At 47.2% G+C, this 131,226-nt stretch overlaps 2 protein-coding genes across 10 annotated transcripts; one reads left to right on the top strand and one right to left on the bottom strand.

Annotated features, from left to right (window-relative positions):
* Positions 1-69,534: 69,534 nt before the first annotated feature.
* Positions 69,535-122,288, top strand: LOC120712504. Of its 5 annotated transcripts, none has more exons than XM_039998297.1 (13): positions 74,852-75,488; positions 75,780-77,666; positions 79,110-79,202; positions 79,300-79,368; positions 79,456-79,536; positions 79,819-79,905; positions 80,431-80,997; positions 81,288-81,350; positions 82,019-82,100; positions 82,200-82,321; positions 121,619-121,718; positions 121,821-121,898; positions 121,972-122,288. In XM_039998297.1, the coding sequence occupies exons 5-12, from the start codon at positions 79,458-79,460 to the stop codon at positions 121,894-121,896; spliced, it is 1,176 nt and encodes a 391-aa protein (XP_039854231.1). In that variant the 5' UTR covers positions 74,852-75,488; positions 75,780-77,666; positions 79,110-79,202; positions 79,300-79,368; positions 79,456-79,457; the 3' UTR covers positions 121,897-121,898; positions 121,972-122,288. The 5 variants fall into 5 exon arrangements, with proteins under 5 accessions (XP_039854236.1, XP_039854231.1, XP_039854234.1 ...); XM_039998300.1 differs by having other exon boundaries at positions 121,619-121,740; XM_039998302.1 differs by lacking the exons at positions 79,110-79,202; positions 79,300-79,368; positions 79,456-79,536; ... (6 more) ...; positions 121,821-121,898; positions 121,972-122,288 and adding exons at positions 69,535-69,701; positions 69,799-70,141; positions 70,241-70,495; ... (5 more) ...; positions 72,344-72,396; positions 74,774-74,839 and having other exon boundaries at positions 74,938-75,488; positions 75,780-77,634.
* On the bottom strand, positions 82,798-86,746 carry LOC120712503. Of its 5 annotated transcripts, none has more exons than XM_039998294.1 (3): positions 85,822-86,739; positions 83,920-84,694; positions 82,798-83,837 (listed from the first exon to the last, which is right to left on the bottom strand). In XM_039998294.1, exons 1-3 carry the CDS (start codon positions 86,338-86,340, stop codon positions 83,689-83,691), a joined length of 1,443 nt encoding a protein of 480 aa, XP_039854228.1. In that variant the 5' UTR covers positions 86,341-86,739; the 3' UTR covers positions 82,798-83,688. The 5 variants fall into 5 exon arrangements, with proteins under 5 accessions (XP_039854228.1, XP_039854226.1, XP_039854227.1 ...); XM_039998292.1 differs by having other exon boundaries at positions 82,809-83,837; positions 85,513-86,737; XM_039998293.1 differs by having other exon boundaries at positions 83,756-83,841; positions 83,917-84,694; positions 85,513-86,738.
* Positions 122,289-131,226: the final 8,938 nt, after the last annotated feature.

Genomic DNA, 131,226 nt, shown 5'->3' with positions numbered 1-131,226 from the left:
GTTTGACAAGGTAAACAACTTTCGTATTCAAAATTTTTCAAGTTACAACATGAAATTTGGAGAAAATACCGAAAAATAGTGGGTTAGGGGTTTTTTCATTTAAACTTGAATTCAAATTTTTAACTTTCAAATCATCGCTCAAACGAATTTTTGCCTGAAAGGAAAGTTGTAGGAAATTGAATTTTGAACAACTTTCGTGTTCAAAATTTTTCGAGTATCCATGGAACACTCGGCGACCTTCCCCTCCCCAGTCCCGTCGACGCCTACGGCACTCTGCTCCGTCGACGAGCACGCCGCAAGCGACGAACACTCGGCGACGCGCCGCGATGCCGCCGTGGCGCCCAAACGAGCCGGCCATGCCCTGCCTGAGCCGCTGACCGCGGCCAGCCTTCATTACTGCGTGCCACCGACGCCCCCAAACCCCCTCGCTGCGCCCTGACCACCATCAAGGCCGCTCGGCGAGCACGCCACCACACGCCGCGCACGCGCCGCCGCTCCCTTCTTCTACGCCCCTTCCTGCCGAACTCCCTCTCCCCACTTTGCTTCGCCACCCTGTGTTCCAGCTCCTCCCCTCTCCATTCCACCCCAAGCCAAGCCCCCACTCCCCTCCCCGCGTCCTGGAACGCCGCCGTGGCCACCATTGCCGCCGCCGAGCTCCACCCCATCGTGGAGCCCCCTCCCCCGCCCTTCCTCACCTCCAATGGATCCCCTAGCTAGCTTCTCCTCGCCGCCGTGAAGCTTCCCGACCCCTCGACCACCCCCCAGGCCACCAGAGCACCGCCGCCCGCTGTAGCCGCCGCCGCCGCTCCCTGTGCGCCGCTGGCGTGCCTGCTCCGGCCATCCCCGTCGACGACATCCCCCACCCACAGGTAGAGCTCGGTGAGCTCTCACCCCTGGACGCCATCCCCGCCGCCGGCGAGCCTCCTCCTCGCCGGGAAACACCCGCCGCCGCCTCCCCTGTCCCAGCTCCGGCCAAGGGCTTATGTGTGAGCCCCCATATTGTTCCAGGGGCCTAGATGCAAGTTTCCGTTTCTTTTTCTTTTCTTTTGAAAAACAGCAAACTTGTAAATTCGTTTAAAAATCGTAGAAAAATCAGAAAAATGCAAACTCAAATGTTCTGGAATCTTTGCAAAGAGATCTACAACTTTTGCTGCATGCACTTTTCATTTGCTCAATATTTTTTGCTTCATTTAAAATACAAAGAAAATATACCTTTTATTAGATCTAAAGTTACAAGCATGAGTTTTTAGTTAAATCCAACTGGACCAAAGGATTTTTGGTGAGGATAGATACATTAAATCATGAAAAATAGTTCCTGCACATGAAAAATTCTAATAATTTTCTAGGGGTTAAATTTGAGTATTTAACTATGTTGGTAAAAGATGAGGTTCTGTAACTTGCTATAACAGTCTGTGGAATTTGGTTTTGATCCATGCAGCTATACATTGTGCTATTTTTCATGCCTTGTGTAATACTTATTTAATTCTGAAATTTTTACAGTAGACTTACCATAAGTTTAGGAGAGTTCAGTAAAATTTTTAGCATTTTTACTTGTAGTATTTGTTATGTATAAATGAATCTTAATCCTAGCAGTGGCTGTTTAATGCATTTTTAATAATTAGTATGCTCAGTGAAAATAGCAGAAAATTTTATGGCAAGTTTTTAATTAATTAATTGACGCTCCATAAAAATTTCATCTTCAGAAGCTATACCCATCAGCTGTTTTAAATATTCCATGCTTGCACTTGAAAATAACTTTTCTAAAAATAACAAAACCCCCACTTACTTAATAAGAAATAGTTAATCTAGATAATACTCTATAAATGATTGCCCAAGGAGATGTAAGGAAAATATTTTATAACTCTATAGCGAATAAAATTATGTTGTTACCATCACCACAACTCACGCATATGCATTCGTGTAGATTTGACTACTCTCGCCGACGGTACATACGAGCTGGTGCCGGAGTCCGAGAGTGAGCAGCATGAAGCTCAAGTTAACCTAACAGAAATCACTGAAGACCTGAACCAGAGTTCAGAAGAGCCCAAGGCTAGCTCCGCTCAGGAAGGCAAGCCCCGGAGCATGTCCTACCTATTTTAAATTTATGCAACTGTTTATATCCCTATTTTATTTGTGCATTTAAGTTGTAGGAATTGTTTGGAACCTTAGTTGCATGATCCTAGGTACCTATGCTTGAACACTAGTATGTGTAGGTCGCTAGTTGGCTATGCTAATGGTTCGGTAGAAGTCGAGTGATTGCCTGTCACTCGCGAGCTCATAGGAGTTGAATGCTTACTACACACTGCAATATAAGGTTTACGGGCGGGGTTGTGGTACTTGTGATACCCCATCTGTTTAGTGAAAATGGATAAGGCCGCGGTGTGTGGTAGTGGTGGTTAAGCTTTTGAACGTATTAACCACATGCCGAGAATATGGTAATCGGTAAGCTTAAGTACTTGATGGAACCGGCCGTGGAACATACTCCCCACTGTCTGGTCTTTGGTCACGCACGGGTGCAGGGCACCCTAAGGCAGTGGGCATGTTCCATGCCCGGGGAAAAAGGGGAAAAGTCACGTGGGTGATTTCATTCCCATGCGTGTGTTTAGGTCCGCCTGGCCAGGTTAACAAATTCGATTCGAATCGTCCGTCTCTCACGGATATTGAGACTGCTTAACCCTTTTGCCACATAGAGTAAGAAGTGGAACAATGATGATGAGAAATATGGTTGAATGATGAAAAATAATTGTTTTTCATCATGTATGTTTTTGGATAGATGCTAATGTAGAATGGTTAATCAAACTAGAACTTGAAAGCTAAAATCGGAAAATAAGGACTTACTCTTTATTGCTTTTCGGCAAAAACAAACCCCTCAAGCCAAAAGCCTTTAATGTCTAGTTAGAGGGTTAATTATATCCTAGTCGGGTAAGCCTTGCTGAGTATTAGAATACTCAGCCTTGCTTGTGGCTTCACTTTATTTCAGGTGAAACGTTCGAAGATCAGATAGCTAGTTTGACCTAGCCGTGTGTTTTACCTCCTGGTTGGTCGGTGGAGTGGGATACCACTCCGGCTAACGATGACAATGCCGAGTGATGTCATGTACGGGCTTCATCATGACATCATGTATCGTCGTTTAGAACTCGTTTTATTTCCGCTACAGTTGAACTCTGATCTACTGTCAATTTGAACTTCAAGTACCTTTCGGAGATTTCGAACTTGGTTTGTAATAATTAAGTTAAGACTCTGTAATGTAATGTATCTGTGAAGTGTTGTACTCTCTGGACTCACCTTCGTGTGGGTTGCATGTAAGCTTTGGGTTCGATCGACGCTCGGGTGGATTCTTCGGGACTTTACCCGACAGCCCCGCCGGATTACTCCGTTTGAAGTGCGTGTTAGCCGGGATTTCCTTTAAGGTGATGGTTAGCGCACTTGAGCTGGATTAATTTGGGCGGTACTGCCATAGCTGGTATTAGAGCCGAACAAAGCGCACACCCGAGAGTGCGACTAAATTTCAAAAGTTTTTCTTAAAACTTAGCCACACAATCGCGTTCGAAAAATACGTTGGTTCGCTAAGGATCGTGCATAGTACGTAAAGCCCTAGGGAAAAATTATGGGAGTTATTAGGTGGCTATCTAACTTATGGTTTATTTATGACTGACTTCCAGCACGTTTCTTTCTGTACTTTAAATTCAGTACTTTACATTATGTAACGATGCACCTACGCTAAGGTAAGATGGTAAGGATCCTCAGTCAACTGAGAGAGTTTGACCTTCCCGTCGGTGATGCGAGCCGAACGCTGCCCTCAAGCAGTGGCTTACTTGAGGTGCTGCCAATATACCAACTATTAGTTGGCTATATTGGGAGTAAAGTATACTCAGTCAGCTGAGAGAGTCTGACCTTCCCGTCGGTGATGCGAACCGAACGCTGCGCTCAAGCAGTGTCCTACTTGAGCTGCTGCCAATATACCGACCATCAGTCGATTATATTGGGAGTAAAAGAAACCGTGAATACGTCACCTTGGTAGCGTATGAGCGCTGTCCATGCAGTGTTGGACGTATGGATGCCGCTTCTATAGTGAGCGGTAATTTATGGGGACGCTTTCATGTGTGCTGGCATGAAAGGTTCAATGAATATATATCTGTCATTTTTCTGCAGGTACACTAACCGCGATTACGTAAGTTAAGAACGGTTAGAACTCGGCTAGAAATATATATATATATAAGGAGAGACGTAAATTGTGCCATGCCACCGGTGCTAACCCCGTAAGTCCAAAGCTATTTGGCAATTGTTTTTCCTTGGGAGGACGAATAGGTCGTGCATGCATCATGCTCATAAAATTGAAAGCCAATGAAAATAGATGTGGGTTAGTCGGGAATGATAAGGTTTGCACGTGAGCACGGTTCATCTTCTCTCAATTAAGGTCTATCTAGAAATCTGTCATTTTCTGCTATATACTGGAAGATGAATTTATTTGACATAGTAGATGACTTTATTTGTAGAAGTGCCAGTGGATAATTTTGCTCCAAAACTTTTCTACTAGCTTCTGTTTAAATCTAAGAATTTTTCAACTAGTATACAGTGGGGTACACTAGAAACTTTGGCACCCTGTTTTTCTGTCAGCTTTGAGCACTTGGGTTGCACGAATTTTTAGGCCTTCCTAGAGATGTTTTATGCAGATGTGTTCAACACAAAACTTGTGACAAATTTACTCACCGATCTTCTGTAAAAATTTGGTAATTTTAGGCTTAGTAGTTTGTCCTCAGCACTCAGTTTACTAGCTCTCTGGTCACTGAAAATTCTGGGCAGAAAGAAAACACTAAGGACAAGACCTTCTTAGGCTCTGATCTAGCTCTTGAGTTGACTAACAAAGTTGTGCCTAAGAATCTTAGGAATATTCTTGTAAATTTTGTGAATTTTTAGAGCTCTGTGCTTTCAGTTATACTCGTTTTCGTGCACTACCCAAAATCTGTTTTGACCTTCACTCACTTGTGCACATCTTTTGTACAGATGGCTGCCCCTGCTCTCCTGGTGTTTGATGAGGATGGGCGTGCACACTCCGATTGCACACACTGGCAGGGTTTTCCCTCCATTCTTTGGGAAGTGATGCGCGATGCCGGATATCCCAGTCCCCCGCGCTATGTGGGCGAGGAGTTCCATGAGATGGGAGTTGCGCGCTGTCGCGTGCGCATGACTCATGTTCCCCACCCTTTTCCCGCTCACGGGCTTCCTTGGAGCTGGAGGTAGTTGGACACCGTCTGGTTGAAACTTGGGAAATTGCAGCCATGACAGCGCTCAAAAAGTTTTGCGAAAATAATTATGCAGCTGTCACTCTAGCCCCTATTGGCCTCTTCCCAGCAGAGCAGCCCAATGACCCTAACTGGCTTAGTCGGGTCGGACACACTGGGTACCTTCAGCAAAACAGAGCTGCAGAGACTATCTCCATGTCAGTGAAGTGCATGAATGCACTCTACCGCTTGCAGACCTTACAGGCCAAAGCCATGGCCCAGATCATTGCTTCTGCACGGACCAGCCATGAGATAGTGATTGCTAAGAACAAGCAGATCAGGGATCTTGATGCCCATGTTGGCCAACTTGAGGGCCTAGTTGAGGAGCGTGATGTTCTCTTGGACGGGAGGGACGCTGACTTTGCACTTCTGGAGCAGCAGTTCACCGCCCAACAGGTTCAGCTGAATGATGCCTTGGATCACATTGAGATGTTGGAGGCTCAGCAGGCCCAGCCCGAGGCCATGGAGGAGGAGCCCCAGGAGGTTCAGGGTATCTCAGGACTTGACACTACGCCTGGAGTGCCCCTGCCACCACTTCCGGGAGATCACTCACCAGTGAGGAGCGAGTCTTCAGTCAACAACCTGGACGACTTTTAGATGATGTCTTAAGTAGTCTTTCGCTCATACTCCTCTATAGGGTAGCCTAACTTTTGGATGGTGATGTAATAGGCTATCTAAGAGTTGAGTACCTTGCTTTTGTAATGAGTGCCACTAATATGTAAAAGTATCTTAATCGCTTAGGCCTTGGCTAAGAACTTGATGGATGGTTGTAATGGTTTGATTGCAGTTGAATCTATCACTGCAGAAACTTGCCTAAATTTTTATCCATGTTTCCTTGCATTTCTGGGCTGTGTGTTGAATACAAAAGTTGTTTTGAATTTCATGATCTAGGTGCTCACAAAAATTCAGCATCATTAGACTTTTGTGACAAAAGTTATGGCCCGAACAGTGTACCTCAGCATGCTGAAAAGCAGACTGGACAGAGAGGCAGAAATTGCATTTTTCGCCCACCTTAACTGTCGATTTAGCCTTGGAGTTGAATACCAAAGTTGTAGTATGATAAATTATCTATTTTCTGTAAAAATTTGGGCGCATTTCGATGAACATAGTGTAAGTTATGGATTTTCTTGTAACGAACCGCGTTACTGTCCCTGTTGTTATCATACTCATTCCAGTTCTACTTTTCCGCGCTTACCCTTCTGTACTTTGGGGAAGTCATATGTCACCATACTAATGAGAGAATTTGCCGTTCCAGATGGTGGGAGCGACACGTGGCAACCCTGAGGGTTTTGGGAACGCGAATGGTAGCAGATCGCAGCAGCCGCCACCACCGCCACCCAACTTTGCGGAATATCTGGCCGCCCAAACCGAGTTACTCTGTCAACTCGTCCAGGGACAGCAACAACAGCTCCCTCTGTTCAACAAGACAGAAGAGCCACTGGATGCGGATGCTTGGATTCGCACAATCGAGTCCAAGTTTTCACTACTTCTGGTGCCATGCTCAAAGCAAAACAAGGCTCGTTTTGCCGCGCAACAGCTTCGCGGTTCGGCGCGTCTTTGGTGGGATAGCTACCTTGGCATGCTCCCAGCTGATCACCTTGTCACTTGGGATAAATTCAAGACTGCATTCAAGGGTCACCATATTCCAGAAGGACTCATGGAAAGGAAGCTGAATGAATTCCTGGCTCTTACTCAAGGGACACGTACAGTTCTCCAATATGCCCAAGCTTTCAACAATCTCTGTCAGTATGCAGGCTATCATGCTGACACCGATGCTAAGAAGAGTGATCGTTTTCGTAGAGGCTTAAATACCAAGCTCAAGGAACGTCTACACCCCATTAAGGTCGACACATACAATGAGCTGGTTAATCTAGCACTCACTCAAGAAGACTGTATCATGGCTCACCGTGCTGAGAAAAAGAGGAAAGCGCTAGCTGGACCCTCTAGTGCGCAGCCACAAAGGTATCGCGTAGTGCAGAATGTTGCACCTCAGATTCCTCATAAAGCCCCTCAGCCAGGGCGTTGGGTTATCAGGCCCCCACTGCAGCAGAGCGTTGCACGTTTCCCTGTTCCTCAGTTAACTGGCCCAAGGCAAACTGCTCCACAGCCAGCCCGTCCAAGTGAGGGAAATCGTTGCTTCAATTGTGGGAGCTCAACTCATTTCGCCCGAGAGTGCCCGCAACCCAAGTGACAAAACCAGGGCCAAGGCTTTAATCAGAACAACAAGAACAAGGGCAGAAGGCAGACTATTCAGGTCAGGCAAGGGCGCATCAATTTCACCACTCTTGCAGAACTTCCTGAGGGCGCACCAGTGATGACGGGTACATTTTCTATCCACAACAAGCCTGCAGTTATATTATTTGATTCTGGTGCATCACATAGCTTCATTGGTGCAAAAGTGGGTTTGGATTTTATTCACACGAAAGGGTCATACATGATATCAACCCCAGGGTGTAATTGCTTCAAACTAAATAATACGACTTGTGCCAATCAAGTTGGGTAGCCTAATCATCAACACCAACCTTATACTCCTACCACTTGAGGGTATAGATATCATCTTGGGGATGAACTGGATGACTCAGCATGGGGTTATAATAGATATTCCCGCCAGAGCTGTTGAACTAAATTCACCAAAATATGGAGCCACTACTCTCTATTTACCATTCCGAGAGTGTGTCAATTCTTGTGAATTTGCCATGAGCGCATCCAGACTAGAAGAAATTCCTGTGGTATGCGAGTATACCGATGTTTTTCCGGATGACTTGCCAGGAATGCCACCAGATAGAGAGACCGAGTTCATTATTGAACTATAGCCAGGCACTGCCCCTATCTCAAAGCGATCGTATAGAATGCCACCTAAGGAGTTGTGTTGATGCTCCTTAGCGCCCCCGATTTATATACCGCAAGCGCACGGTTTCATGTAGCTTTTTCCTTAGAGTATTCCCCCAAGGTTTATCAATCCACGGAACCAAAGAGACAAGAAACAATCTACTAACATAGAGATTCCTTTGTGTTGAGATGGTGAAAACGAATCTAATCTACTAAAAACACGACAAACACCGAAGGTAGCAAGAGAAAGTTAGAGATAACCAATCTAGATCACCTAGATCATGCATATGTTGTAGTTCCAGTTAGATGAAGTGAAGTAAGATAGATGTGAATCTCAATGAAAAGTATCTTTAAACTCAAAATCTCCAATCCGATCCCTCGATACCCCACCTACTTAGTAGCAACGGCCTGTCACGACGCCACCCCTTTCAACAAAGATACCCTGAAGCAAGTCGAACCCCCTTTGGTAGTTCCGCCATGAACCTCTAGCCACCATGACTACAAGATCATACTAAGTGATCTATCTCGATAATAGATCTAGGATGAAGCGAACCCAAAGAAAAGAACGAAATCAAAAGAGAGAACATGGTCGCTAAACATTCGGAATCACAAATAACTTCACCATGAATGATAGTACATCACAAGATCACAACCGGGGCCCTACCTTGATCTTGATGATCCTAGCTCCAGAACTCCGAAGTGGTCTTCCTTGCAAGGTTCCCACGTCGGCTAGGGCGAACCCTAGACAACTAGCACGACCATCGGCTCTCCGAGAGGTGTCCCTCTATCTTCTCTGCTCCTTGGCGTCGTCTCCCGAATTGATCTCTGTGTGAACCTTGGGGAGGGGTCTTTAAATAGCCTCAGGGAACCCTCGGTCAAAGGGGAGGTCGAACCGACCTAAAAAAGGGCTGGGCCGGCTGGCCCAATGAGCCTAGGCCGGCCGGCCTGGCACTTTCCTTCGCCGGCTCGTGTTCATCTTTCTCCCCAAGTCTCCTGAAATCTTCTAGAGTTTATGTATTTCACGATTGCACCCCTTTAGACGTCGTTATCTTCGAGATTTCTTCGAGGAGAAGGATAGGATGGAAAATCCTTCCTTAAATATCTCTTTGCTTTGCTTAGCCCCGAAGTATCTTGATCTTATCTTGTGGGCTTTGTCTTTTGGGCTTCATTGGAGGGTGGATGTGCATGAACGGGCCTCTAATCATCATGGCCTTCGATCCTTTGTTCGGGCTTTGGCCTTCGTCTTTCTTCGTGTCATCGCGTGATCGTGGGCCTCGCCATTTCATGCTCCAAATTTGGTCAAAAACCTGCAAAAACGAAGTACCTCCAAAATATATGTGCAAACGTGAAAACGACCAATAATTGGGCCGATGTTAGGATGGTTAGTGATTTTGATATTAAATTCATGCCATTATCAAAGTTAAACAGGGGATAAAATGGATACTTAAGGAGCGCCAACATTCCCACCATGCTTAAACCTTGCTCATCCTCGAGTAAGTCTTTGATAAAAATCAGCGCTGCCTTTCAGTGTCCAATCCCTGCACTTGATCATACACGAGAAAACACAATGCTCCCAAAAAAAATATTTTTCAATTAATAGTTCAAGTTGTAATCAGCTTTTTCAATGTGGAAGGTAGATACAAGTTAAATGCTTCCCCACAATTATTAAGCACATGCTCTCAAAATTAAACAAGTCTCAGAATTAAGAAAGTAGGCTCCATAAGTAATGCTAAACCAAGATCAATAATTTAAACCTCATTGCAATTTGCTCATGGAAACTCTCAGCTCATCTTGTCTCTCAAACTTGCTAGAACTACCTCCTTTCTTTCTCTCATATGTATGTGTGAGGCTTTATTTGGAGCTCTGGAAAGGTTAGTCCTAACAAAAGATATTATAATCAAGATATTATTAAAATAAGAAATACTTCTTATGGATTTACCGAGACTCGTCAAAAGAACTATTGGAAAATAATTTCTTTGTGGAGAGGGAGAGAATGGAACACACACTTTAGATGGTGGACATGTGCAAATGGCAACGGTTGATCCCAAGGCACAACTGAAGTCCTTGTTATCGGATTGCACATGGTTGGAATAATTGAGTATAGAATAATCTTCAAAGTACCTGGAGTTTAATGAAGCAAACGGAACCGAGGAGCTTTTCATCATCATTCTTTTTTTTTCTTTTCTCTCTTCCTCTTTTTTTTCTTTCTTTCTTTTTGCTCCTCAGAACCATTGGCAACACAATGCACTTACTCCACCTCCCCCCATGCTTGAACATTTGCTTGTCCCCAAGCAATGAAGTGATGATAACTTAATGGAGTGAGTGCACAAAACCTTTATCAATTCTCTGGACTCAACTTTGGAATTCAATGGAGCATCTCCTCGTGAAAGATTGAAGCCAACAGAGGAGGAAAAGGGGCAGGCCGGTCGGCCTAGGGGTGTTGAGCCGGCCGGCCTACTGCCTGTAGGCCTCCACTTCTTCGGATTTTTCTTCTGCGAACTCTTTGATGCTTCCCAAGTTTATGTTTTACTGAATTTTACTCTTGATTCCACTGTTTTGCCGTCGAAACAAATATATACTCAATATATAGGTTGTGGTCAAGGAGGTGTTTCACAAAAAGATGTTTTTGGTTAGGGGTGGATATCCAGCAAGGTTTGCGATGTTCCCTGTATAGAAACTCACAATGCATGGATAGAATGGCTAGCAAAAGAGAGGTACGCAAAAATACGGAATGGTCAGCTTCTTAGTCTCGTACCAAAGAAGATAAATCCTAAATTAATGCACCTGAAAATAATTCTTGCTCTATAGTTTGTTATGATGTATCATTTAGGCTTGTAGAAGGGTAGAGCAATTGCAAAAGGTATCATTGACAAGGTTAGCTTAGAATTAAATCCAAATTAAATTTTCCTTGACAAGCTTAACTAAGAGAGCAAGAATAAAAGATATGGGTCTTAATTTATCATAACCTCCACAATTGAATTAGCTGGCATTTAATTACTTTTCAGATCATGTTAGAGAGAGCATTAGTTTAATCATGCATAAACCAAGCACAAGAAAGTAGACAAAGCGGCAACGATCATCATATTTTATCATGGCATAAACTTTCTATCATCATTAGTAACCATAACATTAAAGCGTAGGTGATGCATTTATTTATCATGGTGATGAAAGCAAAAGAAAACAAATTACACACATGCTGAAATAAATAAAACAATAAATTGCTACGCACACATAAGCTTGCACACATATTGAAAATAAATGAAAAGAAATAGAAAATCCAAACCACACGTGTGAGCATTTTATTCATGGTCTTGCCGTCGATCAATCTCCTTGATTGGCTCTTGCATTGTACCCTTGGTCATAATACTGCTGAAATGCTCCTCCATTAAATTGTTCCGGTGATGACAGGCCTAGAAGTCCCATTTGATATGCAATTCCTGCAGTTCCATCTTCTAATTGTGTTGTATGCCTCCGGATGGCATCTATATCTTCCATGTTTCTTCTCGTATAGGCACCCATGATTCTCATTCCTTGTTCCGGTTGAGGGAGGTCAAAATATTGTGCTCCAAATGACGGGTTGGGCATCTCTCCTTGATATGACGAGAGTGGGTAGCTGTAGTTGCTAAACGGTGGGGGTGCCGCCGCAGCGTACCCCCATGCTTGTTGTTGGCTTCCTTTCTATTGACTCGTCCATCCTTGCGGGTATCCCTGTCCACTTGATGCACCTTGAAATTCATTCCTCCAATAAGCGGAACTCGTCGGTGGAAGGTTTACTTCCAAGTCTTCTTGTTGTGCCGATGCCGATGTCCTTTCAATTAACCTTCCTCTTTTTGATTTCTTCACCTTTTTTTCCAATATTCTCAACTCGCCAATCGGTCCTCCCTCTTGCAAATAATTTCAGCCTTTGATCGGAGAGGGAAATATCCATCTCAGAAATAGTAAATCCCTTCTTTTCATCCCCTCCGATATAATGGCCTTGCCTCAAATGATCAATCCCAATATCTCTTCCCGGGACATAAAATTTTTGGATCACTCGTAACCTCGGATTCATGGTTTAGGCTATCATTGTGAGATAACATCCCGAACCAACTTCTCCTGTGCTGGATGATGCTTCACAAAGCCACCTTTCAACCATGATGTTGGTGGGATCAATTACTTGCTTCTTCACCAATGCAGCATACCTCCAATTTAATTCTTGGTCGGTGACCTTCGATTCTCTCATCCTCCCGAGAATTCTCTTGCTCAACCAAGAGTGGAATATTTGGAGGGTCACATTACTTATATTTTCCCTTTGGCGGTTGACATCTTTTGCTATTTTTGTCCAAAATTCATCAAGCTCTCCATCTTCAACTTGCACCATTTCATATGCATCTCTTTTGAATCCGAACAAGCTTCCTATTTCTCCATAGGTGATTACTTTCTCTTTATTCTTGAGCCTAAATTTCAGACATGGAACTTCTTCATCATCCACCACTTCCGTTGATTTTTCTAATGTCATGAACATCTCAAGAGCCACTTCTTCTTGCATATCAACCGTGACACCGTCGGAAAATAACTTCCAACCGATGTTCTCCAAGAGCTCATAGATGTCATGATGAAATCCCAGCTTCACCAATGCTTCATCATCAAAATCATAATTTGCTCGTAGTCTTCCCTTCATGAACTTGAACCTTTCTTCTTCTTCCTTCGACAAGATAATAAACTCATATTCTGAATTCTTGGGCTTGTATGGCGGTGGTGCGGATGACCTTGTCGAACACCGTGGAGGAGGTGGCATCCCTTCGGTGAATCTCATGGAGGAGCTTCTCGGGTCTCTCATCCAACCAAGGAGCAGCATGTCGCTCCTCGGTGCGGGGTTGTCTTCCTCCATGCTCCGCGGAGACTCGGAGACCGAGTGCCTCCGCGAAGAACTTGCCGATGCGTCGGATGTTGATGAACGCGTCCTTCTCCTCCCGGCGATGAACTTCATGAGGCCACTCATGGTGACTCCTTGCTGCACACACTCAAAAACAAACACACCGGGGGTTTCTTGCCGGCGGGAGAACAATATATTGAAGAGTGGAACAAACTAGGAATTGTGGTGTATTTTCTGAGATTTTTGGAGTAGATTTTGGTGGACTAATTTTTCAGGGCTCTAACTGAAGTTTCTGGGTGAAGAACTTGAAGAACATAAGCAAGGAAATGAGTGAGGAGTATACCTGCCAAAGGGGAGCAGCAGAGGGATTAAATAGGGGCCAGGCCGGCCGGCCTAGGGCCTTGGGGCCGGCCGGCCTAGGGCATTTCTGGCCCTCCTTCACTTCATTTTTGTCTGGTGGCTTCTTGGTGCAATTATTCGCTTCTGTCCAGTACATCTTGCATGCTTTGCACTGTCCAAATCCCGTGAACCACTCCTTCTTTGCCTTTGATGTCCACTTGCAACATTATTTCTCCACTTTGTGTCATTCACCTTGTCCCATGCTTAATCATTCATCACATGGTGCTATCTTTGCTGGAAATCACATGTCCTTCCATGCATGGCTGCTCCCTCCTTTGAATTATTTGCATGTGGTGGTAGGTAGAGAGCACTACTCTTTCCCGTGAACTCACTTTGATCAATGGATGTTAATCAAGCACATAAACCATTTCCAAATCATGCTTAGATGTTTAATCCTCCTCTAACTTCGAAATTTCAGAATTGACTCAAAGCATGCAATGAGTTTAAATGAATAATTAGAGGGGAATTGAAACATCTTTACATTTGTAAGTCAAAAAATATTTCCCGACTACATTAATTTTAGTTGCACCGGAACCGTTCATTTTCATGAATTGATAGCGAACAATCTCGAATTCAACCGTGGGTCTTGGGTTTAGGTTCTAATTTTTGCCAAAATGAGAGAGAGAATTTTGAAAAAAAGGATAATTAAGGTTAGGAAAATTCTAGTCCTATGGTAATGAAACTGAAAATTCTCTCTATGATTGTGCGAACCTACGCATCAAGAATTTAAGTAATATAAACATAGCGCGGCTCTACTCGTGTGTGTTTTATCTCAACTTGGTATGGCCATCATGGACAGGACGGTCGCCAAAAATGGGTATGGAATTTTGGATGTGGCTTTCTCAAGAAGAGGCAAATAAATCATAGGATGGCTCATGTCATTGGGTTAAAATAAGAGATAACATCGGAATGACTGAGCGAATAAAATCCAAATCGAATTGTTTGACCGAACTACCAATTGTTCAAAAGTATATCATGTTCTTGCGTAGCAAAATTCTCGACTCACTTACCTAAACCTTTCGCGGGTTGTCCTCTCGGCAGCTTATTCTTGACTCGACGAACGGGTTGCCTCCCGCAAAGCGCTTCGTTTATAGTCTATAGCTAGACTTTCTTCTTCTTCACTTCGGACCAACGCTCGGTGATGGCGCTGCAGTCTTGGGTACCCACTTCCGCACAATCCTTGGTGCGGGTTTGTCTTCTACGTTAGTCATCTTTTTGGTCTTCACAGGCGGGCTTTTAGCTTTCTTCTTGACGGGTGCAACGATCTTTTTTGTCGCGATGGACGCGACGACTTCTATCTCCTTCTTCGCTTCCTTCTTGTTTGGCTCCTCTTCCTTCTTTGGCTTCTCCTCTGTGACACGGCGGTGAGGCGGAACATATTTGACATTGATCATGTTGCATACCTCGAGGCGTGGACGAAACTTGAATCCGCTTGTGGTGCCATTGTTGTCGAACTTTATCGCCCCCTTGCCAACGTCGATGTTTGCCCTTGCGGTCTTGAGGAAAGGCCTCCCAAGTATGAGAGGCGCCTTGCTTCCTTCTCCCATATCGAGAATCACAAACTCAACGGGGACTAAGTGTTCTCCAATCTTCACGAGCACGTCTTCGGCGATTCCCAAAGGATAGCGAACGGAATTGTCCGCTAACTCTAGGCACATGGCGGTGGGCTCCGGCTCCGGAAAGCGTAGCTTCTCGAAGACATTCTTGGGCATGACGCTCACACTTGCACCGAGATCACAAAGTGCTCTTTCGAACATAAGAGATCCAATGGAACACGGGATGGTAGGACATCCGGGGTCTCTCTTCTTTTCAGGAGCTTCATTAGCGATTGCCGCGCTACATTCCTCGGTTAGCTCGACAGTGCTTGGCGGTATCTCGCGCTTGTTTCCCATGATGTTTTAAGTAGCGAGAATACGTCGGAACTTGTAGAGTGTCCAAGAGCGGCATATTGATGCTCAACCTGCGTACCATGTCAACAAATTTGTTGAATTGCTCATCTTCATGTTTACCTTTGCGGTATCGTGGCCTTGGCGGTAGAATCTTGGTGTCTATGTCATCTAGCTCAAACTCCGGCTCTTCGGTGACTATCTCTGGAATAGGAGTAGGTGCCTTCTCCTTGATGATGGTCTCCACTTCAACTCTTGGCTTAGGCTTCCTTGCTCCCGCCGCATGTTCAGGTTCTTCGGTCTCCTTTCCCGAGCGAGTTTGAATTGCCTTAGTCGTCTCCGGACTTTGAGGTTGTCCGAGCAATTTTCCTTCGTTGCTAGATAGGCGTCCGGCGAGCTGGGCTACTTGTGTTTCTAGCATCTTCATCATGTTGAGCACTTGAAGGTTAGAGCTCCCGACCTCCGTCACCTTGCCATCAATGTTCTCCAAAATCTTGTCCATAGCCTTGAACTTGGTGACGGTGTCCTTGTTGATCTTGCCTTGCTCCTCCATGAACTCCTTCAATTGTATACGAAGAGGCACCAAGTTTTGAATGGAAGAGCTTGCATTAAATTGGGGTCTACCTTGCCCGTAGCGGAAGTTGGTTGGCGGAATCCATTCTCCCTTCTTCATGTAGTCGAGCATCTTGGCTTCCTCCGGGCAATTCTTTTGTACATGGCCGTACTCTCCACATTCTTCATATGTAGACCTCGCTTCGGCCGCCTTCAAATCAATAGCTTGGGCTTCTCTCTTTTCCACTTCCATCTTCTCCAACATTCTCATGAGCGAGTCGATCTTCCCTTCTAGCACTTCTTCGCGTTCCACTTGTAATACACTCTTCGCGGCGCCCACGGATTGGAGTGGTTGTAGGCACCCCGATGATGCCCATGCGTCATTGTCCGCCACCTTCTTAAATAGCTTGAAAACTTGAGTAGGCGTGAGCTCAATGATAGAACCTCCGGCCGATGCGTCAATGATCCCCCTTGATGCAGTAGTGAGGCCTTGATAGAACTTCTGGACCACATCCTCCCATGAAAACTTGTGATGAGGTACGGCGCGGATGTAGTCATTGAAGCGCTCATAGGCTTACGCAATAGTCTCCGTCGGGGATTGCGCGAATGTTGCAATCCTGTTGCGCAGAACCTGGGTCTTGCCCGGCGAGTAGAACTCTGTCATGAATTCTTTCATCAAGTACTCCCAATTTTGCACCGTGCGCGGTGGTAGAGAATAAAACCATTGCAGCGCTCTCCCAAGTAGAGAGAACGGAAAGAGCCTCGCTCTTATTTGATCTTAAGTCATCCCTTGTATGTCGAAGGTGCGGCATAGTTGGAGGAACGCTTGAAGATGTAGATTAGCGTCTTCTTTTCCAGTGAAGGGCGAGCTTTGCACCATCCCTATGATTGAAGTCTTGATCTCGAACGGAACTCCGATGTTGTCGAGATTTTGGATCGGCAAGTCCCGAACGTCCGGAGTGCATAGCTCTCCGATTGTACGCTCCAGCTCCGGTAGCGCCATCCCTTGGTGAAGTGGCGCCTCCTTTGGACTTGTTGGTGGAGTTGCTTGAGGTGAAGACGATGAATCGTCAGCTTCAACTTTTGGATCTACTAGTTCCGGCTTCCTTGATCGTGCTTCTCGTCTCCTTTGCCTGTAAATTTTTTCTAGATCATCCACAAAATTTTCGGGTTTGTTGGAGAGGCTCCCGTCCTTCTCCTGTTAGGGGTTAGTGAAAAAGAAAAATATATACGAGATCTAAAAGATGAATATACAAGATCTAAAACATAAAAGAAAAATAAATCAAAATAAAGAAAACTCTAGATTAGATTGATTTTCGTGGAATAGATCCGTTTTTTTTTGTTATTTAGTTAGCTCAGAAAAATAAGAGATCTAAAAAAAGTCAAAAAGAAAAATCAAGAAATATTTACGAATGCAAGTAAGATTGGATCTTAAATCGATGGTTCCCCGGCAACGGCGCCAGAAAAGCTTGTTGACGCTCCTTAGCGCCCCCGATTTATATACCGCAAGCGCACGGTTTCATGTAGCTTTTCCCTTAGAGTATTCCCCCAAAGTTTATCAATCCACGGAACCAAAGACACAAGAAACAATCTACTAGCATAGAGATTCCTTTGTGTTGAGATGGTGAAAACGAATCTAATCTACTAAAAACATGACAAACACCGAAGGTAGTAAGAGAAAGTTAGAGATAACCAATCTAAATCACCTAGATCATGCATATGTTGTAGTTCCAGCTAGATGAAGTGAAGTAAGATAGATGTGAATCTCAATGAAAAGCATCTTTAAACTCAAAATCTCCAATCCGATCCCTCGATACCCCACCTACTTAGTAGCAACGGCATGTCACGACGCCACCCCTTTCAACAAAGATACCCTGAAGCAAGTCGAACCCCCTTTGGTAGTTCCGCCATGAACCTCTAGCCACCATGACTACAAGATCATGCTAAGTGATCTATCTCGATAATAGATCTAGGATGAGGCAAACCCAAAGAAAAGAACGAAATCGAAAGAGTGAACATGATCGCTAAACATTCGGAATCACAAATAACTTCACCATGAATGATAGTACATCACAAGATCACAACCGGGGCCCTACCTTGATCTTGATGATCCTAGCTCCAGAACTCTGACGTGGTCTTCCTTGCAAGGTTCCCACGTCGGCTAGGGCGAACCCTAGACAACTAGCACGACCCTCGGCTCTCCGAGAGGTGTCCCTCTATCTTCTCTGCTCCTTGGCGTCATCTCCCGAATTGATCTCTGCGTGAACCTTGGGGAGGGGTCTTTAAATAGCCTTAGGGAACCCTAGGTCAAAGGGGAGGTCGAACCGACCTAAAAAAGGGCTGGGCCGGCCGGCCCAATGAGCCTAGGCCGGCCGGCAGGCCTGGTACTTTCCTTCGTCGGCTCGTGTTCATCTTTCTCCCCAAGTCTCCTGGAATCTTCTAGAGTTTATGTCTTTCACGATTGCACCCCTTTAGACGTCGTTATCTTCGAGATTTCTTTGAGGAGAAGGATAGGATGGAAAATCCTTCCTTAAATATCTCTTTGCTTTGCTTAGCCCCGAAGTATCTTGATCTTATCTTGTGGGCTTTGTCTTTTGGGCTTCATTGGAGGGTGGATGTGCATGAACGGGCCTCTAATCATCATGACCTTCGATCCTTTGTTCGGGCTTTGGCCTTCGTCTTTTTTTGTGTCATCGCGTGATCGTGGGCCTCGCCATTTCATGCTCCAAAATTGGTCAAAAACCTGCAAAAACGAAGTACCTCCAAAATATATGTGCAAACGTGAAAACGACCAATAATTGGGCCGAGGTTAGGATGGTTAGTGATTTTGATATTAAATTCATGTCATTATCAAAGTTAAACAGGGGATAAAATGGATACTTAAGGAGCGCCAACAAGTTGGTCGAGTTGAAAATTCAACTTCAAGAGCTTCTGGACAAAGGCTTCATTCGCCCTAGTGCATCACCTTGGGGTTGTCCAGCTCTCTTTGTAAAGAAAAAGGATGATAGTTTGAGGTTGTGTGTGGACTACCGACCTCTCAATGCGGTGACAATTAAAAACAAATATCCACTTCCCCGCATTGATGTTCTCCTCGATCAACTAGCTGGAGCTAGGATTTTCTCAAAGATTGATCTTCGCTCCGGCTATCATCAGATCAAGATTCGTCCATGTGATATTCCTAAAACCACTTTCTCCACACGATATGGACTCTATGAATATTTAGTCATGTCTTTTGGTCTCACAAATACACCTGCCTACTTCATGTATCTCATGAACTCGGTATTCATGCCTGAGCTTGACAAGTTCGTCGTGGTTTTCATTGATGACATCCTTATTTATTCCAAGAATGAGGAAGACCATGCTAAGCACATGCGCATTGTTCTCCAACGTCTTTGGGACCATCAGCTCTATGCTAAATTTTCCAAGTGTGAATTCTGGCTAGATAGTGTGAAATTCTTGGGCCACACTATTTCCAGCGAAGGCATAGCTGTGGATCCTAGCAAAGTGCAAGAAGTGATGGACTGGAAGCCTCCTTCCTCCGTTCATCAGATTCACAGTTTTCTTGGTTTAGCCGGATATTATCGCCGGTTCATTCCGGATTTCTCCAGAATTGCTAAGCCAATGACTGAACTATTGATGAAAGGACTAAAATTTGTGTGGGATGAAAAATGTGAAAAGGCTTTCCACACCCTAAGGGAGCAGTTGACTACAGCACCTGTCTTAGCTCAACCTGATAATACCAAGTCCTTTGACATGTATTGTGACGCGTCGGGTACTGATCTTGGTTGTGTGCTCATGCAAGACAATAGAGTTATCGCTTTTGCGTCACGAGCTCTTCAACCCCACGAGCAGAATTATCCTACTCACGACCTTGAATTAGCAGCTGTCATTCACGCTCTAAAGATATGGAGGCATTATCTTATGGGTACTCATTGCAATATCTACACCGATCACAAAAGTCTCAAATATATCTTCACTCAAGCTGACCTAAATATGAGACAAAGACGGTGGCTAGAATTAATCAAGGATTATGATCTTGAGGTGCTCTATCACCCAGGCAAGACTAATGTTGTAGCAGATGCACTAAGTCGCAAAGCTCGTTGCCATTGCCTATCCGTGGAATCCTATTCTGAAACCCTCTGTCATGAGATGAGGAAGCTCCAGTTGGAAATGATTTCCCAAGGCACTTTAACTCACATCTCAGTTGAACCAACTCTTCATGATCAAATCATTATGGCCCAATTACAATAGTTGAGACACATGTCTAGCTCTAGCGGAGTTCTCATACAACAATAGTTACCAAGAGAGTTTGAAAATGGCACCATTTGAGGCCTTATATGGTCGACGGTGTCGTACCCCTTTGAGCTGGTCACAAGTCGGAGAACGAGTGGTATTCGGACCCGATCTCGTAACAGAGGCAGAAGAGAAAGTAAGGATAATACAAGAGAATCTAAAGGCCGCCCAGTTTAGGCAAAAGAGTCATTTTGATAAAAGGAGAGACCCTTTACAATTTGAAATGGGTGATCATGTCTATCTTCGAGTCTCGCCAACCAAGGGTGTGTAGAGATTCGGAGTAAAGGGCAAGTTAGCTCCCCGATATGTTGGCCCTTATGAAATCACTGAGATTTGTGGGCCCGTAGCCTATAGACTGCGACTTCCTCCTCGACTTGCAGCAGTACATGATATTTTCCATGTTTCTCAACTCAAGAAATGTGTTCGAGTTCCCACCGAGATCATTGAACAAACAGAAATATTGGTAGAACCAGATCTCTCTTATGTCGAGTATCCTATCAAGGTTCTTGATCAAAAGGAAAGGGTCGCTCGAAGAAAAGCAGTTAAAATGTACAAGATTCAATGGAGTCACCATACTGAAGAAGAAGCTACCTGGGAAACTGAAAGCTACCTAAATCAAAATTTCCCCGGTTTTCTGAATTCAACTAGAGGTACACCTCTTTTCTGCACTTAGCTTGCTTATCTGAATCTCGGGATGAGATTCTTTTAAGGGGGTAGGTTGTGACACCTCCGGTGATTATCACTGTTTAAACCTGCAATTAATGGGAAATGGCAAGTTAACCCCCCCCCAATTTTCAAATTACTTAAAAGTCAAAAATCTGTTTAATTAAACCAAAAAGTCAACTCTCACACCTTAGCCCGAATGAACTTTTGCCCAAAACAAAAGTTGTAGAGTTTGACAAGGCAAACAACTTTTGTATTCAAAATTTTTCAAGTTACAACATGAAATTTGGAGAAAACCCCGAAAAACAGTGGGTTAGGGGGTTTTTCATTTAAACTTGAATTCAAATTTTTAACTTTCAAATCATCGCTCAAACGAATTTTTGCCTGAAAGGAAAGTTGTAGGAAATTGAATTTTGAACATCTTTCGTGTTCAAAAATTTTCGAGTTTCCATGGAAAATTTTGAGAAAATCCTAAGTCAAAACGTTGACTCTCTCTTTCTCTCTCCACTCCCTTTCTCTCTCCCTTCTCTCTCCCTCGCTCTCCCTCCCCTTCCCTGAGCGCGCAGGCACTCGAGCACTGAGCTCGCTGCGCCACTGCCCCCTCCTCGTCCAAGCTGCCCGGCCATGAGTGCTCGCCTGCACGCCCGCCCGCTGACCTTCCCCTCCCCCGTCCCGTCGACGTCTGCGGCACTCTGCTCCATCGACGAGCACGCCGCTCCCTTCTTCTACACCCCCTCCTGCCGAGCTCCCTCTCCCCACTTTACTTCGCCACCCTGTGTTCCAGCTCCTCCCCTCTCCAGTCCACCCCAAGCCAAGCCCCCACTCCCCTCCCCGCGTCCTGGAACACCGCCGCGGCCACCATTGCCGCCGCCGAGCTCCACCCCATCGCGGAGCCCCCTCCCCTGCCCTTCCTCGCCTCTAATGGATCCCCTAGTTAGCTTCTCCTCGCCGCCGTGAAGCTTCCCGACCCCTCGACCACCCCCAGGCCACCGGAGCGCCGCCGCCTGCTATAGCCGCCGCCGCCGCCGCTCCCTGTGCGCCACCGGCGCGCCTGCTCCGGCCATCCCCGTCGACGACATCTCCCACCCACAGGTAGAGCTCGGTGAGCTCTCACCCCTGGACGCCATCCCCGCCGCCGGCGAGCCTCCTCCTCGCCGGGAAACACCCGCCGCCGCCTCCCCTGTCCCAGCTCCGGCCAAGGACTTATGTGCGAGCCCCCAAATTGTTCCAGGGGCCTAGATGCAAGTTTCCGTTTTTTTTTTTTGTTTTGAAAAACAGCAAATTTGTAAATTTGTTTAAAAATCGTAGAAAAATAAGAAAAATGCAAACTCAACTGGTCTGGAATCTATGCAAAGAGATCTACTACTTTTGCTACATGCACTTTTTCATTTGCTCTATAGTTTTTGCTTCATTTAAAATACAAAGAAAATATACCTTTTATTAGATCTCAAGTTACAAGCATGAGCTGTTAGCCATTTTTGGTCAGTGGGTTACATGTTAGATGAATGGCCTTGTGTAAAAGTTTTGTGGACAATTGACATGCCTAGCTGTCAGTTTATTTAAATCTTGGTGTATGCCTAGGATAGATAGTTTCATTTATCCAAGTTGTTATGACATGTTTCATGAGTTCAAACATTTGCAGTACCTGTATTTTAGTTCCCAGAGTCTACAGAAAAAGTTTGAGAATTTTTAGTTAAATCCAACTGGACCAAAGGATTTTTGGTGAGGATAGATACATTAAATCTTGAAAAATAGTTCCTGCACATGAAAAATTCTAATAATTTTTCTAGGAGTTAAATTTGAGTATATAACTATGCTGGTAAAAGATTAGGCTCTGGAACTTGCTATAACAGTCTGTGGAATTTGGTTTTGATCCATGCAGCTATACATTGTGCTATTTTTCATGCCTTGTGTAATGCTTATTTAAATCTGAAATTGTTACAATAGACTTACCATAAGTTTAGGAGCGCTCAGTAAAATTTTAGCATCTTTACTTGTAGGATTTGTTCTGTATAAATGAATCTTAATCCTAGCAGTGGCTGTTTAATGCATTTTTAATAATTAGCATGCTCAGTGAAAATTGATGAACATTTTATGGAAAGTTTGTAATTAAGTAATTGACTCTCCATAAAAATTTCATCTTCAGAAGCTATACCCATCAGCTGTTTTAAATATTCCATGCTTGCACTTGAAAATAACTTTTCTAAAAATAACAAAACCCCCACTTACTTAATAAGAAATAGTTAATCTAGATAATACTCTATAAATGATTGCCCAAGGAGATGTAAGGAAAATATTTTACAACACTATAGCGAATAAAATTAAGATGTTACCATCACCACAACTCACGCATATGCATTCGTGTAGATTTGACTACTCTCGCCGACGGTATGTACGAGCTGGTGCCGGAGTCTGAGAGTGAGCAGCGTGAAGCTCAAGTTAACCTAACTGAAATCACTGAAGACCCGAACCAGAGTTCAGAAGAGCCCAAGGCTAACTCCGCTCAGGAAGGCAAGCCCCGGAGCATGTCCTACCTATTTTAAATTTATGCAACTGTTTATATCCCTATTTTATTTGTGCATTTAAGTTGTAGGAATTGTTTGGAACCTTAGTTGCATGATCCTAGGTACCTATGCTTGAACACTAGTATGTGTAGGTCGCTAGTTGGCTATACTAATGGTTCGGTAGAAGTCGAGTGATTGCCTGTCACTCGCGACCTCATAGGAGTTGAATGCTTACTACACACTGCAATATAAGGTTTACGGGCGGGGTTGTGGTACTTGTGATACCCCGTCTGTTTAGTAAAAATGGATAAGGCCGCGGTGTGTGGTAGTGGTGGTTAACCTTTTGAACGTACTAACCACATGCCGAGAATATGGTAATCGGTAAGCTTAAGTACCTGATGAAACCGGCCATGGAACATACTCCCCACTGTCTGGTCTTTGGTCACGCACGGGTGCAGGGCACCCTAGGGCAGTGGGCCTGTTCCATGCCCGGGGAAAAAGGAGAAAAGTCGCGTGGGTGATTTCATTCCCATGCGTGTGTTTAGGTCCGCCTGGCCAGGTTAACAAATTCGATTCGAATCGTCCATCTCTCACGGATATTGAGACTGCTTAACCCTTTTGCCACATAGAGTAAGAAGTGGAACAATGATGATGAGAAATATGGTTGAATGATGAAAAATAATTGTTTTTCACCATGTATGTTTTTGGATAGATGCTAATGTAGAATGGTTAATCAAACTAGAACTTGAAAGCTAAAATTGGAAAATAAGGACTTACTCTTTATTGCTTTTCGGTAAAAACAAACCCCTCAAGCAAAAAACTTTGCATGTCTAGTTAGAGGGTTAATTATATCCTAGTCGGGTAAGCCTTGCTGAGTATTAGAATACTCAGCCTTGCTTGTGGCTTCACTTTGTTTCAGGTGATACGTTCGAAGATCAGATAGCTAGTTTGACCTGGCCCTGTGTTTTACCTCCTGGTTGGTCGGTGGAGTGGGATACGACTCCGGCTAACGATGACAATACCGAGTGATGTCATGTACGGGCTTCATCATGACATCATGTATCGTCGTTTAGAACTCGTTTTATTTCCGCTACAGTTGAACTCTGATCTACTGTCAATTTGAACTTCAAGTACCTTTCGGAGATTTCGAACTTGGTTTGTAATAATTAAGTTAAGACTCTGTAATGTAATGTATCTGTGAAGTGTTGTACTCTCTGAACTCACCTTCGTGTGGGTTGCATGTAAGCTTTGGGTTCGATCGACGCTCAGGTGGATTCTTCGGGACTTTACCCGACAGCCCCGCCGGATTACTCCGTTTGAAGTGCGTGTTAGCCGGGATTACCTTTAAGGTGATGGTTAGCGCACTTGAGCCGAATTAATTTGGGCGGTACTGCCACACCCACCCGTCCCGCCCGTGACTCCTCAAGGTCCGCACGCTCCACCTCTCCGAGCGACCGAGCCCAAGACCCGCCAACGATGTTGGACAGGGCGGCGGCCGCTACGCGCTGCCGACGTCACCGCGGTTGAGAAGGCCGGCGCAGGCGAGCACAGCCCTCTCAGCGAGGAGGACCAATGGCGATGGCGGCGTTCTGCCTCCTGCTCGTGCGCGCGTCACGGCATCACCATTGTGGCAGAGTGCGCTGAGCACGGAAATCGGTCCGCCGCCGCGGTGCCTACTCCATGGCCGCCGCCCGCACTGGCCACAACTGTGCCTTGCCCATGGACGCCGCCGTGTAGGTCACGCAAGCCGCTGGCAAGAAGATGGTGAAGGTGGTGACGTTGGTGTCGCTTGATGAAATGCTTCAGCCATGAGGTGCTTTGAGGAGCCAAGTTAGCATGCCGTGTGAGCGCTAGGAGCACGCGTGGACAGTTATGGACCTGCTGTGAACGACTTAACAAGGTCATGGACCCAAAAATGCATTTTCGAAGTTCGTGGACCTAAGTGACATACTCTTACATAGGGGCGAAGCTACGTTCTCTTTGCCTGGTGCACATGCACCATGGTGAAATGAAAATTTTCTACTAGTTAGCTAAATTTTACCATGTAAATTATAGTAGCTTCCTACTATCCAATGGAGAGTGCACTAGGGTTAATTCTAATCTAGCTTCGCCTCTGCTCTTACAAGTTGATGGACCTCCTGTGCATTTTACTCACTATTTAATATCAAAGATTGGGTTGCGCACTTCTGTATAAGAAAAAATTTCAGCGAAGAAAGGAAACGGAGATGGCGACCATCATCAAAACCAAAGCAGCTGACCTAGTACTCAATGGACGCAGCTAGATCTGAGGCGGAATAAATGACAAATGGAACTGATGAATGGGAAGGAACTAACCGTATCAGATCGAGAGAAAGAAGAGGGTCGCCGTGCGGGGACGCCGAGACGAGCGAAGCTGGCCAAGGAAGAGCATCTGCAGCAGTAAACGCGGAGGTTGAAGGCATGACGGGAGGAGCTCGTGAGATGAGGAAGTGGGAGGGAGGGAATAGGAGGAAGACGCGATGAGAGGGGGGCGACAGACGGGGGTTGCGAGAAGGTTCAAGCAATTGAGCGCGGCGACCGGCACGGAAGCTACTAGGACCGTTCGATGTATATCACAGGGTTTATATTTTTTTTGGGGCGTGGTCCAATGAGAAGCTGAGAAAGCGTGGGTCTTTGACATATAGAAAAATCTGGTTATACTATTTTCTCTTCTTTTTTGAAAAAAAAAACATGGTTATTATTTTCGAACTGGACACATTCCTTCAAACCATCATTTATATTTCTCATCCCACAAGTTGTCAACCAGAAACGGAGAATCGCGAAACGTGGACGTGTCAACCAGAAACGAGTTATGATCGAACTCATGATGAAGAAGGGGGGCCGGCCAGCTGACACGAAAAAGTTGCCTTGGCTAGCCTATTCCGAACCTGCTGAAACGGAGTACAACCAGCGCGGCCGGAGATGACACACACCTCTCTCGCGGTCGGAGTAGTAGCAGCTTAGGCCTCGTTGTCACCCATAAATGCGCCACCCCGGCTGGATCGGAGTCGTGCGTGCTGTCGACGCGGCACCGCAGCGGCGGCACTGCCAGGTCCACAGTGTTCCTCCCCGTGGAGCCGTCGCCTCAGCCCTCAAGAGCAGGCCGAGACCTCAGTGCCGCTCATCTCTACAGATCACGTGACGGGGAGGACCAAGAGCTGGTGGTCTTCTCGTTCCTCGGCTCGGATCGGCGCTGCGCGGGCGTCCCGTGGTGGCGCGCTGGGCATCCATCCCCCACGCCGACGGGCGGTTTTTTTATTTTTTTATTTTTATTTTCGTTTTTAAAAAAATATATTTTCGATTTGGAAATTTACAGTAATATACCCCGGCCGCCCTGCTGCCGGACGGCTGGGACCTGGCCGCCCGGCAGCGGGGCGGCAGGGGCATTTCTGAAAAAAAATTCGCGGAGAAAATTGCGCGCAGGTCCCTGGGGGCCGGTCGCCCGACAGCGGGGCGGCCACGGCCGGCCGCCCCGCTGCGGGGCGACCGGCCGTAATTTTTACAATTTAGCCCTTTTCGTGAAAGAATTTCACATATGTGACTTTTGTAACTTTTTGCAGAAATAGACCCTGGGGGTCGGCGCCGTAATATGTGGCACCGAGATAACACGTCTTGGCACCACAGATCACGGCGCCGAGGTGCCACGCACGCACAAGCAATCTAGTGAATCTTCGAACTTGCCTTTAATATTTTCGGACCTTTTCAGGATACTAGAATACTGTGAACCACACATCAAATATAACGGTAAGAATTAAGAACTAAAAACTACGTTACACAATGTAAACCATAAGAATTACATCATAATCGACGTTAATGAAACACACATCAGACATGCAGTGGCATGGCAGAACCCGTTGCAACTACGGTAAACAGATTCTGAACTAAGCTAACATGCCTTAAGTAATTTAAAAAAATACAACAAACACAACGATGCAGCATGTCACTAGCACTAGGTAGTCCTAGTAGCCGTACCCCCACGTAGCAAACTGCGTTGAGCCTTCTCCGCAGTATCCCCCATTGCAGGTGGTGCAGGCGGTGGTGCCGGAGGGGCAGAGCCCTTCTCCTTGTGACAAGGGCAGTTTGCAGTAAGGAATAGTGCATGGTTCATCCTGTGAAGCGGCAACATTGCTGGTATCATCATCTTCGTCGTCTTTGTTACCCTCGCTCACTTCCTCGTAATGGTTCACCTTGCATTCCAGATCAAAGATCTTTATCTGGAGGTACTCGATGAACTACTGAACTGAATCAATTGGTGCAGGATCGACCCACCTGGTAAAACCACAGTATTCTGGAGCATCTGAAGACTGCAAAATAAATTTCATATAAGGTGTCTCAATGAAGATAAAGAAATAAAACAACCGAGTATTACCCATGCGTGTGGGCATTTGAAGAAATGCCGACCGCCATCCATCCCGTCGGTGCACATCTGCACTAAGCAGTCCTCACCATGTCTGCATTTTGGCCACGGTTGTCTACGGTTATCATATTGTCGAAGAGGAGTTTCATTGGTAAATTCACTCTTGTGCTGTGGCGGAAACTCAGACACAGGTTCCAGAAAGGAATCAGAGTCTATTTCTGCAAAAAGTTACAAAAGAGCACATATGTGAAATTTTTTCGCGAAAAGGGCTAAATTACAAAAATTACGGCCGGTCGCCCCGCAGCCGGGCGGCCTGGGGGGCCGGCCGCCCCGCTGCCGGGCAACCGCCCCCAGGGACCTGCGCGTAATTTTTCCCGCGAATTTTTTTTCAGAAATGCCCCGGCCGCCCGGCAGTGGAGCGGCCGAGGTATATTTCTGTAAATTTATAAATCGAAAATATATTTTTGTAAAAAACGAAAATAAAAAATAAAAAAATAAAAAAACGGCCGCCGACGGCATGCCGGCTGGGCGGGGAGCCGCGCCGAGCACGGCCCAGCCCGGCTTTCCGGGCGCGCGACGGGTCCTCATCAGCAAAGCCTGCGCGCTTTTCCCAATCCCCACCCCCGCCACGCACTCTAGCACCACCCTGCGCGACAGAGCAGCAGCTAGCAGTAGCAGAAGGGGCGGGACGGCGGCTCCGCCTCCTTTCCACGGCAGCCTTTCGCCGTCGGTCGTTCCGGTTTGCGCCCCCTGGTAGCGGTAGGTTCTCGCGGGCCTTTCGGCCTGGTCGTGGCAGTGAGGGTGGGGCGGTCGATGGCGATGGGGGCTTGGCCTACGGGTAGGGACTAGAGAAGGCACCACCATCCTCGGAGCCCGGTGCGGTTTTGTTGGCCTTGCCCAGTTGCCCATGATCATTTCCGTGCCTTGTTCGTCGATGACCAGCTGCATGCGCGGCGGCGGTGGCCCGTGAGTTGCTGTGAGTTGTGACTCCGTTACTTGCCGTTCAAGCATCCAAGGATCGATCATCCGTGCCCAGATACCGTCGCGGATGCAGCCAGCGGGCAGCCTGCTCCGGGCCATTGATCCAACAACAGCTCGGTCTGGGACCCAGCAGGCCAGTAGTACACGTAGGAGTACTCGCATGTCGGTAGTGTTATGCCCGGATACGGTGTGACCCACCGACCGACTGACCCCACGCGTCGTCGTCCCTCTGCCGCGCGGCGTGTACCGAGATGGATGGGTGCGCTGCGTGCGCTGGCTGCCTGCTCCGATCCCAATCGAGCCGCGACGACGCCACCGGCAGGCCCGTCCCGAAGCGCGCGTGGTCCTTCCCTGGGTGTGGACGGGTGATGAGGCGAGGCCGACGGCCTCGGGAATGGAATCGAGGTGAGGTCGTGAGGATGGACGACTCGGCGGGCGGCGGTGGGCGCCGCGCTGGCTGCGGCCCGCGCTTCTTGTTTTGGATCCACCATCCTCATCAAATTGGCGTGCGTGATCTGACCGATTCACTGTTCGATTCGGTTGGGCCTAAATCCGGTCTTAGGAACATCAAAACTCCTTGATTACTGCAGCTTGGTTGGAGTTGTTGGTCTGGTCAGGAGAAATGAACGTTTAGGCCGGTTAACAACTAGTACTGATGAGATGTTCAGGCAGTGGGCAGGAAGAGCTAGCAACGACGACTACTCGCGAGGTCGATCGTCCAGCAGATGAGATCCAGGGCGCCCAGCCGCCAGCCGCGAACCACCTTATCCAGGGCCGCCTCACTTATGACTGTCGGGTCACCACCACCTCACCACACCACGCCTCGGTGCTGGACGGCGTGGCGCGCAGATTGGGGGCGCGGCAGGCAGCCCGGCCGCGATGCTGGCCTGGCAATCTGGCATGGCCGGCACGTTACCTACTCCCCCAACCTTTTTGCAGCCTTGCAGGTGACCGAAGGTGCGGACGCCCAATTCAGGCGGCCGCGCACACACCGCACGCCGGTTCAGTGCTACGCGCGTACGCTACGTGTTGTAGGTGTGGGCATGTAGCAACCTCGCGTACAACACAGGTCATGCGTGGCAGGGTGCCAGGATTACGGACTTACGGCTAACATTGCACGGCGTGCCAGTATCTGCCTTGGCACTTCGATGGAGTTTGAATGGAAGCCCGACGTACGTGTCGCCGGGTCGGATTCTTTCTCCACCTTGTCCAGTTTTGCCCCTGTTTGACTGGAACCTTTTGGGTTCGAAGGCCGTTAATTTTAGGCCCGTAACGACGGTCCGTGGGCTGTTGCTTGAAACGTTCAACAGCTCAAAACAGATTTCTGTCTGGAGGCCCAAATACAATATATGGGCCTCGTACAGAGAAAACTCAAAAAGAAAAAGGGCCTAAGTACAAATTGAGCAAAATTTTCCTTTTTGAGCAAAATTTTCTCTCCTCTTTCAGCTGCTCTGAACTACTGCACCCCCAATAATGCGAGACATATTTTTCCTTGCCTCTCTCAACTAAATAAAACATAACATATTTTTTTTAATATGAATAGCGGCGCTTATGCACTGGGATAATACCAAAATGAAACAGGGGGGACACCTTCCTACTTCTCAGTCTAAACTGGAAGATCAAATGGAACATGGAAATAGTGAGTGAGTATGAATCCACATGATAAACATTTCTGTAGGATGCTAGGGAAAGTTAAAACATTTCACCTTTACTGTAATTGCAAGGCTGCTGAGAAATCTTAATAATGGCATTACCTGCTGCACCTGCGTCTGCATTGAACCTAGCCCGCACTGCTTGAGATTGCACTTTCCTTCTGCTTTACGGCAGAGAGTTGCTGTATGGTCAGCTGTTTCTTCAGTCACATGCATCATATATCCTCCTGATAATCAACCGGACCGTGCGATCTAACTTTTAATTAGCCGTCGCCTTGTTTGCGCAGATTGGATCACTGCACTTCACGTAACTGCTCTGCTCTATGCATGCTGACGGCAGAACAATTTTTTTCCAACCCGACAGAGCAATGCTTTTGGTGTTTGATCAGGCGCTGAAAGTCTACGGCTATGATGGATAACTTCCGGCGCACATTACATGACCCCTCACTGGCCAATCATTGATGGAGCTGTTCGTGCAGAAAGGCTATGGATTGGCAAGTCAGCTGGAACAGCGCGAGGGGCCGTGTCGACAGGGTACCTAGGCAGCTAATAGGGCATGCGTGTTTTTAGTGTAGAAACTGTATGAATGCCCGACTCCTCTTCACTCTTCGGTGTATTATCATCATCATACCTCTCATTCTACCAGATTGCTCAACTAATCAGCATGTATAAGGATGTAACAAAGCTAGCTACTTCCTCACTGACAAAAAAAAAGTTGCTCTTCGCTCATAGACACACGGCACTCTGCAGATGTCTGAATTTTAGAGCTCACCAGGCAGCATCTGCTCCTCCGAAGACTGGAGCCAAGACACCATATCCATCAAACAGGATCACTCTATGCTCCGTCCTTATCAGAGTTGAAAGCTCGGGTTCCCCCATCTGAGAATTCCAGTATAAATATTCTGGGATGCTATCAAGAGCCACGCACAGTGCCAGCCATGGCGATCGAGCAGAACAGTGCGGCAGACGCTGATACCCGGATGCGAACGATTCTGTTTTCGAGCCAGCATCGATCTATCCGGATTCAGAGGGCAGGGGAGGAGGGGACGCATAGGATCAGATCAGGATCAGCGTGAGGAGCCTAGCAGCTAGCTGCCACTAGCTAGCTAGCGTCCCGGTCTACAGCTGCGGCTAGCTCGCCGGCCGGGGTCCGAACAACGACTTCCATTAACCCTGTCCCCGCTCCCCGCTCCCCGCTCGTCGCTCTCGTCAACTGTTGCTCCATAACACCATGATTAGCGAGCCTTTAAGCGCCTGTCATGCCGTGTTTCCCCGCCGGTGGATCCATGATGATGATGCGGGGGTCTCCTCGCGATCGGTCGGCGTCGATCGGGGCTAGTGGGCGTGTCATGTGTGCACACGGTTGCAGGGTTTTCCGATCCCTCGGCGCGTCACGTCGTCGCCCATGGATTCGGTCGACATCGATCGCGCAGGTTCATTGCTCCCGGCCCGCCGCCGCCGATCTTTTGCAACCCCGTGTGGCCGTGTCACTGTGCGCATCTACTGTTTTCCATGGTGTAAAGAAAGAAGAAGAAAAATGCATTTATCACCGTCTCTCAATGAGCATGCTAGCTCTCCATCCGTTGGGTTTCTGAGTCGTCTCTGCGCTGAAACAAAGCCTGGAACGCAGGCTTGAAATGAACTGGCATCGGTCAGAACGAAGCTCCCAGTTTCCGATCGGGCAAAGCCGGTGGCGCCCGGTCCTTGCATATGGAGGATGGATCCCTACTGGGAGTCTGGGACTGGGCAGCTTTAGCTGCTTGCTCCGGGCACCGGCAGGTGCATGCACGAACCAGCAACTAATACAGCGATGGCCGCCGGCCGCCGCACGGCTTGCCGGCGGGAGAGGTAGACCGTCGGTTTCGCGGCTACGTACGACACGGCGCTCGCTGGTCGCTGCTTGCTCTCTCGGTACGTGCATAGGGCACCACGCCGGCCGGCCAGAACGCCCAATTAAGGCGCACAGTCGCGCGCGCGGGCCATCGGTCGCGCTCGGACAGACGCTCGACCCGACTGGCTGGTGCGTGGTTTAGGGTTTAGGGTGACCATTACCGCACCTAACCGTCTCTCATCCTCCGGTCACAAGGCTGCTAACATCACCACGACACCATTAGCATCTGTCTCTAGCTCGCGTGTGCATGCGTGCAAGAGGACTCGAGAGATGCACGGGGGCTAGGGGTGGGGGTGGGTCAGCGTCGCGGTGACCGGGCTCGTCACCGGACCGGCCGGCTGGCTCTGCGTCACCACCCGTCGCCCTCGCGCCTCACATCGGAGGCAGGGCGTGGGGAGGGACGCGACGGGGCTGGCCCCGCCCGCGCCGAGTCCGCGCTGCGGGGGTGCACGTGCATGGGGTTCAACGCTGTCCACGCGCGCGCGCGACGGCGACGCGCACATGCGCGCCCCTGCGCCCTGCCCCCCTGCCCCTGCCGCGCCACATGCCCCGCGCGGCACAGGCACGCTGCACTGCACTGCACGCCCGCCGGCCAGGCGGCCACCGCCGCCCGGCCCCTCCACCCGTACAGCATGAGCGCATGGCGCCAGACCCAGCTCAGCTTCACGACACGAATCCATGGAAGATCACCCGCCCAGATAGTCCCACGGGTGCGTGCGTGGAGTACCTGATGGGGCCGTGGATGGCGAGCTGACAGCACGGCGCGACGGCCCCGGCCAGGGACCGCCCGACGATCCGGCGGCCCTGATACAAGGCAAAAACCATCGGACGGTCGACGCTTCCGGCTCGGCTCCCTTGGAGGGATCGGCTTCCGCGCGGCTCCTGACGACCTCAACTCGGTGAATCGAATAGCCAGCGCCCGGCTCCGCTTCATCGCTCTCTTCTCCAATCGAGCCCTGACGGCTGACGCTCCAATCCTCGGCAACAGCGGCGGCGGGAGAAGAGCGGCCTCAACGCTGCCCACTCCCACCCGTGCCCCCCGCCCCCTGACGCCGTCCTCGCCCCGGCACCTCCGGGCTCTAGCCTGGTCTCCGACTCCGCGGCGGACTGCGCCCGACCGCCCGGCCTAGCGTCTCCCGCAGCCGACTCCCCTCCACCTTCCGTAGGAGATGAGTCCACGAAGAACTTGCGTTCATGATCACTGGCGCTAAATTGATGCGGGAGCTGAGGTCGCATCGGAGGAAGCCGAGCCGACGACGCCGAGATGGGGTGCACGCCGAAGGAGCCAAGGCGTTCACTGTGCCATCCGTCGGATCCTAGCGGAACGGCGCATGTGCCAGCGTTGGGACAAGCAGGCGAGCCAGCCAGCCTGCCTGCTGAGTGCGTGCTTCCCAGCTGGCGGTTCCCGGAGCCCCGGGCGCGGGCAGTGGCGGCACCTGCAGTCTGCCGCGCCCGGCCGCGCGCGATAGGCTCGTTGACGCCACGTCGGCACGCGCAGTACGTACAACGCGACGTACGAACGAGCGCCCTGAGCGATCGATCGACCGCCGGAATTATTTCACCCGGGTTGGTCGCATTCGGCCAATCATACGGTGGGGCGGGGCGTCTGGATTACTGGATACACGTACCGTGCCGCCTGACCTGGCGCACGTGAAGCTTACAGAGCAGCCACGCAAGCCGCCGGGCGGCCGGAAAGAAACACCACCCGAGGAGGAACACGCCAGAGACGGCCCTGTCCCGGGCACTGTCCGGCGCCGGAGCAACCTGTTTTCTAGTAGCAAGCACGCACCAGCTTGACTCGCTAGCCGTCCCTGACGGTGGATTAGCATAGCAGCCGAGGCTCCTCCGTGCGCGACAGCGTGATGTTAGTGGTGAACTGGGTGAACGGCAGGTGATCTTCCCTCCTCCCTGCGCGTGACGCTGCTGCTGCGAGGCTTTTGACAGCTTGGCGGGGGCTGCAGCTGCACCAGGCTACGCGCCGGGGGCGGCCAGCTAGCCCCGGTGGCGGAACTCGAAAAGATTCGGCGTCGGCCTGGGGCGCGCGGCCGCCCCCCTGCGGATGGCATCGTGGAGCTGTCTGGCCAAATTGCGAGTGGACGGCTGGAGTGACGGCACCACAGTGCCCCCCGCATGCCATATCGAGGATCTCGGATCCCCACTACCTCCCCCCTACCTCTATATGCTCCCTGTAGCGGCGCCGGATGCCAGGGTGCCGACGCCGGCGATCGATCCACTGCGCCCGCGTGCTGCCCTGGAAATTCCAGATCGTCTCAGATGGAATGCTTCAAACTATGGATTAGGGCAAATAAATAAAAGATAAATGGAATGAAAGGAAAGGAAAGAAGAGGGGGCGAGATGTATAACGGGGAAAGAAGGGAAAGACCTGTCGGCACGCGAGGGTCAAGCAGGGTTCACATTTCGTTTTACTGTTCCGAATTTTGTTTTTTTTACCAAAGTTTGACTTTCATATTTTTTAATTTGAAACCGAAATCACCCACTTTTCGGACCGAAATTCGCTTCCCAGTGAGTAGCGGAAACGGGAAAAATGACCGAAATTTCGGTCTTTCTGACCGAAATGGTGAACCCTGGAGTCAAGGCAGGAGCAGAACAGTACGCTGTACAGGAAACCATCGTCGTCTCCTAATAAACGGGCGATGTTTAATCATCATTATTGTCCGTCTTTGACTCGTCAAATTCCATGTATATACCGTCAGGCATGGAAGAGAAACAAGACGGATCAGATTGTAACCAACATGGCACCATTCATGCTATTTCTAGTGATTTTGGTGATCGTATGACAACGCAATTAATGGGACTAATGGTTTTGTTGAGTGGACATTTCTAGATCCCAAGGATGATGTACAAAGGCCATGCAAAGCAAAACACGAATAAAGAACTCAAAGAAACGCTGAATTGGACGAGTTCTACTGAAATCAGTAGCACCGGAAGAACCGATGCTTATAGCATCGGTGCATCCGACGGCCTGGCATTGGTGCAAGAGTGAGCACCTCTGGAGATCAAGTGAAGAAAGAATGAAGCACTGGTTGAACCGATGGTGTCAAGAGAAGCGTCGGTGCATTCAACGTACTATGTTCCAGAGACGTTGTCAAGCGTGCAGCAGCCAAGCCTTCAGCACCGGCTGAACCAATGGTACGTAGGAGCAAGGCGTCGGTGCAATGACGTCCGCAAGAGCAACGGCTATCTGCGGATCAAGTGTCACCGGAAGAACAGACGCCTAAGCATCGGATCAACCGATGGTCCCTGAAGTTGCTGCAGCAGTATCAGAGAGGCCAACGGCTACTTCAAAACGCAGAGTGGCCGGAAGAACCGATGCCCTATACACCGGAAGTTCTGATGCCTACGCAGAAAATTGGCCAACAGCTAGTAACGGCTCTCTTGAGTTGGTGGCCTATATATACGCCTCACCTCGGCTATTTTGAGTTTGCTGGAGTCCCATGACATCTCATACACATCTAAGAACACCTCCAAGCCATAAAAGAGCATAAAGATCAAATCCTTAGTCCTTAGCACAAGCTTTGTGAGTGTTAGTGCTATGTTAGCTCTTGAGTGAGTGATCAAGCAAGGTTTAGATCCTTGTGCTGTGATTCTAGATTGAACCAAAGTTGTATCTCGGTGCGCCGGCCTTCTTGGAGCCTTGGTGGCTCGCCGGCAAGTCTACGACCCTCCGGCTTGGTGTGGAGCGGCGTCGACGACATTGTGCGGGGGACGAAGACCCCTCCTTCGTGGGCAATCTCCCTTAGTGAATATCGGGATCAAGGTGACTGTGATTGTGTTCACGGAAGAGACTTGATTGCCGGGAAGCGATACTCTTCGTGAGTGCTTCAACAACGTGGACATATGGGCGATTTTGTGGCAATCCGAACCACGGGATAAATCCTCGTGTCGAGAGTTTGCTTCCTCTCATCCCTCTCTTTAAGCTTCTACACTTCTTATTGCAACTCGTGTGCCTTTACTTTCTTAGTATAGTATTTGGCTAGGATTGGCTATAGGTTGCAAAACTCTTTTGGGATGAGGGTTTCACACTAAGGTGAACCGTAGTTGCACATCTAGATAGCTTATTTTAGTTTAAGTTTTGTGCAAACTAGTTGGAACCATAGGTTAAGGTTTTAATGGTGCCTAATTCACCCTCTCCCCCTCTTAGGCTAGAGCATCCGATCGCTTTCAATTGGTATCAGAGCCGGGACTCACTTCTCTCATAAAGAAAGCCAATCCCATTGGCAAATTTGTGTTTACCGGCTCATTAGATCGGTAGGCTTCACCGTCTAGTGAGTTAGCTCTTTAGGGAAGGGATGAATCCCTTAGAAATGGATTCACACTTTTACGGGGAAGGGTTAAAATTTTCACCATCTAATTTTCCCCAAAAGGTTGAGAGAAAGCTCAAGAAAAAGAAGAAGCAAAAGAAGGAGAAAAAGCCCAAGGATGAACCTCGTGTTTTTCTTGGAGAACGGGTGGATGATGGAGTAGAACCAAGCTCAAGCTCAAGTGATGAGTCCATAAAGAGCAACACCACCCGCATCAACAAGGGAGTTTCATCATCATTCAACACATGCCATATGGCCGAAGGTACGAATAGCAATGTAAGTGATGATGACTCCGATACTCCTTCTTTTGAAGATCTCCTTGACTTAATCCATGAGCAACAAAAAGTCATTAAGAAACAAGCTAAAAAAATAAAAAACATTAATGCTCTTAATGATCTTAATGCCTCTCTTACTATAAATTATGAAAATTTGTTATGCAAATTCAAATTGCTTAGCAAGGAGAATGAAGAGCTTAAATTAAAATTTGAGAGCATTAATGATACTAATGACTCTTTGGAAATGAAGCAAACTATCCCTTGTGTAATTCCTATCTCTAGGATAGATGCTTCAACATCTTGCATTGATTTAATTGATGATTCTTACTCTAACCCTTGCAATGAGAAATGATATGAGAATATTATTGTAGAATCATGTGATGATCTCATTGCCAAGGAGAATAATGAGCTCAAGCAAGAAGTGGAAAGGCTCAAGAAGGACTTGTATAGATTGAAGGGCAAGAGCATAGAGAGCAATGTCCAACCTTCTCAAGATAACCGTGAAGACATGGTGAAGAAGCTTGAGAAGGGGTCCACCGTGACTTGCTCAAAGTACCACAAAGAAGGCCACAAGTCCAACAAGTGTCCTTAACCAAGGAAGAAGCTTCCGGATGAGAAGAACAAGAAGAAACTCACAATCAAGAGTTCTCTCATCTACACCAAGCCCAACTGGAGGAACAAAAGCAATAGCACCTCCTATGTGATCAAAAAGAAGACCAATGGCAATGTGGTTGCTCACAAGGTTGGAAAGATGGAAAGGAGTTGGAACCACTCCATTTGGGTGCCCAAGGATATCATCACTAACTTGAAGGGGCCTCAAATGGTGTGGGTTCCAAAGGAGATTTAAAGCCAACAACGGCTTCGGGGAATTTGGAGGCTTAGCTTACAAGGTGAAGTGAAGGTTCAAGTCAAAGAAGCTAACCTCAATACTTGGTCATTTGTTGCCCAAGTCCCCCATAATAGGGTAATGGTAGCTAGATTTCAATTCAAGCATCATGTAGCTCCATTGCTTTTGCTAGGATGTTTGCATGCATTGCATCTCCTAGTGTTATATATGGTGGGTTGTTTGTGCCATGATTCTAACCCATGGGCAACCTACATGGTTTGATTAGTGTGTAGAAAGCTACACAAGATTACCCTTCATGGTACATGGACTTCATGAGGTATGTATTTTATATGTGTACCATGAACACAAACTATAGGGTAAACTTCCCAATTGTGTCAAAATCAATGTGCATACATTTGCTTGGTAATTCAAACACTAAATACACATATTTAGGGGGAGTTCATCCTATGGCTTGTGATTTTGAGACTAACATGTTTACAAGTTTATCTTTTGTAGTCTCACGTAGAGTTAACACTCTAAGAGAATGTTTCTCACGATCAAGGTGAACAAACAACTCTATAAGAGTGATTAGATAAATTGTGCTTTCATGCATATTGAGTCATGCTTTATTGAAATTAAATGCTCATATCTAAGTTCATAGGCTATATGCTCATACATTTGCTTAACCTTGGTGTACCAAGTGCTCTTTGTTTAAAGACTTTCAATTGGTTGCTAGTCACTTTCAAATTGGTACATGCATGGTAAACAAAGAAAAACCCCCAGAGATATGAAAGGTTCTAAACTCATTCAATTGGTATAATTGTCATTTTCTTATCCTTTTTAGAGCTACCTCCGTGCATGATATGATCTAAGCTTTCTAGTTATAACATCTAGTTATGCACTTGATTTTCACATTATCATTTTGTGCGCATATTTGTGGAAAGCATAGCTCATGTCATGCTAGTTTCGTGATTTTGTTATCCACCATAGTAAAATTTTCAATTGGTATCTTCATTGATATCATACAATTGGATCAGAAGTCATGAAACAAACTCCCTAGGCTACTAATCTTCTCTCGAGCTATATTGTTTTGCAAGACCTTTTAGGTGCAAGACCTTTTAGGTGATTTGATTCCAAAGGAGGAGAAATGTGGATCAAAGCAAGGCATGTTCCCAACAAAGAGGGAGAGATATTCCCAAGAAGGAAAAATATTCCAAAGGGGGAGACATGCCGAGTGGATCAAGTCAACATATGAGAAAGAAGTAGCAAATAGAGAGAGGAACAAAGGGGGAAATCATGACTTTAGGGGGAGGCCAAGCTATCATTGGATGGTGGTAAACGTCCAAGCGAGTGTAAGTGGTTAAATTTGAAAATTCTTACAAATTTTATGCTTGCTTTGATTGTGTTGTCATCAATCACCAAAAAGGGGAGATTGTAACGAATATGGCACCATTCATGCCATTTCGAGTGATTTTGGTGATCGTATGACAACGCAATCAATGAGACTAATGGTTTTGTTGAGTGAACATTTCTAGATCCCATGGATGATGTACAAAGGCCATGCAAAGCAAAACACGAAGAAAGAACTCAAAGAAACGCTGAATTGGACGAGTTCTACTGAAATCAGTAGCACCGGAAGAACTGATGCCTATAGCATCGGTGCATCCGATGGTTGTCGGAACATCCGATGATCTGGCTTTGGTGCAAGACTGAGCGCCTCTGGAGATCAAGTGAATAAAGAATGAAGCACCGGTTGAACCGACGGTGTCAAGAGAAGCGTCGGTGCATTCAATGTACTATGTTCCAGAGATGTTGTCAAGCGTGCAGCAACCAAGCCTTCAGCACCGGTTGAACCAGTGGTACATCGGAGCAAGGCGTCAATGCAATGACGTCAGCAAGAGCAACGACTATCTGCGGATCAAGTGTCACCGGAAGAACCGACGCCTAAGCATCGGATCAAATGATGGTCCCTGAAGTTGCTGCAGCAGTGTCAGAGAGGCCAACGGCTATTTCAAAGCGCAGAGTGACCGGAAGAACCGATGCCCTATGCACTGGAAGTTCCGATGCCTACGCAGAAAACTGGCCAACGGCTAGTAACGGCTCTCTTGAGTTGGTGGCCTATATATACGCCTCATCCCGGCTATTTTGAGTTTGCTGGAGTCCCAAGACATCTCATACACATCTAAGAACACCTCCAAGCCATACAAGAGCATAAAGATCAAATCCTTAGACCTTAGCACAAGCTTTGTGAGTGTTAGTGCTAGGTTAGCTCTTGAGTGAGTGATCAAGTAAGGTTTAGATCCTTGTGCTGTGGTTCTAGAGTGAACCAAAATTGTATCTCGGTGCGCCGGCCTCCTTGGAGCCTTGGTGGCTCGCCGGCAAGTCTACGACCCTCCGGCTTGGTGTGGAGCGGCGTCGACGACATTATGCGGGGGACGGAGACTCCTCATTCATGGGCAATCTCTCTTAGTGAAGATCGGGATTAATGTGACCGTGATTGTATTCACGGAAGAGACTTGATTGCCGGGAAGTGATACTCTTCGTGAGTGCTTCAACAACGTGGATGTAGGGGCGCCTTTGTGGCAATCCGAACCACGGGATAAATCCTCGTGTCGAGAGTTTGCTTCCTCTCATCCCTCTCTTTAAGCTTCCGCACTTCTTATTGCAACTCGTGTGCCTTTAATTTCTTAGTATAGTATTTGGCTAAGATTGGCTATAGGTTGCAAAACTCTTTTGGGATGAGGGTTTCACACTAAGGTGAACCGTAGTTGCACATCTAGATAGCTTGTTTTAGTTTAAGTTTTGTGCAAACTAGTTGGAGCCATAGGTTAAGGTTTTAATAGTGCCTAATTCACCCTCTCCCCATCTTAGACTAGAGCACCCGATCGCTTTCACAGATGAGACAGCTGCCAAAGAACGAACCAACTCGTGAGACTGTCTCCAACAGCGGATACCTAAATGCGAGACACATTCGTTCGTTTGGGTCACACGTAGGGAAAAAAGGTCACCACCCAAACCTTCTGTTTCCAACAGCAGACCCAAAAGTAGAGCTCAGATCCCCGCCGAGCAAATGTCTCGCCGCTGCCATCGTGATCGTCCACGGGCCCACCTCGCCGTCGTCGTCCGCGGGCGGCCTGGCAGTGCCGGCCGCGCCCCGCCGCGGCGGCTGCTCCTCGCCGTGGCTGGTCTTCGCCATGCCGGCTGCTCCTCGCCGCGGGAGCGCCTCGCCGTCGTCGTTCGCGGGCCCGCCTGGCAGTGCCGGCCATGGAGGAGCTCGGCCCCGGCCCGGTCATGGAGGAGCTCCACCGCCTCTCAGCCGTCGCCTCGGGCCGCGCCGCTCGGAGCCAGCGCGGGGGTGCGGCGGAGGCCCGCGCGGGTCCTCGGCAGCGGGGCACCGCAGGAGGACGAGCCGGCGGCGGGGAGCCGCGGGAGGACAAGGCGGTGGGTGAGCAGGGCCGCGGGGGACTGGCCCTAGCACAGGCGGTGGCGCCGGCGGAGTCGGCGGCGCGCCCCCCTGCAGTGCTACGCGCTCGAGCTCTGCTTCTCGGTGGCGCTCGACAGGCTGCTGGCCGCGGCCTCGGCGGCCACTGCGGCGGCGCAGGGGGCGGGGCTGCTGCCAAGGGAGTTCGCGCTGGAGGAGGGCCGCCGCTGGTGGAGAGCTTGGGCCGCCGGCTTGCCCAGCTCGCACAGGGAGGAGCTTGCCGGTTGGAGAGCTCGGGCAGAAAAATGCGTCGGGTGGAGAGAGGCAACGCATTTTTGCGTCGCGGTTCGCGGCGGACGCAAAATGCGTGTTCTGTTTGCGTCTTCCATTGGAGGGTGATTTTGGTATGCAAAACACTGTGCACGATCTATTTTTAGGTTTGGGTTGCCTTGTTGGAGATAGCCTGAGGTGGGTTACAGAACAGACCACGGCCGCTGCAGAACTTGCAGATGAGATGATATCTGAAAACCGGTGGTGGAAGTAATCTCCCCGTGTATCTCAAAACTCGCTCCTGTTCGCCTCGTGCAAACAGCAAAACCCAGACATGTAACATGGTCCCGGGCTCCCAGCTCCACTACTGCTTGAATGACTCCCGGTAAGCTGATTTGAATCCTGTTTTCCTACTAGTTAAAAACAGAAATGAAATTATCGCCTGAACAAATTGGGGCGCAGGAAAAAAAAAGGAATCCTGATGAACATCTGTGTAAGGGGATCCTGTGTAAGATAGATCACAAATGCTGCTTCCATCCTGAACACTCAACAGTCAACACTGACAACCAGCACGTGCAGTTTCATCTGACGGGCAAAGAGCAATATGAATCCCCTGGCCAGATCCATCTCCATGCTGGTTTTATTGATCGATTAATAAACTGCATCAGCTCAGGCACTGAACTGTTTTTTTCCCAGTCTTTCTATACTATTCTCTTATAAGGATTATAAAATCAGAAAGTGAGCATTCCCAAACCAGTGCTTCTGCTGTCCTACAATTTAATTTCAATATTTTACTCCAGCACAAGTTGGCCATGTGTGTGCAGGCAGGCGGCTACTGCTGCTTCGGCACTTGCAGAGTAAAAACATTGCTAGGGGAATGGGATGCCGCAGCTTCTGGCAACGTTTGTGCCACAACTTGACAAAGGTCACATGGAACCTCCAAATGATTGCAGGCACTGATAACCATCCTGTGATGATGATTTGGACAATAGTGTTTTGCACTAGCTAAACATTGCAGCTAAGCTAGCCTATAAAGCAACTGGCCACAGAATTTTGTTTGCACCCTAGAACTACATACATATCTACTCGGCGAGCTACATGAGCTGGTCCAGTTGTCCTTAATGATTCCACGCAATTAAGCCATCATATATGTCTACGAAGATGAGGTATCGGATAATTACCCTACACAAAATTATCTAAGTTTATCCCAGAAACTGCTTTCAAAAGCCACATGATCTGAAGCAGAATGTTGTTTTCTCCGACAAGCGAAATGTTACTTAGTTGGCGCACTTATTGCTAATAAAACCAGAGATGAGAGCTATTATATGTCCCTTTTATGTGGTTGAGCCGATTAGCAATCATGTGAAGTGGTTACCTCTCAGAATGATGGGCAGCTATTTGCAGAGTGGCCATTTCGGCATCAGGTCGCATTGAGATAGGCCGCACGAGAGGACAGAGCCCCATGGCATGGAAGAAACAAGTGCACGAGACGTGGAGACGTCAAGCAATTATTGGCTTGTTTGGTTTCTCCACGCTAGTTTCTAGCACGGATTTCTTTTGCACGCATGGAGTACTAAATAAAATTTATTTGCAAAATTTTTTTAGGGATGTGTAACTTTTCGCGACGAATCTAATAACGGTAATTAATCCATGATTGGCTACAGTAACAATGCTCTAATCATGCGGTCAACGGTCTCATTAGATTCTTTAGGATTCCTAGTACAGGAGTTCTGGAGTTGGTTTTGTAAACTGCCTTTATTTAATATTCTTAATTAGTGGTCAAAGTTGCTACAGTCCCTAACGTAGCGCATACCAAATATGGCCAAATTACCTAATTTCTGGAGCTGTCATCTAACTTCAACAGCTGCATGCCGCCCCAGCCGGCCAAGCCACTGTTCACCCTTACAAAAGGCCAGCAGCTGCTTCCATGTTCTCATCCACAGCGATCGCAAGCGAGTTGAGTGATACGCTCTCATGGCCTGTTGGAACGCAGCAACATCATAAGAGAAAATGCAAACCATTATCAGCGCCTATTTCAGAACATATAAATGTAATCAGCACCAGATAGTCTCATGAATCTTCTGTTATTTGCACTTTGTGGTTGACCCGGTCACCACCCAAATCAGCTAAATATCAATCTTAACCAGGTCAAAATGGCACAACTCACTGACATGACAATTGACCATACAGAAAACAAAAACAAGAGTAAATAACTGTGTCGAGGGAGGCAGAACCTATACCATGCTATATATGACTATGAGCGTTGGGAGGTTCTTATAGGTTTTCCTCTTTGGATTAAACTATAAGCAGGGAGCCACCCTACTCCTAGCCAATAATAGTTGCACACAGTCATAAGATATATGGGCAAGCTAGCAAAAACTGATGGTCTGTGATGGCTCCAAGTATACCTCCTTACAGCTCAGTCTACAGCTTAGAACCTAGTTCTCTCCCACATGGCCAAGTGAAATCTCCCACGCCTCGTCTCTCAGGTTTCTCACCTATAAATAAGCACCGCCTCTCACTACACCCCCACACCACACACTACAAGCTTAATACAACTCTCCACTTGCTACAACCAGAGAGAGAGAGAGAGAGAGAGTCCATGGGGACACAAGGAAAGATCACCAAAATTAGCAGAGGAATGGTGTCCCTGAGAAGGAGGAGGCCGTTCCAGCTCATGGTGCTGAGGCGTCTCCGGGAGCTCAAGAAGATCGTGCCGGTGGGCACTCGTCGCAAGGCCGACGTCGATGCGGTGCTCCGGCAAACCGCCGAGTACATCTGCGTGCTAGAGCTGAAGGTGGCCACCCTACGGAGGCTCTCCAACATCTACGGTGTGTAGCCAGCTCTGGTGAAGACAGTCGATGATTTGCATGCCAGTCACCACAGCACATGTAAGAGGGACGAGAGAACCTAGCTACATTTCTTGCCATGGCCATCTCTGTTCAACTCCTCCCTACCACCCACCAAGTAGTAGCATATTGTGCCTTCCCTATGCGATTGGTTGGTCGCATATGGAAGTGTGTCTATTAGTTAAATCTGGCTGGAAAAGCCAGCCCGTTTACCCAGCTGATTGCAAGAAAATGCTTTGACTGGTGGCTGTCAATAGGCTAGCTGGTCTGCATGCATGGTTCATGTAAATCATTTGTTTATATGTGTCGGTGTGTCAACATATTTTTGCATAGCTCTTCCGTTTACTGCCTCCAGTCATTGGCATGGTTTCTAAGACTATACACACAAACACATGCAACCACTCATCTTGCAAATAACCGAAAACAAATATAGTGTGATGATCCCTACAGGTACAGGATCATCTGTGTGGCAGCATCTGTCATATTACGAATAATGGAGTCACTACTGAATACTGATTGGGCTACTCATTAGAAGGACGTGTACTTGTGCGTGCCTACCAATCAGACACTTAAAACTCTCCATAACCAATAAGGACAATGAAAAAAATATATTTGAGAAACAATCCTTCTTTCAGTCTATACTAGTTGATCAATCATCCACTGATTACTGATCAAGCTCTGGATTATTAAACTATACTTACAGTGCTGGATCTTGTTAAGATTGTGAGACATGCACAAGTAGCACAAGATATTCCCTATCCAGCCAGAACCGTATTATAATGCGAGTGAAGATTCTTCAAACGTTGCTGCATTAGCATGTCTCCCTGTGGATATGAATTAAGAACATAAGATGGAATATAGTGTAGCTTTGGTTCCCAACCAAGACCGTCAAAAGGGGTGTTGCCACTGAAAGGGAAGTTCTTTCTGTCAAGTCCATTTCTTCAGGTAGATAGACAGACAGACGGTTGATATTGTGGGATTTGATCCTTTTTACCCAAGGAGAATATATGCTAACACGTCACATCAACTGGTGATCGACAATCATCCTACTGGAAAAGGATGCTATGATGAAGATAGAGCACATAGTACGTGCGGGGATTTAATTCATGCGTAAATGTACTGCTGACCAGATAGATAGCAGCTGGGCTACCAGAGGAAGCGTCCAACAAGGGCATGTGCATGCAAGACTGCTCTCTGGCCTTTTGCTCCACATCATTGGAGAGCGTTGTCCCTTCTCTCTTGCCACTCTTTATCACCAATTTATCCTTTTGGGTGAAAACAATCCTACAAAACAAGCCATAGATTACCTAGCAGGGAGATGGTTTAGGCACATGCCAATTAACATCAAAGGAACATTCATTCTAGTTTTCTTTACTCTTTTTGTCCAGGCTTAAGCAAACTTTGATGCAAAACATCCATGCAGATACTCCATACTGCGATCGACTTCCTTATGAGACACTTTGATTCCTATACAGATGACCTGAACATCTCTTCTCTTGCTGGAGCGCCGTCGAGCCGAGCCGCCTGCCCGCCTCACTGCCGTGCTCGTCCTCTCGCCGGCAGGACGCCTCTGGTCATCTTCCTTCACCTCAAGCTCTTGTGTAGGTGAGCCTTGAATCCCTGAAGCTCCTCTGCTCTCTAGCTTGCAACGCCGGTAGCAATTCTTGCTGAAACTGCAGGCTTTGTTTTCCCTCTGTTGTTTGTCCCAGACCGGCCAAGAACCACCTTGCTAGGATCCGAATCTTGCTAAGAGTTAGACTGAAAATTTTCCTGAGCTGTGCGAGAGCCTGAACCGACTTTATAGATCTCATGCTGTGAGTCTGCAAGTGCTTAGTAAACCACAGAAAAATCCTAGAAATACAAACTATGATATTTTGAAATGCTTGGTTTAAGTTCTGTAATTTGCTTACACATGCATGTCCAGTTCTGTTAATTTCTATTCTAAGCTTAAAACTTGAGCAAGATGAGTCATGCATGATCTAATGGTTCTGCATAAGATCTGAAAATAATTTCTGCATAATGGTTTCTTAACTATGTTAGATAAGGATGATCAGGTGGTTATTTAAGTATGTTAGATAACTAACTTTCTTCAGCATATATTCTGAAGATTTGTAGGTACGCTTACCACGATTTCGATAAGCCAAGACGACTAGTTACTCGACTAGTTAAATAGGGAGAGCCGTATACCACCGAATTATGTATGTAAGTTATATTGGTGCATTTTCGTGAGAATGGCTAGGACATGAATGCATCATAGCATTCTAAAACAAACTTAAATCTATGGTGTTATGGATTGACTAGATCAGGAAGACTGGAATGCCTGGCCGGGCAGGAAACCCGGCCAGATCGCCGAAGAACAGGCCGCCTAAGGCTGGTTCTATTCTTCTTCGATAACTCTAACCCTAGGACTCAGGCCACCTTTATAGACTAGGCGTCCTGGCTAAACCCTAATCACCCATGGGGTACTGTTCACACGTACAATAGCCGCGTGAACAGTACCGCACGCCTCCCTTTTGGGCTCTACTCAGCCCATACAGGCCCAACCTGCTGACATAACACTACTCCCCTCCTTTCGAAGCAGCTCGCCCACAAACTGCATGCTAACTTGACTCGACACAAAGCTAACACCTAGAAACAAGCCTTTTACATCTCGGTTTTTTATTATGGTGACTAAAAGAAATAGCAAATTATCTTCTCCGCCATAACCACTGGGTATTTGCCTCCTTCCACGTTAATAACTTGAAAGGCTGAACCAGCAGTGTGCGCATCCCTCCTGGATCCCACGTAAACAGCTGTATACGTGTCTGCAAAAAGACCTCAGCCCACGAGAAGCAGCAGCAACTCAGCAGCCCACACAACAAAAGAGCATAGCAAAAAAGCCCAGCTGCTGGCTCCTTATGGGCTGAAAAAAATAGACTTAAGTTTGGACACAGTGCTAAATCACTTAGCTTGTCCTTGTGACATTAATCGCTGCACTTGAGCCGGATTAATCTGGGGTGTTCTGCCACAATAACGCTCCGCGAGACACTTTTTTTTTACATTTTTACCATTATATGGGATCACACTCATCAGATTATCATTATTAGAATGACACCTACAACTATATCAACGGAGAGAAGTTTGAGTTACATTTTTACCACATTTGCTGATGTGGGACGCAACGCCAGCCACACAGGCTGGCGCTCGGTCAGCAGGCTCTGGTGAAATGTCCTCCCCGCCCCTGATCTGCTCCTCTCTCCCCTTCTCCAACAGCTTGGTCCCACAGCTCATCTCAGTTCCATAAGGACCCTACACGTCAGCTCCATCTCTTACCTCCAGCGCCTGAAGACCGAGGGCCAATGGCCGTCGGGAATTCGATTCCACCAATCGGTGGCCTCACCTCTGTCGGTGCCGTGTGGTGGCTCGCGGAGCACTCGTATGCCCGCGCCGTACCAGTAGGTGGTGCTCGCGCAGCCGGAAATGGGAGGGGAAACGCCGGCCATGGGCGCGGGCGCGACCAGCTCGACGTCAAGCAGCCTCTGGCGGTGAAAGGAGGAGGAACGGTGATCTGACACCTAGGGGGGGTCAAGGCAGAGAAAGGTGGCGAGCTTATGCTGGGATGGCGGTGCTCACAGATTGTAACATCCCGAAAATTACCTAAAATAAATCGTGCGCTAAAATTTTGCTTCGTCGTTGAGCTCGAGACCCCTCCTTAAAACCCTAACCCCAGTTTTCCGGAATCCTCCCTGTTCCGATCTCCCGATTCCCGAAAAACTTGTCCCGACACCCGTATCCAACACCCGCGCGTCGCGCTCACGCACGCCCAGGCGCCAAGCGTGGCCGACCGGCTCCGCGATCAGCGCCGTGATCCCGGCGCGGATCCCTCTCTCTCCCTCTCTTTTTCTCCCTCCCTTTTCTTCTCTTTTCTTTTCTTTTCTTTTCCCATTTTCTTTTCCCTCTCTCTCCTTCCTCCCTACCCCGCGCGCTCGGCCCCCTCCTCCCTCTCTGCTCCCGAGCGCCGCCCGGCCCCTTCTGCCCCTGCTCCACCCGGCCGCGCCCTCCACCGGGACACGCCACCTTGGACCCCGCTCCGGCCGCACAGCACACCCGGCCCGGCCGGTCCTCCTCCCCGCGCAGCCCAGCTCCGCACGCCCCTCCTACCCGGCCCGGCTCCTCGCCACGCCCGCGCGCGCACGCCGCGCCCGCCGCACCATTCGCTGTGCAAGCACGCCACCTTCGCCGTTGACGCTCACACAGTGGTCGGCCCTTGCCCACGCGCGCCTGCCCGAATGATCTTGTCACCTGTAGCCGCCTCGCCGCTGCCGCCGTTGACGCCCAGCTCTGAGCCGCGCCGCCCGCGTCGCGCCGTGCCCACACCGCCGCCGCCGAACCGTCTCATCGCCCTGCCGCACCATTACTCCACCTGCCCGACGCATCGCGTCGCCCCTGTGCCGCACCGCCTTCCTGTGGCCGCTCTGCGACGCCCGCAAGCCGCCAAGCAGGCTCCGAGCGCCATTAATGGCCGCCCATCGACCTTCACCGTGCCACGCCACCTCCACCGCCTCACTCCGTCTATAAAAGGCGCCCGAGCTGCTTGCCGTCGCCATCCCAAAGCTCGCCAGGCCACCCAGCTCGCCGTTCTTGTTCCTCCCCGCTCCGATTTCCACCTCCCCTGTTTTGGTACAGGGCACAACTCCCTCGTCGATCTCCTCGACCAGGCCACCCCAGCTCGATTAGCTCGACGGTGAGCATCTCCACATCCCCCTCTTCCTTCGCCGAGCTTCGCTTTCTCCTTTCCCTTCCTACGTTGAGCTGCCCACGGAGCTCCTGGAACCGTAGCCATGGCTGCCATGGCCGGCCATGCCGAGCTCCCCATCTCGGCTGGAGAATCCCCGGAATGAGTAGCCCTCACCCTCCTCTACCTCCCCATGCCCTCGGCTTCAGGAACGGTGGCCGGGAGCGCCGTTTCAGTGGAGCTCAGAGAGCTCGAGGCCTGCTGCCATGGCGGCACTGGGAAAAACGGGGACGACGTCCCTGTTCTGGTCCCCGTGACCCCTCCCTCCTGTGTCTTTTGTTTTAGCCAGCACACAAGTAAACGAGCCACCAGCCCAGCCCGTAAATAAACAAGCAGCCCACTAGCTAATCACGTGCAACCCCTTTTATTTGTGTTAATCTATTTTCGGAATTAATCAAAGGCCTATATTGTACCCACAATATCTCATACATATAAACCCCAATTCCATTGATTCTTTTTCCTATATTCCTATAAAATCATATACTAACCATTGTACCTATTTTTTATATATACAGTTCAGATATTTCCATAAATCATAATCAAGTCCTTTCCCTCCCACAAATAATTACAAACACATCCCTGAATCCCGGTTTAGCCCCTAACCGCATCTTTAACCTATCATTTCATGCGCCAAACGACCTCGGATCAACCTAAAACTTTACCACGCCTCTCTTAACTTGGTTCCGGCCATGCCATTCAGAAACCACTCGAAAATATTACTCTGTGCTCCATATTTTATGTGTCTCCGATTCGAGCTCAACGACAAATCTTTATTTTCTGTGTTTTGATTGTGTGCTTGTTTGTCTACGCTGTAGACCACGGAGTGAACGAAGGCGAGCCCGTCAACGAGCCGTTCTGTGAGCAGGAGAACGAGGACCAGTTCCGCGACCCCGAGCCCGAAGGACAGGACTTCCCCGAAGGCTTTGAAGACGGCAAGTTCAATCCCATCCCTTGATGCATGTTTCTGTCCTAGTTTTTATAAACACAACCCAATGGCCTGTTTTATAAATTGCATATGTTTTGCTTGCATGAAAACACGGTTGGATAGCCACCCCTTGATTTGTGATGACCATTCCTTGACCACCTAGATTAATGTCTGATTTTGTTTGGACGTTAATCGATATTAGAACGCTCAGGACTTTACTCATAATATGCTTTATTTTATAAAGAAAATGTGTGCGTATGGGAAGGGATAAAATGTGGATTTTCGAAAGATGAGTATGGGCGAGATGGACGGCATTTCTGTGTGGATTGCCGATTGGTGTGCTTATGCCTGTGTGGCAGGGCAATGAAGGGAGATATCCATCTTGTCGCATGTAAGGACCGAGTTGGTGTGTCATCTCACCTAACTCCACTATCGTGCAAACCACTCGACCGTTGTATGGGCAACGGCGTAGCATAAATCCCACTAGTTGGTGTGATAGCCATCAGGAGAGCTGAGAGCAACGGGTGACTAAGGAGAAGGGATAAGCCCAGAGTGACTTATGCCCGGTTATACCTAAGTGAATGGTCGATGGCCCCTTGGTGCATCCCGTGATGGCTAGTCAGGCTTAGCTATGGTGGGTAATGGCTATGTTGGGATCTACACCGACACGACGGTGTTCGAGTTGTGGTATCCTACTTGTGGGTAAAGTTGCACACCTCTGCAGAGTTAAGAATCTATTCGAATAGTCCGGGCCCACGGTATTGGGCGAGTTATGGTGTGGTCACATAACTAGTGTTTCTTTGGGATGGGCTGGTGTGAGTTGTTTTGGAATTGTGTCCGGCAGTTGTGCCGTGTGCTACGACGGACGGGGAGTCCGGTAGCAGTTTAAAATTGGAAACTCCGTGTTACTCCTGAAACTGATTTTCATAAAGGTTTTCTTTAAAATAAACCCTTGCATAAAATGTTATTTTTTCTGCAAATTAAACCTTAACCTTATCCTTGATTTACCTATGCATAATATCCTGTTATAACCCCCTCTCCGTGGGTGTGGTTGGACTTGCTGAGTACGTTTGTACTCACCCTACTCTTACTTTTTACAGAAGAAGACCCAGACTTCGTGCCAGACGACGCTGAGTAGGGTTATCGTTCTACACCCAACCTTGCCTGTGGTACCGGCCCTGTCGAGATGCCTCCGCTGTCGCAGTACTCTGAGCCTGAATTAGACTCCGTATTAGTAGCACTCTGGTGTATTGTCGTAGCTTGGTTAATCCTTGTTATCATCTGTATCGAGTGTCCGCCAAGGTTTGTAAGGTTTTGAACCATCTGATGTAATAAATGTGGCATCAGCCTCCTGGGACTGATGTTTTGTATCACATTTAAGTCTTCTCTTAAGAGGGGACGCTTCAGGTGGTATCAGAGCCGTAGGTTGGCCGTAGGACGTGACCCTAGGAGCGAAGCCCGTTTTCAGGACCTAGCACCTTAGGACTTTTCTATCCTTAATCCTCCCTCACACAAACACTTACCTTTGGTTCTTGCCCTGTTCCAGATGGCTGACAATGGATGGATCGGCGGAATCTGTTTCGCAGAGCCCGGCCTTCCAAAGTTGTTGATACTCAGCCTGGAACGCATTGGAGTTGTGGATCCGCCAGAGTTTCTTTACCGGGAGTACGACTCCAAGGGCACTCTTCGGTGTGACCTGATGATCTTCATAGCAAGAAGCACCCGCTACCCTGATGTGGACCCTTGGTTCATCTCCACCACTGGGTTCCGTTTCCCGGATACCTATCGGAAAGCCGCCCGTAAGGCCCTGCGACGGCTCCGAGTGATCTACAGGCATCACCTCCAGCGGACTCCTATGGGATTCTTCCCGCCGACTGAAGGAAGGGGACGCACATGGATTGCTAGGATGAGAGGACTTGGAAGAGAAGAAGAAGACCTAGAAGACACGGTCTCTCACCTATCCATCTATCTCACCGGCCTGGATGAGCTCTATCGCGAGCAAGCAGCACAACTGAAGCAGCAAGTCCACAGAGCAGAAAAGGCAACCCAGGAGATGGAGGAACAACGGTCGAGGACTTTCCATGCCGAGTATTCCCTAGCCGCCCTCCAAGTCCAAATGGATGAAAAAGAGGAAGAACTGGAAGAACAGCGGGCAAGAGCCACACGCGCCGAGGACTCGCTAGCCGCTCTCCAAGCTCGCATGCGGAGGTATGAGGCTCGCTGGGGAATAGGAGGATGGATAGAGGAAGACGCTGAAGAAGAACCCGAAGAGGCTCAATGGGATGTAAACACCCAGACCGAAGAGGAAGAGCCCATGGAAACCCATTGGGACGTTGGAACTCAAACTGAAGAAGAAGAACCTGAAGAAACCCATTGGGACAAAGGTACTCAGACCGAGGACGACTTGATGGATCAGCATCTTCCACTGAAGAAGCGCTCTCTTAGGTTCGAGGAAGAGTCTCCATGATAGGAGTTGTCTCCAAACTAGAACCTTTGCTCTAATAATAATCATGTACCCATGAAGTTGTACCCCACCATGATGCCATGAATAAAAATCACCTACCCCTTTGTGTACCTCAAATAATTGTGCAAGTTTTTCACCATATCTTTGTTTTCAGATGGCTGAGGAAGGATGGACCCAGGGCGACTGCCAAGCTGCACCTGGCTTCCCCAGCCTCTTGATCAACGCCCTGGAGAACCTTGGCGTCACGGAACGCCCAAGGTACTACAGCCGAGAGTATGAGCATCATGGTACTCTCCGCTGCAGGGTGATCCTAGTCGTCGCCAGAAGTAACCGCTACCCCGACATCCTGTCATGGCGAGTGACTGCTACAGGGTTTAGGCACCAGGACACCTATCCCCTAGCCGTCAGGAAGGCACTTCGTTACCTGTGCCGGATTTTCGAAGGACACCTCACCCCCACACCAATGAGGTTCTTCCCACCAGCCATCAGGACACCAGTTTGGGAAGCTCGAATGAGAAGCCTGGAACGGCGCCGCCATGAAGAAGTCCTCCTGTACCAAGTGGCTACCTACCTAGCCTCCCTGGATCAGCTCTTTGATGAGCAAGCCAACCTGCTGAGGGAACAGACCCATCGAGCCGAGCAAGCAGAGCTCGCACTAAGATTGCAGCAGATCCGAGCAGTCCAAGCCGAGGCAAGAGCCGCAGCCGCGGTCAGCAGTGAAGCAGTTGCTCAGGAGAGCCTCAGACAAGCCCGGGACCAGCGTCTGCAAGAATGGACTAACAGTGGAACCCCAGTCCCGGCAATAGGTGAAGACCATGTTCTGCTCGGAATGCCCGTCATAGGATGGGGGCCACTCGTTGGAAACCCACTAGCCCCACCCGAGAATCCTGGAAGGTCTACGACCGCCGCCGCGAGAGAAGCCCCTGCACAACCCCGAGAAAACGGAGGTCTAGAGGACGGCGAGCCAGGACCACTCACTCCCCCGGAGGACGTGAGTTCCTTTCCGAGGGAGGAACCCGCTCAAGCCGATGAGTCAGCCTAAAGTGCTGGCGACCGTCAAGGGATGAAGCCGTGTGGTCCGAGGAAGTTCTGTGCCCCTTTTCTTTTGAAGTGTGTACCCGGACGTGTAGTACGCGTTTTAGTCGTGTCCCCCGTGTTGTACCCCCCCCCCTTGCTGTAATAAAGTTGCTTGTGCTTGTTGTTTGTGATGTTTGCTTGTTGATTGTGTGCTTGCTGGCAGTAAATAGATACTGCCTTTTCAAAAATACGACTTAACCAACTTAAACATCACCTAATCTTAGTCCCAATCCACTCGTTCTGCAGATGGTTTCCCGGAGCGTCACAAGGGCCTCCCGCGTCAGGGACCCTGCAGCTGCTGATGCAGGAATACACCCTGACGGGCAAAACCATCCCCAGGAGGAACAAGAAGTGAGTCAGGGCAGAGGAGAAAATCATGGTGCACAGCTACCACCACCACCACCACCTTTCGTGGACCTGGCACAAGTAATCCATAACCAGACTCTCATACTGGAGACACTGGCCAATGCTCTAGTGAACAGGCAGCCACGAGAGCAGACCTTTAATGACAAGCTGACAGCTTTTCTGAGGGCCAAGCCACCCACTTTTGCCGGATCCAGCAACCCCTTGGATGCAGATGACTGGCTCCGCGTGATCCAGAGGAAGCTCGAGCCATTTGGGTGCCAGGATCGAGATAAAGTTCTTCTGGCTGCACATCAACTCACCGGGACTGCCTTAGCCTGGTGGGAGAATTACTGCGCTGCTGCCAGAGATGCCTCCACTATCACCTGGAATGAATTCGTGAGGGAGTTCCGCCGATATCACATCCCCTCGGCCACCATGAAGCGCAAGGCGGATGAATTCCGCGCACTTCAGCAGGGGAATATGACAGTGGAAGAGTATACACACCAGTTTATGGAGCTGTCTCGTTATGCGCCAGATGAAGTGAACGACGACGAGAAGAAGCAGGACATGTTCAAGAAGGGACTAAACCCAGAACTCAGGACCCTGCTCACCCCTCAGATCTATCCTGATTTCAACACCTTGATGAATAAGGCAATCCTCACCGAGAAGGCTAAGATTGATGAAAGGAAAGAGAACAAGCGCAAGTTTCTGGAGAGTAAGTCTCGCCAGCAGGATCGTTTTCAGAAGACCAGAAGTCTCAGCTACAACGCACCAAGGTCCCAAGCCCCAATGCAGTACAAAACTCAGTCTCAAGTGACAGGACCACGGGCCCCTAACACACAGCCCAGAAGTCAGAACACCATGAGGGCCTCACAGAATAATGCGAGCCAGGTCACCAACAACAACAGCAACGTGAGAGCCTGCTTCAACTGCCGTGAGACGGGTCATTTCATCGCCGACTGCCCCTATGCCAAGAACAAGCCTGCTACTTCGGCTTTCTCCAATACAGTGAACGGACCCAAGCCAGTTCTGACCGGTGCCAACCGAGTGCCCCTCCGTGGCAACAGCAACAACAACAGCAACCAGCAGAGGCAACCTCAGCAGTCTTTTGGACGAGCCCGTGTCAACCACATCGACGCACAGGAAGCTCAAGGAGCCCAGGGCGTAGTACTCGGTGAGTACCTAGTCAGCTCAACTCTTGCAACAGTACTGTTTGATTCTGGAGCATCACACTCATTCATATCCTCGAGCTTTGTGGAAAAACATAAAATACCTACGGTACTACTAAAAACACCCCTAATAACCCGGACGCCCGGAGGAGACATCAGGTGTCAACTGGGTTGTCTACGGGTAAGGATCAATTTAAGTGGGGTAGAGTTTCTAGCAGACCTAGTAGTACTTAAGTCGGAAGGGATAGATGTGATCCTCGGAATGGACTGGCTAAGCAAACACAATGGACTCATAGGTTGTTCGGACAAGGTAGTCCATCTAACAAACCCGGAGGGAGTCCGAGTGACTTGTCATACCCGGGAAAGTGGAGCAAACCCGATGGTATTCAGCATGGAAGCCAAGTCCTTGGAAGAAGTCCCTGTAGTGAACGAGTATCCTGATGTCTTTCCCGAAGAACTTCCCGGTATGCCACCAGACAGGGACATAGAATTTGTCATTGACCTTGTCCCTGGGACTGCCCCTATAGCCAAGAGACCTTATAGGATGGCAGCCACCGAGCTGGCAGAATTAAAGAAGCAATTAGAGGAACTGCAACGAATTGGCTTCATCAGGCCAAGTTCGTCTCCTTGGGGAGCCCCGGTTTTGTTCGTCAAGAAGAAGGACGGAAGTATGAGGCTATGTGTAGATTACCGGGCACTAAACGAGGTCACTATCAAGAATAAGTACCCCCTTCCCAGGATCGATGATCTTTTTGATCAGTTAAAAGGAGCCAGGTACTTTTCCAAGATTGACCTAAGGTCCGGATATTTTCAGCTCAAGATTAGGGAAAGCGACATCCCGAAGACAGCCTTTGTCACCCGATACGGACAATTTGAGTTCACAGTAATGTCTTTTGGACTAACAAATGCACCTGCTTATTTCATGAACCTCATGAATAAAGTTTTTATGGACGAGCTAGATAAGTTTGTCGTAGTCTTCATTGACGACATACTTATTTACTCGAAGAGCATTCAGGAACACGAGCAGCACCTGAGGGTAGTTTTGGAAAAACTGAGAGTGCATAGGCTATACGCCAAATTCAGCAAGTGTGAATTTTGGCTGGAGAAAGTAGCCTTCCTTGGTCACATTTTGACCGCAGAAGGAGTGGCAGTAGACCCCGAGAAGGTCGAAGCAGTATCCAACTGGCAGCAACCAACCAATGTGAGTGAGATCAGGAGTTTTCTTGGATTAGCTGGGTACTATCGGAGATTTATTGAGGGATTTTCTAAGATAGCCCGGCCCATGACAGAGCTGCTCAAGAAAGAGAAGAAATTCACCTGGACGGAGTCGTGTGAAAGAAGTTTCCTGGAGTTGAAGCGAAGATTGACGACAGCCCCAGTGCTAACCCTGCCGGATATTCATCGGGATTTCGTCATCTATTGTGATGCGTCCCGACAAGGATTGGGTTGTGTACTGATGCAAGATGGGAAAGTCGTTGCATATGCTTCCCGTCAGCTCAGGACTCATGAGCAAAATTACCCGACCCATGACCTAGAACTTGCAGCCGTAGTGCACGCACTTAAGATCTGGAGGCACTATTTGATTGGAAATAAGTGCGAAATCTTTACCGATCATAAAAGTCTGAAGTATATCTTCACCCAACCAGACCTAAACCTGAGGCAGAGAAGATGGCTGGAATTAGTCAAAGATTATAATTTGGAAATTCATTATCACCCAGGTAAAGCCAATGTAGTAGCCGATGCCCTAAGTCGGAAATCCTACGGGCCCAAGAATGACCATTTACGAGAGGAAATGGCACGATTAAATGTGCACATTGTCCCTCGAGGTTCCAGCCAAGTGCTGAACGTTCAGTCCACTCTGGAAGAAAGAATCAGGAAAGCCCAAAGATCGGACAAAGGACTGATGGAAATCCGGAGGCAAACCGGAGAAAATAAGGCCCCAGACTTTCGAGTTGATAATAAGGGAACGTTGTGGTATAAAGACAGGATTTGTGTGCCCCAAAAAGGAGATTTCAGGCAAATGATCATGGATGAAGCCCATAACTCGGCCTACTCAATTCACCCAGGATCCACCAAAATGTACATGGACATAAAACAGAAGTATTGGTGGAATGGGATGAAGGCAGATATTGCACGATTTGTCGCCCGTTGTGATACTTGCCAGAGAATCAAAGCTGAACACCAGAAGCCGGCAGGATTACTGCAACCCCTACCCATCCCGGTGTGGAAATGGGATGAAGTAGGAATGGACTTTGTGGTGGGCTTGCCCAGAACCCAGAAAGGACATGACTCCATATGGGTAATAGTGGATCGCCTTACTAAATCAGCTCACTTCATACCCGTACGGACCAACTATGACGGGGAAAAGCTAGCTAAGCTCTATATAGAGAACATAGTGAAATTGCATGGTGTGCCCAGCCGAATCGTTTCAGATAGAGGGACCCAGTTCACCTCAAGATTTTGGAAGAGTTTGCATAAAGCCATGGGCACCAAGCTAGACTTTAGTTCCGCTTATCATCCGCAGACGGATGGTCAGACGGAAAGGGTGAATCAGATTATGGAAGATATGCTGAGAGCGTGTGTTCTCACTTATGGCAAAGATTGGGAACAAAGCTTACCGTATGCCGAGTTCTCATACAACAACGGGTACCAAGCAAGCTTGGGCATGTCACCGTTTGAAGCTCTCTATGGAAGAAAATGCAGAACCCCTCTGATGTGGTCAGAAGTTGGAGAACGTGCCCTAGTCGGCCCCGCACTCATAAAAGAAGCCGAAGAAAGAGTCGCCGAGATTCGAGAAAAGATAAAAGCGGCCCAGTCCCGACAGAAGAGCTACGCCGACAAGAAAAGACGCGAAATAAGTTTCAACCCAGGAGATTTTGTGTATCTCAAGGTATCACCCATTCGAGGGACCCGAAGATTCCAGGTACAAGGAAAGTTGGCTCCCCGATACATTGGACCATACCAAGTTCTAAAGAAAGTTGGGACAGTAGCATATCGCCTAGAGCTACCGGAGGAAATGTCGGACATCCACCCCGTCTTTCATGTCTCGCAATTAAGAAGATGTTTGAGGGTACCCGAGGCAGAGCATGTGCCGGTTGAAACAATAGATCTACAGCCAGACTTGCGGTATCAAGAAGTACCGGTCAAGATTCTAGACACCGTCACTAGAAGGACCAGAAACTCCGAAGTACGAATTTGCAGAGTTCAGTGGAGCAGACATGGAATAAAAGAAGCTACGTGGGAACGAGAAGATGCTCTGCAGAAGGAATTTCCCCACCTGTTTAGGAACCAGTCGAATCTCGAGGACGAGATTCATTTTAAGTGGGGTAGGTTTGTAACATCCCGAAAATTACCTAAAATAAATCGTGCGCTAAAATTTTGCTTCGTCGTTGAGCTCGAGACCCCTCCTTAAAACCCTAACCCCAGTTTTCCGGAATCCTCCCTGTTCCGATCTCCCGATTCCCGAAAAACTTGTCCCGACACCCGTATCCAACACCCGCGCGTCGCGCTCACGCACGCCCAGGCGCCAAGCGTGGCCGACCGGCTCCGCGATCAGCGCCGTGATCCCGGCGCGGATCCCTCTCTCTCCCTCTCTTTTTCTCCCTCCCTTTTCTTCTCTTTTCTTTTCTTTTCTTTTCCCATTTTCTTTTCCCTCTCTCTCCTTCCTCCCTACCCCGCGCGCTCGGCCCCCTCCTCCCTCTCTGCTCCCGAGCGCCGCCCGGCCCCTTCTGCCCCTGCTCCACCCGGCCGCGCCCTCCACCGGGACACGCCACCTTGGACCCCGCTCCGGCCGCACAGCACACCCGGCCCGGCCGGTCCTCCTCCCCGCGCAGCCCAGCTCCGCACGCCCCTCCTACCCGGCCCGGCTCCTCGCCACGCCCGCGCGCGCACGCCGCGCCCGCCGCACCATTCGCTGTGCAAGCACGCCACCTTCGCCGTTGACGCTCACACAGTGGTCGGCCCTTGCCCACGCGCGCCTGCCCGAATGATCTTGTCACCTGTAGCCGCCTCGCCGCTGCCGCCGTTGACGCCCAGCTCTGAGCCGCGCCGCCCGCGTCGCGCCGTGCCCACACCGCCGCCGCCGAACCGTCTCATCGCCCTGCCGCACCATTACTCCACCTGCCCGACGCATCGCGTCGCCCCTGTGCCGCACCGCCTTCCTGTGGCCGCTCTGCGACGCCCGCAAGCCGCCAAGCAGGCTCCGAGCGCCATTAATGGCCGCCCATCGACCTTCACCGTGCCACGCCACCTCCACCGCCTCACTCCGTCTATAAAAGGCGCCCGAGCTGCTTGCCGTCGCCATCCCAAAGCTCGCCAGGCCACCCAGCTCGCCGTTCTTGTTCCTCCCCGCTCCGATTTCCACCTCCCCTGTTTTGGTACAGGGCACAACTCCCTCGTCGATCTCCTCGACCAGGCCACCCCAGCTCGATTAGCTCGACGGTGAGCATCTCCACATCCCCCTCTTCCTTCGCCGAGCTTCGCTTTCTCCTTTCCCTTCCTACGTTGAGCTGCCCACGGAGCTCCTGGAACCGTAGCCATGGCTGCCATGGCCGGCCATGCCGAGCTCCCCATCTCGGCTGGAGAATCCCCGGAATGAGTAGCCCTCACCCTCCTCTACCTCCCCATGCCCTCGGCTTCAGGAACGGTGGCCGGGAGCGCCGTTTCAGTGGAGCTCAGAGAGCTCGAGGCCTGCTGCCATGGCGGCACTGGGAAAAACGGGGACGACGTCCCTGTTCTGGTCCCCGTGACCCCTCCCTCCTGTGTCTTTTGTTTTAGCCAGCACACAAGTAAACGAGCCACCAGCCCAGCCCGTAAATAAACAAGCAGCCCACTAGCTAATCACGTGCAACCCCTTTTATTTGTGTTAATCTATTTTCGGAATTAATCAAAGGCCTATATTGTACCCACAATATCTCATACATATAAACCCCAATTCCATTGATTCTTTTTCCTATATTCCTATAAAATCATATACTAACCATTGTACCTATTTTTTATATATACAGTTCAGATATTTCCATAAATCATAATCAAGTCCTTTCCCTCCCACAAATAATTACAAACACATCCCTGAATCCCGGTTTAGCCCCTAACCGCATCTTTAACCTATCATTTCATGCGCCAAACGACCTCGGATCAACCTAAAACTTTACCACGCCTCTCTTAACTTGGTTCCGGCCATGCCATTCAGAAACCACTCGAAAATATTACTCTGTGCTCCATATTTTATGTGTCTCCGATTCGAGCTCAACGACAAATCTTTATTTTCTGTGTTTTGATTGTGTGCTTGTTTGTCTACGCTGTAGACCACGGAGTGAACGAAGGCGAGCCCGTCAACGAGCCGTTCTGTGAGCAGGAGAACGAGGACCAGTTCCGCGACCCCGAGCCCGAAGGACAGGACTTCCCCGAAGGCTTTGAAGACGGCAAGTTCAATCCCATCCCTTGATGCATGTTTCTGTCCTAGTTTTTATAAACACAACCCAATGGCCTGTTTTATAAATTGCATATGTTTTGCTTGCATGAAAACACGGTTGGATAGCCACCCCTTGATTTGTGATGACCATTCCTTGACCACCTAGATTAATGTCTGATTTTGTTTGGACGTTAATCGATATTAGAACGCTCAGGACTTTACTCATAATATGCTTTATTTTATAAAGAAAATGTGTGCGTATGGGAAGGGATAAAATGTGGATTTTCGAAAGATGAGTATGGGCGAGATGGACGGCATTTCTGTGTGGATTGCCGATTGGTGTGCTTATGCCTGTGTGGCAGGGCAATGAAGGGAGATATCCATCTTGTCGCATGTAAGGACCGAGTTGGTGTGTCATCTCACCTAACTCCACTATCGTGCAAACCACTCGACCGTTGTATGGGCAACGGCGTAGCATAAATCCCACTAGTTGGTGTGATAGCCATCAGGAGAGCTGAGAGCAACGGGTGACTAAGGAGAAGGGATAAGCCCAGAGTGACTTATGCCCGGTTATACCTAAGTGAATGGTCGATGGCCCCTTGGTGCATCCCGTGATGGCTAGTCAGGCTTAGCTATGGTGGGTAATGGCTATGTTGGGATCTACACCGACACGACGGTGTTCGAGTTGTGGTATCCTACTTGTGGGTAAAGTTGCACACCTCTGCAGAGTTAAGAATCTATTCGAATAGTCCGGGCCCACGGTATTGGGCGAGTTATGGTGTGGTCACATAACTAGTGTTTCTTTGGGATGGGCTGGTGTGAGTTGTTTTGGAATTGTGTCCGGCAGTTGTGCCGTGTGCTACGACGGACGGGGAGTCCGGTAGCAGTTTAAAATTGGAAACTCCGTGTTACTCCTGAAACTGATTTTCATAAAGGTTTTCTTTAAAATAAACCCTTGCATAAAATGTTATTTTTTCTGCAAATTAAACCTTAACCTTATCCTTGATTTACCTATGCATAATATCCTGTTATAACCCCCTCTCCGTGGGTGTGGTTGGACTTGCTGAGTACGTTTGTACTCACCCTACTCTTACTTTTTACAGAAGAAGACCCAGACTTCGTGCCAGACGACGCTGAGTAGGGTTATCGTTCTACACCCAACCTTGCCTGTGGTACCGGCCCTGTCGAGATGCCTCCGCTGTCGCAGTACTCTGAGCCTGAATTAGACTCCGTATTAGTAGCACTCTGGTGTATTGTCGTAGCTTGGTTAATCCTTGTTATCATCTGTATCGAGTGTCCGCCAAGGTTTGTAAGGTTTTGAACCATCTGATGTAATAAATGTGGCATCAGCCTCCTGGGACTGATGTTTTGTATCACATTTAAGTCTTCTCTTAAGAGGGGACGCTTCACAGATCGGGACCACAGCGGCCGGGCGGAGCCCTGGCCGGCAAGCTTCACCAAGCGGTGCAGGTGGCCGGGTCGCGGGTGAACTCGGCCCTGGCGGCCGACGCAGATGGCCCTGGCCGTGGGCGAGCTCGGCCCCAGCGGCGTTGGTGGCATAGCCATGGGCGAGCTTGGCCCCGACGACGTGGGTGGCCGTGGCCGTTGTAGGTCGAGATGGCGGACTAGAGGGGGGTGAATAGTCCTTTTCTAAAACTTAAAACGTTGCCAGCTAATCGAAAAAATATGGAATTAAACTAGTCGGTCTAGCCAAGGCTACACCCCTCTATCTAAAACTCGCACCTTACAAAAGGATCCTAATTGAGCAACTAAGGTGCCAGGCTAGGTAGAGCTCACCTACACAAATCTAGTGTGCAAGATCACACAAGCCTATGCAACTAGTACTCAAACAACCGGGGAGCTCCTACAAATACTAGTATGCAAAGCACACAAAGCCTAAGCACAACTAGAACTTACTCAACTAGCAAAGCAACACAAACTAAACTAAAGAGCTTAAATTATTTAGCTACACAAACTAAGAAAAGTGACTAACAAGGCTACTCAAGCCAATTAGTCACGCAAGAGAGCTACTTCTAAGCTACACAAGCAAGGAAGCAAACTAGCAAGCTACACATGCTAACTAATTACTAGAGTGACTACACAAGCGCAAGATATATATGAATGTAAACACAAGACTTGTGATTTGGAGAATGCAAACCACCGAGAAGAGTAGACAAAGTTGACACGTTTAATTTTATCCCGAGGTTCACTTGGTTGCCACCAAGCTAGTCCCCGTTGAGACAAGCTCCAAGGTTGCCGCCGATCCTCTTGCTAGTGGTGACTCTCAAGTCACACTCTCCCACGTGGAGTGCTCACCGAGCTCTAGCATATGATCCGGCCGGACCACTTGTTGCTCTTCACGTCTCGCTCAACTAGAGTTGCTCTTCGCGTCTCCCGTGGGGTGATCACAAATACCCCTCACAATCACTTCTCCGGAGCACCGCACAATCTTCTTGCGGGCTTCACATCGGAGACACACCACCAAGCTGTCTAGGAGGTGGCAACCTCCAAGAGTAATAAGCACCACGAGCTTGCAACTCGATCACCTAGTGCCAATCTCTCAATGCAACGCACTAGAATCGCTCTCTCACTTAGCGGAAATGATTTGCTCTAATCACAAGTGAGTTGCAGGACTCTCAAACACTCTCACACAAGGACACCAAGTCACCAAGGTGCTCCGCACCTCAAATGGCCGGCCACCACCTCTATTTATAGAGGAGAGCCCCAAACTAGCCGTTACTCTCGAATCCTGTGAAAACAGAGCTTTCGCGGACTGTCCGCCATTCAAACCCAACTGCTAGAACTGCAATGATTGCGTGTCAGAGTCGACCGTTAGAGCCTCGGGCGGACCGTCCGCCATTTAGGGGTGGACCGTTCGCCGTTCAGAACCCCCGAACGCCCAGAAATGAAAATGTTTCTAACTAAAACTGAAAGTGACTTGCGGACTGTCCGCTCCCCAGGGGCGGACTGTCCGCCATACAACTTGGGACAACACCCAGTGTCTAGAACAGTTCTGTTCGAGCTGAAACACGAAACTGACGGACCGTCCATTCCCCAGTAGCGGACCGTCCGCAGGTCTATTTTCAGCAAAATCAATCATCGGTAAAACACTCATAACTTTTAGCTCCGAACTCCGATTTTGATGATATTGGACATTTTGGAAAGCTTATTCAGAGGACTACACAACCCAACTAAATAAATGATCCAAAATAAAATGGATCAACCCAGAAATCCATTCCAAGATCCAACCCATAGTTAGGAGCACAACAAAAATCATTTTTTTTTTCTCAAAGCATGCTAACTCCAATATGATCTCCCACGGGATGATCAAAACCTTTAAGCCTTAGTTAGCATTTTCAAATCATTTTTGTAAAACTTTCAACGCCTTTCGATCCTAGCAATGTACGCAAAGTTAGATCGCTCAAGTGACACTAGATGACCGATATGCAAACAAGTTTGCCCCTCTTGATAGTACGACCATCTATCCTAAATCCGGTCATGCACTTCTCTACACACCTATGACCGGTAAAATGAAATGACCTACAAGTCGTACCTTTGCCTTGCGCATTCCATTTCATCTTCTCAAATGTTGATGCCACACAAGCACCAACCACCATCAAGCTTTTTGATAATCACCATGAGTCAACTCTTGACTTGATCTTCCTTGGATGATATGATCCACTTCATATCATCACATGACCTCTTTGGTCCATCGATCTTGACCTTGCTCGCTCTTCACCGTCGCCTCGGTCCATCGGTGCCAATTCTTGCCCAAGCTTCATTGCCTTGCGGTCCATCACTTCAAAGCCTTCACTTGCCCTTCACCATTACAACCGATCCATCAAGCCAAGCCTTGTCTTGATCTTCTTTACCTTGGTCACATGACTCCATGTCATGTGTTATGCAATGAACTCCTTCTCATCATCACCTGTGGACTAATCACATGTATATCTCCATATACCACATTATTAGTCCATCTAATGTTGTCACTCAATTACCAAAATCAAACAAGGATCTTTCAGCCGTGGGCTGCCGGCAAGGTGTAAGGGCCCGCGACCGAGGCCTGACGGTGGTGCGCGCCGTGGGCAAAACGCCATGAAAAAAGGCCAGCCCCATCCTTGCGACTGTGGCAGTGTCTCTGGTGCTGGAGGTAGGAGACAAAGCTTACATGTGGGGCCCACATGGAAGTGAGATGAGTTTCAGGACCCAGCTGGTCGGAGAGGGGGGGAGAGGAGCGGATCAGAGGCAGGGAGGACATTTCACCTAAGATTACAGACCGGGCGCTAGCATGTGGGGCTAGCATGGCATGCCACATCAGCAAATGTGGTAAAAATATAATTCAAATTTCTGTCCGCTGTTATAGTTGGAGGTGCCATTCTAAGAGCATCTCCAAGAGTTCCCAATATTATTTCTCCAAAACTTGTTGTTTGCCAACTCCCCAAATAGAGAAAATTCCCTGCAAGGCCCTGAGAAAAATAGTGCTTCCTTATATGGCCCTAGAAAAAAGAAACTTCCTTATATAGACTCCATTTTATTTTGCATCCCTTGTATAGTCTTCCCGTCATCTCTCGTTGGAAATTCTGTCGAGATCTAACGGAGCGCCCCGCCGCCCGTCCACTCCGCATCCCCGACATCGTGATGCAGGCCCTGGCCGTCCGCCGCACCTGGCGGGTGGGGCCCGCCCCTTCCCCAACCTCCCGCCAGGAGAGCCCCAGCCCCGGCCTCGTCCCGGCAAGCCCACCCGCCCATCCCGCCCTCCGCCCGCCATGGATGCCCTCCGCCCGCCCCGCCGCGTGCACCATGGATGGCGGCCCTGCTCCTCGCCGCAGCTACGACCACTTCCCCCACCGCGTGCGCGTGGACGCGCCACTCTCCGATCCCTCACCGCGTGCACCATGGATCCCCCTCGTTAGCCGCTGGCGGCCCTGCCCCTCGCCGCAGGCTCCCTGGCTATCGCACCCGACAGCTTCTTCTCCGCCAAGTTCTCCCACCTGTCCCGGCCGTAATCCCTCGTGCTCCGCCTCTCCGCGCTGCTCGCTGGGGACCTACCCACGTCGCCGCTGCCCGAGAGCTCCCTCACCGACGAGGAGTTCATGCTGGAGCACCGTGCGTCGCTCGTTGAGGTCCCGGTCGCCGAACAGGTGGCCGAGGGGGCCGCTGCCTGAAGCGCCCCGACCCCAAAGATCGAGGCTAAACCATGTATTAATAACCGAAGCAAGTCTCCGGTACAATACATGTTACATTAAGTGGAGTCCAAAGTCATACACAGCTTTATTCAACCCGTACACGAGGAGTAAAGTGACAACACAAAGCTACCGCAAATAACCACAGGATAACGAGTAGCATAACGACATGCAAGACTAGCTCTTCGTCCATCACGGCTCCACTCGATCAGTTTGGGTGCGGACACGATCTACTCGTAATCTTCAGGCACAAAGTCAGGATCCTCTGAAAAAAAATAATCAACAAGGGTTGAGTACGAAAGTACTCAGCAAGTCCCACCTCACCCTTATGGGGAGGGAGTTACAGATTAATACGCAAAGGTCCATAAATCAACCGGAATAAATAATAAATGTATTATTAAAGGTAATCCAAACAGTCAACCATCTCAGGGGCTAGGTGGCTCAACTAGTTGAGATGTCCACACCGTAACCTGTCCAAACCGAGGACACGGACCATTCGAATGGATTGTACACTCTGCAGAGGTTGTACGCTTTACCCACACGCACTTCACCGTCCAGAGACGGCTCCGTCACAGCCGACACCCAGCCGTGGCTCAACCCCGACTAGTCGCCCACAAACCCCCGGGTCTGGACCAATCCAGGTCTCACCCCAAAACATATCCACCTTGGACGACTACCAGGTTAGCCAGTGGGATTAGACTAAGGCTTACCCATACAAGCTCATGTGGTCGTACTGAAGGTAGGTTAGGTGAGATGGCACCACAACACTCGGTCCTTAAGGCTCATTAGGGCAGCCAACAACCATAACCAACCAAACCCGAGATGTCACCACGACAGAGCTCGGTCGCAAGTATACCACCATGGTAGCGCATGCTCCAACACATTCCACACTGTACTGGTCTCATTCCCATTCCAATTTCATCAATTAACAAGATCTGATAATATGCCAGTCTGACAGTCAATCAATATGCAACATAGCTTCAGTCAATGGTTTCTCTCAATCCCTCAGTGTATCGTCTCATGCAATCCCTAAGTCTAGCAAATTTTATATTTAACCTTACTTGTGATCAATCATAGTCAACGTAAGGGATCGATGAGATTTGCCTTCGCTTCCATACGCGTCGGCGGCGGCAGTTTCTTGATCTCCCGGCTCCTCTGGTTTCTCCTCTGGAATCGGTTCTACTTCGTCATACGCGGCGGAAACAGCACAACCAACGAACAACATAAGCAAGCATAAACATAAAATAAAATGAGCTCGAATCGGAAACAGCTAAGATATGGAGATAGGAGTAATTCGACGGTTTCTTAATGGCATGGCCAAAACTATGTTAGAATTGGCGTGGTAGAGTTTCGGGTCGATCGGAGATTGTTTGGCGCACGAAATGATAGGTTCTATAAAGGTTTAGGGGTAAAATATGAAGTCAGGGGCCTGTTCGTAATTATTTTTGAGAAGGCAGGGGCTTGATTGGTATTTTAGAAATTATCCGGGTTATTTCTGAAAAAAGGTCAGGGGTTTATTTAGAAATATGTTTATATGAGAGAAGGATTTATTTTGGAATATAATAAAGGGAAGGGTTTAATTTACAAAAAGTCTAAAGGGTGGGAGGGTTCTTAAACAAATAGAGAAAAAGGTAGGGGGTTTTGTGGCAAAAAGCCACCTTCTTCCTCCTCCATCCACGGGAAACAGAGGAGGGGAGGGGCGGGCGCCGGCGGCGCCTGGCCGGCGACCCTGGGCCTCGGTGGTGGATGGGAGGAGGGGGAAAAGAGAGAGGGCGCCACGGGAAGTTGATTCCCGGCCGCGGCTCGAGCGGAGGTGGCCCGTGGGAGCCTGGCCACGGCGGCGGGCGGCGGCGGCGCTGCAGGGCCCCAGCGGCGGCGGTGCTGCAGGGCCCCAGCGGCGGCTAGAGCTAGGGGGAAACGGCGAGGGGAGCGAGGGTAGCCTGCTGCTCTTCTCACCTTGGGCTGGGATGGAGTGAGGTGGTGCGCCCACGATGGCCAGCGGGCGGCGGCGCTGGAAGCTTGGAAAGAGAGCTAGGGGCGGTGGTGGTCGGCGTTGTGGGGTTCGGGGGTGGCGCAGGGGTCCTTTTATAGGCCTAGTAAGGCGGTTGAGCTCGGCGGGGCGTGGATGGAGGCCGGCGAGCGGTGCGGGGAGCCTTAATGGCGTTCTCCATCGGGGAGCGGCGGCGCGAGCGGCGAGGCCTCACTGGGCGATGGGATGGCTCGAGTAGAGGCCAAGCGGCGCGCCGAGCACTGCAGGAACGTGGGGCGCGTGGGTGCTGTGTGGGCACTGGAGCGGCGGTGCGAGCGGCGAGGGCGGGGCGGTTCGGCCGCACGAGCAGTGGCGCGCGCGTGCGCATGGGGCGCGTGGACGGGAGCACGGCACGGGGCGGCTCAGGGGCGTGCGCGCGCGGCCAGGAAACTGGGGAGAAGGAAGGGGAAAGAAGAAAGGAGAAAAAGGAAAAGAAGGAAAGAAAAGGAAAAGGAAAAAAAATGAGGAGGAGAGAAAAAGAGAGGAAAAAGAAAAGAGGAGCGCGGCGGGATTCGCGGCGGGCGGTCGCGCGTGGGCGACAGGCAGCCGAGCGGCGCGGGATGGGACAGCGGCGAGGAAAAAGAGAGAGAGAGCGAGGTTCGGTCGGCGGAAAAGGGAGAAGAAAAGGTGGAACGATGATTGGGACGATGAAAATTTTTTGGTTAGGGTTAAATGAGCTCAACGATGAAAAAGTTTTGAAAAGAAATATTTTAGCGCGTGATTTGATTTGATAAATTTTTTTGGGATGTTACACTGCTGCTGCAGCCATGGCTGGCAATTCCGTGACCCACCCCCACAAGTGCGAACGGGAGGACACTGCTGACGAGGGCACCGCCGCGCCGCCTGTCCCGCCGCCCGCCAGTGCACCCCTTCGCCGCAGCCGCCGCCACGTTGTTCCTCTACACCGGGTGCGCGGGGGAGGGGGGGCTGGGCTGCCCGGCGTGGCCAGAATACCGCGTCCCGGGTGGACGCTCGCTGGAGGGTGCGGGCGCGCGAGCCAAGCGAGAGCGAGCTCGCTGGGACGAGGCCGGGGCCGGCGCGCAGCACGGGGCCGAGGCTCCCCTGGCGGGAGGTTGGGGAAGGGGCGGGCCCCACCCACCAGGTGCGGCGGTCGGCCAGGGCCTGCATCGCGGCCTCGCAGGGGCGGGGGATGTGAAGTGGACGGGCGGCGGGGCGCTCCGTTAGATGTCGACGGAATTTCCAACGGGAGGTGACGGAAGGCTATACAAGGGTTGCAAAATAAAATGGAGTTCATATAACGAAGTTTTATTTTTTCTGGGCCATACAAGGAAGCGCTATTTTCTTCAGGGCATTGCAGGGAATTTTCTCCCCCAAATAGGCATGGGGAGGAAGAAAAAGAGCTTATCTTCCAAAATTTCCTATTTTTACTCCAAAAATTGAGAAATTGTGACCCAACAAGGATAATTCCACAAGAAAATGCCATAGGGGAGGAGAGAAGCTTTGCGTATTTTTATATATAAGAGAGTTCAATTGTCAATTGTTAGAAGATAGGTACCTAAGATGGAGAACTATGTTTTATTTTCTTTTTATATAAAGGGTGTGTTTAGTTGGTGAAAAAATTTGAGTTTTGGTACTGCAGCATATTTCATTATTATTTGGTAATTATTGTCCGATTATAAACTAATTAGAGTTAAAAAAGATTCATCTCGTACTACTAATTATTTAAACTGTGTAATTAATTATTTTTCAACTGCATTTAATACTTCATGCATGTCTCCGAAAATTCGATGTGACAGATACTGTACACACTTTTTAAGAACTAAACACCCAAAAAAATAAAATGGGGAAAAGTGATCAGAAACTGTTGAAAATGGTCGGTAATAATCTTACGAGCGCGATACGGTATACGGTAAAAATGTAAAAACCCCCGCCGCACCCAAACCCTACCGCCCTCCCCTCCTCCCCGGCTCCCCTCCCGCTCCGACTCTCCCCCTTCTCCTGCTCCCCGCCGCCGCCTCTCTCTCTCTCTGCTCCCTGCCTCCCGCCGCCGCCGCCGCCCACCCCCCCTCTCTCTCTCTCTCTCTCTCTCTCTCTCTCTCTGCTCCCTGCCTCCCAGCGCCGCCCCGTGCGCCGCCTTCCACGCTCCCCTGCCTAGCTGCAGCTCGAGTCCGGCTGGTGCGGCAGCACCCTCGCTTCCTCTGTATCCGCCGTCGATCCCGGCCATCCCCTGCCCCTGGTAAGCCCCTCCATCCCTCCGCTTCCACGTTACCGTGTTTTTTTTTTCTGTATCGCGCGCGCAATCCTCATATCTCCATCTCAACCCCACTTCGCAGATCGATTTCGGTTGCTGTGGACTGCCCCAACAGGAGCGCGAGCGTGGTGGGGCGACCTCCCTGATGCCCCCTGGTGTGCAAGGCGAGAGGTAGGGGAAGGAGCGGAGTGCACGGAGGATCAGTCCAAGAAGCGCGGACGTCGGGCTCCTCGACCCGCCCTCCGGCGCGCCGCTGCTGGACGACTCGCCGCCGGCCCCGCCCTCCGGCTCGTGTGCCGCCCTCGACGCTCCCCTGCCTAGCTGCAGCTCGAGTCCGGCTGGTGCGGCAGCACCCTCGCTCCCTTTGCTCTTGCTCGGCATTGCTCAGCGCCGCCGCCGTCGATCCCGGCCATCCCCTGCCCCTGGTAAGCTCCTCCAGCCCTCCGCCTCCACGTTACCGTGTTTTGTTTTTCAGTATCGCGCGCGCAATCCTTAGATCTCCATCTCGACCCCTCACTTCGCAGATCGATTTCGGTTGCTGTGGACTGCCCCAACAGGAGCGCGAGCGTGGTGGGGCTACCTCCTTGATGCCCCCTGGTGTGCAAGGCGAGAGGTAGGGGAAGGAGCGGAGAGCACGGGGTATCAGTCCAAGAAGCGCGGACGTTGGGCTCCTCGACCCGCCCTCCGGCGCACCACTGCTGGTCGAGCTCACCGTCGGCCTCGTCGCCGAGGGGTTCCGTTCCTCGGGCCTGCTGCTGCTCAGGCAAGTTGCTCTTGAGGTGCGCCATGCTCTCCCTTTCTTTTCTTGTCTTCAATTGTTTGCCAGATCTTGGATAAAAAAGGTTGCCTTTTGTTGTTAATCGTGGCTAGGGTTAGCTGCGGTAGGACTGAAGTGCAGGAAGTAGTTTGTGGCCGGGTTCGACTGCGAGGATGAAGCCGCGCGCTGGTGCTAAAAAGCGCAAGGTACGTCGGTCCTTATGATTGATCAGAGAGATTTGAACTAGAGTGTAGGATGCTTAGAGAGATTTGAATTAGAGTGTAGGATGCTCAGAGAGATTTGAATAGTGTAGGATGCTCAAGCTTTCTAGCATATGGGCTGATATAGCTACATTGGGTCTACCCTGTGTTCCAATTTTAGGAGCGGATCGAGTTCGCAAGTGGGTTGATCCGAACTCTTGCGGATCTATTTTATATGTAAAATTTGGTGGTAGTATAAATCATTTACTCTAATTTCCGAAGACGAAGAATAAAGATTTAGCTTCTGTGCTTGGGATCTTCGTTGTTAATTTGCTGTTTTCTTTTCCTAGGAATCCTAGGTTTAGGGGTAATCAGCTTGGGGCTCCCCCAGCAGTCTGAACGTTAGTCCTGCTAGGGCAATTCTCTTTTGACTCGATTCGGTTACTCTCCTTCACTTTCCTTCCTCCTTCCTCTTTTGTGTTGCTGTATGAACGTCTGGTATTTAAAATTACTCTAATTTCGTTTTATTTCTTTTATTTCTTTCTGGACAGTTCTCAGAATGGCATGAATCTGAATCGAGTAGCAAAGTAATAGAATTCCGTAACATTTTGTACAACAACAGTCCAGGTAGGTTACTTATGATGAAAATTGTAAAAACTGTAGTGTCTTTCTATGATACTCATTGAGACTAACAATGCTTTTTATACTTATATCTGTTCAGGCGTTGAGTTTTCACTAGTTAATAGAATTGCAATAGCAAAGAGCCTCTCCCCTCCACCAGTAGTGTATGATTTGGACTGGAACCCAATGCCAGGTAGCTGCAAAGGCAAAAGCGCTACTGCAATGTTGGCTTGTGCTTCATCCTATGGAGCACATATCTACTATTATCCAAGAACGACAAAAACATGGACTACTGTGGTTAGAATTTCTCTCTCTACTCTCCACATGACCCCTTCTATCCTATATTAGCTTGTGTTTATTACTTAGCGTAGTTTGTGTTTATAATTTGTGTTAAAATGTTATGTAGGTCATGACAAACAGGCCTAGTAGAAAAGGAGAATGCATACGTTGGCATGCAACTGGACGAATTCTTGCAACTACATCAAACCCCTCTCCTGAAACATATGGGAATGTTACAATATTCTCGTATGATAGCAACAAATTATATTTTGATGCTGAAGACTTTCACGAGGTATATATTTTATCCTCTAAGTTCGTTGCGTTCTTAGTCAATGCTTCACATCATTTTAATTCTCGCAAAGTATTATTATTCATTATTATTCGTTTAAGGTATTATTATTCATTTCTGTAGGTGATTGGTCCCATAGTTTTTTTAATTCTGTCATTATTTCAGTTTTTGGAAGATAATTCAAAGGTGTCATCGTTGGCTTGGATAACTGGTGCTGAGATCCTGGTCTGCGCCATATTTCCTTCTTCATGCCTCATTTTCTTCGAACTGAAAGCGGGTGGTTCCATAACACTTGAACACGAAGTAAGGTGTGATGGCTTCCCTACTGACTCTAAAGTTGTTCTCCAACCGCATCCGTCAACAAATACTTTCTTTGCTGCCTGTGAGGACGCCACAAAAATTCTGGTATGCCTAAAATTTCTTTTCGTGCTATTGATTTAAAGTGAAGTTAAATTTTGAAGTTTCTGTTCATTTGCATCAGGTTTGGAGCAAACAGGAAGACAGTGACAGTACTTGGACAATCATTCGTAATGTGTAAGTACATATCTTGACTATCATTCATAGGTGAAGTTAAATGTTCAATTCTTTCGCTCTTTTATAGTATAGATAGATACAGTAGTAACAAGTGTATCAATTAAACAAAAGTGTTAAATGACATTGCATTGCAAAGCAGAAAAAATATTCTTGTGATTGCCTATTGTACTCCTTAAGTCTAAATAGTCTCCATCATAAGTAACATTTGTGTTTGCTACTTTTGGAGTTTTGGTTGCTGTCTAACTGTTTAACTATCTATGAACAATTGAATCTTTGATGATGACTTGGTATCCACCTATATATTATGATCTGTTACTCTGTCCTACCCTCTTTTGGAGTTTTAGTTGATTTTCTTGTTGGAAAGGGTCTTATTTGTTGTTCCTATCAAATATTTTCAGCTGAGAGCTTTTCTCTACAGTTTTGTTTACGTCAATTAGAAAGGCTGATTTCTACTACACAATCCACATCACTGCACACAATTTGTTGTGCAGGCACTAGGCCTTAGTTTTTTAATATTCTTTAGGTTAAAAAAGCAGGTCATTCTCAATCATGGAAATTGCAAATCCATTGCCTAATCTGATGATACTTTTAGTCCTGTATCTATTGCGAACAATTGGCAGTCCTATGCTAATATTCTTTGTTGCATAAGTACTATAAATCAATGATTTACCTATACATTCTGCTCTGGGCAAGTTACACAAAGTTGAATACACGTAGTGCGCAGGTTTATTTGAGTGGTTTAGAAGTTGCCTAACCAGTGCTGAAAGCTCTCACACAAGGTGAGGGCGAGGGGTGGGGGCTCTTTGTCTGGGAAAGTAACGTAGATATTGGATTCTGATAATAGTAACCTTCATCTTGTTTGTATATCCCCTTCTCTGTTATGGTCCCTTGTAGATGTGATATATAGCGACTCCAGGAATACATATTTACTTACATAAGAGTTACACTCTGTAACTAGCATTCCTAGAACAGTAACGAATCCTTTTAGTGCCAAGCAAGTCGGGTAGGCTAAGTAGCAGCTCTATAGGGTAAAAATACTATTGCGTGATGTGGCAAAAATTCTGGCTTTCTCTACATGTCAAGACTAAATTTCTGTAACTTACAAAATTTTGATGAGAAGGTTGTTATACATAATGTTCTCATGATAATAAGTTGGTCATGATATGGGGACTAGTAAGTCCTTTTTGAAGGCAATGGCTGTGTGGTGTTCTTACATAGCAACAGAAGGATTGGCTAGTTGAACCGCTGAGGTGGTCCTTGCCTCCTTGGTACTTAGTACTTAGTAGTTTGTTCCATGACTATGCTAGAAAAATGCAATTTCATCTGATCTAAGAAAATAAGATACGGACAAGTCAAAGCTTGTCCAAAAGTTGTGTTTCTTAGAATCTTTGAAATCAATAGTGCAAGCTGCAAGGTGTTCCCTTGTATAGTATGCCATGCCCTACACTATTACAGTGGTTTTTCCCCCTGTTGCTGCTGTTTCTCTTTTGGTGGCAAATTTCTGTAATAGTTTTCTTTTTAGAAACGGTGACTTGTTAATTAAAGGTTCTATCACGTGATTTTGCAACGTCCCCTCTTTATAGATCACTTTTAATTAAAGGTAGAGCCGAGCCTGCTGAATACCTAGAACACTATTGGATGATTGTTCTACAAGCACGTGATGGAGATATTGTGACTTTGACCGGTTAAACTCACAACATTCTCAGCAGAAATAGTCGATTCTTGAGTAAATAAGCAGGTCACCATAATTTCTCGAGCAGCTGTGCACGTTTTTTTTGGACATATAACTTCCAGAAACTGGAATGCTATTGCCAATTCTCTCATGAACATGTGACAGACATAAAGATACCCTTGCAGCTAATAGATTTTATGCTTGATTGACAAAATAAGAAGAAAACAATAGAATATATCATTCTCTATACGATACACTAAGTTAAAGTAATTTTTTGAAACACTAAGTTAAAGTAATTTTTTGAAGTATTTCTTATATTGAGCTACTTATAACTGACTAAAATCCATTTTGGTCAAAACTATTTTGAAGCTTACAATTATTTTCATTAGACCCCCATAAATCGCATCGTAAACCACTGTAGTAGTTCAACAGATATGGGCTACAAATTGTGTTTGGGTTAACTGAAATCCTTATTCATGCAAACTGTAGCATTGTTCAGGTTGTCAGATCTTTCCCTTATTTCCTTGTCACATCATCTGCCTATTAAATAGCAATTAAATAACTAATGATGACACTGTCCTTATGCTGTGGAATGTCACTTTCAGATGCATTGTATGCTTTAACTTGAAAAAAACGATGAATTGTATGCTCACTCTCCATTATAAGTAACATTTGCGTTTGCTACTTCTTTTTTTTGTCTTGCAGGGATTGTGAAAAAGGTGTAATTGGAATGCAGTTCACCATCTCAACTTGGTCTCTGATTACTATTTAGTAAGTAATTTAGTAGCTAATATTTTAATGACTAATTACAATGCACTAGTATTTAATGACTAATTACAATATCCTAATATTTTTAATCACTCTAACAGGAAGGGACATTGGAATATTTGGCAATATTTGGAAAATGCAATGGATTTGAAGTAGGAATTCACCAGTCTGGAAGAGCACAACATTGTGCAAGGCAAGAGGCGATCTAGGTCTGAGCTTATATCGTTTGGAATTTCTAGGTTTGTCACCAATCTTTTCCTTATTTTGATATTTGCTAGCCCCAACTAATAGTATGAGAAGGAAAATGATGAAAGAAGCTACTATTGTTCTTTTATTCAAACTGACACTGTATCAAATTGACGTTAGCTAGCAATATTAGCTATTGTCTTAGAAATGATGTCAGGGAGGACAGTTCTAAACATATTTTAGAGTATGGCTGATATCATTTGATATGATTTTAATAATATTCGTATTTTAAATATTTCAACACAGGATGATATGTAGCGAGTGGTGGAACACGTGACACATTCTTATTGTATGAAAAGCATGCAGGAGCTGTTGATGACATTTACGCCGTTCACTGGAATCCTGCATACTCGAGCAACTCAAATTTTTGTAATGGTGAAGTTCGGTGCATAAAGTTAGTCAAAAGGTACATTCTTCACTTTTTTTTTGTTGGAGTAGAGCAAGAGCAATATCTAGGCAAAACAATTAAACAAATCATATCAACCAGAGCAATAAATCAAGAACAAACTTCAACCTATTGCTCTAAAGACAGTACAAACAAAACAATAATCAGCAGCTTATCACATAAACAAACAAATAATAATTAAAAGAAATTTCTGAATTGCTCATTGCTTACTTGGATTTTTTTGGTTTCTTTCTTTTATTGCTAATTGATCATTATTTTTTAACTAATGACTTCAGTATGATCTTTTTTTAGGATAATGCAAATCTGCAGATTGTAACAGGTAGTGACAAAAGATTTATCCATTTTAGTTTTAAAAAGGCTAGCAGCAAAAGAAGACCAAGGGTGTATCCAGAGCGCCATTATGAATATGTGTACTATGCTAATCATCTCCGACCAGAGGATCCAAGGATTCCGAGTACATCTGATGATGATGTGGAGGAAGACAGAGGCTGACAGAAATGTGATGAGGGAAGGAAATTTTGAAGTGGTAGTGGAGTATGAGGATAAGGAGGTCAGGAATGTGGAAGATCCAAAGTTTTATCAGATTAGAGAAGAGACTAGAGCTATACTGGGCATCATTAATAGAGGAGATAATCCACCAAATGACCAGATCAAGCAAGAATTATCAAGCTTCTGTGCCATTTGGTGGATTTGGTGGCCTGTATGCTGTTACCTGGTTCATTCGTTGTCTTTATTGATAATTTTTTCGCACAGAAGCTTGATCTGGTCATTTGGTTGATTTTCTCCTCTATTAATGATGCACAGTATAGCTCTAGCCTCTTCTCTAATCTGATAAAACTTTGGATCTTTCACATTCCTAACGTCTTTATTCTCATAATCCACTACCACTTCAAAATTTCCTTCCCTCGTCACATTTCTGTCAACCTTTTTGTCTTCCTTCACATCATCCACATCATCATCAGATGTATTCGGAATCCTTGGATCCTCTGGTCGGAGATGATTAGCATAGTATACATGTTCATAGTGGCGCTCTGGATGCACCCTTGTTCTTCTTTTGCTGCTAGTCTTTTTAAGACTCCAAAAATGGATAAATCTTTTGTCACTACCTGTTGCAATCTGCAGATTTGCATTATTCTAAAAAAAGATCATACTGAAGTCATTAGTTAAAAAAGTAATGATCAATTAGCAATAAGAGAAAGAAATCAAAAGAATCCTAGTAAGCAATGAGCAAATCAGAAATTTCTTTTAATTATTATTTGTTTGTTTATGTGATAAGCTGCTGATTATTGCTTTGTTTGTACTGTCCTTAGAGCAATAGGTTGAAGTTTGTTTTTGATTTATTGCTCTGGTTGATATGATTTGTTTAATTGTTTTGCCTAGATATTGCTCTTACTCTACTCCAACAAAAAAAGTGAAGAATGTACCTTTGTACTAAACTTTATGCACCGAACTTCACCATTACAAAAATTTGAGTTGCGCGAGTATGCAGGGTTCCAGTGAACGGCGTAAATGTCATCAACAGCTCCTGCATGTTTTTCATACAATAAGAATGTGTCACGTGTTCCACCACTCGCTACATATCATCCTGTGTTGAAATATTTAAAATACGAATATTATTAAAATCGTATCAAATGATATCAGCCATACTCTAAAATATGTTTAGAACTGTCCTCCCTGACATCATTTCTAAGACAATAGCTAATATTGCTAGCTAACGTCAATTTGATACAGTGTCAGTTTGAATAAAAGAACAATAGTAGTTTCTTTCATCATTTTCCTTCTCATACTATTAGTTGGGGCTAACAAATATCAAAATAAGGAAAAGATTGGTGACGAACCTAGAAATTCCAAGCGATATAAGTTTAGACCTAGATCGCCTCTTGCCTTGCACAATGTTGTGCTCTTCCAGACTGGTGAACTCCTACCTCTAATCCATTGCATTTTCCAAATATTCCAATGTCCCTTCTTGTTAGAGTGATTAAAAATATTAGGATATTGTAATTAGTCATTAAATACTAGTGCATTGTAATTAGTCATTAAAATATTAGCTACTAAATTACTTACTAAATAGTAATCAGAGACCAAGTTGAGATGGTGAGCTGCATTCCAATTACACCTTTTTCACAATCCCTGCAAGACAAAAAAAGTAGCAAACGCAAATGTTACTTATAATGGAGAGTGAGCATACAATTCATCTTTTTTTTTTCAAGTTAAAGCATACAATGCATCTGAAAGTGACATTCAACAGCATAAGGACAGTGTCATCATTAGTTATTTAATTGCTATTTAATAGGCAGATGATGTGACAAGGAAAAAAGAGAAAGATCTGACAACTTGAACAATGCTACAGTTTGCATGAATAAGGATTTTAGTTAACCCAAAAACAATTTGTAGCCCATATCTGTTGAACTACTACAGTGGTTTACGATGCGAGTTTATGGGGTCTAATGAAAACAATTGTAAGCTTCAAAATAGTTTTGACCAAAATGAATTTTAGTCAGTTATAAGTAGCTCAATATAAGAAATACTTCAAAAAATTATTTTAACTTAGTGTTTCAAAAAATTACTTTAACTTAGTGTATCGTATAGAGAATGATATATTCTATTGTTTTCTTCTTATTTTGTCAATCAAGCATAAAATCTATTGGCTGCAAGGGTATCTTTATGTCTGTCACATGTTCATGAGAATTGGCAATAGCATTCCAGTTTCTGGAAGTTATATGTCCAAAAAAACATGCACAGCTGCTCGAGAAATTATGGTGACCTGCTTATTTACTCAAGAATCGACTATTTCTGCTCTGAATGCCGTGAGTTTAACTGGTCAAAGTCAATATCTCCATCACGTGCTTGTAGAACAATCATCCAATAGTGTTCTAGGTATTCAGCAGGCTTGGCTCTACTTTTAATTAAAAGTGATCTATAAAGAGGGGACGTTGCAAAATCACGTGATAGAACCTTTAATTAACAAGTCACCGTTTCTAAAAAGAAAACTATTACAGAAATTTGCCACCAAAAGATAAACAGCAGCAACAGGGTGAAAAACCACTGTAATAGTGTAGGGCATGGCATACTATACAAGGGAACACCTTGCAGCTTGCACTATTGATTTCATAGATTCTAAGAAACACAACTTTTGGACAAGTATTATTATCGCAAGAAATATCTGGTAGAGCCTGATCCTATTTTGCCAACGAATGCCTCCGTCGGCAATTCAACACCATCGACAATTGCCGGGCCCGCAATCTGTCATACAGGTAATGGGAATATATGTTGTTTAGTTGAGCGTTGTTTGTTTGATAAATTTTCTTCATTCGAGTTCTAACTAATCGGGACGGCACTTAACCAATTTAAGCACCACAAGAGATTACGCCAGAGGATGGTGTCAGGAACATGGATAGGGAACGGTATAGCCAACTTTCAGCAGAAAAAAGACATGCAAAAATTACAAAATCTATACAAAATCGTCTAATGAAAAACATGAATAAGCAAGGTATTGGTAATTTAAATTTTAAATCTATGAAATTGCATGCAAAGCACTCCTTAGTATTCATCAAAAAAAGCATGCAACAATCATCCTTTTTTAATTGCATATAACGTTCACAGTGGTATGTAATATTTCAGGTGATCCGCCTATCACCCCGGTGGTCCACCCTTCCTTGCAAAGTACAGTTACACAGGTTAAAACATGTTCGCACTGCATGGGTTCAAGTAATGGTAGGCAAATTATGATACCTTGGTTTGTACGGAGAGAATTTCTATATAGACCTTTGAAGATAATATTATTTAATTTGTGAGCATTCTATTTTTCCAGACATCGCTGGTTTTCATGAAACCGTGCAAACATGCGTGACATAGCTAGGAACTGGTCCGGTTACTAGAGGTATTGCCGTAAAAAAATATCTAAATAGGGTGCTGACATATGTGATCCGTTATGATGTGTTGACCTCTGTTTACTGATTGTACGCAGCTATGAACAACGAACAATGTAACCGTGTACATTTGGACTCCGGTATATGTGAACCAGATGAACCGGATCAAAACAATGAAGGTACCATATTTTTGTTGTTAGCTGTGATGGAGGTCATGCGGAAACTGAACCGGGCGTATATGTTTTCTTTTCAAAATCTATAATATATATTGTGCATTGAGCTTTGTGTGTCGTTATATAATTCATAATTCATAATACACATTCATACAGTACTGTATTTTGTTATCATTCAAAGTATTCACATTTAGGGATGAACGTTCTGAACGTTCACAGTGGTATGTAATATTTGATTGGATATTACATGAAAGTTGAGCGTGAAAATTAATTATTTTGGTGATGCAGAGGAGGATCTGGATTGCAGAGCGCCAGATTGTGGCCCTGATCTTGATGATTTCACAGATGACGAAGCAAGAGTATATCATGCTAATGGTATGGTTGTGTATCAATTCCATGATTTAGTATTCTAATGTGCATTGGTGGAATCTAAATATATACTTGGTAATTGGCGCAAACATCAAGATCGTTTCATTCAGGGAACCGGAAGTGGTTATCTTGGATAATGATCCTTATGAAAGAGTATACAACGATCTGCCTGCTGGACATCTTGTGTTGAGGAAAATGCCTATATGCGAGTATTGCGGTACTATAATGTTATAAGGTTACCGAATGAGGGTCTCAATTTTTGTTGCAGGCAAGGAAAAGTTAATATAGTGAGCACACCAATTCCTCTTGATCTGAGTCGCCTATTTATAAGCTAGTCAGATAGAGATGCCTTGTATTTCAGAAAGAATATACGATACTTCAATTCTCATTTTTCATTCACAAGCTTTGGAGCTAATGTGGACCATAAAGTCGCTACTGCAGCTGGTGAACATTTCACCCCGATTTCCCCTTGATGTTTATGTACGCTCCTATTTGTTTTATAAATCCTTGCTGATTTATGAATTTGTGTAGGTACTGGTATATATACTTTCAAAGTGCATGGACAGATTTATCACAGATTGGACCAACTGAGACCGGGGAAAAAAGGCCCATGTCATATGCAGTTGTACTTCTATGACACTGATGAGACCCTATCACAAAGAATCAAAAGATCACCCCATCTTGATTCAAACTTGATTAGGGCTATTCTTCTAATACTTGAGAACAATCCGTATGTTCGTGTCTTCAGGAGTGTGGGTCAGATGCAAAATTTGGACGAGTTGAAGCTTGAATTGAACACCAGTGTTTCTGTTGATCAGAGAAGATATAATGCATCTGCTATGGACCAGGTTGCGGCTATCTGGCAGGATGGCTCTGATGAAAAAAAAAACAAATTTAAACGGAGTATTATGATTTTTCCAAATTCTGGGGGACCACAATTTATACGGGCATACCATGGTTGTTATGATCCGTTAGAGTACCCTATCCTATATCCCGGTGGTGAGACTGGCTGGGAGGACAAGAGTATATTGTTGGAGGAAACACCTACAGTATGCTTTCCGCGAACTAGACGGAAATATACAAAGCGAAAATCTGAGGGTATGCCATCTATAATATTAATTGTTTGTTAATATATTATAGATTATATTCATTTCAGTTTAAAGTTGGTAATATAGTAACGCACATTTATATCTCTATTGAAAACATATGCTCCGAAGGGTAATTCTCAAGTGACATGTAGATCGGGTGTTAAATGGAAACATGTAGAAACAACAAGTAAGATGTCACGGGCTGGTGGTTTGGCCACAAGACTACACTTTTTTTCCTTGCTTTCCGTCATGTTTTTATCATATTTAAAGTGCTTTAAATATGAATTCTTAAATGTGCAGTTCAAGGTCTTTGTGAGGAACAAGGTGACTGTGACGACAACATGGATGAGGATGGTGAAGGAGGTAAACTTTATACACAGTGTCTTGGATGCCTTTTCTAAAATTTTCATGTTGGTTAATTATAAAGTATATATTATATAATTATTTATTATTATTATTATTGTTCATGTTTAAAAAATAGGAGGTGGGGAAAACGTTTGCATGTCAGCGCAAGGGAGTATTATTGCTATATTATGCAGATCCGGAATCGAGTTTTTAATATATTCTTTCATGGTGGGAGGCTTTTTCAGCAATGGATAGTGGATATGTATATCAAAATAGAAAGTATACAGTTAGATTGGTACTCCAATCCAGAACACCAAAAAATTATTAGAGCGAATCTCTATGTATAATTAACGTGAAAAAAGTAAGTCTTTGCAATTTAATTATAGGAATATGGGAAAATGTAAGCACATAATAGAAGCAACGAACGTGATATTTGTTCCCTAATTTTTCCTGATTTTTTTTGGATTTAGTTTCCGTCTCACATTTTTTACTATACATATACGTGCGTATGTTTGAAGTTCCTTAATTTTTGAGCGCTGCTCCGGCTATATAAGCATTTGGTTTTCGTGACTTTGCATCTAAATTAGGCAGCAACTCTAAATCCTTTTAAGCCATGATATATGCTTCGTTTCTCTCGCTGGCTGATGCCATGAAAGCACCTCACGGTTCTGTCGTTGATGTGATAGGAGTTCTATGTCATATGGGTATGCTTTACCGATGCTTGAGCTCCGGCGCCTGGGTTAGGGAAATTGCTGTGAAAGACCACAGGTAACCTTACTTCTGTTGTTTGTGATTTATGATGAAAATTAAAGCATTATATTGTCGTCTTATTTTATGATCTCATGTTGAAATTTTGAAAAACTGCAGCCGTGTGGTCTTCCTACGAATTCTCACTGACTTTACGGACACATCGTTTCGGATGCTACTTAACTCATGTGCGAATAGAAGTTGTGTTATAGCTACCAAGGTTATTGTTGATCAATTCACTGGTACGTGATGCAAAAAAAAGTTTTATATATGAATTATTATTATCAAATGCCATGTACCGTAACATTTTTTTATATAATTTACAAGGGGCATGTTTGGAGAAATAGCCCAGACCTATTTTGAGAGCTATTTTTTAGCCCATACAAATAGCCCTCCATCCAAACAGCCCCCTAGGCTATTTTACCTTTAATGCACTTTTCTAATCACTGAAATCCCCCTACAACCGGGTCTAACGAAAGGTGACCTGCCGTGGCCCTTGGTGTGGCTGGCCTGCTGTGCAGAAGCACTAGTCTGATCTGACTCCTCTTGTCCTCGGCACGCTCCCAGGTCCCAGCTCCAGCTTTGTGCATGTGCCTGTTCTAAAGCAGAGCAAGATGGGCAGGGGAGCTCAGCCATCTACGCCGCTCCTGCTCTTCTCCCTGGGACTGGTGCTCCTCTACGGCCTGCTATACTTAATGAATTGAAGCATACAATTCCATACACATATAATTCAAGCATGTGCATATATTATTCAAACACAAGTATAATTTGTAGTACACATGAGACGTCTCATCCGATTGCTTACAGTTTTTAGAGTAATTATTAACGCATTTCATCCTCCCCTGACGAAAAATGAAAGCAGGCTTCCATTGGGACACGAGCAAACCACTCTCTTGCATTGCAGGTGAGGTAAGGAATAAACATCACTGGTAGCTGCTTTCCTGCCGTGGCGGTGGCAGATCCATAGGCATCAGAAAATGTCAAGTGACAACATACCAGGAGATACACCAATGCAGTTTTAGTGTCACTAGACTTCGAACTGAAAACAACACCTGGAGTGTTCCTGAAACGCAGTGACAACTGACAAACACCTTCTAATAAATTTAACAAAGTAAACTTGATATAATCTGCTGGCATAACAGGAGACAACCAACCAAAGTCAGCATTTCAGATAACTAATAGTCCAGATTCAGCAAATACTATTTCACTGCTAGTGCTAAACCTACAAGGCTCTCCAGATCATGCATGTGACACTAGCATTAAGTACATAATGAACCGAAAAAAACACTACAAGCCATAAAACAAATCATGTGCCAACTCATCACGGAATTCATTCATGTTGCTATCTTCAACAAGAGGTTCATCTTCTGGCCATTCGGATTGAGAGGGAATAGGCATTGGTAAATAATTTGCATCCGCATCAGACATAGCAAATTCTCTATCCGCAATTCCGCTCTCTCTAATGAAATTATGAAGAGCCATGCAAGCCACAATTATTCTAGTTTGCTTATGTTCTGGAAATTTTTGCATGTTCAGTAATATCCTCCATTTCATCTTCAAAACTCCAAAAGATCTCTCTATGACATTCCTAATTTGGGAATGTGCATGGTTAAAAGTTTCTTTCATACCTTGTGGCGGGGGGGGGGGGGGGGGGTGGGTGGGTGTTTTTCCATTGCTCTACATGGTACCTTGTACATCTATAAGGTGAAAGGTAGCCTGGCCGGTTTGGGTATCCCGCATCAACCATATAATACTTCCCTACAAAGGCAGGTGCATAATGAGACATGGAGGTATAAGTGAGATTCACAACAATACTTGTATGATAGTTGTAATAGTTTACCTGGTGGTGGATGTGGAAATTTGTGACCATAAGTGGTCATTGCATCTTTAAACACTCTCATATCATGTACTGAACCAGGCCATCCCGACAACACAAAGGTAAATCTCATGTCGAAATCACAAACCGCAAGAACATTCTGTGAGGTTTCATTGTTCCTGTTCAAGTATTGAATCCTCTTACTCTTTCCCACCACAAGCTTTACGTGAGTCCCATCTATTGCTCCTATACAGTTCTTGAAGTGTGGCCAGAAATTTGGATTATCCAAGGTAGGATGCACCTCTGTAAAATCTGGGTCCCTTGGTTTAATCATGTGATGTGCTAACCTAAGGATAGAGGTTAAAACACTGTTAAATGTCCGGCTTATTGTCTCCATAGACCTCCGAAAACGGTCCTCTGCCTGTCTAATTGGCTGTGGTGCACCAACAATCCATAAAAACATTGCAAGAGCCTCTATAGATGTCATTTGTGATGTTGACTGTAAACCATACGACTCGACCAAAGTATTATGCAATCTATTAAATAAAGGCCGCTCAACCCTAAACATTTTGTAGCAAGAGTTATCTCTTCTTAAAGTCCTCTGAACCCATTGTAAACCAGATTCTCCATCCTGTCTTCTTGGCAGTTTAACAAAGTAGTTATCAGAGTACATACCGAAGATAGGGACCATTTGCGCAACAAAATTCTGGGCCATCTTCAAATTCTTGCGACACATGGAAATAATCTCATCCTCACTTGATGATGTGCTGCCTCCATCATCATCTTCTCCCTGACCCATCTGTCCATAGAACATGGAAATATTTTCAGCACACCAGTAAATGGTGATAGCTTCAACCACATGACACAAAGATAATAAGTTCAACCACATGACACAAAGATAATAAGTTCAACCACATGACACAAAGATAATAAGTTCAACCACATGAAATAGATAATAGGTAGACCACACATAATAGTTCAGACTAGTCCAAATTCTGTTCCTTGCACCATTTCTTGAAGTAATTGAACCTAAGCTCAGCACTTGGTAGCCCACAAAAGAATTCCCTTTGGAAGGGATCCTGGAACAGCTTGGCCATTGCAAACACAACATCAGTGCTTTGCTCAATGCCACACTCAAAAGCTAGCTGCTGGCACCTCTTCACTGAATGTGTCTCCTTGTAATCAGCGCGTTTCTTCAATTCCTTATTGTTGACTTGCACGGCTTCCTTGGATGTATTGGCTATGTCCTTGACATACCGAACCATTGGGCTTTTGCTCTTCTTCACTAGACTGTCACAGGTGCTTGTAAGACTGCCAAGGGACCTCTTGCTTTTTTGGCTACTTGAACTTCTAGGTGTTGGTACATTGTCCTCATCCGCTTCTTCTGGCCATGCATCTTCAGCACCTTCCTGCTCCTCTCCATAGTCATCTCCAGGGACAAAGGCAGTGCTTCCATCCACAGTATTACCACGAAACATTTCTTCAAGCTGATCCAAGTTTGCTGGAGGACCCCTCGGCACCCTCTTTAGGTATGGTTTTCCTTGAAACAATCCACAGCCACATAAGGGACTTTGAATCAAATAGGTACGAGAGCACTAAAACATGAGACAAATTTACCTCTAGATGTGGCTTCCAATACTCAGAATCAGCATCAACACTTCCATCTGGGTTTCTCCCTAGACCCGTGTGAATTTGCAAGTAGCACCAGAAGGAGTACGTGCTTTTAAGTATGGCAATCTGATTCTTCAACTGCAATCTGGTATGCAACAATCCAGTTTTTGCAAAATAGCCGTCGGCTATAGCTTGGTACCCTTCACCACTCATTTGACATCCATTATAGTGTCCTGCTCTTACTTGCTCTAGGCACAAAGCTAACAAATAACCATTATTCCTATCAGACCAGTTTGCTCGAGAGCCATTGCTCATCGGAGGGACGCCGGAGCTGCCATATTCCACCTCCTCCCATGCACCTTCATCATCGACGTCGGTGTAGCCGCCGCCGGGTGCTTGCAGAGGGCCGGCGCTCCTAGCTGCACGCCCACCGCGGCCACCACGTCCGTGGGTGCCGCCACAGTTGGAGGAGTTGGAGCTCGCCCGATGGCGGCCCGGTGCCACCGAGGAAGAGTTGGCGTAGCCACGGCCGCCACCGCTTGCCACCGCCGCCAACCCACTGATGAAAAGGCCGCTATTGCCTCCGCTATGGGTAGGCCATGACGGCACGACGTCGTCTTGTCCACCGCGGCTGCCTGCCGCCGAGGATGAAGCGCCAAAGTTCAGGTGATGGGCGCTCAGTGGACATCGAGCCGCCCAGCCGGCCCCTCGCCCCGCACGCTGGTTTGGCACTCCCAGAGAGAGTGGTGCGCGAGGGGGATGGGGCCCGGAGACACGCCCGCGGTCAGCTGCTTCATCATCGTCACCCTGGAGGTAGGCGCCGTACTCCTGCATGTGGGGGAATCCCTCGGCTGCCTGCACCTATGAGTTGAGGTCCAGGATGCCGGACGACGCCATGGCCTCCTGGGGGAAGAAATTGAAGCCGCCCCCATCCATGGAGAAGGAATCAAAGGCGGATCTAGTCCCACGGCGCGTTTTGGTGGCAGGATTTTCGGGCGAAGACGGCGGCGGCGCTAGGCACTCCGGCTGCGCAACTGGGGGTGGTGCTCGCCGACGGGAGGCGGAGGCGGCTGATGGAGGCGGCACGGTTCAGGGAGGCGGCGCGGATGGGGGGAGGTGGCAGCGCTGGGTTCGCCGGCGGCGAGTAGGGCGGCGCGGTTCAGGGGAGAAGAGGGCACATGGCGACGACGATGTGGATGGCAGGCACGGCGCTGGGAGGAGTCGCGACTCACGAACGCGTCGCCCCGGTGGAGGATCCCGTGCGGTGGGATGAGGGAGATAAGGTGGGTCCCGCATGCAAATAGCCCAAATAGCACTAAAATAGCTCACCCGTTTGGCTCCTCTTAGGCTATTTGGGGGTGGGCTAAAAAATAGCACATGGATCCAAACAGGACCAAGGTTGCCTAAGCAATTCCGTTGGGAGTTCGGTTATTTTCATTCGTGGTGGTGCGGGAGCATGGTTATCAATAATTGAAGGTGACAAATTGGATATATGATTTGCATTATTTACAAGTGTTTTGTTAACCTATTTTTTTTCAGACGTCAGGGTGTCTATGCAGGTAGACGATCTCGTGAGAGATGATTTCCGAGTTTTAAACGATGCCTACTCACATATCCACTTTGGATGGCACATGACTATTTGTCCGAATTCACTAGAACGTCTAGGTGTCCAAGCAGGAGTTCAAAACAAGGTTTTGTGGTGTTCCGTGCCTTCCATGCAACCATGTACTTTAGGGTACATCGACAACTTTCTTCGCTAATGTTGATGGAGAGTGTCTCCGGACCGGACGAACACTACAACAGTGAGGAATGCGCACCAAGCGAAGTAGACGACTCGAGAACAACTATGAAGGCTTCGGTCAATTGCCCAAAATTCTCTCTCTATTCAATCTGTCTCACCAATGTACAATGATCCGGGTATTTATAAGTGACGGTTCACCTACCAATCCCCGTAATTTACACGGTAATGCCCTCCAACAACTATATTCCTAGAATATTCCAAGGACAAGACCGTATTATTACATCACAAAGTGGGTCACAGCTGGGCTCCTACTGCCCTGGGCCTACTTTCGGACGTCATCATTGACCTGCTTTGATCTTCGCTGCCTACGACGCAGCTGCCCAAGAAGCTTCACTTCGCAATTCTTAGCATGGCTTCGCCATTGCCGCTTCTATTCCGGAAGCGCCATCTTCGTGGGTCTTCACGTGTCTTCGCTGACGGGCTCAGGTCTTCGCATGGCTTCGCATGAAGTCCTCGCCTGAGGGCTTCGGCTCGTCGCTCGACCCAGAAGACTTGGTCGGCGAACGATCTTCGCTCTGGCTCCGACGGTCCGCGGGCCTTTGGTTGATGGCCAAAGGTGGCGTCCCTAACAGTAGCCCCTCGGAGTCATTGTCCCTCCTTGGAGGGGTGATGACTCCGACTTCTTCTCCCGAAGCGCCACCCTTCGGGCCTCGTCCGATCGCTTCGCGGTCCGACGAGGGCAGAACCTCATTGAATCGCCTGTTGAACAGTGGACAAGACATCGAGGCGTCATAAGTGCATTAATAACTAAGTTAAAAGGTTTGACTTTTTTCCTTCAACGCGGCGAACGAGGCCCCTGCTGCGAACTGCAGATGTTGCCCCTCCGCGCGCGCTCATCCTGTAAAAAGCATGAAGGACAAAAAGGACTTTGCACATCCTCACTCCCACCCTATAAAGGTGAGGGCGCGCGGACGGGGGAGGCACGCTCTCTTTGGTTGCTGCTCTGAACTCTCTTGTTCTCTTCTGCCTTGGTATCTCTTCGACGTGAGCTAGCAAAGCCTCTGCTCCTTTCCCTTCATTAGCACCACGGCGACTTCATCCGATCCCGCCATGGCTCCGAAGAAAACCAAAGCTTTGCCTACCACCTTCTTCGGTCCGACGAAGATGTCTTGGGCCATGTTAGAGGACATGGAGAAAAGAGGTGTACTCTCTCCTGGCCTCGGACGAGTCCCACTGAAGACGGAGGTTTACACGAAGCCCCGTGACGATGAAGTGGTCGTCTTCAAGGTTTTCTTCCCGGCTGGGCTTCGCTTTCCCCTCGACCGCGCTGGTATCGACATCTTCGCTCGGTACGGCGTCTTTCTTCACCATATGACCCCGAACTTCTTCGCTTGCATCAGCCTCTTCATGTGGTTGTCGAAGACCTGCCGCATTGCCCCGACCCCTGAGAACTTCGCTCGGGTGATGCGGTTCCATTATCAGCCGAAGACCATCTTCGTGCGGGGCTTCGACTAAAAGTCGACAGAGATGGAGACCCAGTATGGGTGTTATACCTTCGCTTTCCAGCAGACCGCTCCCAGCCCCGTGGGGGCGTCGAAGAACAAATGGCTAGGGGATTGGTCTTCGTTTTGGTTCTATCACAAGGTGCCCCTCGACCCTGCCACAAAGCGCCACCCTCTGGTGACCCGGAAACTTGGCAATCTGGGTGACACCCCGAAGGTGGACGCGGACCACGTGCCCTCCAATGAAGCATACCTGACAATCCTTCATAGGTGTCGAAGGTACTAAGCATGTGCGACATCACAGAAGAGTTCGTGGCGTGCGGGTGCTTCCCCGTGAGGGAGGGCTGGACCGTGTCCTCATGGGCTCCGCCGGAGAAAGAAGTTTACGGGCTTCCAATGCCCAACTTCAGTGAAGTCTTCGGGCTTCAAAAGGAATGTGAGTTTTTTTTTATCGAAGACGTGACAATTTTGCCTTCGGCTTGCAGTGATTGATGCCGCGGAGGTGGAGACCCGTGCCGATGAGATACTTGGTCCCGTGTATGGGACCGAGTATGACTTGTTGCTGTCGAAGCTCGCCGGTACGCGAGGAAATCAGGTGTTCTCCTTCTTCGAGATCGAAGCCCCGCAGCGCGCCGCTGAGGCCCTGCTCGCCGTACAGGAAGCGGCGAGCAAGACTGGAGGCACCGGTGGCGACATCGCCACACTCGAGAAAATGAAGTGGAAGAAAGGGGGTGCTGGCCCTGGCGGAGCGATTACCTGAAGCTGCTGGATATGTTGACTTCGTCTCCCCTTCGCAGCACCGGGGAATCCGAGGACGACGGGGGCAAAGGGAGCCCTGTCGTCGCTGCTCGGCCTCTCGTCGCCGCTCAGCCTCTCACGGCCGTCGCTCCTACGTCGAAGCCATCTCTAATCTTGGAGTACAGCGCGATGGAGCCGGAGAGCGATGACGAGCTTGCACGCGAGGTCGAGTCCGCCCTCGCTGACCCAAGACTCCCTCAAATCACTACTCCCGCGGCCCCTTCTTCGGCTACATCGACTTCTTCAAGCTCGACGTCTTCGTCAAGCGGCGAGGATGTTGAGGGGCGCTGGTCTGGTGCCAAGAGGCAGGTTGCAGCCTCGGAAATGGGCACAACCATCGGCGCCACCAGCGAAGGCGGAAAACTCCCTGCAGCTGGGTCACCCGACCGGAGGCCCGCAACGTCCACCTCGACGGAGAGCAGCAGCTATCATGTGAGCATCTCCAGCCCTGCCGAGGTGGCTACCGCTCTCGGGATGCTAGAGGCGAAGCTGATCGAGGGCAACATCGTTGGCAGCCTACGATTCTCCATCAACGACCGGGGGAGAAGATTCCTTGCTGAAGCTGGCTCCTCTTTTGGTTTCCCCCTCATGGAGAGGCGCCTGATGGCCTCGGGGGTGAGCCAGATCCTCCAGGATGTCGAAGACTTTTCCTTAAAGGCCTTCGTCGCGTCCCGCTTTGCCTCCCGACAACTGAGGATCGACAACAAGCGCGCCTTACAGTTGGCGGGAGTGGAGGAGCATGTGGCCAGCCTTGAGAAGGAGAAAGATGCTCTGGAAGAAGCTCTTGCGGCCGCCCACGCAGAGGCCAAGAAAAATTCCGAAGCTGCCGAAGCTGCCCGTCAAGACGCCCGCGCGGTGGAGGAAGCCAAAATTAACGCCGAGAAGGCAAAAGTCGAGGCTGATGAGGCCCGAAAACTTGCCGAAGCTGCGCGCGCCCGCGGGAAGGAAAATATACAACGATGGCACCGCGCCATCTGCACCTCCTCCGATTTGGTGCAGGCTGATCTGCATGGTCTTCTCGAGAAGTTTGGCCTTGAGCTCCTGAGATGTCACAAGATGAGAACGTCGAAGTGTCCGAGCTCTTCCGCTGGATTCGCTCTTGTTTGGCGATGGCTGATTCTGGGGCAGAATTCAAATGCGAGCTGAGCGCCACCATGGCTGCGCGGACGCTCAGCGCGGCCGTTTGTAGCTTGCTTCCTGCGGAGAGCTGCTCTTCGACGGGCATCTTGAAGGCTCAGCTTCGACTTCTACGAGACCCATCTTTCCAATGGCCTTCTGATGAGTCCGGCCCAGGTGGGATTGGATGAAAAGCCCGACACTGATCTGGATTCCCTGAATCCTGCATCCTTATCACCGGCATCCGAAATTATGACACACCGATCTGGCCTACAACACCACTAGGGCCTCTTGTTGTGCCTCGTCAATCTTAGCACCACATTTAGGTGCACCCACTAGGGGATAGGCCCAATCTCCCTAAAAGACTAGTGGGTGTGCCGGAGTGGGTGCTAAGATTGCCGAGGCACAACAAGAGGCCCTAGTGACGTTGTAGGATGGATCGGTGCGTCGTAATTTCGGATGCCGGTGCTAAGATTGCGGGATTCGGGGAATCCGTATCGGTGTGTCGGGATTTTCATCCAACCCCACCTGGGCCGGACTCATCACCTTCGCTGGATTCTTTGCGCCCCGATGCCCTTCCTGCGCTGCCGAAGAACATTGCCAAGAACTTCGCTAAGTACTTCCCCGAGAAAGGCCGGGGACTCGTTGGCTTAGAGCTGGAACGAATGAAAGATAAGGTACCCCTTCGCTTTTTTCAGAGTTGATTGTCTTTGTTTTCCTTCTGCTAACTGACAGGTTTGTCTTTTTCCAAATCCAAGAAAAAGCGGAGATCTTCGCTCGAGGTGTGCTTTTCGAAGCAGATGCTGGCAACTTGCGCAGCGGCGCTCCCGGAAGTGGCGGAGGCGAGGCCCCCGGGCAGGACGAAGGCGGAGCGCCCGGAGGGCAAGAGGATGGCGCGTCGAAGACTGGGGAGGTGTGAGAGACGAGGGCCGAGTGATTTTGTTGTCTTTTGTCTATTGTGCTTAAACAAAACATTATTGTATCTAACACCTTCGGTATCTGCGCAGGACCCTGCGTTGGCCCCTACGCGGATTACTGAAGGTATCGTTCCCTGGCATCTGAACCATGAGAATTTTTATGTTTCTGGCTTAACTTGGGCGAAGATTCATGCCCGTCACCCTTGGCTTTCGTTCGAAGACTTCTGGTCGGACCGAAAACTTATATATGAATACCGCAACACCAACACGAAGCGATTTTTCACTGAATTCCAGCGTGATCCCGAGAAACACTCTGAGATTCTTGCCGAGCACAGGCTTCGTCACGAAATAAAGCGGCTTCTAGACACTGATAGGCCTTATAGTACACCAATGGGCCTTCTGGAGCCGAAGCCGGAGCCCGTGGATGAAGTACCGACGCCGCACGAATTCATGTATCGTCGTAAAGGTGTTTTTGACAAGGAGTCCGCTTAATGTTGCGTTGTCCTCACTTGCAGGGGAGGACTTTGAAGCATTTCTTCGCCGAACTGCCGTAGAAATTTTAGATCACGGGGTCCGCGAAGTCATATCTGAATTGGACCGCATTATCTTCGATGAAGAAGCCTCAACTGTAACTGTATGATTTGTTGTGTCTTCTCACCTTTGTGCGAAGTGTATGTTTATATTTTAACAAAACCTGTACTTTGTAGATGCAATGAATGTGTTCTTTCCCGTTTACCCTTCGACTGTGTGAAAATATGCGTTGAGAAGCGCCACCCCCCCTTTTGCGCGGGCGATAGGGTGAACGTGTTTTGTTTTGTTCATCGGTGCCGCTGTCGCGCGCGAATTTGTTTTTGTGAAGCACCACCCCCCCTTCGCTCTACTGGCGGGGGCCGATGAACTATTATTTTGCGATTTGGAGAAGACTCGCCACCCCCTTCACTTTTGCTCGAAGAGGAGGTTTCTCGGCTTTTAGGCCTTCGATGGGTGGTTTCTGGCTTTTCAGCTCAAGAACTTCGCACCCGACTTGACTTTTGTGCCTTAGGCTTTTTGCTCGTAAGGTCTTCGTTAGGTGGTTTCTTTCTCTTTAGCTCAAGAAACTCTCACCTAGCATTCGGCTTTCGCACGATAGGACTTTCCTGCCTTAGGCTTTTCGCTTGTAAGGTCTTCGTTAGGTGGTTTCTGGCTCTTTAGCTCAAGAAACTCTCACCTAGCCTTCGGCTTTCGCACGATAGGACTTTCCTGCCTTAGGCTTTTCGCTCATAAGGTCTTTCCACCCTTCGCGTTTGATGCGAAGGGATTTATTTCTAATTTCTTCGGAAGTGAAGCCAAGGGGTGCGAAGCCCCAATTCAGCGTTGCGCCCCGTGCTTACTTCTTTCAAGCGTCTGTTGTCGGTCAAAACCCACCGGCGAGTAGCGACAGGCAGCCGGGGCGCTGGCTGGCACCGGTCCCTCGTTCAACGGCCCAGATCCTGGCACACGCCGACACTTCTGGAGATGCAGGGCGTGCCACCTGACCTATACCTAATTAGGAAGGTACAAACGTGCTCTCGATGGTTTGCCTGCATGCACAAACACGTGTAAACATTAGTTCGAGCCGTGGTCGGCTCCCCGGGACGACTCTTGCATCGGCTTTAAAGAGCCGATCGAGTCCCGGTGTCAGATCGGATCTGCATATCTGGATGTTAATAGATAAAGCAAATAACTGCAAAAACTGCTTCAATTAGATCTAGTTAATCCAATCCACGACGGTAAAAGCTTCACTGCTAGATCGGAACATCATACACGTAATTAGGCCTAACGAGCGTAATAGATAACCAAACCTTAACCAGAAAAGAGGCCTAAGAATAAGCGAAAGCCAATTCCCGGATCAATCCCTATTAAGATCAAAGCAAAGCATCTAATACGTCGCCGGATCGTCAAACCCGTTTGCAAGGCCTAACCTAGCAGATATTAAGCCGATTCTTAAGTATAAGAACAAACCATAACAGATTAGATCTACTAGATAAAAAAGAAGCAGGGTGTTATCTCTATGCGATTAATTCCTATGCAACGAGAATTAGCGTAAGATTAATACATGATCACGCAGAGATAACATGACATTCGTAGATGATAAACAACAAGAGCATGATAGATCTACTAAAGGTCATGCTACGAATATCAGGATAACTAGCACTACTCGCCATAAAAAATGCTTCAGTACGAGTAATACAGAGGTAAAAGCAAGAACAATGCTGCCCTGATCACAAGAAGTGATCAAGGCAGCATGACGCTTACTTGGATGAAACCCTAGGATTAGTGGTGGCGGTGCGTCGAGAATTGTTGTTGCGAGACGTGATGTCGTTCTCTCTTCTTTACGAATATCATAGTGTACATATTTATAGTCCGGAGACTTGGAAAACAATATAAACCAACGTGTCCAAATCGGACTCTATCTCTAACCCAAACTGAACTAAATCTAAGATACATGGCCCACATGGCCCAAATACTCACGCAGGAGCCGATTCACAAGCCTTCTTTAATTCCTGCTTTAAGCCCAACTTACTCGCGGCCCATTAATTAATCCTGTTAATTTATGGCGATAACACATGCCCCCCCAAGTTTCAAAGTATGAATGCTTTGAAACTTTGTATAGTCGATGCCTCAATCTGCATGATGGACTCGGCGCCTCGGCTCTTCTGATGCTGCTCTTCTGATAGCTGATGCTTTACTGATAGCCGACGCAAAGAGACGAATCGACTTTACTCCTCCTGCTAAATAACTTGGATCTTTCGAACAGAAAATAACTTCACTCCTCAAATGATTCTCTCAAATCGCTCAATGTGTATGATTCCTCACCAAAGCATTATATTGCCTCCTTTCTCCCTATCTCTAGTATGGCTTTTTGTGGAGTTCAGGGTAGGGAATGAAGAGGTAGCATATTCGGGCCGCACATGTTGCAAAGTCAAAAACCGGATCCAATAGAGAAAGCAAGTCATACAATCAGATTAAGATGTGCATGTGTGTGGAATTTTTGTGGCTGGAACTCGCATCCCCCTTTTGCAGAACTCTCCCTTTTATCTTTTGCTGAGATATGAGCTATCTTTCATTTTTCTTTCTTTTTTTTTCTTCTCATGCTTTTTGGGGCACAAACATTTATATTTTTTTCTTTTTTTACATAGCCCAAATCTTTCTACATGATGAATATAAAGGGTTCTGTCAAAAAAGGAATGGAGCATTTTTATGGATGGAAGGCATATACTTGCGTAACTTCCAGTGTAGAAGTCAGCATATGAGTGGTTGAGTACATGGAGTGTACGTGATCTTGATCTTAAAAATATGAAGCGAATCTCACAAGGATCACAAAGAATTTGACAATGCTCAATGCAAACACAAGCAGCATATGTATAAATGTTTTAAATGTGTATATATGGCTCTGGTAGGAATTTAGCATATCACTGAGGAGCTAAGCTATTTAAATTCAAAATTCTGAAGTATTTTGCAGTAAGAAATAAAGTTTGCTCGTCATACCGGTATCAGCAGTGTTGGCAGCATCGGCAATTTGTTGGTGATCTCCTGTAGCTTCCCGATGCTCTCAACAATTGGTCGATAGAATAGATCCTGCTCTTTTTTTATACGCTGGAGGTGATGGCAACGCATCGGCTTTCCTCACTGTCCCTTGAGGCGATGGCAACATATCAGCTCCCCACACTATTCCTGGAGGTGATGGATTTCAACTCAATGTGTTGGCCTTTTATAATACAACCAGATGGATTTCATCGGCTCTTGTTATTCGCCTTCCCACATGCTCAGGAAATATTTCTTGAGGTGTTGGCCATTGACGGCTATAGGAAACTTGACACCGTCTAATTCTTCAAGCATGTATGCATTTCCAGGCAGGACCTGATCAACCTTATACGGCCCATGCCAAGTTGGAGACATTTACCATACTTCCTATCTTTAGTTCCCAATGGTAGCACTGCCTCCCAAACCAAGTCTCCAACCTGGAAATCTTTTGGCTTGACCTTTTTGTTGTATGCACGAGCAACTTTGGCCTTGTTTTCCTTGATCTTCTCAAGTGACCAAAGTCTTAGCTCTGTGAGATCCTCCACATTGTCGCTCATCAAGGCTGCATACTCCTCAGCCGACAGATCATTCTGAAACTCAACACGCCTCGGTCCGGCCGTGATTTCCCATGGCAACACAGCATCTTGACCATAGACCAGATGGTATGGTGATGTCTTGATGGATCCGTGACACGAAATACGATATGCCCACAAAGCCTCTGACAACACCTCATGCCAGTGCCTAGGATATTCATCGATCTTCCTTCTGATCAGCTTGATAAGGCTCTGGTTGGATGCTTCAGTCTGTCCATTAGCCTGGGCATAATATGGGGATGATCTGATCAGCTTGAACCCCGTGTCATCGACGAACTTCCTAAATTCCTCCGATATAAAGACCAATCCTCCATCGATCGTAATGGTCTGGGGAATCCCGAACCTATGAATGATGTGCTCTTTAACGAAACTGATCACATCTTTCGATGCCACCGACCTCATGGGTACCGCCTCCACCCATTTCGTGAAATAATCCGTGACAGCTAACACCCATTGGTGACCTTTGCTGGATGGCGGGTTGATCTGGCCAATCATATTCATGGCCCAACCCCTGAACGGCCATGGCTTAATGATAGGATTCATTACTGATGCCGGCACCATCTGAATCTTGCCGAATCTCTGACATGCCTGACATCCCTTGTAATATTTAAAGCAATCCTCAAGCATGGTAGGCCAGTAATATCCCAATCGCATAATCAGCCACTTCATCTTATGAGCCAATTGATGAACCTCATGCAAGAGCCGATTCAACTCCGAAGGCCCCAGACATTTAAGCAGCAGTCCTTCCAAAGTCCTGTAGAACATATCGTTCCCTATCAGAACATACTTCATTGCTTTGAGTCTTATCCTTCTGGGTGCCCTCTGAGCCGAATCCTTCAAATAATTGAAGATATCGGCTCTCCAATCTGCAGGTTCTAGAAACTGAACCTCTACATCTACCCCATCGGCTGTTTTCTTGTATCCGGAAGCCATCTGTGCCAAGTCATTGGCTTCATTGTTCAAAGTCCTACGTATCCAGTGAAAATTAATGTACCTGAATTGTGAAATCAACTCACGGCACTGCATCCATATCGGAAAAAGAGCCTCGCTCTCACATCTGTATTCTTCCGTGAGCTGAGAAATCACCAGTTTCGAATCCCCAAAGATTTCCACTACTTCTGCACCAGCTTGCAGGAGTAATTCCATCCCCTTGTGAACGGCCTCATACTCTACTAAATTATTGGTGCATGGAGTGGTCATCCTGATGGAAAAGGAATAAGTCGCCCCTTGAGGCAATACCAAAAGAATTCCTATACCGCACCCATCATCACATGCCGATCCGTCGAAAAACATGGCCCATGGACGTATGAAAAGTGCAGCCACATCAGTGCTGATCCTGTCTGCAATGAGATCTGCCAATGCCTGTCCCTTGACTACCTTTGCCGGTTGATATCAGATATTGAACTATGACAGCGCGAAAATCCACTTTCCGAGTCGGCCTTTCAGAACAGGAGCCGACAGCATATGCTTTATGACATCCGATTTGCAAATAACAATTGTTTCTGCCGAGAGCAAAATATGACGAAGCTTTGTATATGTAAAGAATTTTCAATCTCAGGGTACCTGGTCTCGGAATCCAACATGCGCCTGCTAAGGTAGAACACAACCCTTTCCTATCCGTCATGCTTCTGAACCAGCACCGAGGCGATGGAGGTGTCGCCTACGAATAAGTATACGTAGAAGGGCCTGTCTTGCTGTGGAGGAACAAAAACTGGAGGCTACGACAAGTATTCCTTGATTTCGTCGAAAGCTAGCTGCTGCTCTACCCCCAGTGAAATTCATCATCGGACTTGATTTTCACGAGACCCATGAATGGCTCGATACGTCCGGACAGATTGGAGATGAATCGTCTGACAAAGTTGATTTTGCCGATGAGCTTCTGCAACTCCTTCTTCGTAGTAGGCGGCCTTATTGTCCTTACAGCTTCTTGACTTTTGAGGCCGATCTCGATCCCTCGCTCATGTACCAGGAATCGTAAGAACTGACCGGCCGATACACTAAAGGCGCATTTCTTCGGGTTCATTCTGAGCCCAAACCTCCGAGTCCGCTCCAATACCTTACGCAAATCTTCCAGATGTCCCCCAGCCGATGTGGACTTGACCACGACATCATAAATATAGATTTTTACCAGTTTGCCGATGAGATTATGAAAAATGTAATTCATGGCGCGTTAATATGTCGCACCGGCATTTTTCAATCCAAAGGTCATAACCAAGTACTCGAACAAGCCGACCGCGCCTGGTACTCTGAATGCGGTCTTGCTTATATCCTCTGGGGCCATGAAGATCTGGTTGTAGCCGGCATTACCATCCATAAAGCTCAGCATTTTGTGACCGGCAGCTGCGTTGATCAATGTTTCTGCGACGGGCATCGGGTACTCATCCTTTGGCGTTGCTCTATTGAGGTCTCTGAAATCCACGCAGACTCGCCATCGGCCATCCTTCTTTTGTACAGGGACCACGCTGGAGATCCATTCTGCATACCGACATGGCCTGATGAACCCTGCGTCCAACATCTTTTGCACTTCTTTCTTAACCTCCTCTAGGATTTAGGCCTTCATCTGTCGTGCTCGTTGTTGAAATGTCCGAAATCCTTTCTTAAGCGGGAGCCGATGTTCGACGATGCTTCTATCTAGACTAGGCATTTCAGTATAATCCCAAGCGAAACAGTCCCGGTATTCTTTCAATAGTGCTATCATCGGCTCACGCAGGCTCGGGTCTAACCTTTTGCTGATAAATGTTGGTTGCGGCTTATCCCCGGGACCTATTTCGACTTCCTCCAAATCGTCAGATGATGTAAACCCGTACCCCAACTTGCCGTCGCCTGAAAAATAAACTGTGGACACTGGCAACTCGTCGTCATCTGCCACGTCGACAGCAAATACGGAGAGATAACAAAAGAAAATTTTCGGCCGACCACACGGGCTGGCCGTTTCTGTATTACCATTCGAAACTGAATGCTCATTAACTAACCAACTGCCAGAGCAGGCTATTGTTTGGTCATAATGTAACAGTTTCAACTCCAAATAAGAATTATCTACCTTTTGGGGCCGGTCGCTGGGACCGGCCTCTCTATACCTGCTAAATTCCGTAGCGTGCCAGGATGTGTTTATTCTGTGAGGCCAGTGGATAAGACCAGCCTCAATCCAATTTTGTCACTTCGATCTGATCACAGTCTTCTAGCACAATCCCTGAGATCGGCTCTTGTCCTTCCCGTCCCAGGCGTTCATGTCTGCGAGCGAAACCTCGCTGGAGTCATCTGCACGGACCACCTCCACTTCGTCGCCATCCCATTGAACCAAACACTGGTGCATTGTGGAAGGAACACAACAATTGGCGAGAATCCAATCCCTCCAAAGCAGCACTGTGTACGTACTCTTACTGTTGACGATGAAGAACGAAGTTGGGACGGTCTTGCGGCCAATTGTTAACTCTACATTGAGGACGCCCTTTGCCTCCGATGGCTGCTCGTTGAAATCATTGAGCATTACGTTGGTCTTGATAAGGTCACCAGCAGAACGACCCAATCGGCGCAGCACTGAATACGTCATTAAATTAACTGCGGCGCCAGTATCGACCAACATCCTGTTCACAGGCTTGCCGTCGATGAGGCCCTTGAGATATAACCCCTTCAGGTGTTTGTAGCTTTTCTCCCTGGGCTTCTCGAAGATGGTCGGCTGGGGGCCAAGATCGAGCTGTGCGACGGCCAACTCCTCCGGTTGGGGCGCCCGAAACTCTGATGTGAGCACGAACACCATATTCACATCAGCCGATGGCTTCTCATCGGCTTTTGGCTACTTAGGGCGCCACTCCCTCCTTTGAGGGCGCCTTTCCACCCTTCGCGGGTGCCTGACTTGCTCCGCGAGATCCGGACGCGCTTTCCTCAGCACGTCGAGGTACCTTGCTTCCGCCTCTTCGAGATTGCGTAAGCGCTGCACTCTGCGCTTCTGCGAGCGACTGAGTCCGTCAGGACACCATCGTGGACAATGATACTTATCCTCTCCTTCGAGCTCAAGATCATCCCTGGATGGCCGCTCAACAAGGTCGTCGTGACGTGCTTTGCGCCCCAAGCGCCGGAACACCGACGTCTCGCCTGACTGGCGTCCCCGAGGCCTACACTCCAGGCAATCATCGATAGTAGGCAATCGGCTCATGCCGGAATTCCAACAGTACCTGAAGAACGGGCAATGCCAGTGGTCACGCACATCCTGGCGCCTCCCCAGCGTTCTCCCCGCGCGGTGCTCGTACTCCTCCTCTTCCGATTCATACCGGCGACGCAGCTTGTACTGATACCCGTATTTTTCAAGAAGCCGATTGAAAGCTGGGAGTTGATTGCGGATGTGACGCACTTGTTCTTCAGTAATATGTTGCTGCTCCGACTCGTCTTCATCCTAGGGCCGTTTGCCAGAATCGGCCTCTTTAAACCTCTACTCGTCACGGCGGCGTATGGGTCCCGTCATGTTAATCTGGAACGCAAAATTCTGGCCCTCAGGTCTAAGATCCGACAGCTCCACCACGTAGCCTGTGGGAACGGTTGACTATCAACCTTCATCATGTGTTGGGCCAGAATTAATCGGCCTTGCTCAATAGCTGATTGGATCTGCCGACGCAGCTCCTTGCAGTCATTCGTGGCATGGGTGAACGAGTGGTGCCACTTGCAGTACGGCATCCCCTGCAGCTCTTGCGTCGTTGGCAGCTTGTGATTCTCTGGGAGCTTCAACTGCTTTTCCATGAGCAGTGAGTCGAATATCTGCTCTGCCTTGGCCACGTCAAAATCAAAGCCCTTCACAAGCCCCTTCTGTTTGACCCACTTGCACGGGACGGAGTTTGCCCCCGGGTCCACTCTGCCACAGCCACTTCTTGTTCCCCGCTAGAATCATCAGAATCATCTGCTTGGGCCATATTCACATGGCGCTTGAATTTTTCCTGGTATAGCTCAGGGTGATAGTGTTCATACGTCGTGAGCTTCTGTACCATGTGCGCCAGTGAGGTGAATTCCAACTGAAAAGCCAGATCCTTGATCGGCTTAGCGAGCCCCAGAACTGCCAAATCGACTGCCTCCTTTTCTTTGATGCGCGATGAGTAGCATCGATTCTTAATCTCTTTGAAGTGCTGCACGTACTCCGACACGCTTTTCCCTCGCTTCTGCTTGACTTGGGCGAGGTCGGCAATCCCGGCTTCAGTAGCCTCTGTGTGATACTGGGTGTGGAACTGATCTTCCAGCTGTCTCCAAGTGCGGATCGAATCTGGGGCCAATGATGTGTACCATCCAAAGGCTGAGCCCATGAGAGACTGGCAGAAGAACCGGACCCTCAGAAGATCCGATACTGAAATCATCCCGAGCTGCGTTAGGTATCGGCTCACATGCTCGATGGAGCTGGCCCCTTCTGACCTGCTGAACTTGGTGAACTCCGGGAGCCGATACTTGGGTGGCAACGGGATCAAGTCGTTGTCGCTTGGGTACGGCTTGGAATAGCCGATCGCCTTTCTCTTGGGCAGAATGCCGAACTGGTCCCTTAGTATTGCGCTGATCTGTTCCACACTAAGAACTCCTAGGGCCGAGGGCTCATAACTCAGCCCGGTAGCGTACTTCGCTAGCCATGCTTGTTTCTCCGCATCTGTCCCTGAAGCTCCTGTACTCACCAACTGTCCCGCGCGTGTTGGGTTGATGTTGTCAGGTATGTACACGCACGTGTAGTCGTGTGGGATCTCCTTAGGCGGCTCGCTCAGGAACTGGCCCTCCCCGGGATCACTGCCGATCTTGTAGATGACGTAGATCGGCGAACTCTGCGGCCCTGGAGTTGTGAGCTAGTATGGCAATGGCGGCCAAGACTGAAGTGGGGCCTCTCCCCTGTGACTCCCCAGGATTTGTCCTGATGGGGAGTACTGGTTCTTGATCACCTCCTAGACGCGATGTGCCACACGCTCGAGCTCGTTCACCAGGTTTTCTGAGTGCCGATGAAGTGAGTGAGCCACCATGTAGTTCATCTCCTGGCACAGGGCCCTGGTGCGCTCCTCTGATGGTACGGATAGGTCGGCGTTGTCGAGAGCGCCTTAGGGTGAGTACCCCTTCCACCTGATGCCGTGGCTGCGGGTCCTCTCAAAATAGCTGATGAGATCGGCTTCGAACTGAGCTTTGACCTCATCATACTTCTGCTAGTGTTCGGGGGTCAGCTCTTCATACATGACAGGGTTGGTGACCGGCGGAACCGACGCTTGGTTCTGAGGTCCAGTCATCCCGGCGGTGGACGTTGTTGCTGATGAAGGTCCCACTGGGCGTGCCAGAATGTGTTGTCGGTCAAAACCCACCGGCGAGTAGCGACAGGCAACACGAAGAGCCGGGAGGCTACCGGGGCGCTGGCTGGCACCGGTCCCTCGGTCAACGGCCCAGATCCTGGCACACGCCGACACTTCTGGATATGCAGGGCATGCCACCTGACCTATACCTAATCAGGAAGGTACAAACGTGCTCTCGATGGTTTGCCTGCATGCACAAACACGTGTAAACATTAGTCCGAGCCGTGGTCGGCTCCCCGGGACGACTCTTGCATCGGCTTTAAAGAGCCGATTGAGTCCCGGTGTCAGATCAGATCTGCATATCTGGATGTTAATAGATAAAGCAAATAACTTCAAAAACTGCTTCAATTAGATCTAGTTAATCCAATCCACAACGGTAAAAGCTTCACTGCTAGATCGGAACATCCTACACATAATTAGGCCTAACGAGCGTAATAGATAACCAAACCTTAACCATAAAAGAGGCCTAAGAATAAGCGAAGCCGATTCCCGGATCAATCCCTATTAAGATCAAAGCAAAGCATCTAATACATCGCCGGATCATCCAACCTGCTTGCAAGGCCTAACCTAGCAGATATTAAGCTGATTCTTAAGTATAAGAACAAACCATAACATATTAGACCTACTAGATAAAAAAGAAGCAGGGTGTTATCTCTACGCGATTAATTCCTATGCAACGAGAATTAGCATAAGATTAATACATGATCACACAGAGATAACATGATATTCGTAGATGATAAACAACAAGAGCATGATAGATCTACTAAAGGTCATGCTACGAACATCAGGATAACTAGCACTACTCGCCATAAAAAACGCGTCAGTACGAGTAATACCAAGGTAAAAGGAAGAACAATGCTGCCCTGATCACAAGAAGTGATCAGGGCAGCATGGCACTTACTTGGATGAAATCCTAGGATTAGGGGTGGCGGTGCGCCGAGAATTGTTGTTGCGATTCGTGATGTCGTTCTCTCTTCTTTATGAATATCATAGGGTACATATTTATAGTCCGGAGACTTGGGAAACAATCTAAACCAACGTGTCCAAATCGGACTCTATCTCTAACCCAACTGAACTAAATCTAAAGATACATGGCCCACATGGCCCAAACACTCACGCAGGAGCCGATTCACAAGCCTTCTTTAATTCCTACTTTAAGCCCAACTTGCTCGCGGCCCATTAATTAACCCTGTTAATTTATGGCGATAACAGCGTCATTGCTTGCTTTTTGCGCCGATGACTCCCCTCTTCGCTTGGTGAAGAGGGATAGACGCTTCGGCGCCTCCTGCAAATGGTTGTGGCTTCGATACTATCTTTTTGCGGGGGCCTTGCTTATATTTCACAAAGGGTTACACAGGGTTCCGCCTCGTTAAAAACCTCACACCTTCGGCGCCCAATTTGAACGTTCGAAGGCTTCCCCCGTGAGGAAAAGAGTACGATTCCTTCGGTACATCGTGCGAATCTTCACAAACGGAAATAAAATTTGCATTAAGAAAAACTAAACTACGAGCCCCTTCGGTTATTTTCCTCCAGCAGCGTTTACATAGTTCCTACACATAGTACTTTTGTAGCATGTCCTTCTTCCATGAGTATGGGTCTTTGGCCCCCTCCAGTGTGCGAAGTCTGCAAGCTTCTGGCCTCGCCATAGAAGCGACGATGAATGGGCTTTCTGAAAGGCCCTTGTTTGGTTTTGGTAATTGAGTGACAACTTAGGTGGACTAATAAGTGTTTATGTTGAGATACACAGGAAATTAGTCCACACAAAGACACTAGTATGAGCAACATGTGCCATGGTGGAGAAATGGCTAAGGGATTGATGCTATGCTCATATAGTGTGATCGAGGAGCTCATTGCATATGAGACATGACATGGAGTCATGTGACCAAAGTGGAGAAGATCAAGACAATGCTTGGCTTGATGGACCGGTTGCAATGGAGAAGGGCAAGTCAAGGCTTTGAAGCGATGGACCGCGAGGCGGTGAAGCTTGGGCAAGATTTGGCGCCAATGGACCGAGGCAACGGTGAAGAGCGAGCAAGGTCAAGATCGATGGACCAAAGAGGTCATGTGATGATATGGAGTGGATCATATCATTCAAGGAAGATCAAGCCAAGTGTTGACTCATGAAGATGATCAAAAGGCTTGATGGAGTTTGGTGCTTGTGTGGCATCAATATTTGGAAAGATGAAATGGAATGCGCAAGGCAAAGGTATGACTTGTAGGGCATTTCATTTCACCGGTCAAAGGTTGTGTAGAGAAGTGCATGACCGGATTTAGGATAGATGGCCGTTCTATCAAGAGGGGCAAACTTGTTTGCATATCGGTCATCTAGTGCCACTTGAGTGATCTAACATTGCAATGTAGCTAGGATCGAGTGGCGTGGTAAGATCAAGTGAAAATCCTTTGAAAATGATTGTGAAATGCTAACACACATGCACATGGTGTTGTTCACGTGGTTGTGTTGGCACATTTGCAAAGGAGAAAGAGTTGGAGTTGATGTTGATCAACATTGGGAAGTAAGAAAGGTTTTTTGGTGTTCTCCGGAAATTAGGTGGCTCTTGGAGTGGAATACTGCTTTGATCCATTGTGTTTTGGATCAAGTATTCAGTTGGGTTGTGTAGCCCTCTGAATTAGCTTTCCATAGAGTCCAAGATCACCTAATTTGGACATCGGAGCTAAGAGTTTTGGCCGTTTTACCGAGGTACATTTCTGCTGGAAATAGACCTGCGGACGGTCCGCTAGACCTGCGGACGGTCCGCCCATGAGTGGCGGACGGTCCGCCGTTATCTCGGTTGAGCTCAAACAGAACCGTTTTTGGCTCTGTGGGTGGTCCAAAATGACCTGCGGACCGTCCGGTCCATGAGGGCGGACGGTCCGCCTTTAAAAGCTGAAACGGGCGCAGAAACTTGGTTGTTCTGTCTTGGGTGCCCAAAATAACCTGCGGACCGTCCGGTCCTTGGGGGCGGACGGTCCGCCTCCTACTGAAATTTCTGGGACAGAAACACTGCGGTTTCTGTGTGCGCTCACGTTTTGAACTGCGGACAGTCCGCCCCTGGGGAGCGGACAGTCCGCCGGTAACTTCTAGATTTAGTCAGAGACGTTTGCAAATCGGTTGGTTCGAAGTTTTGAACCGCGGACAGTCCGCCCCAGGGGCGCGGACAGTCCGCCCGGGGCTCTAACGGTCGACTCTGACACATAATCATTGCAGTTCTAGCCGTTGGTTTTAAATGGCGGACGGTCCGGTTTTTGTGAGGCGGACAGTCCGCGAAAACTCAGTTTTCACGGGATTTGAGTGTAACGGCTAGTTTGGGGCCTCCCTCTATAAATAGAGGGTGTGGCCGGCCATTTGAGACGGCTTAGCACCTTGGGGACTTAGTGTCCATGTGTGAGAGTGCTTGAGAGCCCTCTACTCACTCTAACTTGATAGTAATCATCCGATCGAGTGAGAGAGCGATTCTAGTGAGATTGCTTTGAGAGATTGCATCGAGTGGCACTAGGTGATCGTGTTGCAAGCCGGTGTGCTTGTTACTCTTGGAGGTTGCCACCTCCTAGACGGCTTGGTGGCAAGAGGCTCCGTTGAAGCCCGCAAGAAGATTGTGCGGTGCTCCGGAGAAGAGATTGTGAGGGGTATTGTGCTCACCCCGCGGGAGCCGCGAAGAGCAACTCTAGTTGAGCGAGACTTGAAGAGCAACAAGTGGTTCGGCCGGATCATGTGCTAGAGCTCGGTGTGAGCACTCCACGTGGGAGAGTGTGACTTGAGAGTCACCACTAGCAAGAGGATCGGCGGCAACCTTGGAGCTTGTCTCAACGGGGATTAGCTTGGTGGCAACCAAGTGAACCTCGGGATAAAAATCACCGTGTCAACTTTGTCTACTCTTCTCGGTGGTTTGCTTTCTCCAAATCACAAGCATTGTATTTACATTCTTCTATATCTTGTGCTTGTGTAGTTGCTCTCTAGTGTTTAGTTAGCTTGTGTAGCTTGCTAATCAACTTCTTGCTAGTGTAGCTAGAAGTAGAGATCCTAGTGTAACTAGTTAGCTTGTATAGCTTAATTAGTTGCTCTTGCTTAGATTGTGTAGCTAAGCAAGTTGAGCACTTGGATTTGGATTGTGTATCCTTGTCCTTGAGCATCTAGTGAGCTTAGGTTTGGCTTTGTGCTTTTGCTCATTAGATTTGTTTAGGAGCTCCCCCGGTTTGTGAAGTACTAGTGCTTAAGCTTGTGTGTCTTGGCATTAGAATTGTTAGGAGAGCTCTTACTAGCTTGGCACTCCATTTGCTTTGTGTAGGATCCTTTTTGGAGGTGCCTTAGAGTCATAGTTAGAGGGGTGAAGTCTTGGCTAAGCGAATAGTTTCTATTCCGCATAAGTTTCGGTTAGCCGGCGTAATTAATTTTAGAAAGGACTATTCACCCCCCCTCTAGTCCGCCATCTCGACCCTACAAGTGGTATCAGAGCCGAGGTCTCTCATTTGTGGTCCTTACCGACCCGAGAGGATGGCGACTTATGGGCTAGATGTTGAGTGTCCACATATTTTTGATGGCACACACTTTGCACGGTGGAAAAATTGGATGATATGCAATTTTAAATTTATTTGCCCTCAAATGTGGTGGATGGTAGATGTAGGTTTATCTCATGTGTTAGATGAAGGAAATCTAACTCCAACACAAGAGAAATGCCTAGATCTAGACATCCAAGCTACTAACATCTTGTTTAGATCTTTGCATAATTGCATTCTTGGTGAGATCATGGACAAGGAAACCGCCCATGAGATTTGGATTTATCTAAATGAAAAATATGGGGCGGCCTCCGATGATCATGATGATTATAAGACCAAGGAGGAAGTGCATGAGGATGATGAGCACATCCATGACATGGTGGTTGTGGAAGATTGCTCCACCTCATGGTCAAGTGATGACGATGATAATCAATCTACAACAAGTTCACTTGACATGATTAATGATGATTCAAGTGTTGCAAATTATGATTCTACTCCAAGCATACTTGATGATCAAGTTGGCTCATGTACGGATGATATTGCTATGTCAAGCTCATCTCCATCATCACATTGCTTCATGTCACAAGGTGACACAAAGGTATCAAATTGCAATGTGGTTGATCCTAATTCATATGATGAGCTCTTGAATAGATATGCTAGCATGAACAAATTATTTGAGGAAGTGTTAGCCAAAACAATCAAATTTGAAAAAGAAAACTCTTTTCTCAAAGACACATGTGAACAACAAAAGCATCTACTTTATGTCATGAGTTGTTCACATGAGGAGCTAAAATTGACTCATGAGGAGCTTAGTGTTGCTCATGAGAATTTGGTACTAGACCATGCTTTACTCACTAATAAATTTTCTAGTAAAGGAATTAAAACTAGTGAGAGCTCATCACATGGGTTAAAAGATCAATTGCAAAATGTTGCTAACCCTTGTGATGTAGGAAAGAAGCATGTATCCACCTCATGTGATGATTTATTGTCTATGCCATGTACTTCACATATAGATGCTTGTTCTTCTTCTACTATGCAATATGAGACTAACCTTGTAGAAGAAAACAAAGAGCTCCAAAGTCAAGTGAAGTATTTGAGCAACAAGATAGAGAGATGGACAAAATCAAAAGTCACCCTTGAAAGCATAATCAAAAATCAAAGAAGCTTCGGTGACATGAGTGGCATTGGTTCCAACAAGAGCAAAGCCAAAGACAAGAAATGGGGCAAGAATAAATATAATAGGAAGATGAAGAAGCAAGAAGAAATGAAGCTATCTCATTTCATGTGCTTTCAATGCCATGAGATGGGACATCTTGCAAATGGTTGCCCCAACAAAGAAAAGCTAAAGTTGAAGAAGGAAGAAGAGAAGCTTAAACATATCAAATGCTTCAAGTGCCGCACTTGGGGTCACCTCACCTCAATGTGCCCAACTAAGCAATTGGTGAAGCAACAAGAACCTCAACCAAAGCCACAAGTTGAGCAAGAGAAGGCACCCCAACCTCAAGTCAAGATCAACCATGATGATCAAGTTGATGACTTGAAGATGATGAAAAAGAGAACAAGAAGGGGTGGCAAGGCAAGAACAAGGCATCCAACTCACATTCAAGATGCCAAGAAGTTGAGCAAGAACAAGATTCAAGAGAAGAATCCACATGCTCACATCAAGTGCCATAGTTGTGCAATATTGGGTCACCTAGCTTCGGGTTGCCCAAACAAGTTTGAGAAGAAGGCTCAAGCAAACAATGAGAAGCAAGGCAATGAGAAGCATCAAATGAGTAAGGAAGAAAAGGCTCAACAAAAGAGAAGATGCTACTTATACCGGGAAAGGGGACACATGGCTTATTCATGTCCCTTAGGTAACAATTCTAAGCCTATTTCAATTAATGCAAATATTATGCTTAGAAAGGATGGTAATGGTACCTCATTTGTTAGTATTGCAAAACATCCCGCTATTCATACTAAGGCATTGCCAAAGTATGTTGCTCCTAACTTGAGAGGACCCAACCTAGTTTGGGTACCATCAAAACGTGGATGAATGTGTGTAGGTACCAAAGGCATTGGAGGCTTGATTCAAATAAAATTCATATTCTTGATCTTATGATTGAATCAAGGAATTCAAATTTTCTTTGCATATATACAACCCAATGCCAAATCAAAACAATGAAGTCCAAGTGCTACAACATACAAGTTTCTTTTTCTAGTTGTGAGAAATTCATTGGAAATATTTGTTGGCTTGCTAACTTATTTGTGTTAAACCTTGCTTTTGGATGAACAATCTTTTTGCAAATTGAAAAATGAGTTAAAAGTCATTTACTTCTCAAATGTGGCTTGAAAACTAGTTCTTATGACTTTTGGTTCTTTTGTGCACTCCTTGGTACAAAATTCTGAATTTTTGAGGCTTTTATGGGCTATTTATGAGTTTTCTTGATTTTACTTGATTTATTTTTGATTTCTCGTTCTTACTCACTCATATGAGTCTTTGGATGTTGTTCATGCTAGTTTTGAGATTTTTGGAATTTTATTTGAGCAATGATCCCAATTCAAAGTTGAAATTGTGAAATTTAGAAAAATTCTGGGCTGTCTGAAATTTGGTAGTGCGGACAGTCCGCGGGTAAGAGGCGGACGGTCCGCAGTTAATGAGACTTGTTTACCAGAGGCTCTGATCAGCAGAAAATTAAAGCGCGGACAGTCCGCCCATGGATCGCGGACGGTCCGCCAGATGCACCGGTAAGCTTCGGTTACACCGATGATATGCCCACTATGCAAGCGCGGACGGTCCGCCAAGTATACCGCGGACGGTCCGCCTGAGACAAGTTGAATCTGCCCAGAAAAGTGACAAATATTGGATTAATCTTGAGTCACTTAAATTGAAAGGTCCTCAAGTTGATCATCTTTACAAGTGGTTGAGGAACCTAGGTTTGGTTTTGAAATAATCTAGAAGCATGACGAGTATTGGGTACAAGGCCATTTGATTGTGAAGTATTTTTGGCACACTTTTAGTACTCAAATTGAGAATCAAGACCAACCTCAAGTAGAAAGAAAAAGGACTTAGAGCAGACTCCAAAATTACTCATCATAACAAGTCCATTGTCTGATCAATCAACTAAATTCATCTCAAATGAGTGTCAAGAATGGTTCTTGGATAGATCACTTCTCCCTAGAGAGGGACCAAGCCGCCCAACAATGGGATTGACAAGCAAGGTGCTTGGAAGGCCAATATGGAAGTGGTGATCTAGAGTCATTGGAGATTCTTAGTTGAAAATATCAAATGAGTTGATCAAAAAAAAAAAACAAGCAACACCCAAAGTAGAGAGATTCATGAAAATTCAAGTGATATTCAAATGGTATTCTCTCATGCAAGCAAGGATCAAAGAGATGAAGCAAGCCAACCACAACAAGATAGTGCATTTGATGATAAGGGATATTTATTTCATATGGGTGAAGAATGGTTTTCATATTGACATTCATTGTCTTCACCAAGCTATTATAATTGGACTTCATGATACTAGTTGGAGAGCTAAATTGGAATCTAATGACTATCCTCTACTCCAACATAGCAAGGTGAAATTGCTTGACATATGCATTCATACTATGCTAAGGACATGATTAATGCATATAGTCATATATAGTGATCATTCATGAAAAATAAAATAAATTTAAATGTTTTATGATGCCACTATTGCTTCTATGCTTGATATGATCTAGTGGTAACATATGACATGTTCATGAGCTAGTAAACCCAAGTAGTTGATCTAGAAAATGAGCTTTCAAGTGTTTAACTCAACATTGTCAAGATAACCCTTAGAATGAGGTGTGAAGAAGCTTGTCATTGGTTCAAACCGAGTTGAATTTTTTGGGCAAGTAGTCTAGATCAAGTCAAAAAGAAAGAAGCTCATGGAAACAATCTAGTTCAAGAATTGGTTATCAATGTCAAATTCCACAAGGTGATCCATCATAATTTTACAAATGATACTAGATTCAACAAAAGGTATATCATTGTATCTCTACAAGTGATATACATGGTCATACAAGTGGTACTCATTCAAGTAGATCTAGTACAACAATGGTGGTTCCACAAGTGATCCTCAACTTTAAGTGATCAATTCAAATCAAGAAAACTATCCTCATCAAGAAGAGCTCAAGATTCAAGTAGATTGACAAAACTCTTTGACATAGGGGAGGAGCCCCACTACAAAGTATCAAGGTCAAGGATCCTACTAGTATCCTACATGTGGCATTTCAAGGTGATCTTCATGCTTCCACATGTTGTTGTTACAAGTGGTGTCAATTCCAATCAAATTGAAAGTGTCCATCAAAAATGAAGATTCAAGACTCAACCATCTACCCAAGTCCAACTCTTTGTATCAAACCACAAACGCTTCATATGATTGCCTACAAGGGGTATTCAAGTGGTAACCCTATAAGTACAAGAGGTACAACCTCAAGTGGTAGCCATTGATCTTCACATGGCCAATTTCATGTGGCTTCGGCCCTTTTTATGGTCATTGATGACAAAGGGGGAGAGAAATGAACAAAGATATGAATTATACTTGGATGACAAAGGGAGAGATGAGATGAGAATACGATCATGGACATGGATCAAGAGGGGCAATATTGAGGAGGATCAATATTCTTGGACAAGAGGAGCACACAAGTAGGGGGAGCAAGCTCATGAACTTAGTTGTTTGCATTTGATATGTGCATATTCATGTGCTTGCTTGCATTTGCATAAGTTTTAAAAATTTATATATGCATTGCTTGTGTGTGATGTATGCTAGTCATAGAACTTAATTGATGATTTGATAACTAGCATGCATAGATTGTAGCTAGACCTTTTTTTTTACAAGTGAATCAAGAGCCTTGCTAATATTGTTGATCTCATGAGGTATCTTGAGTTTTTGATGAATGTCTAGTTACTCATTGATGCTAAGGAATGAACTCCAAGGATGCAACTCAAATTGGTATCACGCTTCAAAGGTTTATCCTATATACCTTAGCATCACTTAGTAGTGATAACAATCCCACAAATTTCATATTTATGCATGTGTATGAGTTTAAAACCAAATCTCTTGAGCACACATGTAGGGGGAGTTATCACTACCAAGTCGGATTTTTATGGTGCTTATCCAATCTTTACAAGTGGTCTTAATGGTGGATAAGAAACATAAAATCCAAACCAAGTTAGCTATTTACACATGTGTGAAGTGCTAGCTTGGAATATGCTTAATTTCCATATCTTTGTAGAGTTGTCATCAATTACCAAAAAGGGGGAGATTGAAAGGCCCTTGTTTGGTTTTGGTAATTGAGTGACAACTTAGGTGGACTAATAAGTGTTTATGTTGAGATACACAGGAAATTAGTCCACACAAAGACACTAGTATGAGCAACATGTGCCATGGTGGAGAAATGGCTAAGGGATTGATGCTATGCTCATATAGTGTGATCGAGGAGCTCATTGCATATGAGACATGACATGGAGTCATGTGACCAAAGTGGAGAAGATCAAGACAATGCTTGGCTTGATGGACCGGTTGCAATGGAGAAGGGCAAGTCAAGGCTTTGAAGCGATGGACCGCGAGGCGGTGAAGCTTGGGCAAGATTTGGCGCCAATGGACCGAGGCAACGGTGAAGAGCGAGCAAGGTCAAGATCGATGGACCAAAGAGGTCATGTGATGATATGGAGTGGATCATATCATTCAAGGAAGATCAAGCCAAGTGTTGACTCATGAAGATGATCAAAAGGCTTGATGGAGTTTGGTGCTTGTGTGGCATCAATATTTGGAAAGATGAAATGGAATGCGCAAGGCAAAGGTATGACTTGTAGGGCATTTCATTTCACCGGTCAAAGGTTGTGTAGAGAAGTGCATGACCGGATTTAGGATAGATGGCCGTTCTATCAAGAGGGGCAAACTTGTTTGCATATCGGTCATCTAGTGCCACTTGAGCGATCTAACATTGCAATGTAGCTAGGATCGAGTGGCGTGGTAAGATCAAGTGAAAATCCTTTGAAAATGATTGTGAAATGCTAACACACATGCACATGGTGTTGTTCACGTGGTTGTGTTGGCACATTTGCAAAGGAGAAAGAGTTGGAGTTGATGTTGATCAACATTGGGAAGTAAGAAAGGTTTTTCGGTGTTCTCCGGAAATTAGGTGGCTCTTGGAGTGGAATACTGCTTTGATCCATTGTGTTTTGGATCAAGTATTCAGTTGGGTTGTGTAGCCCTCTGAATTAGCTTTCCATAGAGTCCAAGATCACCTAATTTGGACATCGGAGCTAAGAGTTTTGGCCGTTTTACCGAGGTACATTTCTGCTGGAAATAGACCTGCGGACGGTCCGCTAGACCTGCGGACGGTCCGCCCATGAGTGGCGGACGGTCCGCCGTTATCTCGGTTGAGCTCAAACAGAACCGTTTTTGGCTCTGTGGGTGGTCCAAAATGACCTGCGGACCGTCCGGTCCATGAGGGCGGACGGTCCGCCTTTAAAAGCTGAAACGGGCGCAGAAACTTGGTTGTTCTGTCTTGGGTGCCCAAAATAACCTGCGGACCGTCCGGTCCTTGGGGGTGGACGGTCCGCCTCCTACTGAAATTTCTGGGACAGAAACACTGCGGTTTCTGTGTGCGCTCACGTTTTGAACTGCGGACAGTCCGCCCCTGGGGAGCGGACAGTCCGCCGGTAACTTCCAGATTTAGTCAGAGACGTTTGCAAATCGGTTGGTTCGAAGTTTTGAACCGCGGACAGTCCGCCCCAGGGGCGCGGACAGTCCGCCCGGGGCTCTAACGGTCGACTCTGACACATAATCATTGCAGTTCTAGCCGTTGGTTTTAAATGGCGGACGATCCGGTTTTTGTGAGGCGGACAGTCCGCGAAAACTCAGTTTTCACGGGATTTGAGTGTAACGGCTAGTTTGGGGCCTCCCTCTATAAATAGAGGGTGTGGCCGGCCATTTGAGACGGCTTAGCACCTTGGGGACTTAGTGTCCATGTGTGAGAGTGCTTGAGAGCCCTCTACTCACTCTAACTTGATAGTAATCATCCGATCGAGTGAGAGAGCGATTCTAGTGCGATTGCTTTGAGAGATTGCATCGAGTGGCACTAGGTGATCGTGTTGCAAGCCGGTGTGCTTGTTACTCTTGGAGGTTGCCACCTCCTAGACGGCTTGGTGGCAAGAGGCTCCGTTGAAGCCCGCAAGAAGATTGTGCGGTGCTCCGGAGAAGAGATTGTGAGGGGTATTGTGCTCACCCCGCGGGAGCCGCGAAGAGCAACTCTAGTTGAGCGAGACTTGAAGAGCAACAAGTGGTTCGGCCGGATCATGTGCTAGAGCTCGGTGTGAGCACTCCACGTGGGAGAGTGTGACTTGAGAGTCACCACTAGCAAGAGGATCGGCGGCAACCTTGGAGCTTGTCTCAACGGGGATTAGCTTGGTGGCAACCAAGTGAACCTCGGGATAAAAATCACCGTGTCAACTTTGTCTACTCTTCTCGGTGGTTTGCTTTCTCCAAATCACAAGCATTGTATTTACATTCTTCTATATCTTGTGCTTGTGTAGTTGCTCTCTAGTGTTTAGTTAGCTTGTGTAGCTTGCTAATCAACTTCTTGCTAGTGTAGCTAGAAGTAGAGATCCTAGTGTAACTAGTTAGCTTGTATAGCTTAATTAGTTGCTCTTGCTTAGATTGTGTAGCTAAGCAAGTTGAGCACTTGGATTTGGATTGTGTATCCTTGTCCTTGAGCATCTAGTGAGCTTAGGTTTGGCTTTGTGCTTTTGCTCATTAGATTTGTTTAGGAGCTCCCCCGGTTTGTGAAGTACTAGTGCTTAAGCTTGTGTGTCTTGGCATTAGAATTGTTAGGAGAGCTCTTACTAGCTTGGCACTCCATTTGCTTTGTGTAGGATCCTTTTTGGAGGTGCCTTAGAGTCATAGTTAGAGGGGTGAAGTCTTGGCTAAGCGAATAGTTTCTATTCCGCATAAGTTTCGGTTAGCCGGCGTAATTAATTTTAGAAAGGACTATTCACCCCCCCTCTAGTCCGCCATCTCGACCCTACACTTTCCCACTTGCTGTGCATTTTGCCTTTCTGTTTGGCCTTCGGGATTCTTCGAAGCACAAGATCTCCTTCCTTGATATTACTAGGCCTCACTTTCTTGTTCTTCCATCTTCGAGTCTCTTCTTGTTATTTGCCCAGGTTGATTGCAGCTTGCATCTTGCCTGCCTCAATCGTGTCAATCGAAGGCTTTAAGTCCTCTTCTATTGTGTCTGCTCCTTCGGTTGTTCTCCAGGACTTGAGCTTAATTTCCTCTGGTGTCACAACTTCTTCGCCGTATAGTAGCTTGAATGGGGTAAACTTCGTGGCCCTTGATTCTGTTGTGTTATGGGACCAGACTACTCTTGGCAACTCATCGACCCGTTTCCCCTTCGGCAACTCAGTGATGTTCTTCTTTATGCCTGCGAAGATGATGCCATTGGTCCTCTCCACTACGCCATTTGATTGCGGGTGGTAGACCGAAGCGAAACATAGTTTTGTACCCAACTGTGTGGTGAAGTCTCTGAAGGTGGCGCAGTCAAACTGCTTGCCGTTGTCTACGGTGACCTCATTCGGGATGCCGAAGCGACAGACAATGTTTTGCCAGAAAAACTTCTGCAAGGCTCCGGCGGTGATGTCCCTAAGCGCCTTGGCTTCGACCCATTTCGAGAAATATTCCACTGCTACTGCAGCGTACTTGTTTTCTAGTGCTGTGGGCAGAGGCCCAACAATGTTGATGCCCCACCGTGCGAGGGGCCACACCGGAGGTAACAACTGCACTTCGTCTGGTGGGAACTTGCTGTATGGTGCATGCCTTTGGCAATTTGGGCATGTGCGAACCACATCGTGCGCATCTGCTACCGCCGAAGGCTAGTAGAAACCTTCACGAAAAGCTTTGCCTCCCAAGGCCCTTGTTGCAATGTGCGAAGAGCACATCCCTGCATGTATCTCTTCGAGTAACTGTTTGCCTTCCTCGCGAGAGATGCACTTTAATAGAGGTGCGCAAACCCCCCCCTCGGTATAGGTCTTCGTTGATGATTCTGTAATTCCGGGCGCGAAGCACCATTCTCTTTTCTTCCTTTTCATCCTTCGGGACGAAGTGCCCGCGAAGATAGGCCATTATGGTGGCCCTCCAGTCTTCATTGGTTATGGCATTGATGAACTTTGCAGGCTCTTCGGCACAGTTAATGGAGCCTTGCTGTAATGTTTCGAAGAACACATCGGGTGGCAATGGATCATATTGTGCTGCCGCCTTTGCCAATATGTCTGCCTGCTTGTTCTGTGATCTGGGGAAGTTGCGTATGCTGAATCCGAGGAAGTACTTCTCCATGCTTCGCACAGCTGCTAAGTATTTTGCCAGCTCCAGCTTCAGTGCTCTATTGGACTTGTTGATGTGTCCCGTGATTAACTCAGAGTCGGACCTGATGGATAGCCTTCGCGCTCCCAGCGCTCTTGCGTTCCGAAGACCCAAAAGCAGGCCTTAGTATTCTGCAACATTGTTCGTACACCCTTTGAAGTCGAGCCTCACTGCATATTTCAGCTGTGTTCCCAAAGGGGCTGTTTGAATTGCCGAAGCTCCGGCCCCATCTCTCTAATATGCCCCATCTCACTCAAGCTGCCAAATGGTTTCAATCTTCGGTTGTTCATATGAAGGCTCCGCCGGAGTCCAGTCTGCAATGAAGTCTGCCAAGACCTATGACTTGATTCCTGACCTGGGAACGAAGTCGATTGTGTGCTCCGCTAGCTTGGTGGCCCATTTGCCTATTCTGCCGGAGGTTTCTCTGTTCTCAAACATGTCTCGAAGAGGAAAAGACGTCGGGGCCTTTATTTTATGGCTCTGAAAGTAATAGCGAAGCTTTCTCGAAGCCATGACGACCGCATACGCCATTTTCTCCATTTCTGAATACAAGAGCTTCGAACCACTCAGGGCTTTAGAGACAAAGTAGATGGGGACCTGCTTAAGTTCACCTACGACTGAGCGCTCTTCCACTAGAGCTACGTTGACCGCTGCGCCTGATGTGGCGATGTACAATAGTAGCTCCGCCTTCTCCGAAGGGCTGGACATGATAGTTTGGTTTTCTATGTATGCCTTCAAAGCTTCGAAGGTCTTCATTTGTTCTTCTCCCCACTACATGTTGCCAGATCCTTACAATGCCTTGAAGAATGGAAGACATTTTTCTACCGACCTGGAGATGAATCTGTTCAGCGAAGCCAGCCGGCCCGTCAACTTTTGGACCCCTTTCTTCGTAGTTGGTGGTTTTATCTGCCTGATGGCCTCGATTTTTTTAGGGTTCGCCTCAATGCCTCTTTCAACGACCATACAACCTAGTAGCTTGCCTCTTTGGACGCCGAAGACACACTTTTCAGGATTCAGTTTCAGCCCGTGTCGGCGAAGGTTTCGCGAAGATCTTGAATGCGATCTTCCTTTTTCCTGCTTTGGACGACCACGTCGTCAACATATGCAGAGACATTTCTGCCTAGTTGGTCTCTGAGTACTTTCTTGATCATTCTGTTGAAAGTATAGCTCGCGTTGCGAAGGCCTTCTGGCTTCTCACGTAACAGTATGTCCCGAAGGGAGTGGTGAAGCTGGTTTTCTCTTCATCCACCTTGTTCATGAAGATCTGATGATAGCCGGAGAAGCAATCTAGCATGCTCAATATTTCTAAGCCAGCCGGCGCGTCGACCAACGTGTCGATGCGTGGCTAAGGATACTCGTCCTTCGGACAAGCCTTGTTTTGGTTCGTGAAGTCTATGCACATTCGCCACTTCTCATTCTTCTTCGGCACCATAACAATATTTTCCAACCACTCTGGGTATTGCACCTCGCGAATAACACCTGCGTCCATTAACTTCTGCACCTCGCCTTGCGCTGCCTTCCGCTTTTCTTCGGAAATTGACCTCAGCCTTGCTTTACTGGTTTTGCCTTTGGGTTTTTGGGAGTGTGTGTTCAATGACTTCTCGACTGACTCCTCGCAAGTCCGACGAAGACCAAGCGAAGACATCTTGATTATTCCGTAAAAACTGTACGAGTCTTGCTTCTTCGACCTCCTCGAGGCCCTTGTCGATGACCACCATGCGGTCGGGCACATTTTCGCACAGCGGTACCTTCTTTGTGTGTTTCGCTGGCGATACCCCTTCGGTTCTCTGGTCGCTCTGCATATCTTCAATGACAGATGCCTCGCTGTTCTCTTCAGACGCTTCTATGGCATGCACAATCTTGTTGGCGCTGTATGCGTTGTCTTCGCATCAGTGTGCTTCTTCTTGATTGCCGTAGACTGTGACGACTCCTCCCGCCGAAGGCATCTTCATGCACAAATATGACTGATGAATTACTGCTGCAAACTTCACTAGTGTGTTGCGGCCGAAGATGGCGTTGTATGGGTAACTGATGTCCACCACATCGAAGGTTATCGCTTCTGTTCTCTGGGTAGCCCCTTCGCCGAACGTGACGTTGAGCTCTGTCTTGCCTAGAGCTTCGATCCTCTTGCCTCCGAAGCCAATGAGCGGGAACTGTGATTTCTGCAAAGCTTTCTCAGTGAATCCCATCTTGACGAAGCAGTGCCACACCAGAATGTCTGCGGAGCTGCCATTGTCGTACACTATTCTTCCTACATCATTCCCTGCAAATTGTACTAAATTCTTGCCAATGTTGTCTCTGATGATGAGGGGGTTATTATGAGGGTAGTGCTGCAGCTGAAGATCTGCCTGTGTGAAAGATATCGGGACATGTGACAACGGGGTTTGGAAGCATTTGCCTTCGCTTACATGAGAGACAGTTCTGAAGTATTCTTTGCGTTGTCTCTTCGTCTCATGTACTGGCTCATTGGATCCTCCAGAGATGGCATTAACCATGCTGCCGGAGGGTGCGTCGCTTGCTCTTTCTAGTATCTGCCTTGTTCAAGCTTTGGTGGTGGTGGTGGTAGGGGCGTGGAGCTCCTCGACCATGTGTTGGTGTATTGCAGAGCTGGTAGCATTGGCATTGGCTGCTGCAAAGGTAATGGCATTGGAGGTGTGTATGAAGGGTTGTAGTTGTAGACTGGATATGATACTGGCCAATTTGGTGTTGGGGTCCACGTGGTAGGTGGAAAGGAAGTTTGTTGTGGTGGTTGCGAGGTGTAGTTGACTGGCTTTGCCGGCAAGGCACTTTGGCGCTCGAGCTCTGCTTTCTTTTCGATGGCGATGGGGCATTCATTTGTCTAATGGCCTTGGTCTCTACCATGGAAGTAACAGAATGGAACTTTTTCCCTTCGACCCCCCTTCTCTCTTTGGCCTTTCTGGTGGCGGTCTTCATGATGATGTCTGTCTTCGCGGCCAGACCTTTCTTCGCGACTAGACCTGTCGTCGCGATGATCTCTCTCATTCCTGCTCTTGTGGTGCCTGGAATCTCGTGGCTCCTCTTCGGAGACACTGTTGATTGTTTTCTACTGCTTCGCCTGATCTGCGTGCCATGGCTTCGAATGCGACCTCTCACTGTTCCGTGACTTCTTCTGCTCATTCATCTATTCGATCCTTCGCCTCTTGGCGCGGTCGGATATGCAGTATTCTTGCCTTATCTCGAATAGCTTGGTGACCATCTTCGGCTTGTACCGGGATAAGTATTCTCCGCATGGGCCTAGATTGATCCCTTTTACCACTGAGTCAATGATGCTCTGGTCGGCAACATCCGGACCTCTTGCGCGAAGCTTCATGACGCTCTAAAGGTACTCCTGTAGAGTCAAGCTTCCTTGCTTCAAGTTGTGGAAGTCGCATGGTGTGACTTCGTCGGGCCTTGTGGCTCGAAAACTTGCGCGCAACTGGGAGCGGAGCTGATTCCAGGACAATATGCTTTCGGAGGGGATGTTTGCATACCAACGCTGGGCTAGACCTCGCAGTGCGAGGACGAGTGCCTTCGCCTTGCACGCGGTGCCTCCCAGCTGCTTCTATGGTGGCTTCGTACTTGAGGAGGAACTCTTCGGGGTAAGATTCACCGTCGAACTGAGGCAATACTACTGGGTTGAGGCGATGGGGCCATTGTATTTCCTCCAGTTCTTCGGATAATGGTGTTCTTCGCTGATAACCCCTTCGGTAATGCTCTTCGTCGTCCGATTCGGAACGGTCAGAGATCTCTTCGATCGGTATGATCCTTGGGCGGACCCTTGGTGGCACGTGTCGCGGTGGGTTGGTTGCGACCGTCTCCTTTGGAGGTGGTGGTGGTGGTGCTTGCATTTTCTCAAGCAGTAGTCGCTGTGCTTGGAGCTTCTCTTGTAGCGCCTTGCAGCGAAGCTCTTCTTCTCTTAGCTTGTTGTACTGCTCCTGTCTCTCGGCTTCGGTTAGCATTGTTTCCTTCCCCTTTGCCATTGTTATCATCTATGGATTTACGGCCCCTTCCTGGAGAGCTTGTCTGTTGGCCCTTCGCACCTCTTCGAGGCGAGCATCAACTCTTTGCATTGCCGCGATGTCTTTGGCGAAGATGCCGAGGTCCAGCAGATCGACCTCGTGCTGTCCGTCTGCGATGGTGTCGACGGAGATGTCGTCGTTGTTGGCTGTGATGCCTTGCGCGGCAGCTGCTTCGTCTTGCGAAGGCATCATCGTCGTCATTGTCATCGTGTCTGCCGAAGCGGTACTGGTGTCTCTCTTCTTCCTCGCTGCCATGTGGTGTGGCGTGGTGTATCGAACCGACGGGTGGGTGCCAAACTGTTGGTGGAGAGTGTCTCCGGAATGGATGAACACTACAACAGTGAGGAATGCGCACCAAGCGAAATAGACGACTCGAGAACAACTATGAAGGCTTCGGTCAACTGCTCAAAATTCTCTCTCTCTATTCAATCTGTCTCATCAATGTACAATGATCCGGGTATTTATAGATGACGGTTCACCTACCAATCCCCGTAATTTACACTGTAATGCCCTCCAACAACTATATTCCTAGAATATTCCAAGGACAATACCGTATTTTTACATCACACAGTGGGTCACAGCGAGCTCCTACCGCCCCGGGCCAACCTTTGGACGTCATCATTGACCTGCTTTGATCTTCGCTACCTACGGTGCAGCCGCCCAAGAAGCTTCGCTTCACAATTCTTTGCATGGCTTCGCCATTGCCGCTTCCGTTCCGGAAGCGCCATCTTCGTGGGTCTTCGCGTGTCTTCGCTGACGGGCTCAGGTCTTCGCATGGCTTCGCATGAAGTCCTCGCTTGAGGGCTTCGGCTCGTCGCTCGACCCAGAAGACTTGGTCGGCCAACGATCTTCGCTCTGGCTCCGACGGTCCGCGGGCCTTCGGTCGATGGCCGAAGGTGGCGTCCCCAACAGCCAACTCATTGGGCATCATGGTTATCGTATGTGCATGGACAGCTACCGCCCCATAGTTTACGTCGTCATGGAGCAAATGAATGAGGTGGTTTTTCTGTACACGCGTTTTTTTACGTGGTGTGGTCGAGAGATAAAGTTTAATCGTGTTTACTACTTTCATATGTACGCCTAAGGTACATATGTATCAATTATAATAATAAAGTTGTTCTCTTCGTCAGGAAATAAATGGAGGAAGGGCTTAAATTGCTGAAAATCTTCATGATTATTGTAACAGTTGGAATGGTTGACTAGAAAATAAATACGTTCCTTGTTTACAGAAATGTCATTGGTTTACTTTCCATTATCAGTTGTTGCATGTATTTTGGAAATTTTGGATCGGATACTTCTCTTTCCAAAATTTAAGCCGGACAATTCTCTTTACAAATGTAGTGCCACGCATTAAGTGAGATTATATAGTCTATATATAGCTGAGACTACAATACTTATGATGCTTCGCCATCCATCCATTTTATATCAGCGCTTTCAAGTAGAACAGTATAGTTTCGTCGTTTGTTCAACCATCGATCCAGCAATGGTGGCTTCTGCATCTTTTGTTACCCTTGACGCTGCTCTTGAACAGCCTCATGGGTCAGAGGTTGACATCATTGCCGTCGTAGCTTCAATTGGTCCCTTAAACGTTGGTCCATTTGATCCCTTCGCCACTAGAGAAATTTGTTTGAAGGACACAAGATTGGTGATGATGTACCCTAATTTTTTCTATATTATCAATTATGGAGCATTTCTAGAAATGACCATCTAAGTCTTTCATAGTCGGATTGCGTTCTTGCGCCTCGTTTGCGATGCTGATCCGAAAACTGGTTCGCTCTTCGCGGAGGCCGCTGTCAACAATAGTATCATCATGGCCACACGAGTACGTGTCAATCGCGATAGAAGTAAGTTGTTTTTTAAGTTAAGTTTTATATGTTATGCAGAAATTTGTAACTTCATAATGGTCTTCATTTCACATTTACAGATTCTTTAGAGGAGTCTTCGAATTCATCAATTACTTTTATCCAAAGCGGAGGGTACCCATGTCTTGTACACCTTGAAGGTTAAATTTGCTACTCTTATTCTATTTTTTTGCAATTATAAACATAATTAATATTTTTAAATGTACTGTTCAGGAATTCGGAGTGGATTGCGAATGGAAATTGTGCGACAAGATGGAATAAAAATTGCACTTGCTTCACGAGATGATGAGATTAGAAAGTTAGAATCAAACTCATACAACTATCTTTGGTGCCCCCGTTCGCTGCTGGATGTGTATGAGTACATGCTTAATGGTCTCCGACTCCAGGGCACAAATTAGATATAATATATGTTTACTTGTCGTGGTCGCATCAAGTTAGATAGTAGTGTTAACATCTATATATATTTGGGTCTGCAAACCAAATATATATAAATTTCATTACTATTATCAGAGGCTTGTTTTCTGCTCCAACATGCAATTAATAACTCTTGATTTTTGTTTACTAAGGCTAATTGCGTGTGTGCGCTGCTTCCTTCACAATAATTTTTTCCGTCCATTTTATTTTTTTTCTTGCCTTTTGTTCCCCACCCGCACGCCAGCCAATAAGGCCAGCATCGGGGCGCTGACGGCGCGCGGCAAGCAGGCCGCTACCTCACAGTGCAGCTTGCTCGCGGCCCAAGGAGCACTACCGCACCAGCTCGTGCTCGCGGCCCATTAGCGATTAACTGAAGCGTGACCTATTTGTGCTTGTGCGCGGTGGGATTTGTCCCACCTCGCCAGTGCAAGGCGGAAAAGAGCAGCTTAGGGCACCCGCAACAATATCGACCGTTTGCTCTCTATATTAGCACACACGTAGGATATAGTGAGCTCTTATAGAGTACCCGTTCAATGGTTAGCATAGCGCATAAATTTTTAATTCGTGTGGAGCCCGCATGACAATAACCCTTCATTTAATGGTCCATCTCTCTTCTTCGTTCCGCGCCTCATCTTCCATCTCCCGACGCCGGACTCCTGGAGGTCGAGCTCCACGGCCGAGTGGGCGAGCTGCGCCTTGCCCCCCCTCCTAGATGGTTCCCTGCGCGGTGACGCCCCGCATGGCTGGATAGAGCGACGACCAACTCTTGCACGGTGGCACCCATGAGGCTGAGCGGTGCGGCGGTGGCTCCCGCGAAGTTGGGCGGAGCTGCATTCGGATCCCTACAAGACCGAGCAGAGCGGTGTCTGGATCCCTGGGCCGCGGCTCCCTCGAGGCTGGGCGGAGGTCGTGCTCACGGCCTGCGCCGACCGCCGCTCTCCTCGTCTCCGCCCTTGATTTGCCGGCTGTGCCGCCTCCGCTTGCCCGGCTTCCGCCTGCATCTGGCCTGCCCGCGCTGCCTCGGCTCCGACCGGCCGCCTCCGCTCCGGCTGGCCACCGCTCCCCTGTCTCCGCCCGTGGCTCGCCGGCCTCCTCGTCATCTTCTCTCGCCTGGGCACAAAAATCGCGTTTGTGGGGGCTGCCAGCTTCGAAGCACGCGCTGTAGAGAGTCGCTGGACGTAGCGACACTTTCTCTCACTCCTCCTTTCTCTCTCCGACGTGTACCTGCTATAGAGAGCTGCTATCAGACTACTCTTTTAGGGAGATTGGGCCTTTTGTTGTGCCTCGGCAATCTTAGCACCGCACTCCGGCGCACCCACTCGGGAAAAGACTCAATCTCTCTAAAAGACTAGTCTGATAGGGGAAGGGTGGCTCTCCCTTTTAAGATGGCGTCCTCCTCCCAAACTAAGCAAGGTGGGATTATGAGACTCACACGGTCGCCGCCCGACTACAACTGGGCCACTTGTCCCATTTTCTTTGTTGCGTCTTAGCCAGCGGGTAATACTGGAGGTTGTCCTCATCATTCCCACCCCCCTTAAACAAGGGCCCATCTCTGATACCAAATGATGAGTCCGGCACAGGTGGGGTTCGATGAAAAGTTCGACACACTGATCCGAATTCCTCGAATCCCGCAATCTTAGCACCGGCATCCGAAATTACGACACACCGATCCGGCCTACAACGCCACTAGGGTCTTTTGTTGTGCCTCGGCAATCTTATCACCGCACTCCGGCGCACCCGCTCGGAGAAAGGCCCAATCTCTCTAAAAGACTAGTCTGTTAGGGGAATGGTGGCTCTCCCTTTTAAGATGGTTTCCTCCTCCCAAGCTAAGCAAGGTGAGATTATGAGGCTCACACGGTCGCTGTCCGATTACAACTGGACCACTTGGCCCATTTTATTGCGTCTTTGCCAGCGGATAATAGTGGAGGATGTCCTCATCATTTTCCCCTTCTTAACAAGGGCCCAGCTCTGATACCAAATGATAGGGACATGTGTTCCTGATCTTCCATCAGGTTCTGGATAACTATCATTGTGTTCGGAGAGCGACACAAACGATCCGGCTTCCAATCAACACGACTAGAACCCCGCAATCGCAGCACCACTTCTCCTCTAGTTATCAACCATGTGTTGCACGATTGACCTCGCCACGAAGGCTAATCCTTGCCTGCAAATCGAAGACACAAGGTAGAACAAGAAAGACCACAATCTGAAAAATTGCGGATGAATGATTAAGCACTAGAGTTGGGGTCTCACAAACAGACACGGCGGCGAAACTGTTCTTGACAGAATAATCTAAGAAAAACCTCCAAACCCTAACAAGGATGTGGCGGCTGATAATAAAGTCTCTAGGGTCATGCAAGACCCCCTGGATGCGCACCTAATGGGCTCCAACACGATACAAGGCCCAAAGACTGAAAGACAACATCGCAGGCCGGGACAAATTCTGGACAACAACTTTCTCAGACGATTCCTGTCGACTCTAGATGAATTTATGCCTGAAACTAGTGCCATTGGAAGAATCCTAAAATTATCTTTCCAACCATATAAAGAACGTCCAAATCCAACTCTGTATGCGACTTGGGCGTCCGTTTTAGTGCGGGCTATTCCTGGAGTCTGAAACTGAAACGAAGTCGAATCTGTTTGGGCCTCCATCTTGTTCCGGACGTCCTCGCTAGTCCTCCATGCCTCCAAGGCCTTCCCCCAAGCCCTTGCTGGTCCTCTCCTTTGTTCCTAAGTACAATTAAATCATTAGATAGCAAACTATTCTCAAAGTCACAAGAATAATTACTTAGGAACGAGCTCACCTGTAAATTCAATAGTCGAGCGCGTGCGCGAGTAATTGGACCTTGTACATCAACTTGAGGAGTGTTGTTTGTATCCATGGGAGTGATGTTCTCATCATCCTCCCCCTCTTGAAGTGGAGTCGTCCTCGACTCAAGCTCATCCTCTTCTCCCAAGTATGGATTCAAATCTGAAATATTAAAGGTGGGACTAATCCCAAACTCGGAAGGCAACTCAAACTTATATGTATTATCATTAATCTTTTCCAAAATTTTATATGGTCCAGCAGCATGTGCCATCAACTTAGACTTTTTCAAATTTGGAAATCTATCTTTTCTCAAGTGCAACCGCACTAAATCACCCGGTTCAAGTTTAACTTTTTTCTACCTTGACTACCAGCAATCCTATATTTTTCAGTCATCTTTTCAATGATTTCTTTAGTTGAAGCATGCAATTTCAAAATAAAATCAGCACATTCCTTAGCTTCACTATGTACTCACTCAGTAGTAGGTAGAGGCAAAAGATCAATGGGAGCACGAGGGTTAAAGCCATACACTACCTGGAAAGGACTTACCTTGGTGGTGGAGTGTTCCGCTTGATTATATGCAAACTCCACATGCGGCAAACACTCTTCCCACATCTTCAAGTTTTGCTTCAATATAGCTTGTAGCATTGTAGACAATGTTTTATTTACCACCTCTGTTTGTCCATTAGTTTAGGGATGACATGTTGTAGAAAACAGCAACTTTGTCCCCAATTTGCGTGTGCTAAAAATGACTTAAGAATTTTGCATCACGATGTGAAACAATAGTAGAAGGCATACCATGCAAGCGAAAAATCTCTTTGAAAAAGAGGTTAGCAATATGAATGGCATCATCCGTTTTATGACAAGGTATAAAATGTGCCATCTTAGAAAATCGATCGGATCAGTGCGTCGTAATTTCGGATGCCGGTGCTAAGATTGCGGGATTCGGGGAATCCGGATCGGTGTGCCTGGATTTTCATCCAACCCCACCTGGGCCGGACTCATCATTTTCCCCTTCTTAACAAGGGCCCGGCTCTGATACCAAATGATGGGGACGTGGGTTCCTAATCTTCCGTCAGGTTTTGGATAACTATCGTTGTGTTCGGAGAGCGACACACCGATTCGGCTTCATATCAACAAGATCCGACCCTGCAATCTTAGCACCACAACTCCTCTGGTTATCAACCGTCTCACAACCCGGTTGACCTCGCCACGAAGGCTAATCCCTGCAAGCGCAATGAATAACACAAGGAAGAACTCGAAAGAACGCAGCTCAATTGAAGTGACTCTGCAGATGAATGATTATTCTCACAAGTTGGGGACTCACAAACCAATCTAGCGGCGAACTGTTCTTGACAGGATAACTTAAGCAAAACCGAAACCCTAATGGTGTGGCGGCTGCTGTTTATGAAGATTCTAGGGTCGTGCAAGACCCTCTGGATTCACCCCTAATGGGTTCCCACACGATACAAGGCCCAAAGACCGAAAGACAGCATCACAGCGCCAGAACAGATTCTGTATGTCAAATTTCTCGGATGATTCCTGTCGACTCCGAATGAATTTGGGCCTGGGACCAGTGGCATTGGAAGAATCTTAGAATTATCTTTCCAACCATATAAAGTATGCCCAAATCCGACTCCGTATGCAATCTGGGCGTCCATTTTAGTGCGAGTTGTTCCTAAAATCCGAAATGGACTTGAAGTTGATGTTGTTTGAGCCTCCAATTGGCTTGGACGCCCCTTACTTTGGCGTCCATTTTAGTGCGAGTTGTTCCTAAAATCCTAAATGGACTTGAAGTTGATGTTGTTTGAGCCTCCAATTGGCTTGGACGCCCCTTACTGCCTCCTAAGGTGGTGGCCAAGGTGGAGGACGTCTTGAGCTATCTCTAAGGTGTTCTCCATGTCCTTGAGGTATGCTCCAACTTGAGCTAGGATCCTAAGGGTGAATATTAGGCCCATGACAACAACGTAGCTCCCGGCAGAAACAATGGTGGAATGTCTTGATAAATTGAAGACCTTGGCGACGAGATATTGATGTGGGACCAGATTTATTTGAAAGCTTATTATCAAATAAGCTTTCCATCAAGAGCTCATGGACCTCAATCGCACTCCGGATGACTGAGTTATGATGTTCGCAATGATTCACTATTTGTCTACCGACGAACCAAAAGTTAAATTTTATATTTGTGCCTACAATCAAAGATTGATATGTACAAATGGAACCAAGTGAGTTGTACCAAAAATCATTATGTAAATATAGGAACGAGCTCACCTTGCATTTAACTATTATGGTCATATCCATATGTGTCATGTCCTCATCATTACCTGGATATGATGCTCAAGACCTCAATGGTCCCATGAATGATATTCCATTAATGGAACCCGAAAAGCACGTGAGTACAAAAGTCGAGATACGTCGTCATAAAAAACAAAAGAAGGTCGACGTTGATCATCCACCAGGTTAACCCTACACGATCTATTTTTATTTTTGAGAAAATTTAAGAAAAATATTGATTTGCTATTAATTCTTTGTGATAGAATTAAGTGACAAATGTGTTGCTTCCGATGAGTACAACGACTTGATCAATGACAATAACGCACCTGGAGGTGATGCTAATGTGGACATCAACGGTCCTATTGATGATATTCCATTATTGGAACCCATTACGCAAGAAAAAAAGAAGAAGTAGAGATACATCATCATAAAAAGCCAAAGAAGGCTAATGTTAAAGACATTGATCCACAAGGTAAATCCTATCAAGATTTATTTTTTTAGATTAATAAATTGTGAATTTACTCTCAACTCTTCGTGACATAGATTACATTTGTGACGAGGAGGATTTAGCAACTATCCAATCAATAGCGGGGTTGCATGAGAAAAAGGTTGTTGTTAGAGTGGGGGAAGCATTTGTGGATGTCTCCCACTTCCAATGCCTCCTAAATCCTTGTGAACATATATGGGGTGACGTACGTATTGGCCTCCAATTTAACAAAATGCTTAATTCTTTTCATTAATGAGTCAAATAATTTTTTCTTTATTTTCTGATTGTACGCAGATAATAAACGCGTATATTAATTGTATCAAGGCCGAGCCACATCTCATGTGCAGGGGAGGACGGAATGTATACCTGGAGGATACTCTAACATCTGAGCTTCACTGGCGTTATGATAAATATTTAGGATCAGTTGGATCCATGCCACTCCAATTTCTAAATTGTGCCATTGGTAAATAATTATAAACCAGACAAAAGGACCGATGTCATCACTGAAAGGATCTCCAACTACATAAATCATGACATGGTAAGTTATAACTATATATATAAATATGTGTTATATACTAATATTCTAAATTGTGCGGTACCTACTGATAAGCCGTTGTGTGGTTCTCAGGTATTTATTCCCATCAACATTAAAAATGTGCATTGGTACCTTATGGTCATTAATGCAAAGAAGCGGCGAGTACAATATCTTGACTCTCTAAAGGACTTACTGGGTCACGCTGTCACGCTGATGCTGACTTTGTTGTATGTGGACAGACCCTTTTTTCCATTTTATTTATAAAGTTGATTTTTTGTTAATTGTATATTATATTTATGAAATATGCTTTTCTGTTTTTTCACCCTTTTTTATAATATATTAGGTTGAGGGCATAAGAATACAGATTGATGTTGCCAAAGGTGATATAAATACCACTGAAATGAGGTGGCCTGACCTCGACATCCATAAATGGCCAGTGGAAGAAGTTTTCAAACACAGGCTGCAATACGACTGGTACAATTATGCTAATAATGCCTTGGTTCACACACAAGTTATGTTGGATGTTGCTAAGGTAATTCTCAACTATTTATGATAGTGGAACTGAACAAATTTTTGTTGTAGCTCATCATGTGGTCTGTTTTTGATAAACTTCATGGAGTAGAAATATGCTTACTGACTTCGTAAAACAAGTAAGTTTGGGTATATAAATTGTATTTATATACCGTTTTACAGCACGGACGTTACATAATATTTGTTAAATCATATTTTGCAGGAACACATGACTAACTTCAGACTACAGCTCGGTGCTATTATACTATGCACACATCTAAACACAGCAAAGTTGTCTGATGTCTTAGCAGAAAATAGTGGAGACGGTTTATCTGACCAAGAAGAATGTGAGATGTTAAGTCCATCACAACAAATAGTTCATGAATTGTTGAGTCAACCCAATGTGTTTTCACTGAGAGAGAGGGTTGAACGAATCTGCAAAAGTATATTACTGATCGACGACGAAGATTCTTTGGGGTAAGGATTTTATTGATGATCGTAAGATTATTTTATAATGATATGATATGCAACAATCATATACATATTTCAATATATGCTGAATAAATATATGTCCCTCCTTCACAGTAAAGTATGGGTACAAAACACCCATCCTTACCCTATATCCATCAATGTGAAGCAACTTCGGGAAATTCTTGACCCTAATGAGCCCATGCACAAAGATTGCTTCAACATGGGAGTGCGTATGCTTGCTGTGGGAGAACCACCTGAATTATCCCGGCTCAAGTGTGCTGGCCATTACCATAAAGGCAACACCGACTCAAACGTACTTCAAACGGAACAATTCTTGGTCTGTCGGGTAACGTCCCGATACAACCATCGGTTCTCGGATCGAACAAGCATACCCCGCACGAAGGCGAGTCCAGAGATATCACAACCATATATTTTACAACACATGCATAATATTTATTACATCAAGTTCAAAGTACTTAAAACAGATCCAAACTTAGCAAAACATTATACAAGACATAAGTTTAAGTTCAGAGTTCAAAAGCAGCGGAAAGAAAACACGACGGCTACATCACGTCGCTAAAGGACACCAAGCTAGCCCAAGCAAGGTATCACTCATCGGGGTCATTACCGGCCGAAGACGGATCCCATTCTACGGACCAGCCAGGAGGCAAAGAGCAGGGCCAAGACAGACTATCGATCTGGTCCTCAAAACTCATACCTGAAAAAGGTTTCAACAGCAAGGCTGAGTATTCTAATACTCAGCAAGACTTAACCGTCAACGGATATACTTAGTCCACCTAGCTAGACTATGCAGGATTTTGTAGGCTCTGGTTTTCCTTTTGCTGAAAAGCAATAAAGAGTAGGTCCTTACTTTCAAATTTTAGCTTCCAAAAGTCTAGTTGATTAACCATTCTATGTAAGTAAATACTCCTATTCAACCATGGTAGAACTTTAAGCAAATATCAAGATTGATCATAATAATGTTACTCTTATTACTCTGTGTGGCAAAGGGATCAAGCAGTCCCAAACTGTGAGAAGCGGACGATTCGAATCGAAATTTGTTGACCTGTCCAGACAGACCTAACACACACGTTTGGAACACCGTCGGGTCATTCCCAAACAACCGTTTACCTTTCATTCCGGCTTGTGGATAGGGTCACTCTCCCCGACTACAGGGCACCAACCTCGTCCCTGCACCCGTATTGTTGCGCAACATGAACATAAATAAAACCTATCTCTAAGAGAGAGTGAAAGGTATATCCACTCCCCGGTCTGATCGGCTACTAGGCTTACCGCGTACCATATTTACGGCATGTGGCTAGTACGTTCAAAAACTTAACCACCGCTACCACACACCGCGGCCTTAGCAGAATTAAACAACACAGACGGGGTCTCACCCAAGGTCATGATATCGAACATGACCCCATCCGTCGTCCTTATATTGATAGCAGAAAGTAAACAAGCAATTCCTATAGAGCTCGCGAGTGACAGGCAATCACTCGACTTTTACCAGTCCTATAAGCTTAGCAATTATTCGAACTCAGGTCTAGTGTCAGTACATAGGTTCCTAGGATAATGCATCTAGGGTTTCAATTCAAATCCTAAGAACTATAAATGCACAAGTAAGTAATAACAATAAATTGTAATAATTTGAAATACTGGGTTATGTCCGGGGCTTGCCTTCGCGGTAGTCGCTAGCTAAGACAGCCTTGGGCTCTTCCGGACTTTGGTCCGGGTCTTCAGTTAATACAACAGCGTTCACCTGGACTTTTGGATCACCTCCTTCGTACTCTGGGATCAACTCGTTCGTCCCGTCCGCTAAAACAGTCGTATCTATATGTGATGCAAGAACAGTATTATAAACACACACACGAGGCGAAGAAAATACAGTCTAACAATTAGCAAACAAACTTAACACATGGGCAGTCATTTATGGAGTAGTTAATTAACATCTCTTACTTCACAAAACAA

Source organism: Panicum virgatum, chromosome 6K (genome assembly GCF_016808335.1).
Source record: "Panicum virgatum strain AP13 chromosome 6K, P.virgatum_v5, whole genome shotgun sequence".
Taxonomy (NCBI): Eukaryota; Viridiplantae; Streptophyta; class Magnoliopsida; order Poales; family Poaceae; genus Panicum; species Panicum virgatum.
This window is presented reverse-complemented; position numbering and strand designations above follow the sequence as displayed.

Bases quoted from the DNA above. Each gene is read 5' to 3' on its own strand.
- LOC120712504 (XM_039998297.1), top strand. From the start codon at position 79,458: ATGAACAACGAACAATGTAACCGTGTACATTTGGACTCCGGTATATGT. The intron at 79,537-79,818 runs GTACCATATTTT...TTGGTGATGCAG, and splicing joins ACCGGATCAAAACAATGAAG to AGGAGGATCTGGATTGCAGA. The intron at 81,351-82,018 runs GTAAACTTTATA...TTGATGTGATAG, and splicing joins GGATGAGGATGGTGAAGGAG to GAGTTCTATGTCATATGGGT.
- LOC120712503 (XM_039998292.1), bottom strand. From the start codon at position 86,340: ATGCAGGAGTACGGCGCCTACCTCCAGGGTGACGATGATGAAGCAGCT. The intron at 84,695-85,512 runs GTAAATTTGTCT...TTCTATGGACAG, and splicing joins ATTGGAAGCCACATCTAGAG to ATGGGTCAGGGAGAAGATGA. The intron at 83,838-83,919 runs GTAAACTATTAC...CTGCCTTTGTAG, and splicing joins ATTTCCACATCCACCACCAG to GGAAGTATTATATGGTTGAT.